Source organism: Momordica charantia, assembly GCF_013281855.1.
Source record: "Momordica charantia cultivar OHB3-1 chromosome 7 unlocalized genomic scaffold, Mcharantia_2.0 BLBB01000007.1, whole genome shotgun sequence".
Classification (NCBI taxonomy): Eukaryota; Viridiplantae; Streptophyta; class Magnoliopsida; order Cucurbitales; family Cucurbitaceae; genus Momordica; species Momordica charantia.
Window position 1 is genome coordinate 15,907,880 of NW_028275165.1, and position 112,730 is coordinate 16,020,609.

At 34.4% G+C, this 112,730-nt stretch overlaps 8 protein-coding genes and 1 non-coding gene across 14 annotated transcripts; 5 read left to right on the top strand and 4 right to left on the bottom strand.

The window, feature by feature from the left end:
- Nucleotides 1–15,839: 15,839 nt before the first annotated feature.
- Nucleotides 15,840–22,153, top strand: LOC111023090 (beta-amylase 7). 5 transcript variants are annotated; one of them, XM_022300434.2, is made up of 12 exons: nucleotides 15,840–16,120; nucleotides 16,209–16,366; nucleotides 16,696–17,295; nucleotides 17,556–17,846; nucleotides 18,178–18,255; nucleotides 18,462–18,665; nucleotides 19,483–19,677; nucleotides 19,983–20,147; nucleotides 20,688–20,948; nucleotides 21,204–21,422; nucleotides 21,547–21,766; nucleotides 21,890–22,153. In XM_022300434.2, exons 3-12 carry the CDS (start codon nucleotides 16,858–16,860, stop codon nucleotides 21,916–21,918), a joined length of 2,100 nt encoding a protein of 699 aa, XP_022156126.1. In that variant the 5' UTR covers nucleotides 15,840–16,120; nucleotides 16,209–16,366; nucleotides 16,696–16,857; the 3' UTR covers nucleotides 21,919–22,153. The 5 variants fall into 5 exon arrangements, with proteins under 5 accessions (XP_022156126.1, XP_022156127.1, XP_022156125.1 ...); XM_022300435.2 differs by having other exon boundaries at nucleotides 16,218–16,366; XM_022300433.2 differs by having other exon boundaries at nucleotides 16,225–16,366.
- Nucleotides 22,154–22,782: 629 nt separating this feature from the next.
- LOC111023079 (uncharacterized) lies at nucleotides 22,783–28,737 on the bottom strand. 2 transcript variants are annotated; one of them, XM_022300422.2, is made up of 6 exons: nucleotides 28,490–28,737; nucleotides 26,918–27,633; nucleotides 26,103–26,161; nucleotides 25,705–25,833; nucleotides 23,892–24,027; nucleotides 22,783–23,372 (listed from the first exon to the last, which is right to left on the bottom strand). In XM_022300422.2, the coding sequence occupies exons 2-6, from the start codon at nucleotides 27,620–27,622 to the stop codon at nucleotides 23,058–23,060; spliced, it is 1,344 nt and encodes a 447-aa protein (XP_022156114.1). In that variant the 5' UTR covers nucleotides 27,623–27,633; nucleotides 28,490–28,737; the 3' UTR covers nucleotides 22,783–23,057. The 2 variants fall into 2 exon arrangements, with proteins under 2 accessions (XP_022156114.1, XP_022156113.1); XM_022300421.2 differs by having other exon boundaries at nucleotides 26,918–28,140; nucleotides 28,490–28,736.
- Nucleotides 28,738–39,000: 10,263 nt separating this feature from the next.
- On the top strand, nucleotides 39,001–45,724 carry LOC111023106 (uncharacterized). The gene is made up of 14 exons (XM_022300459.2): nucleotides 39,001–39,165; nucleotides 41,008–41,199; nucleotides 41,296–41,376; nucleotides 41,521–41,616; nucleotides 41,737–41,820; nucleotides 41,964–42,033; nucleotides 42,182–42,264; nucleotides 42,602–42,681; nucleotides 42,858–42,956; nucleotides 43,137–43,245; nucleotides 44,391–44,480; nucleotides 44,580–44,691; nucleotides 44,942–44,988; nucleotides 45,464–45,724. The coding sequence occupies exons 2-12, from the start codon at nucleotides 41,029–41,031 to the stop codon at nucleotides 44,616–44,618; spliced, it is 1,002 nt and encodes a 333-aa protein (XP_022156151.1). The 5' UTR covers nucleotides 39,001–39,165; nucleotides 41,008–41,028; the 3' UTR covers nucleotides 44,619–44,691; nucleotides 44,942–44,988; nucleotides 45,464–45,724.
- Nucleotides 45,725–52,594: 6,870 nt separating this feature from the next.
- LOC111023071 (Cytidine/deoxycytidylate deaminase family protein) lies at nucleotides 52,595–57,801 on the top strand. Its single transcript, XM_022300411.2, has 5 exons — nucleotides 52,595–52,732; nucleotides 53,307–53,472; nucleotides 54,201–54,594; nucleotides 56,274–56,572; nucleotides 57,055–57,801. Exons 2-5 carry the CDS (start codon nucleotides 53,429–53,431, stop codon nucleotides 57,650–57,652), a joined length of 1,335 nt encoding a protein of 444 aa, XP_022156103.1. The 5' UTR covers nucleotides 52,595–52,732; nucleotides 53,307–53,428; the 3' UTR covers nucleotides 57,653–57,801.
- A 1,570-nt stretch (nucleotides 57,802–59,371) lies between these two features.
- On the top strand, nucleotides 59,372–64,238 carry LOC111023072 (uncharacterized). The gene is made up of 3 exons (XM_022300412.2): nucleotides 59,372–59,697; nucleotides 59,901–59,955; nucleotides 63,649–64,238. The coding sequence occupies exons 1-3, from the start codon at nucleotides 59,518–59,520 to the stop codon at nucleotides 64,011–64,013; spliced, it is 600 nt and encodes a 199-aa protein (XP_022156104.1). The 5' UTR covers nucleotides 59,372–59,517; the 3' UTR covers nucleotides 64,014–64,238.
- Nucleotides 64,239–83,667: 19,429 nt separating this feature from the next.
- Nucleotides 83,668–89,249, top strand: LOC111023080 (AT hook motif DNA-binding family protein). The gene is made up of 5 exons (XM_022300424.2): nucleotides 83,668–85,083; nucleotides 86,966–87,033; nucleotides 87,783–87,914; nucleotides 88,456–88,617; nucleotides 88,865–89,249. Exons 1-5 carry the CDS (start codon nucleotides 84,672–84,674, stop codon nucleotides 89,093–89,095), a joined length of 1,005 nt encoding a protein of 334 aa, XP_022156116.1. The 5' UTR covers nucleotides 83,668–84,671; the 3' UTR covers nucleotides 89,096–89,249.
- Nucleotides 89,250–90,039: 790 nt separating this feature from the next.
- TRNAE-UUC (transfer RNA glutamic acid (anticodon UUC)) lies at nucleotides 90,040–90,111 on the bottom strand. The gene has a single exon. It is a non-coding gene; the product is annotated as a tRNA-Glu (tRNA).
- Nucleotides 90,112–91,301: 1,190 nt separating this feature from the next.
- LOC111023078 (multiple C2 domain and transmembrane region protein 5) lies at nucleotides 91,302–95,974 on the bottom strand. The gene is made up of 2 exons (XM_022300420.2): nucleotides 95,777–95,974; nucleotides 91,302–94,684 (listed from the first exon to the last, which is right to left on the bottom strand). Exon 2 carries the CDS (start codon nucleotides 94,604–94,606, stop codon nucleotides 91,547–91,549), a length of 3,060 nt encoding a protein of 1,019 aa, XP_022156112.1. The 5' UTR covers nucleotides 94,607–94,684; nucleotides 95,777–95,974; the 3' UTR covers nucleotides 91,302–91,546.
- Nucleotides 95,975–106,056: 10,082 nt separating this feature from the next.
- Nucleotides 106,057–108,221, bottom strand: LOC111023104 (uncharacterized). The gene is made up of 4 exons (XM_022300456.2): nucleotides 107,814–108,221; nucleotides 107,268–107,405; nucleotides 107,072–107,154; nucleotides 106,057–106,570 (listed from the first exon to the last, which is right to left on the bottom strand). Exons 1-4 carry the CDS (start codon nucleotides 108,169–108,171, stop codon nucleotides 106,367–106,369), a joined length of 783 nt encoding a protein of 260 aa, XP_022156148.1. The 5' UTR covers nucleotides 108,172–108,221; the 3' UTR covers nucleotides 106,057–106,366.
- Nucleotides 108,222–112,730: the final 4,509 nt, after the last annotated feature.

Sequence of the window (112,730 nt, forward strand, 5' to 3'; positions counted from 1 at the left end):
AGGTTTGTGGATACTCAACCCTTATCATGCTTGAAACTTGTGTTTATTGCTTAGGTATTTAGCAACAGGAGTTATGGGTTTCCATGTTTGGGTGTCTCGGAAGGGAACCATGTCGAGTTGAGCATTAATGAATGATTTCATGCTAGAGTATAGGTTAGGATTCAGTGAAAGCATGTATGTCTCACCCGCTTTTCCATATCTGTTTAACTCCCATTTTTGTTGTTATGTTCTGAAGCCTTTCCCTGTTGTCAACATTTAAAAGTTGTTCGTTACTGGATGAGTATATCGCTTTTATTTATGCTACTTTCTTTTACTGTTTATACACCAATATAGTTATTTTACTATATTTATGTATTTTTGGTATTCTCAACATAGTCTAAAATATTACTCTAAGTCCCTGTGGATTCGACCTCGTTTACTACAATCAATGGATATAGTGTACACTTGTACTTGTATCTATCACGGTTGTAAGGACGCAACAACCGACTAGTTGGCTGCGGAGCCTGATGCGCTTTGTTGGGATCCTTACGGACAAAAAAAGATTGCAGTGCCACAAATGAGAAGTCTCCAAGCTTGACCCCTCCCACACAGGGGCGACTCTTTCAAGGGTGGCTGCTTCTAGGCAAAGTGATCCCCCTATTCAACTAACTTCAACCATTTTCAAACACCTCATAGGAGAGATGGGAAAACCTAGCAGCTGCCGGTCGAATGGGGATAAGCTTCCTTTAGTTCTTTAGTTGTTGGTTATTTTTTAAACTTGGTTTATTTCAAGTTTATGCTTAATTTTCAACTTGTTACTTTTCAATTGTAAGTTTTGAACTCCATTTAAATTAATTCTAGCAAGTTCATTAATCTTCATCTCAATTCCCTCTCTTTACGAAGTTTCTAATCACACAATCTTGTGCAATCAACCGAGTATTGTTCCTCAAATCTCGAAAGAGAAAGGGTAAGGGTCATTCGGGTTACAACTCCATCATTTTCAGCTTGTTCTTATTCTATTCTTCCTTTAATCATGTCTTCTATTTACAACATCATGCAATTCTATTTTTCCTTCGAAATTAGGTGCAAAATTTGCTTTAGACATAAAGATTTTGTTCAGGTAGCCTAGACGTAGGACCTTAACCCAAGGTTACCGTTGGTTTTTACTAAAATAAGTTTACTTTTATGATATACGTATTAGGAATGAATTTATAACTTCAAAATTACTTAGACGTAAGAAGACGGCGAAGCAGAATCGACGAAAAATCTCGAGAGGGGCCTAACACCAAGCTGGAAAAATTGTGTTTTTGCTAATTTGAATTAACTAGACTATGTTTATTCCATTGAGTTTTTAAACATCAAAACCAATGCAATTCATGATATTTGTAACCTCAAATCCATTTGCTAAGTCACCGATCGACATCATTTTTATTAAAAAAATTAAAAAAGAAAAACCTCGTTGGTCCATATGGATCGATACTCGGAATACTCATTCCATTTTATTACTTGTGACGGGTGTACAGTTGCGCTCTATCAATTATTTCAAATTCAAAATCTCAAACACCTTCCAAGATCAAGTATTACCCTCATCCTCTCAGTTATAGAGCACTCTTAAGTAACCTTTTGTTTGTTCTATGTCATTGGTTGGCTATTTTTTGTTGTTGCAGCGTCTACGTCATGTTGTAGCTTCTACGCCATTGGTTGTGGATGGTTGGTTGTCAGATGTTGCAGTGTCTACTATACGTTGCAGCTTCTATAACATTGGTTGTTGGTTGTCAAATGTTACAGCATCTAGACATGGTGTAATTTCTATAGTAATAGTTATTGGTTGTTCGTTAATTCTCCAATTGTAATCAGCATTACTAGAGCGAGTCACCATCTGAAAGAAACCCAAGTTGAATGTGAGGCGCACTACGATGACCGGATTTTAAGGGGGAGATGGTTAAGTTGAATATTACAAATACCACCGAGAAGCAGATGTCGACTCCAATGACCGTTAGGAAAAGTATCCATTACCTAAATACATACAAATTCATGATTTGAAAGGTAATCATGGGTCGGAGGGAGATAAGAGATGAACAGATTGGAGAGAGGGGGAAGGACCAGAGAGATCAGAGGGGAGGGAGGCAGAAGAAAGAAAATTTTGGTTTAGTTCGGTTTTAACAATCTCTTATTTTTATTAATGATTATTTAATAAACTAGGAGTGACCTATGCTCAGTCTGGCTTTTTTATTACTTTTCTGTCTCTTATTTTTATTATTGATTATCTAAAAATAACAAAGACGAAGATAAGGATGAAGCTGACGAGGAAGATGAAAAAGAAGATAAAAATTGTTTGCATTATAGGAGAATTGGATTTGATTGGTGGATTTTGGTTGATTGTTTAGTTCTTGATTGTTGGTTGTTCTAGTGTCTACGACATGTTGTAGCTTCTACGCCTTTGGTTATTGATGGTTGGTTGTTTGTGTTGGGAATGACAAATATTAAAAGTTGTTGTTGTCCCACAACGGAAGAATAACCTTTGTGAATTTGATTTATAAGCATTGACTATGTATTTGACTTATAAACTTGGTGTGCGGTAACCCAAGACCAAGGCCCAAAGTCAAAAACACGTGGCAAACTCAGAAAAATTGGTGGATATGTAGAAAGGACACATGGGTGGCCAAAATCGTTTTGAATTTTTATTTTTTTAAAAAAATTCAGCTCTATTTTAGGCCGCTTTGTCACTATAAAAAGCTCATTCCCCTGCCATTTCATTTCATCTCATTCATCTCAATATCCACTCTATTCCTTCACTTTTCCCACCTCTTTCCACTATCTTAACTGAGCATGAGGTTGATTTCACTCCCATTCCGACGAATGTATGTCTGAATTGGAGGTTGTGTTAACCTTGGGAAGCATACTGGCAGTAAAACGATTTAGCACCAAGGTCTTGTCGATTTTGTTTGCACGGTAGTGGTTTCGCCCACGGCACAACGTTTTTATCTCTTGGTTCCTATTTTGTCCTTTATTTTCCTACAGTTGAAAGCAAAATAACCAATCTATCCATGGCTGTTATCCGATCTGGGAAAGTCATGCCGGACTTGTCAAAATTGGAACCACTCGACGGATCCAACTACCGTCGATCGTCACAGAAGTCATTGATCTTTTTTTAGCAGTTGGAGAGCGACTACATTCTCACTACTGCTCAACTCGCCGCCGTTACTACCGCTGCAACTGCCGCTACAGTCACTGATCCTCCTACCATTGCTACTGCCACCGTTTCAGCTGCTGCTGCTCATCCAAAGACGTCTACTACCGTCAAAGCTGACAAATTCGAGAAAGACAACAAAACAGTGTTTGGGTATCTTCTCAACCATATGAACGACTCTCTCTTTAATCTCTTTGTAGTCCAAAAATCTGCAAAGGTCATTTGGGACACGTAAGAGTCAAGATATGGTGGGAACGATGCAGGCAGAAGAAAGTACATCATCGGTAAATGGCTTCAATTTCAAATGTTGGACGATAAATCAGTGATGGATCAGGCTCATGAGTACGAGAACCTAGTGGCAAGTGTGCTGTCTGAAGGCATGAAGATGTGCGAGATTCTTCATGCCAATGTGTTACTCGAGAAATTCCCTCCTTCCCGAACTAATTACCGTAACCACTTGAAAAAGAAGAAGGACCTGACTCTGCAAGAGCTGACCAGTCACATACGCACGGAGGAAGCCAACAATCTAAACGATAAGCTCTCTTCTCAATCCCTAAATTCAATTAAAGCTAATTTAGTTGAATCTTCTAGTGCTTCCAAAGATAGGTTCAAGAATAAAGAGAAGCAAATTGCAAGGGACAGAGCTCAAAAGAACAAAGGTCTCCAACCTAAAAATATTGGTGGAAGAATCGGGAATCCAAACTGGTCTACTATATCTGTGGAAAACCTGGGCACAAATCCTATCAGTGCACTCGGAGGAAATAAGCTCAAATGGCTACTCCACAAGCCAACCTTACAGAGATGGATGACATCATTGTCATTGTGGTTGTGGAAGCAAATCTAGTAGAGAACAAATCCGACTGGATTCTTGACATAGGAGCATCCAGATATTTCTACTTGAATCATGACCTCTTCCATGACCTTCAAGACTCTATCGATTGTGAATGTGTTTTCATGGGAAACTCCACAGCCGTAGTAATTGGGAAAGAGAAGGTTCTCTTGAAAATCACATCCGGCAAAACTTTATCATTAAGTAATGTGTTGTATGTTCCTTCCCTACGTTGGAATCTGGTATCAGGAGGTCTACTGAACTGAGCCGGACTTAGGATTGTGTTTGAGGCCGATAAGGTTATTATAAAAAATATTATGACTTTCTTGGTAAGGGCTATTTAGTAGATGATTTCTTTGTTCTCAATACTACTTCTTTAAATTAAATTAATTCTAGTCTGCTTACATCGTTGAGTCTCTTGATGTATGGCATGGTAGATTAAGGCATGTAAATATTGCATCAATTAAAAGGCTTACGACTCTAAATTTAATTAATGCTTCCAATTTGCCTAAAACTACAAAGTGACATGTCTGTGTAGAAGCAAAGTTTGCCAAAAAAATCCTTTTAAACCTGTTACTACAAGGTGTACTGAACTCTTAGAATTGATTCATTCTGATTTACCTGATTTCAAAAACACAACTAGTAGAGGTGGAAAAAAAATACTATATTTCTTTTGTTGATGGTTTTTCTCGATATACGAAAATATATCTCATAAAATCCAAAGATGAAGCTAGTAGTATGTTTTTGAAATTCAAAGATGAAGTAGAAAACAAAATAGACAGGAAAATAAAAATGATAAGATCAGATAGGGGTGACGAATATAGTGATAATTCGCTTAGAGATTTTTGTGAATCAAATGGAACTATACATGAATTTACTACTCCATATTCACCTCAACAGAATGGAAAAGCTGAACGGAAAAATAGAAATTTAAAAGAAACGATAAATGCATGCTATTAAGTTCTGGTCTATCTGATGATATGTGGGGAGAAACTGCACTTTCTGCCTGTTTTATTCTTAACAGGGTCCCTCACAAAAGGCTAGATAAGACACTATACGAGCTCTGTAAAAGGTATCGTTAAACATTAGCTACTTGAAGGTGTGGGGGTGCTTAGCCAAGGTGGTATATCCAGCATTCAAAAAACCTACGGTTGGATCCAAAACTCTTTGTTGTGTTTTCATTGGTTATGCTCAAAATAGTTTTGCATATAGATTCATGAGCTTGAATGACAAATCAATATGTGAATATAGAGATGTTGTATTTTTTGAAAATATCTTCCCTATGCTTAGAACTGATAGTGATTCTGGTGGTACTTCAAAAACTGCATGCATGTCGTTGCCCTCCACTTCTGTTGATATGCTAGACTCTGAACCTAGATTTAATGATACAATAGATTCTGAACCTAGGAGAAGCTTTGGACCTAACTTCCTAACTTCCCATCTGGTAGAAAACTTTGACAATATAGATGATCAGTTTGCTTGCATGTATTTGATAGACGAAGATCCTAAAGCATACCAAGAAGCTATAAATGCCTTAAATTCTAGCCTATGAAAAGAAGCTATTAAAAGTGAGCTAGACTCCATAATTATGAATCAAACCTAGAAATTGGTAGATTTACCTGTAGGAAACAAACCTATCAAGTGTAAATGGATATTTAAAAGAAAAATGAGACCATATGGTACGATAGAAAAATACAAAGCTAGACTAGTAGTTGTAGGTTACACACAAAAGTATGGCATTGATTACTTCGATACGTACTCTCCTGTAATCAAGATTGCTATGATTAGATCTTTAGCTGCTGTTCAAGGCTTAGTAATACATCAGATGGATGTAAAAACAGCTTTCCTCAATGGTGATTTAGAATAGAAGATCTACATGACACAACCTGAAGGTTTTCTAGCTATTGGTCAAGAAAATAAAGTTTTCAAGCTTAATAAATCTCTCTATAGCCTAAAACAAGCTCCTAAACAATGGTATGAAAAAATTAATGGCACTTTGGTAAACAATAATTATAAAGTAAATGGCTCTGATACATGTGTTTACTCAAAGTTGTTTGGACCTGATTGTGTGATAATATACCTGTATGTTGATGATATGCTCATTTTTTGTTCAAACTTAGATATCATATATGAGACCAAGTTACTCCTTTCTTTACATTTTGAATTGAAAGATTTAAGAGAGGCTGATGTAATACTTGGTGTAAAAATAAGGAAAAATTATAATGGATTTTCCTTATGTCAATCACACTACATTGAGAGAATGCTGAAAATTTTTTATCACTTTGATAGTTTACATGTAAGAACACTTTATGATGCCAGCATGAGTCTTAAAAAGAATTAGGATGATAATGTATCTCAATCTGAATATGCAAAGATCATAGGTAGTGTCATGTTTTTAATGAATTATATTAGACCTGATATTGCACATACGGTGAGTAGACTAAGTAGATACACTCATAACCCAGGTAAAGATCATTGGACTGTTCTACATCGGTTGCTAAGGTATCTTAGTGGTACAATGGATTATTGTTTGCATTTTAATGAGTTTCCTACTGTGCTAGAAGGATATGTGATGCAAACTAGGTTACGGATAATGATGAAGTGAGTTGTACCAGCGAGTATGTGTTTACTTTTGGCGGTGGAGCTATCTCATGAAAATCAGCAAAACAGACCTGCATTGCTCGCTCTACCATGGAATCTGAGTTCATTGCACTTGAACTGGCAGGTATAGAGGTTGAATGGTTGAGAAGTCTTCTTGGAGACGTGTCACTATGGTGGAAGTCTGCACCTGTATCCATACATTGTGACTCACAAGCTCTCATGGGGATTGCAAAAAACAGTGTGTACAATGGCAAGAGATGTCACATACGTCTAAGACATGGAGCTGTGAAACAGTTGCTGAAAGATGGAATTATATCCTTGGAGTATGTGAGGTTTGAGAGGAACGTTCCTCTCACTAAAGGCCAAACAAGAAGAGTAATTCTGGAGTCTTCAAGATATATGGGCTCAAGTCATGATGTTTTCTCACTAGCATGAATCTATAGCCCTTTTTTGGGTGGTCCATGTATGGACTTGATGGATGTAGTGAAGCATTTGTGAATCCATAACCCTTCTTTGGGTGGTCCATGAATAGACTTGATGAATATGGTGAAACAATATGAATCCATAGCCCTTTTTGGGTGGTCCATGCGTGGACTTGATGGATAATATTCAAAGTCTTCATAGCTCAGTTTTTGAGTGGTTTGTCTATGATAGACTTGATGAAGTGACAAACGTGACTGTGAAGGTAAGGTCACGTTCTATGAAAGAGTAGAGTTGATGAGTCTTTTTTAAAGCTTTTACGATGACCCAAAGTGTATGTGCATGGCCATTAAGAGCACTTGACAACTATAGTGGAATCAAAATCGAGGATTCACATGTGTTGTGGGGGTCTCAACTATAAATACTGGAAGTTCAAGAGGTATTAATACTTAAGCTTTTATCATTTGCTCAGTTATTCTATCCTTATTTTTACTCATTTCTTTTACTATATTGTCATTCACGGGGGATTGTTGTGAATGACAAATATTAAAACTTGTTGTTGTCCCATATTAGAAGAATAACATTTGGGAAGTTTGTTTATAAGCATTGACTATGTATTGGGCTTATAGACTTGGTGTGAGGTAAGCCAAGCCCAAAGCCCACATGCGCGCCACCGCCGTCGTCTGGCCGGCTCAGTCTCGGGCCTAACTTTCTTTTTGGGACAAATTTCTTCTACAAAATCAAAAACACGTGGCAAACTTAGAGGAATTGGTGGATATGTATATAGATGATCAGTGGCAAGTGTAGAGAATAAAGGGCTAGTCAAAGGATACATGGGTGGCCAAAATCGTTTTGAGTTTTTATTTTTTTTTAAATTCAATTCTATTTTAGGCCACTCTGTCACTATAAAAGGCGCATTCCCCTGGCATTTCATTTCATCTCATTCATCTCAATCTCCACTATATTCCTTCACTTTTCCCACCTATTTCCACTATCTTAACTGAGCACAAGATTGATTTCACTCTCATTTCGATGAGTGCACGCACGTCTGAATTGGAGGCTGTGTTAACCTTGGGGAGCATACGACAGTAAAAAGATTTAGCACCAAGGTCGTACCAATTTTGCTTTCAAGGCAGTGGTTCCGCCCACGGCATAATGTTTTTACCTCCCGATTCCAATTTTGTCCTTTATTTTCCTACAGTTAGTTGTTGCAGTGCCTACAAAATGTTGCAACTTGTATGTCATTGGTTGTTAGATGTTGCAGCGTCTACGACATGATGCAGTTTCTAAAACATTGGTCGTTGGTTATCAAATGTTGTAGCGTGTACTGACATGTTATAGTGGTTATAGCAATAGTTGTTGGTTGTCATTTTGTTAATGATCAAACTGTAGTCAGCATTACTAGAGCAAGTCGTCGTGTGGAAGAAACCTAGGTTGAATGTGACGCGCACTACGATGACCGGATTCTCAAGGTAGAAGACGATTAAGCTGAAGATTCCAGATACCGTCAAGAAGTTGATGTCAATTTCATATCTAATGACCATTAAGGGAAGAATCTGTTATCTAAACACTACCAAATTTACGATTTGAAAGATAATCATGACTTAGAGAGAGATGAGAGATGGACGGATACGATTGGAGGGAGGGGGAAGGACCTAAGGTGAGGGAGGTCGGAGAAAAAAAGTTTCGACCCGATTTTAACAATCTCTTATTTTATTATTGATTATTTAATAAACTAAATGTGAATTATGCTCAAGTTGGCTTTTTATTACTTTTCCTTGCTTTTCTATCTCTTATATTTATTATTGATTATTTAAAAATAATAATGATAAGGATAAGAAGGAAACTGACAAGGAAGATGAGGAAAAAGACAGATTATTTGTCGTATAGGAGGTTTGGATTTGAATGGTAAATTTGGTTGGTTGTTTGGCTGTTGATTATAGGTCTGAACATCTTTCAGCTTCTACACCATTGATTGTTGATAGTTGGTTGTTGGTTGTACCAGTATCTAGGTCACATTGCATCTTCTAAGCCATTGGTTGTTAAATCTTGCAGTGTCTACGACATGATGTAGTTTCTACAACATTGGTCGTTGATTATTGGTTATCAGATGTTGCAGCATGTAGGACATGTTGCATCTTCTACAACAATAGTTGTTGGTTGTGAGATGTGTTAGTTCTCCAATTGTAGTCACATTACAAGAGCAAGTCACCGTTTGGAAGAAACTTGGGTTGAATGCAACGCGAACGATGATGACTAAATTCTCAGGGGGGAGACAGTTAAGCTAAATATTCCAGATACTGGCAATAAGCTGATGTTGGCTTCATATCTGATGGCCATTACGAGAAGAATCCATTCCCTAAACACTGTCAAATTCACGATTTGGAAGATAATCATGGCTTAGAGGGAGATGAGAGATGGACGGATTGAAGCGAGGAGGAATGACTTGAGGGATCGGAGGGGAAGGAGGTAGGAGAAAGAAAGTTTTGGTTCGGTTCGATTCGATTGGATTTAAACCATCTCTTATAATTATTATTGATTATTTAAGATCCGTTTGATAACCATTTCTGTTTTTTGTTTTTAATTTTCAGTTTTTAAAAAACAAAAACCATATATGTTTGATAATTGGTTTTTTGTTTTTAAAAAACAGAAAACCAAATATGTTTCCTAACCATTTTTAGTTTTCTGTTTTTAAAAAGTTAGAAAATTAGAAATATATATTAGAGAGAAAATTCTATCTAAAGTAGAGATGACAATTGTGTTGGGGGGATTGAAGATGCGCTTCCCCATTCTCGTGCTCGTGAAAAGTTTTAGTCTATCATCTCCACCTCGTTCTTTGGTTCGATAATCCGTAACCATTTTAAAGAATCGTTATTCTGGGACGGGGATATTCACGGGAAAAATGATCAGTTTTGTAATTAATTTTAATTATTTTTAGAATTTTAAAAAAAGTTTAATAAATATATATGAATTATTTTTAGAATTGTTATTTACTATTATAAATAATTAGTTTTAGAAAAATATTGAATATTTAATTCACAATTTAATAAATATGTTAATAAAAATATTAATTAATAAAAAAAATAGAATCGGAAGATTTGGGACATGCATTTTCTATTCTTGGAGCAGGTACTCGAACCTATAGAATTTTTGTCCTCCCTAATGTAAAGATACAAAATACAGGTTTAGACAAATGGAAATAAACTTTTTAAAGAGAAATTTTGGAGAGAAAAAAAATTAGTGAAAGAAAATTTAAAGACAGAAAGAGACCAATTGTAAAGAAAAAAAATTAAAGTTGAGAGGAAAAGATACGTTAAAGAAAATAAGAAATTAGAAAGAAAAATAAATTTATAGTGAGAAAAAAATTAAGGATAAAAACAAGATTCAAAATATACTTTTTAGAGATAAATAAATAAATAAAAAGATAAATAAAAGTTATAGGGAAAGATAATTGAACGAGAAAATAAGATATAATATTCAAAGTAAAAATAGATTGATAATAAAAAGAAAAGTTTTAAAAATGAAAATTGTGGAGAAAAAGATAATAATACATATTTAAAATATAAAAATTTTAGCGAGAGAAAAATAAATTTTGTAGAGAGAAATTTAGGATGAAAAAAAATTTAGAGTGCCAAAGAATTTTGTTAGAGGTAAATATGAGAAAGAAAAAAAAGTTGAGTATTAGAAGAAAAAAATCCGTTTTTGAAAATATATATATATATATATATATATATATATATATTTTAAAATTTACGCAGGATTTCAAAATGGTTTTTGAAAAACCAAGAACAAAAAATTGAATTGGTTATCATATACTCTTATTTTTTTAAAACTAAAAATAAAATATAAAAATATTTTTTTAAAACTAAAAATAAAATACAAAAAGTCAAATGGTTATCAGACTGACCCTTGATAAACTAGGCGTGAGCTCTATATTCGAGTGAGTTCTTTTTTACTATTTTCATTACTTTTCTATCCCACATTTTTATTATTGATTATTTAACTTTTTTATTTAATTGCTTCAAATTTTATTGAGAAATTAATTGTTTTGATTTTACCTCTCTCTATCCTCCCAATTATAAATATGGAAGTTTTGTAAAATTACAGTATGAAGATTGTTTTTTAGGATTCATATATATATATATATGTATATATAATTATTTTTAATTATAATTATGAATATTTATAGTTTTTTCACTAAAAAAGACACACTTATTTCATATTGTATTCTAAAATAGCCAAGTGGGGCCATGGGACTGCCTAATTTGACACACTCGAGTGGTGTTGGGGAGAAGGAGAAGGGGTACAATCGTAATTTCATATTTGGGATCCAAATATTCTTCAATATTTGAAATATAGTATGGCATCTAGACATCAAGAGATAGAGAAAATTACCAAAATAGAGCATAACAGCAAAATAAGCTTAGGAGTTGAAAATTACATGAGCCTCTTGTTGATTAGCACTTGATTTTTTAAAAAAATTAATTATATATTTATTTATTTTGTTTGTTACGGATGAAATAATTATTGCAAAAAGCATCGTGAGTCTATTGGGAAAAATTGAGACACAAGAAAAATTCATTAAATGTTGATTATGGGCCAAGAAACCACTTTTGGGCCCATAACCAATTTTCCACCTTCCTCCAAGTATAATCCCATTACCTTGATATATATGTATTGAGCTTTTATTTAGCTTTTAATCGAGAAGAAATAGAAGCAATGGTGGGTGGCGGCACTTCCGGTGGCTGTAGACAGAAGGGAGAACACCTAAAACTTGATGTCGGTCCGTCCAAGCAAATTTGAGGAGAGACCTAGAGCTCGAGGTATGTTTTTCACAACCATACTCAGTAGTGTGATTGATGTACTTTAAATTGAGTATATTAGTGATATTAGTGATATATCTAAAATGAAGCATACTGTTAATATACTTTATATTAGGCATATCAATTATTACTCCATATCAGATATATTAGTTGTATCAATGATATACTTAAAATGGAGTATATCACTTATATAATTAATATACCAATAAGAGATTTGCAATATTATTTAAATCAAAATCTCCAATCCGACGAAGATTTATTAACGATGTACTTAGTATGAAATATATCATTCTTAGTGTAATTTATATATTTTATTTCGGTACATGAGTTATAACTCCTATCAAGTATATCAGGGAGAGTAAAATCAAAATAATAATAAAAAAATTGTGATATATATATATATATATACTTTTTTTTTGTCATATTCGTAAAATCAAAATTTTTTGTCATATTCATAAATATTACAAATAGGTTTGGCACCCATTGAAAGTACCCAAAAATATATTGTTGGTAACGAAAAAGATATATTAAAAAGGAAATAATGACTTGTGTTTAAAAAAAAAAAGTATTAGAGAAAAATAATAATGACTTCAATTCAATTAGTGTTGAAATTGCGCTTGGATAGGATAAAACAAAAATTTATCTTTTAAATGCAGTATAAGTGGGGCTAACCTATCTTAATGATATTAATAAATTTAATTGATTATTAATTAAAAAAAATCAAATTCTTTAATATTTATTCACCAATTAAATTGGTCATAGTAAATTACAAGGTAGCAAAGGAAATTTGGTAAACTTACGTATGAGTTCAAATCACATCAACTAATTAATTATATTTGTTGATGTATAAAATTGACCTAGTAGAATAATTAAATTTACGACTCTTCTTGGTAAATGAGATTTGCTGAAACCTGCAAATCAGGAAAAAAAATAAAGCACAATGAACTCTGTAGCCTATTTTCTATGTATTTCTTAATTTAAATTTTCAAAGTTCGAAGGAAAAAGTTGGAGGATTTGAACCTCGAATTTCTCAAAAGAATTTGGAGAATAGAATTTTGCCCAAGTGGCTGGTCTCATGGCCCAGCTCGACCCTTGGGTTGTATTTAGGCCCAAGGGCCTTTATTAATTTGGGTCGACTTATCGAACTTTTCTATATCTGGTTTTAGATAAGAATTTTATTTTACCTGTAACCTTACTCTTAATTATTAGAGATAATATCTTGGTAGGCCTGTTTTAGAAACTTATTTCTAAATCTCTATAAATTTACACTTTTAGACCTGCAGGTAAGATTTTAATTTAATTCTGTATTTATCCCTACTTGTTGCATTTTCATTTATTAATGAATTTGAATTTTTTTAAATATTAAATTGTTATTTCCATAAATTAAAATCACAATCATTTAATAAATGTTGGCTCCGTAGATATTATCTTCCTTAATTCTCTCCTCCAAATCCCTCAAATAAGATTTATTCTATTTTTTAAAAATTCGTTCACTCTCCTTGTTTTTCGTTTTTTTCTTCCATTTTTTCTTCTTCGTTCACCGCCCAGGGATTTTCTTCTTCGTTCATTTTTCTTCTTCCATTTTTTCTCTTCGCTACGGTGCTACGAACAGTTTCCCTTCGATTTTTGCTATGGTCCACGGTGCTACAATGTTTCAAAATGGTAATCTAAATTTTCTACACTACTCTCACATTGAATATATAATATATCTGATATAACATAGACTACACATCATGAGATATAAAATTTATCCATTTGTATTGATGTAAATCCTTAACGGTATATATCCAATAGATTTTTAACTTTAAATCACCATTCGTATATATCGAGATACATAAATCTTGATATATAATATATATCCTTATCTAAACACTATATATCCCCACACATACGTTACTCAGAACAAACGAATAATATAGAAAAATATATTCGTATATATTCGTATATACCAATGTAATACCGAAGTTCCTATGTAAAATTCAGATATATTATATATCCTAATACATTTTCCATGGAAATTGTTCCTTCGGTATCACTATATTATATATACTCAAATATACACTATTATAAAGGATAATAGCATATAGGAATAGATAATGGAAACAGAGAGCAAAGCAACATATTCTGTCAAAAAAAGAAACCTAAATTGAGCATATACAATAAGAAATATATACCTCGATTCTGTGCAAAATTGAAACGATGTTGACCTATAAATGCGACGGAGGCCGTCGGAGATGAGAAGCTTGGGTACGTAGCTGGTGACGGAGACGTAGCCGGTGACAAAAAAAAAGGAAGATGTTGCCCTATAAATGCGACGGAGACGTAGCCGGTGTCGAGTTGCCCTATAAATGCGACGTAAGCCGCCGAAGATAACGTTGATGAGAACCTTGAAGATGAGAAGTCTTCTGAAGCAACCGGCGGAGATGACGGGCAAGTCTTCTGATGGTTGGGTTTCAGTCGAAGCGGTGAAGATGGAGATGAAGAGGTTATGAAAATTTGTTTTGTAAAAATAGTGGGTTACGAAATTGTGGATTCTAAAAATCTAAATTAGATTAATTTTAGGGATTTGGTATATTTTAATAAGTATTTACCAATTTCATATATTATTAATCATTTAATATTGAGATGGATATATTAGTAATTTCTATTATGGGTACCATCAATTTTGGGAATTATGTTAGACAAAAATGTAAATTTTTAACTTTCGATCCTTTTATGTAATTAGGTCTCCTAAATAGACCATGTATGTACTAATCCCTAATTAGTATTACTAATCGGAACATAGTTTATTGGTTAAGACATCTACGGTTTTTTTAAAATGTCAAAGGTTCAAATATTCACCCTCATATTATTTATTTCAGTTCAACAAGTGAGATGGGGGATTCGAACTCATGACTTGTTGGTTAGAGACATATGTCAATTATCGTTGAACTAAGCTCATATGGACTAATCACATTGTATTAGCTATCTCCACTCCATGATATCTCAATGATTTGAGTAAGATGATTTATGTATATATTTCGTCAATTTATTAAATATCATGTCATATAAACTTAACATCATCCAATTTTAATATTCACCAACCGAATATGTCATAGTCTAAAATGTTAAAAGCAAAAATACTAAATGATATTTCCTATGATCTAAATTGGAACTAAAACCTGTATTTAGTCCCTATTTAATGAGTTTCGAATAAGTTTTTGGTAAAAATGAGTTTTTATTTAGGATGTGCATTTTATTTTATTTTATTTTTATTTGCATTCAAATTAGAAATTTTAGAAATTTAGAGAAGAAAGTATTTCCTTGACCTGATTAAATATCTAAATTTCTCATAGTTTACTAAGTAGTATCCAAGATTTTAAATGACGATGACGATAGATATGTTGCGGTCTTAATTTTATATAAATTTCCATGTAAACAAAAATGTCGAGATCTCAATTTTATGAAAATATCGATTAAAATATCAATTTTATAAAAAAAATAGTAAAAGATATTTAAATTAACAAAGAAGCATCTCAACCTTTCTAAATAAATTATAAATAATTAATATTAATTTTATATCTATATTAGTTATATTTTTTACATTTTGTTAATTCTTTTGCAATATTACGGAAATATTGATTTATCACTCATGTTGATATCGGACTCATGAATTTATGAAAATGTTGACATGTTGACGGATATTTAATACTATTGTCCATATAAATTTATTTTTACTCAATTTTAGCACTCACCAGCAAAAAAATAGTATAGTTTTAAAATATTAAAATATGAAAAATTAAATTGAAATTTTGTAAAAATTAAAAAATATCCAAAAATTAAGGACCGAAAACATATATTTAACTTTAATTAAAATATACAAATTTAGAGAAAAAGAAGATCACGTGATTTGTGAAAGTGTGAAGCGGGGGAGGACATCAAAATCCCGTGTCCGAGCCCAATCTCACGAAGCACGTGTGACCCACACGGGAAAACGGGCCCCACCCGTTTCCACTCGCTTATACTCTCTTTACACGCCTGATTCGTGCCAAATTTCCAAATGCTCACACGCGCGCGTGCGAAACCCTCCCCTCGCATGCTCGCACGCTTGAGAATCTCTCTCTCTCTCTCTCTCTCCTCTCTCGCCGGACCAGTGAGTCGCCGGTGAATTCCCGGACGCATGTTCCTTGATTCTTCTCCGGCCGGAGCCTGCCTAATCGACGGCGAAACGATACCGGAGTTCCTCTACATTCGCCGGGAAGGTCACTTCTTCTCAGCGCGAAATTTTTGAGGATTTAGGTATTGAGACGGATTTTTCTTTTTTTCTTTTTTAATTTTTTTAAATAGTTGTTCTTGTGGAATTTGGTACTGAGATTCTGACGTGAAGTTTTTGAAGAAATCAGTTGGTTTGAGGCTTTGGAGACGGAGGTTGTTGCTTTCTGCTGGTAGTGCTGGTAAAGGAAATGAAACGTGGCGTATTTGAGGGACTGAAATTTTCTTTTCTGTCTCTGGAAAATCTTTTTCCATAAAATTTTCCGCGGAAGTGTAAGTTTCTTTTGAGCTATGAAACACACTCCCACGTACTCAAAATCCGTGTTCTCTGAAGTGAACTTTTTACGTTGTTTTTGGAGAATAGGATGGACGTCAAACTCTTTTCAAATTATATCTTCTTGGATGAAAAGTTACAATTTCAACGTTCCAAGAAAATTGAACGAGTTGCTTGTTTATTAAAGATGAACTTATGTTGAATTTTTATGGACTGGCTGAAAGTTTGGGATCTTCTAACTCCAGAATTGTTTTGAACTATTGAATCCCTTTTGTCAACAGTTTTACCTTATGTGTGACAGTTAACAGCAAGTGTCATTTTGTTGCAGAGTACTTTTTCCTCCCAGCTTTGCAAAGAAGTTCATGGTACCATATGGAACGCGTTATCTGGCCATGAACTGTAGCCAGATTGAAGAGTAGTGGATTTGCAGTATAATAGTCAATCATAAATCATTACGACTTGGAGTATATAATTGAGAGAAAAAGTGATTATGGCAACAGAGATGCAAAAGATGATCGGTACGAGCGAGGAAGACGATGACGAGGACGTGGAGATGGATGTTAAAGAGGAGGATGACGAAGAAGATGATGGGGAGAGGCAGATTCGTACTTCATTAATGGTAGGGGATGATGGAGGAATGGTGTCAAGTGGTAGCAACAATAACCGCTTTGAACAGCACCTTGTACAAGAACAAGTGGGCACCCCCGGGGGTGGCCGTCGGTGTAGACCACTAGAAGAGAAAGAGAGGACGAAGTTAAGAGAGCGGCACCGAAGGGCAATCACTGCTAGGATCTTGGCAGGTCTTCGACGACATGGTAATTACAATCTTAGAGTTAGGGCAGATATCAATGATGTGATTGCAGCTCTGGCTACGGAAGCTGGCTGGGTAGTTCTTCCAGATGGAACCACGTTTCCTTCAAGATCTCAGGTACTTGTTGCTCGAGGTAGCCATCCTCATCTTGAATATAATTAAATGAAATTTCTTTCATGAAGCATTGTCGGGTTCAATGGTGAAATGTGTGCTTTAACTATATGTCTCTCCTATGGAATGAACCTTTCCATTATTTCAATTATAGTTTATGAAGGTATCTAAGTAGGTTGTGTACTTGTGTCAGTCAATCCTTGAAGTTGCCTCTAACAGATTTCAGGAAATACCCAAATGGGAACATTTCTCTTCAATTTTTTCAGGCCATTAAACCTGCTGGAGGAGGCTCTACTGCACCAACTTCATCTTCTTCCCATATGGTGTCTCAACAAACTCCACCAACATCCATAAGGGGGGGAGTCACTTGTGGCTTTAGGAGCTTGGCAGAATACAACTCCTGTCGAATGAAAGGCGTTTTTATGCCTAATTCACCACCTTATGATGCATCCTCAAATGCTAGATGTCAAAATTCATCCCTGATGGGAGATGCTGGAGAACAGTCAGTTGGTCATCCCCTTATCAATAGTTCAGTTGATGCTGTAGATGGAATGCAGGTAATCAAATTGATTCTTCGGATTTCGTATGTGTCAATGCCCATCTCCGGGTTTGATCTTGTTATTCCTTCTCTTTCTGTGAGGGACACTGATTGATCTCGTGGATATGCTTATTCCTCACTTAGTTCATATGTAATTCAAATGCCTTATTGAACTCAAGTACCAAAAATCACATCACATATTAAGCTACTCAAAGCGTTTGAAAACAGTGATCGGTACTTTTAGCTCCTTATTGCAAGTGCCAGCCTGATTAATGTTCATATATTTCATTAACAATGAAAATAATTCTTTCGCTATATATTGAAAATTATATTGTATTTGTTCATTGTAGATGGTTGACGCAACACTAAAATTACCCGAACGTGATTTTGCTGGGAGTGCTTATGTTCCAGTTTATGTGATGCTACCTGTAAGTGTCCTTTATTTCTTACTGATTAAGTTGGATTTGGTAAATCTATTTTGAGTACTTTGAAATTCTGTTCCCCACAAGTACGCTATGATTCAGTCTTCTGTGAGAAAGCATCTTTTGGTGTTGATAAGGGGTCATTGGTGGAGATCCTTGGTTGCTTATACATTATATTTTGGAGGTACTACGTAACCTTTTTCTGGTGATAGTTTGGTGTCATTAATATGAAGTGCGAGCTAGTTGATCCAGACGGGTTGCTTAAGCAGCTAAGGCTGCTGAAATCAGTTAATGTTGATGGTGTCATGGTTGATTGTTGGTGGGGGATAGTTGAAGCTCATTCTCCACAGGAATATAATTGGAATGGCTACAGGAGACTTTTTCAGATGGTGCATGAATTGAAGCTCAAATTACAGGTGAAGCTATTGTCTCGTACTGCTCATTTTTTTCTCTCCTGTAGAATGACATGATTGTTTTGTTGTCTCCTAATGCTAAGGACTGGCGATATTTCATTCACATATCTTTCTTAATCCTCACCTTATAGTATTCATTTCAATAGAAAAACAAGGGGGCGGGGGGGAATCAATTTATACACCTAATAGGTTTAACCAATTAAAACCCTAAACTAATAATTGTATCAATTATGACTCTGAAGTCTAAACTTTCATAAGCAAATCAATTTACACCTTCCGTTATCGTTCCATTTGAAAAACCGTTAATTCAGAATTCTTACATGCATGTAGACTTCTTTAAATGCAAGATTAACAAAATATTAGTAGGAAATGCTAAAATTAAGTGGGTGGTAGTGGCTTTCTTAGGCAGATTTTTATCTTCTCTTCTTCTATTTTTCTCTACTCGTGGATGAAAATCGCCACCATCCACTTGATTTCAAAATTTTCCTCTAATATTTCGTTAATCTAATATTTCCTCTAAAATTTACACCCACTTGATATAATTATTAGTTTAGGGTTTTAAATGTTTTAACTTGCAAAATTTTGAGTAATGCTGACTTTTTGGATGTGTTGAATATCTGTTTCAGCCAATCGTTAGGAGGTTGATTAAAATTCCTGTTGAGGTTTTATTAGTTGTGCTTGGTTTTCTTCTTAACGTGAAACTCTACTAACTTATTAAATCTTAGTTCCCCCTACTATTTGAGTAGTTTGATGTAGTTTTTTGAATTACATTCTAAAACTTTTTGTTAATTGAAAATTCATGTCTGGTTCTACGATTCAGGTTGTGCTGTCTTTTCATGAATGTGGAGGCAATGTTGGTGATGAAGTTTGTATTCCACTACCCCACTGGGTTGCCGAAATTGGTCGGAGTAATCCCGACATATTCTTTACTGATAGAGAGGGAAGACGCAATCCTGAATGTCTCTCGTGGGGAGTTGATAAAGAGCGAGTGTTAAGAGGCCGGACAGGTCTTGAGGTAACATATATAAAGATTATGCTGAGGTCATTTTTAATTGTAAAGAAATGAATTAAACTTGAGCATAATTGAAATTAGAGAAACAAGCCTGTTTTATGGGATGCTTAATTCCAGCCAGATTCATTACCGTAAAGTGGAGCCATATTTAGGAAACATGTCTTACTTCAGGAGTATATCTTTATCATACAACCAACAATCAACAACCAAACAACCAACTAAAGACTTTATAGTTTGGAATTTCCCTTGCTACCTGGAGCTGAAATTTTCAGGATGCTGATCTTCTTTCATTGGGTAAATGCATATAGGTTTACTTTGACTACATGAGAAGCTTTCGTGTCAAATTTAATGAATTCTTCGAAGATGGTGTCATCACAACAATTGGAGTCGGTTTGGGACCATGTGGGGAGCTTAGATTTCCATCCTGTCCTGTTAAGCATGGCTGGAGATGTCCTGGCATTGGTGAATTCCAGGTACTATGCTGCACCATGTTTCAGTATGAGATTTTCTTGCAATTGGAACTTCTTTTTGCAATTTTCTGGATTGTGTTAATGCTTTCTCAAACCTTAAAATTACTGTTTGGAACGATTTTTGTCTGTTGACTCCACCATTTCCATCAAAACCAAATAACAAAGGATTGTCTTTTTACTCTGGGAATTGAGCATGACCTCCCTAATCATTTTAGATGTAATAACAAGCTGTAGTCTTGTCCCCAAGGGATAGTCCGGTTGGTAAGGGCTTGGGGTCTTTTGGGCATACAGGTTTAAAGGTCTCAAGTTTGAATCTTCCAGTAAGCTTAATACCAAAAACTCTTGATGTCTCCTAGGTCCGGGCCTTGGGACAGGCCTAAGGGAGCAAAGCTCTGACTTTCAGTTATAAAAAAAATTAAAAAAAAAACAAGCTGCAGTCTTTTTCCCCCCCCAACTCTACCTACGTTTTGTTGTAAATAATATCTCATCTGCCTCCCAAATCTTTTGTTTATTAATCTGATTCTAAAAGTTTCCTCGTTTCAGTGTTATGATCAGTATTTGTTGAAAAATTTGAGGAAAGCAGCAGAAGCAAGGGGACACTCCTTCTGGGCTAGAGGGCCAGATAATGCAGGTTCCTATAGCTCGAGGCCACATGAAACAGGTTTCTTTTGTGATGGAGGTGATTATGATGGCTACTATGGCAGATTCTTCCTTAATTGGTACTCCCAAGTTTTAGTTGGTCACGGTGATCGGGTACTTTATCTGGCAAAGTTGGCTTTTGAAGGAACCCGCATTGTTGCCAAGGTAAAAGAGCTTCTGTTATTTACAGAGAATACACGTTTATTTGAATTTCTTTAGCCTGAATTTTGCTAACTTGCATTATATATTTTAGTAGCAAAATTGACTTTTGAATCATCTTTGCTACATTCTTTTGTGAACTTTCCATTTGAACGTTGAACCCGTTCTGAAGTTTGAACTTTTCTGTTGCTGCGAACTCATTGGCTTAATAACTAGTATTGCTTGATTCGTGCCACCTGCTGTAGTTTAATTGCTGAGCAGTTCTCAGGTATTCACTGGTGGTACAAGACAGCGAGTCATGCAGCTGAATTGACTGCCGGGTTCTATAACCCTTGCAATCGTGATGGCTATGCTGCAATTATGGCAATGCTGAAAAAGCATTCTGCTGCTTTGAACTTCACTTCTGCTGGATTCCACATGTTAGACCAGCACGAAGACTTTGCAAATGCGCTGTCTGATCCTGAGGCGTTAGTCTGGCAAGTAAGAATGAAGTTCTATACTGATATGTTTCAATATCACTTATAATCTCTATTTTTTCTGCCCATATGCATACTGGGGGAAGCCCTACACTTTCTCTGCTTACCAAATCGCTCTGACAATCCAGGTGACGAATGCTGCATGGGACGTCGGTGTAGAAGTTGTAAGTGAGAACGCTCTTCCTTTCCTCGACAGAGTAGGTTATAACAAGATATTGGATAACGCCAAGCCCCTGGCCGACCCAGATGGGAGATATATGTCATCCTTTATCTATCACAGGCTCAGTCCAGTTCTTTTGGAAAGACAAAACTTCATGGAATTCGAACGATTTGTCAAGAGAATGCACGGTAAAGCTCTCGACCGCAACTTCTCTCTCTGGAACCATATCCTTTCACTAATAGTTGTCAATTGTCATTCTTCATCTGTAAATCTTCTTCTCCCATTGACAAATTTGTAACTGCCCAATGCAGGAGAAGCAGTACACGATCTACTGGTATAGCCAGAACAGAAAGAAGATGTATAATTCATCTCTCTCCACAAATATTGGGAGTTGTCAATACAGTTGCAGATGAGGGTAATTAATATTTATTAGTTTTCAAATGGAAAATTCGAGATATTGAGTCCATATTTATTGTCAAATTAGATGTAGCTGTTGCAACGATATGATTAAACAGCAGTTGTAAAAGGTATTATTATTCTATGGCATTATTAATATTGAAATCACCCTTTTACAATTGATGGCAATTTGGCCCAACCACCAAACTGTCTTTTGAATCCCTTCAGTTTAGGCTTTGAAAAGGAATATTTGGACTCAAATTCCCTCCAATTTCTTCTCGAGGCTTGGTTTACGAATTGAAATGAAAATCAATCATAATAAAATGTTATTTACTATAAATCTTACGGAATCCAAATTTAAAATTTATTCATGTTATTTATTAAACTGCTTGGAATTGGAATAATAATCAGATAATTAATGATGGTTAGAATATTATTTTTTATTTCTAGCTAATTATAAATATATTAACTAAAAATTGTACTAATGATATTTTTAATTAAAATATTAAAAAAATTTATTTATTTAAGTTGTGATGCTCTTATGTTTATAGTTTCCTATTTTTTAAAAATTAAACATACTTTCCAATTCTACTTTCCTTTTTGGAAATAGAGTAAATAAATTCAAATTCAAATTAATTTTTGGAATGCTTAGATATCAACATTGGTGTACTCATCAATTGGATGATTACAAATTCAAGGCCTTCCAAGATTTATTTTGAAAAATGAAAGAAATATTCTGTTAATTTGACCATTTAAAAGATAAATTGGCTAACAAACGAGTCTATTTTTATAGATAACATCAAATACATTCAAGAATAATCTCAAAATTTTATATTTATGAATGTAAAATCTTATTCACTATATCTTATAAAATAAATAAATAAATGATAGTAATAAAATAAAAACCAATTCAACCCCAAGGTCATTTTCTAGGCTATGGCTTATGCTTACCAGATGAAGCAAAGCAACAAAATGAAGGGGCAAAAAGAAAAAAAAACTAAATCTCTCTGTTCTTTGTACAGTTAAAAACTTAAACCAATGCTTCTTGCAGTTGCTATTTCCTCCTGAGAAATTCACAAAGGCTTATGATTTCTTCAACACCATTTGACCAGACTGATCCTCGTCAAAAAAACGATTTATGAATTCATCCCAACTTTCCCTTTGTTTCGCGGATGATGCTACCAATGAATCTCTTATCGATTGGCTAGAATTCTCACCTTCTTCTAATTCACTGAACGTTCCGTATGAGAGTGGTAAGTTCTCGTCGGGGATTTCCAATGCAGCAGCGCGCTCGAGGGCTGCCTTGTACTCTTCACCGTGTTCTCGCTGTATCGAAGCCTGGCGTTCCATCCGCTGCTGCACAGGGATCTCCATGGCTTTATCATTCTCCATCATGATCTGGGGAGGGGAAAGAACACAAACTTTTCTTCAAACCAATTCAGTTTATGCAATGCCCCATTGCCAAAACTAATATGAATCATTAGAAAAAATTGTTCAACATCAAGTTCGTGCCCGTTTACGTACTATCAAATCTACCATTATTTAGACCTAAGTGAGGCGTTAGTGTCCAATGGTTCATAATTTTTTTTTTAAATTCGTGTGTCTGGGCCAACTTGCGCGCACCTCGACTAATCACGAGCCAACCACCTGACCCTACTATACATTTGGTTGACAAGGTAACTCGTAAGATATTAAATCCTAGGTAGATGGTCACTATGGTTTGAACTCATTCCCTCCAAGTCCTTTGCTATTTGTCCAATGGTTCATAATTGACACTGAGAACTCGAGAATATCGATTAATACGTTGAGGGCCTGTTTGGAACTTTGAGCAGTTGCACTTCAAACTTGTAAAGATTTCCTAGTAAGAATTTATCATTTAATGGAACAAAGAGAGAGAGAGAGAAGTTGGGAACTTACATCAAGGGCCTTCTGAGATTCTCTCTCTATCCAGATGATGGCATGGTCTGCAGTAGCATTGCAAGAAAGGACTAAATGCTCAAACCTCTTATCTACAGGCACTGCTGTCTTCACAACTGGAGGAAATCTTCCTAACCTGCAATGGAGAATGTCATGTTTACAAGGAAAACAATAACAACATTCGAGATCCCCGATCCCCTTGTTGTCTTTCTATCGTAAGTAAAACGAACTGGAGGATCTGTTTCTTCCACTCAAAGGGAAGTTGTTTCCATAAGGCTTCCAGCAACAACAGCCTTATCTCCAGTGTTAATGTCGGGTGTCGTACTTCATTCTTTATAGGGCTAAGTAGCACCTAAATGAAGAAAGGAGCAGGCAGTACTAAAGAAGGAAGCCTGGCCACACACACCTCTTTTTAGCAAGTCGGACCCTTAGCCTAGTCTATATACTCCATACCGACGTACTCAATTTATATTATTTATTAAAGGTTCTTACCTTTATACTTTATTAGTTTCATTCAGGAAGTAGCCCAGCTCAACTGGCCGAAGCTCTGAATGGAAAGAGTACTCTCACGAGTCATGAAAGCAGGTTGACTGGTGACATATTACTGTTGGCCGCAGAACTAATGACTTTATTAGAAAGTCCTACCAACTTCTAAAAAGTGTTCACACAATAGTTGAATGATATTCTGAATACAAATTTTATGAAAACACCAACAAACTCCAAATGCATCCAGGAACCTTAACAAGCAGTCGGAGCTAAAAGAGCAAGGCCTCAACAGATGATCCCGATCCTCGTGAAAATCCTACTGTTTTTATTTTTCCCAAAAAATCTCCTAACAAAAGAAACTAATAGCATTGTACCAAATGGTTATAGCTTCACGATGCCAGGGGAAACCTACTGACAATCAGGTAAAAGAACAAGTAGTACCAGAAGGGAAAAAGCATAAAACAACAAAATTTTGTAGCAGGAACCCCCCAAAAAAAGGGTGAGAAATTGGAGACCACGTGAACAAGTGAGCATACATAACTAAAAGCACAGGCTTGAGGGACTCATCGTAATTAAAAGTGAAGGTTGATTTCAGGCACTCTAAGCTAATTTTGGGCTGCTGGATTAGACATTGATCACCAAAGGCACCAACAATGAAAACCTAATCTAGCCTGCAAGGTCCATCGTACAATTTCTTTATCCAAGGAGTACAAAAGGGAAGATTAAATATTCTCTTAAAGGTTTAGATCTATCAATCTATGAACAAGCTCTTCAGTTAAATGATTTGGACAAAGAATACCACATTAAGACTGTAAATATAATAGAATCCATCAAATCAAGTATGTCAAGCATCTGTCTTCAAACATTCACCAATTTCTTTCTAGTCGCGTCTAAGCAATAGCAAGCATGGCACTAGACCAAATAATGTTAGGTTTATCTGAAGATTTCCCTGGATGAACATGCCTAAGATAGCCTTTCATCATCTGTAGGCAAACTCAATGCAGACCACATTAGAAAATGCAGCTCAATGAAATTAACAGTGAATGGCCACAAGGGACAAGATGTACAAAAGAAAAATATGTATAGGTTTCAGTTCATAGTAGTTGATTTCGGCTTTGCTGAGGCCATTCACTGAAGTTGCTTAAGGAAAGAATATGGACTTAAAAAAGTGATAGCATGTGCAGTGCACCCCTTCTAGGTTCCATTTTAAGCTGAAACTAAGAGTTTTCTATCTAGTAAATAATGCATCATCACATCACCAAGTGAGGAACCCACCCCTAACTGAACCAATTTTTTACTACTTGAACTTAAATAATGCTTTTCATACCTAAAGGGCTTTCGCTCAACAATGTGATAGAGACGACCTGGAGCATAAAGCCGTCTTGGATCTTTAAGCATTTTCTCCTCCATAGTGCATGTATCCTTCAAGCACATCAGGCATAACAAACATGGCAGGCTGTTCAGATAAGGATAACAAATCATTATGATCAATGATGTAAGAAATCAAAACCATAACAAGTGAATGATTAATTCACTAGCATGGAAGCAGTCATAACAACAAATTCCAACCTAGAGCTTCCTCAGAAAGTCCAATATTGGAGAATCAATTTTTTCCTTGAGTTCTTTTATAATTAGTATTTTTCAGGCTTGTCCAAACATTACGTGTGATAGGTCCATAATTTTTTTACAAATTTCAAAGCAGTGCTAACAAGATTGTAGTTTTACCAGACAATTGACTTGAATACATCTTCCAAAGCTGTTGTTGTTCGAGGTAAGAAATCATCCTGGTCCATCACAACAATGCACATTGAAAATTATTAATTAATGTCGAGAGTAAAGAACAAATGGAGAAATATTGCTTTCAAGAAAATAAAATTGGGTTTAAAAAATAGTCTACCAAACTACGTAATATCTGCATGGTGCAGAAGTAATACGCAACAAGCAAACTTAACCATCAAGCATATGAAATCCGCTGCTTGTTTTAGAATTTCATTTAATTACATAGAAAAGCATCTTCAGCCCATATTCCTGAAATTTCAAACATTGAGCTTTGCTTCTCTGAGAATATCATAGAAGGTAGATGCTATCCCATTAGTTGATTTTAATATTAAAGACATGATTTGACATATGATGCTTAGTTTCAGAAAGTATTCCAATATTGAAACGTTTCTATTAATTAAAACGATGAACTATTCAGTACATTTTCACTATCATGAAAAGCTTTAAATATGATGGGTTACAGAGTACACAGTACACAGAGGGAATCCCTTAAGTAAAACATATCCAAGATCGTCTCTGACTGAATTTAACCACAAAATCCATCGATTATTCCTTCTTCTTCTTCTTTTCTTTTAAGTTTTAGCATGAAACTGAAAATCTGCCTTATTTACTTCAATCTAATATGCAGCCCGCAAAAAAAATAATAATAAAAAATTAAAAAAAATCAAATTTTACTTAATATAATGCCTCAAAGAACTCAAACCTATAAATTATAATCATTGGAGAAACAAGCTTCTTTGCAGCTATATTTGATGACCTACCTGGAGTACTACAGAGTTGATAACGTCTGCATATCTCACTGCCAAATTTAGTGACATACACCGAGGAGGAGCAATAGCAAAGCATCTGATCCTCTTCCTCTGAATGTTCCCCAATCTATCCTGTTTCTGCAGAGCAATTATGGTCAATAATGCCACCACTCCAGCCCCTAGGGAATGCCCAATAAATGTCAAGGTATAACCTGGATTCTTTTCAACCAATTCCCTTAAAACGTCACACTCTGCATCAAAAATCCATATAGCCGCCTTCAAAAGACCATTGTGTACATACCCACCACAAAACTTTGTCTGCCCAAGTTTGTTATCTAGCAAAACTGCATAATCACTTTCTTTTGCCAAATTAAGTCCTCTGACTCCCAGGACTACATCAGCATGATCATGATCAAGGTAAATCATATATGGGGAAACTCGACCTAGAGTCTCTTCATAATCCTTTTTTAGTACTAACCAATCAGGATTAATTCCATAACCACCTGGAGGAGCCCAGAGTGGGTTCCGGAGATCATCTTCATAGACAGATAGAATTAATCGACAATAGCGAGGAATAGGTTCAAATTCCTCGGTCGTCGATAGGCTCCAGTTCTCACTTTCATGGCCAGCATTATAGAGAAACTTCAACCACATCCATCGAGCACATGCTAAACAGTATACACCTTCAGCAACGGGAAGGCAACAGGCCAGTGACATAGAAAATAAGGCTACGAAGACAGGAAGCTATCAGAATCAAATACATTCAAGGATGAAAGTCTGGAAGCATAACTTACAAAGAAAGATAATAACCAGTTCTTGTGAAGGGGAAACAAAAAAACTCGCTCAACTTTTAGCAGAAAATAAGGGTTCTTAAGAGATAAGGCTTGAAGTGAAGAAATTCAACTGGTTCTAGGACGAGGGAATTCTGAAGGAATAATATACCTATTAATATATCAAGTAATCAGAAAGAAACCACACATGGAGCGTAAAACATGAATTCTGGGGAAAAAGATCGAAGACTCCCAAATCTTCCCAGAACACTTAAATTGGCAAAAACAAACTCAGATATACCCAAAGAAACCTACTTGAAGAGGACTGAATGAGTGACTCTTGAACTCCCAAGTGATAAAAGCTTACACAAGCACCAAAATTTCGATTCAAAGAAAGGCAAACATCTGAAGGGTAGTGATAAATTGGAAGAAGAAAACCATAAAAATCAGCAGCTAAAGCCAAGCCTGCAAGAAAGAGAAGCACCACAACAACCCATCACAGAAGAGTAACCGGGAAACCCTAAATAATTGCTGAAATGGTCATTCAGCTATCACAAAATGAAAAAAACAAAAAAAAACCCAGGGAAGACAGAAGAGAGATGGGCACTTTTAACATTCGAGAAAGATTAATTTTCTAAGCTAGCCAAAAGTTGCAGCCTCACACCGGTGTGAGAGTTGCATTGGATTACGTAAACAAATAATAGAGACAATAAATGATTATTCTACAGAGGAGACAGAAAACAGTAGGTGGGAAATGGTTGTCCAGAGAGAGAAACAACAGAAACGGGAGAAGATGGTGGAAAAGCAAGTATACCTGCCAACGCCAGTCAAACCCATTACATTTCCACCAAAGGAAATAAGCCAAGATTCCACGAGCTTCGCATCATTGATTCCATTTTTTTATTGGAATTTTGGGCGAGTAGTACTGAAGCGATTGAAATGGGGGAAATGGAGATAGAGAATTTGAACTCGCGGGACCAATTTGGGCCCGATTGCATCACGATAATGACCTCGGGCGATGCGATAGAAGTGGACGAAGGTTTCTTCGTAGGCCCATTTCTTCGTCGCATCGATCTCCGATTTCCATTGAAGCGCAGTGGCTACTTCGATTGTCCGCCTCTATAAGAATTACAGGGGATTCATTTCGCTGTAAAATTTTGGCAAAATTACAACCAAGAAAAGAAAAACCTCAACTTTGTCATTTGTGGCAAAAATAACATTTTTTTTTTTAAATTTCAATACTACTAAAAAATACCATTTGAATAAATGTATCTTAATATTTTGAACAGAAAGTTCACATGTCAGTAATTAATCCTTAAAAATATAGAAGAAGCTATATATCCTTTTTTAAAATGAGATTATGATAAAATTGAGTAGATGATGGAGAAGCCAACTCTGTTAGACCATAGAGAAAGAAGAATTTTAGGGCAACATCTAGAGATATGAACTGTGTTGTCAATGGAGATCGTTGATTAATCATCGTTTTAAATTCTACCACGTCAATTTTCTATTCAAAATATTAATAGATATTTATTTGAGAGGTATTTTTGAAACATTTATAAAAAGTCCTAGGGAAAGTTTTGAGAAGATATTAATATTTCAAAAATAAATTACAAACTTTCAAGAGTATTTTTTGTTGTGATTTAGCCTATGTATTGGAGAACGGGAAAATGAAATTGGTCTTATTATTTGACATTTAGAGATTAGGGTTGAATCGGTCGATAAAATTTATCGAGGAAATGGTGCTACAAATATCCGATTCCAACAAGAATTTTTTTTTTTTTTTTTTTTTGCAAGGTGTAATTTAAAATAGCTATTTTAAAAATGGTCTATTTTAATATTTATTTTTAAAATAACTCTGGCCTAACCTAGGATAATGGACTTCCTTACATTTTTATAATGGCAAGATATTGAACATATGGATCATGACTTTTTTTAATTATTTTTTTTATATTCGTAAGTGTTGGAGCCAGTTAACGTGCACCTCGACTAATTTTGTCTGATCCTACAATATTTGGTGTCGAGAAACACATAAGAATCAATTCCTAGGTTTTTTTATTCCACCCAAAAAGTCGTCTCATCTCTTTCCTCGAACAAAGTTTCATGTAATCTCTCATCAAATAATCGTTCACTCCTCTAGAGCACACATCACGACTCTTTATGTAGAAAATGGATTGAGGTCGGACCTAGTCAAGGTCGGACACGAAAGTTTGCTAACTCGGAACACACAAGAATAACCTGTACAAGGGGGCAAACTCTTCGACATTCAAATCAGTAAAACAGTTCGGACTCAATAGTAAGTTCGAGAAGAAATTCGATACCTGTTGTGAAAATGTTGTCTTCTATTTATAAGTTGGGAATCAGCATACCTCCCGACCGGTGGTTATTCATGTCGGATGGTAGATCGGACATATCGGATTCGACAGATCGGTCCTTGGAGTAGATTAAGTTTTTTATGAGAAGAATATAGCAAACGAATGATCAAGTCTTCGTTGATAAGTACGTATGATGTAAAGTTAAGAAAAAAAATATATCTTAGACAATCAATCTCCAAATCGCCGACCTCTCTAAACTCTGCAAAATTCAAATTAAAAATTGTATAAAAGAATTACTATAGAATCTCAAAAATTGTATGATTTATAGAAAAGAAAAAGAGACATTGGTACAATAATACATAGTAATAACATATATTAATTGAAAATAATTTATTGGGGTATTCGAACAATTTTGTTAACGTGTTTAAATTATTTAGTATATAATAGAAAGTGTTTTAAAGTTGGAAACCCGTGACCGTTAGATTCGACCTGATTCCAACGGATCAATTATTAAATTCAAAAAAATTCTCCCACGTGAGGGAATAGAGGAGAGAGAATGAGGGAAGGGACACGTGAATCACGTGAGGGAGAGAGAGAAAAAACAAAAAAAGGGAAATAACACTAAAATATAAAAAAATGTGAATTTATAAAAGGATAATTACTTTTTAATTTTTTTTAAAATGTCACAAAAGTGGATTTTCCTTGATTTCGTATAAATGTATAAATCTGTAACTTTTTAAAATATTTTAAAAATCTGATGGTATATATATAAATATTTTATTGTGCTATATTTTTGTCACTCGAGAATGACATTTGAATTAGACTCGATTAAAAAATCAGAAATTTTATTTCATGACATAAAATTAAAATTAATATGTATTTTTTAAAAATATCACAGCTTTTAATTTTTTGAAAATATAGAATACTTTTGAATTTTTTCTAATATATTTTAGGAGTTAAAAATTTGTGTTATATTTGAAAATATATAAAATAATAATTTCCTAAAAAATATAGTCTTGGTGAATAATGTGTCCCTCCCTATCTCCTTTTATTTCTCTCTCCCCTTGAAAAATCGACCTAAACAGTCTGATTCGTACGAAGCTTAAAATATTTTTTATTTTTTTATTTTTTACTTATCGATATTCACCCTACACGATGTTGATCATTCCTGCAACCTTTTAACTTTTCTCTCCTTGACAAAAATATCATCATCAAACAGCTAATATTGTCTGTCCGAACTCTACTACTTACCACTTTTTGTTTGACATTTGGAGTTCATTCACAATTCTAGTGGCTATGTGTTTTAGGCTCATCATGCGTCTTTGTTCGTACTTGAGGATTCTACTTATATGGTTAAATTTGGAATATGACTCTAATTAATATCACTTATTAGGACAACTGGGTCTTCTTCATATTTTTACGATATTGTCCAATTTGAGCATAAGTCCTTGTAGTTTTACTTTTGGGTTCAAAAAGTCTTATACCACTAGAGATGTCATTAACTCAATATACCTATAATATTCCCCTTATCTAGTTGACGTGAGACTTTGATGGCAAAATTAAAATGGGATTTAAATCATTTAATAAAGGAGTGTTAAAAGTGACCTACCTCAATCTCATTTTAATCGAAACCAAACAAATTGAATGGAAAATAACTGATATTGGTTCGTATGCCCGATCAATTCCGTCAAAATGAAAATATTTTTATTTTTTAGTACAACAGTGTGAAGTGTGGGTATTTAAACCTTATCGAGAGGAGTAAATCTTTACGGTTGAGTTATGTTCATGTTGGCAAAAATATTTTTATTTATGCATTAATTGCTAGTAAGGTTTAAAATGTTAAAGTTTGATTTTACAGAAATGTTGATGAAAATGTTAATGTCGATAGATATTTTGAAAAAAAATTACGGAAATTATAAAAATTTATGGAATTTGTTTGAATTAGTAATTAACACTTTAACTATAACTTAATTAGCTATGATGGATCACTTTTAACTATCCCATGTAAAAATATCAGTAACTTAACTTATAAAAATAGACGGAAATATTGGAACAAGATAATAAAGATTATTAAAATTATTAGAATTAATAAATTAAAGTTTAATATTGTTTAATTATATTTTATTAAAAGGTGTGTGAATTTAAATTTAAAAAAGAGAAGTAGGTAAATTAGGTTAAAAAAAATAAGTAATTTAAAAATGGAGTATATTTGATTGAAAAAGTCGAATAAAAAAATAAAGAAATCAATGTAAATCCAAAAAATCAAAACCAAATCAAATATTTAATTCAAATTTAAAAGTAGAAATACTTTTATGTTTTTTAATTATTACTACTATTTTTCTTTTAAAATTTATAGCATAGCTTTCTCTAGCCATTTTTAGGCCTAAGGAGAAGGGATTATCTTGGTCTTCTTCTTGTTCTTATTAACTGTCATTGTAAAAACGGATTTTTTTAAAAAATAATATTTTTAAAAAACAAATGACACAAATAATGTAGGTTTGGATGCGATTTCAGGTAAATCGCATTTAATGGCTGCGATTTTAGGCCGAAATCGCAGCCAATGACTGCGATTTTGTGAAAGTCGCAGTCATTGACCGCGACTTCGGTGTGACATGGCTTTAAGGATGCCACGTGTTGGGATGAAAATCGCATGCCGTTGCTGCGAATTATATATGATATATATATTATTTTGTCATTTGGTTCAATGGTAAGAATTGTGCAGAATTGGTCGTAAAGGTTATTTTCAATCCCCCATTCATGGGTTCTACTTAGTCTACTCACCGCATATACAATATCAGGTCTAGTATAATTCATTAGAAACATAAAACTACCTATAATCTTTGCATATTCGGATTGAGATACACTCTCGCCCTGATTCTTTTTAAGACTCATGATGGCATCATAAGGTGTTCTTACAGATAAACTATCAAAGTGATCAAATTTTTTCAGCATTCTCTCAATGTAGTGTGATTGACATAAGGAATATCCATGATCATTTTTCCTTATTTTTACACCAAGTATTACATCAGTCTCTCCTAAATCTTTCATTTCAAAATGTGAAGAAAGGAGTAACTTGGTCTCATTAATGATATCTAAGTTTGAACCAAAAATGAGCATGTCATCAACATACAGGCATATTATCACACAATCAGCTCCAAACAACTTTGAGTAAACACATGTATCAGAGCAATTTACTTTATAACCATTGTTTACCAAAGTGCCATTAAATTTTTCATACCATTGTTTAGGAGCTTGTTTTAGGCCATAGAGAGATTTTTTTAGCTTGCAAACTTTATTTTCTTGACCAGTAGCTAGAAAACCTTCAGGTTGTGTCATGTAAATCTCCTCTTCTAAATCACCATTGAGGAAAGCTGTTTTTACATCCATCTAATGTATTACTAAGCCTTGAATAGCAGCCAAAGCTATCAAAGATCTAATCGTAGCAATCTTGGTTACAGGAGAGTACGTATCGAAGTAATCAATGTCATACTTTTGTGTGTAACCTACAACTACTAGTCTAGCTTTGTATTTTTCTATCGTACCATCTGGTCTCATTTTTCTTTTAAAAATCCATTTACACTTAATAGGTTTGTTTCCTACAGGTAAATCTACCAATTCCCAGGTTTGATTCATAACTATGGAGTCTAGCTCACTTTTAATAGCTTCTTTCCATAGGCTAGAATCTAAGGCATTTATAGCTTCTTGGTAGGTTTTAGGATCTTCGTCTATCAAATACATGCAAGCGAACTGATCATCTATCTTGTCAAAGTTTTCTACCAGACAGGAAGTTAGAAAGTCAGGTCCAAAACTTTTACTAACCTTTTGCCTTTTACTTCTCCTATGTTCAAAATCTATTGTATCATTAGATTTAGTTTCAGAGTCTAGCATATCAACAGAAGTAGAGGGCAACGATATACATGTAGTTTTTGACGTCCCACCAAATTCACCATCAGTTCTAATCATAGGGAAGATGTTTTCAAAAAATATAGCATCTCTATATTCACATATTGATTTGTCATTCAAGCTCATGAACCTATATGCAAAGCTATTTTGAGCATAACCAATGAAAACACAATCAAAAGTTTTAGATCCAACTGTCGGTTTTTTGAATGCTGGATATGTCACCTTTGCTAAGCACCCCCACACCTTCAAGTAGCTTAGGTTTGGCGAATATCCTTTTCAGAGCTCGTATGGTGTCTTATCTAGCCTTTTGTGAGAGACCCTGTTAAGAATAAAACATGCAGAAAGTGCAACTTCCTCCCACATATCACCAGATAGACCAGAACTTAATAGCATGGCATTTATCATTTCTTTTAAAGTTCTATTTTTCCGTTCAGCTATTCCATTCTGTTGAGGTGAATATGGAGCAATAAATTCATGTATAATTCCACTTGATTCACAAAAATCTCTAAGCGAATTATCACTATATTCACCACCCCTATCTGATCTTATCCTTTTTGTTTTCTTGTCTAATTGGTTTTCTACTTCAGCTTTGAATTTCAAAAACATACTACTAGCTTCATCTTTAGATTTTAGGAGATATATTTTCGTATATCGAGAAAAATTATCAACAGAAGAAATATAGTATTTTTTTCCACCTCTGCTAGTTGTGTTTTTGAAATCAGCTAAATCAGAATGAATTAATTCTAGGAGTTCAGTACACCTTGCAGTGACATGTTTAAAAGGTTTTTTTAGCAAATTTTGCTTCTACACAGACATGACACTTTGTAGTTTCAGGCAGATCGGAAGCATTAATTAAATTTAGAGTCCTAAGCCTTTTAATTGATGCAATATTCACATGCCCTAATCTACCATGCCACACATCAAGAGACTCAACAATGTAAGCAGAACTAGAATTAATTTCATAAGAAGAAGTAGTGTTGAGAACAAACAAATCATCTGCTAAATAGCCCTTACCAACAAAGTCACCATTTTTGGTGATAATAGCCTTGTCGGCCTCAAACACAATCCTAAGTTCGGCTCGGTTCAATAGACCTCCTGACACCAGATTTCTACGCAGGGAAGGAACATACAACACATTACTTAATGATAAAGTTTTGCCAGATGTGAGTTTCAAGAGAACCTTCCCTTTCCCAAGTACTCCAGCTGTGGCAGAGTTTCCCATGAAAACACATTCACCGTCGGCAGAGTCCTGGAAGTCATGGAAGAGGTCACGGTTCGAGCAGAAATGTCTAGATGCTCCTGTGTCAAGAATCCAATCGGATTTGTTCTCTACTAGATTCGCTTCCACAACCACAGCGGCAATGATGTCATCCGTCTCTGTAAGGTTGGCTTGTGGAGTAGCCCTTTGATCTTTCCTATCTTTCCTCTGAGTGCACTGATAGGATTTGTGCCCGGCTTTTCCACAGACATAGCAGATCAGTTTGGATTTCTCGATTCTGTCACCATGATTTTTAGGTTGGAGACTTTTGTTCTTTTGAGCTCTATCTCTTGCAATTGTCTTCCCTTTATTCTTGAACCTGTCTTTGGAAGCACTAGAAGATTCAACTAAATTAGCTTTAACTGAATTTAGGGATTGAGAAGAGAGCTTATTCTTTAGCCTGTTGGCCTCCTCCGTGCGCACGAGACTGATCAGCTCTTGCAGAGTCAGGTCCTTCTTCTTATGTTTCAAGTGGTTGCGATAATCACTCCAGGAAGGAGGAAATTTCTCGAGCAACACATTGGCCTGAAGAATCTCGCACATCTTCATGCCTTCAGACAACACACTTGCCACCAGGTTTTCGTACTCATGAACCTGATCCATCACCGGTTTGTCGTCCGACATTTGAAATTGAAGCCATTTACCGACGACGTACTTCCTTCTGCCTGCGTCGTCCCCACCATATCTAGATTCTAACGTGTCCCAAATGACCTTTGCAGATTTTTGGACTACAAAGAGATCAAAGAGAGAGTCGTTCATATGGTTGAGAAGATGCCCACGGACCGTTTTGTTGTCTTTCTCGAATTTGTCAGCTTCGATGGCAGTAGACGTCCCGGGAACAGCAGCAGCAACTGAAACGGTGGCAGCAGCAACGGCAGGCGGATCAGTGACGGTTGCGGTGACGGTAGCGGCAGTTATAATGTAGTCAATCTTCAACTGCTCAAAGAAGATCAATAACTTCTGTGACCATCGGCAATAGTTGGATCCGTCCAGTGGTTCCAATTTTGACAAGTCCGGTAGGACCTTCCCAGATCGGATAGCAGCCATTAGTAGGAGTTTTGCTTTCAACTGTTGGACAATAAAGGACAAAATAGGAACCAGAAGGTAAAAAACGTTGTGCCGTGGGCGGTTAAATGGAAGAGGGGTGAGCTTTTTATAGTGACATGGTAGCCCAAAATAGAATTGAATTTTTAAAAAATAAAAAATTATTTTGGCCACCCATGTGTCTTTTGAATTGCATTCAACAGCACACGTGTGAGCCTTGGTCTTGGCTTGCCTCACACCAAGTTTATAAGTCTAATACTGAGTCAATGCTTATAAACCAACTTCCCAAAGGTTATTCTTCCGATGTGGGACAACAAAAAGTTTTAATATTTGTCATTCCCAACATTTTATTCATGGGAATGTTCTAAATTTATATATCGTTCCAAAAACGACCTTACTAATATTCATATCATTTATACATTAATCTAATATAATTTGGATTTTTTAAAAATTAATTTAATATTTTAGGTTTTTTATATTAATTACGTATGTATATTAATTTTTGTACGTTGTTAAGTAGAATTCATATAAATATAAGACTTTTTTAAAAGTAATTAATATTGAATATAAATTTCATGTTCAACTTTAATATTTTTTTAAAAAATACAATTATATAATTAATGTTTTATATATGGGGTAAAATTCATTTATTATATTATCAAATTATATTCTTCTAAAAAGAAAAATGTCAAATGTAAGCTGATCGTGTTGCTTTAAAATTATGTATTTAAGATAATAGATATTATTCATAATAATTAATTCCAAATATTAAAAGTAAATAGAGAAATTATATAATTTAATTAAAGTTTAATTTATATGCACATGTAATAAATAAATATACTTAATTACCTATTTAGTCAATGAGTATATTAATTTATTTAAACTATAAAATTACAAATTAAACCAAAGGAATTTGATGAAAGAAAATATATGAAAAAATAACAAAGGGGTAAAAATGTCAACATAGAATGTCCTCGACATGGGAATCATGGAAACCCACATTTCCATCCAAATCAAACTCGGCCTTCCAAATAGACATCCTAAGATACATGGGCATCTCGATATCTGGAATAGAAAAAAGCTAAAGGAAGTGGTCTTAGGCTTCCCTCCCAACCTTTCCTACTTCAATGGAAGAGAAAAAACTACCACTTCATTTTAGAAATCTTCAATGGAATTGACAACTATTTTTCACTAATAATCTTTTCAAGTGAATAAGTGAGAGTCCCGTCGTGTAGGGAGAACTGCATGATTCTCTTTTAACGTTATGATGTGAAGATTAAAATGTGATGGATGAGGAATGAGTGTAGTTCTAGTTCATGAGGAGGAAAAAAAAGCCTTCAGATGGTTGAAAAAGTTTTGATGATCAATGAGAGATTGTAATTAGTTTGGTGTGTAGCTGATTTTAATTGTTTTTACCATTCTACGAGTTTTCATTTTATCTTCTAATCTTTATACTAATTTCATGGAATTAAAAAGATTGTGAGTAGAATTAACATTTAATTCTATACTAAAAACTAACAGTTTAATATTTTATAGTTTAATGATAATTGACTAGGTTGTAAGTTCGACTTCCGACCCTACGTACTGTACTAAAAAAAAATTTAAGATTTTATTATACAGAAAGTTCTAAAAAAATGTTGAATATATTATATATCTACTATATTCCAAATAGCATAAATATTAAAGTTAACAAATACATTAGAAACAACTTTAAAAATTCAGATACTAAAGTTCTAATTTAACCCATTGAAAATTTGTCCAATATTTAAGGGACCATTTAGTTTTGTATATTGATATAAGATGTTGAATCTTAGCTCGGAGTACCGTGGGCTACGGCCTAAAAAAAGGTAAAATACGCTTTTGATCCACTAGTTTAGGAACCATAATTTTTTGTCAGTTTCAACTCCGTCTTTGAAATTTCAAGAGGCGACATGTTTGGTCCTTAAAGTTTTAATCTAGTTATTAATTAGTTCCTAAAGTGTAAATTCGATTTCTGATTTGTCACTGACCATTAATTGACCCAAGGACATTTTCCATTTTTTTTTCTAAATAGTAAAGTCTAGTTGACATATATTAGTTGACATGATTCATTAGAAATCAAACTTAAATTACAAGGATCATTTTAAAACTAAATTCAAACCTTAATGACCGAATAAGGCACTTTTTAAATTTAAAAGCAGAATAGAAACTAAATTTAAACCTCAAGACTAAAAGTAATGATTTTTCAAATTTAGAGACCAAATAAAAATCAAATCCAAAATCCAAATAACTAGACCAAACATATATTTTACCTTAATAAAGATTCATAATGGTTTGGTTTCCATCATTGGTTTATGATTCTAAAATCAAACCAATATATTCTTTATTCATTTGAAAAAAAAAATCCATTGGTTATTTTTTTGTTTGTTTGTAATTAGAAGTCAGAACTTTGCTCATCTGTATCCATGGACACATACGTAGGAGACACACAGAAGGTTCGAACTTGAAAATTAGTAAATCATACTAGGGCATCCTTCACATTTTTTTTTCACTCTAGTGTAGAGGTGTAAAAAATAACCGACAATCTAAGTAATCCGTACAATCTAGGTTGTATCAGATAAACGTTTGGCTTGGATTGGGTTGCTATTTTTCCAAACCAAACGGTTCGGTTCGGTTCGGTTTGTGGGTTCGAGTATAAAAAATCAGGCCAGCCCCTCCCGAAATATTAGAAAAATAAGAAATATATAGGTATTTTTTTAAAAATTTTATTTTAGCCTTTTATATGGGATTTAATTTGAAAAAAATAAAAATATATATAGGTTTCACTTCTCGCCCACTCGATATACGTCTTCGTCTCCCTCGGCAGCACTTCCACCGTCGGTGCTGCTGTTCGCCGTCCGTCGCTACTGTCTTCCACCGCCCGTCGCTGCGCTGCTGTCTTCCGCTGTGCGTCGCCTTCTGTATTCCGTCACTGCCGGCCGCCGTAGAGAGGTAGTTCCTGGGAACTAATTTCTGTAAAAGTATTTGCCCGATTATGAATGTGGGAGCCTTCTGCCGAGTACTCTTTTTTGTTTTTGCATCAAACTTCTCGTTGTTTGGGTTCTTATTCATGTGGGTTGCATTAAATTTTCAGAATTTCTGTATTTTTGCCACAGGTTATTTATTATGATTGTGCAAAAGAGTTAGACTTTTGATTTATTCAGTCCATGATATCATTGCAGGAAAGGAAAGTAACTCTATTTATTGTGGCCATGGTACTCATGGGTCAGAATTGAATGTTCACGAAGTGATTTCATCTGTCTATCTGTCTTTTTAGTTTTGTTACATATTTTATGGAACTACTTGCAAAATGTTATTAGATCGATCATTGTTTAGTTTTGTTCTATATGTTCTGAAACTACTCCTTTGTTAGTGTTGTTAAATCAATAGCTATACATTTTTTAGTTTTGTCAAGTCAGTAGCTATATATGTTCTGCAACTTGGCGTATGGTTTTTTTTTTAACCCAACCTTAGAATTTTTGGTTGGGTAGGGTTGGCCATTCGGGTCTCTCAGTTCCCATATATGGCCATCCGGAAAATCCAGGTTGGTCCCAAAAACTCTCCTAACCCAACCCAATCCACCCGTGAACACCTCTACTCTAGTAGCATCCACCGCTACTTGTTCTCTCTTCAGTTCCCCTGCCTTCGTATTTCTCTCTTTTGTTGCTGCTCGTACTACCCCCCCATACCTGACGTCTGTTTGCTGTTCTTACTTGTCTCCACCAATCAATCTGAGGTTTTTTTATATGTTTTTGAAAAGTAATTTTATTTGTATAGATGTAAGATGATACTGATAGTTCGTGGTGGTACATTTATTCTGAAAATATTATTGCGAAAACTTAGTTTAGCATTTTTGTTTCAAAATCTGTACAAAATTTTGATAGTTGACAAGTAGGGCAGCGATCTATGGCACAAAAACTGAAAGAGGGGGGTGAGGTAGGAGAAGAAGAAAGTAAGAATGGAGGAAGAAGGAAAAGAAAGAACAAACAACCGACTAAGAAATCATTACCCAATCGGTTCAGTTTTTAACCAATGGTCAGTAGGTTCTCTTAATTCATACAACTAAACCAATCGTGTTTTTCCACTCTCACAAAATCTGAACTTAACATTTTTTCTAGTAACATTTGAGCAAATGGATGGCACCTCCAAACCCATTCATTTTGATGGTTGATAATTTTGATGAAGTTTAAAAACCGTAACAATTGTTAGTGATATTGTAATGTTAGAGTACCCATAATGAGAAAAATGCTCTCCACATCCCTAGGAGTGGGAATTCAAATGTTCCACCTTTTGGTTGAGGATATATACTATAACCGAGCTTGACTCAAGTTTGAACATACCTCCGTTTTATTTAACAGTGGACCACCATTGTTTATATGGTATATGATTTACTTTTCAATTTCACATAGGCTTTTGTTTTTTAATTTTTTGTTTCCTTAGAAAAACTTTCTTTTTAGTTGAATTTTTTTTGGCTTCGATTTATGTCTCATCAAAATTCCCAGGGAAATGATTGCTTGATCGATATTATTCTTGGATTTCATACTTACATTGTCATTTTTAAAACAAAAAGTTAGTCTTTCTCAAATTATATTCCATTGGTTACCTTTAATCGACTTATCCTTGAAGTTGAACCACAAAACATTTGAGATATAAATGAACAAAATTTGGACTTTGTCCACCTTTTGCTGAAATTGAGATTTGACACAAGAGAAAAAAGTCTCTCTTTATGGCTTTCTCCCATAGTTGCTTGCTCTCATATTTTGTTCTCTTTCACCAATTTTTGGTTTATATCAGTGGTTGAAAGAGATCATACAGATGGGAGAGGAAAAAAAGAACAAGAGGGATATTATCCCATCAATGATAAAGAACAAGGAAAAGAGGAAAGAAGTTCACGCCAACCTCAAGCAGCAGAAGAAGCTTGAGAAACGCAAGAGGGCCAAGGCTCGTGATGCTTCTGAAAAGCAAGCTCTTGAACTTGGAGAAGAAGTAACACATTCACATCATCTACTCATTGAATCTATTTATCCACTATCTTAGTGATTCTGACTTTCTTTTCTATTTCTTTTTCTATTCTTTTTGTAGCCTCCTCCCAGGATGATTCCTCGCACCATTGAGAACACCAGGGAGGTTGATGAGACTGTTTGCAAACCTGATGATGAAGAGGTTTCTTGTTTGTTTTTATTAAATCATAATATATGGCATTTTTTGTAGTGTTTGTTTATATATTTTATATATGTTGTGTGCGTTTATTTTGAATTCTTTAGTAGAGCACACCTTTGTAATATGTCGAGTTTTTGTTTTCTGCAGCTATTTGCAGGAAATGATGCCGATGAATTTAGTTCGATCATAAAGCGCCACACTTTGCCAAAAGTTCTGATAACTACTTGTCGTTTTAACTCTACTGTAAGACTCTTCATTATTACTAGTTAAACAGTAATTTTGTTTTTAGAGACCTGAAGTTGATGGAAAGCAACCTAAAGCATATACATTTTATCTTCTTTGTACGTGACTTGATATTTGCAGATTGGACCTTCGTTTATATCAGAGTTGCTTTCAGTGATTCCAAATGCACATTACTACAAGAGAGGAACTAACGATTTGAAGAAGGTTATTCTTATATATGTCTATCTTTATACACAGAAGGACGAGGGAAATTAAGAAAAAACAAGAATAATACAGAAGAAAGATTTTGCAGCTTGTTATTCTGGTGATAACTTTTTTTTTTTGCTCTTTTCTTCTTTTTCTTGTAGATTATAGAATATGCAAATGCCAAGGACTTCACTTCTTTGATGGTTGTTCATACGAGTAGGAGGAAATTAGGTAGATTGATAATCTTTCTTAAACCTGCTTGCATGTTCTTTCTTCTCTTGAAAACATGTTCTCTCTTTTTCTTTTGTATTTTGTTTTTAGCTGTTTAGTAAGTTGGATTATTTCCTCAGTCTATATTATTGTTTTGAAATTCTTTCAGATGGCCTTCTAATTATTGGCTTGCCTGAGGGACCTACTGCCCATTTTAAGATATCAAATGTTGTCTTACGAAAGGATATTAAGGTAAGCTGGTTCAGGTCAATAATTCTCCACTTAGTTTCATTTATAGGAGTTTCATGGTGTGACCTAGCCAATGTAAATAGCAAAGGGCTCAAAGAAAATGGGTTCAAACCATGGTGGCCACCTACCTAGGATTTAATATCCCACGAGTTACCTTGGCAACCAAATGTAGTAGGGTCAGACGGTTGTCTCGTGAGATTAGTCGAGATGCGCGCAAGCTGGCCTGACACTCACAGAGATTAAAAAAAAATTGTTGCGTTGTTTGTTACTAGTTCTATATTTATCTGGGGGAATAAAATTTCCAGGAAACTTTTACCATTTTATCTCTGCTTGCTTGTAGAATCATGGAAATCCAACCAGCCATGAGCCAGAGCTTGTATTGACTAACTTCACAACGCGCCTTGGTCTCCGTGTTGGAAGGTTGCTTTCTGTATCTTAATTACTTGATTTTTTGAAATACTGCCGGCCTCTTTAGGCTGCATTTCAGATTTGGGGTTCATGTTATTTTTCCTGTTATTACTCTTTTGTGATTATGATATCACTATTCTCAAGTTTTTCTTAATTTGTTGACTTCTATTGTTGTGTTGTTTCTTTAGGTTAATTCAATCACTATTCCCTCAAGATCCTAATTTTCGTGGTCGGCGGGTTGTAACTTTTCACAACCAACGGGACTTTATATTCTTCCGGCATCACCGGTGTGATACCATATCTTTCATACCTTTACATGTTTCACATATTTTCGACTTTATATTCTTCCGGCATCACCGGTGTGATACCATATCTTTCATACCTTTACATGTTTCACATATTTTCTTCTCTGTATGTATGAGGGTTTGGATTATGATGAACATGTGACTTTTTTTTTGTCTTCTCAGTTACATTTTTGATAGCAAGGAAAATAAAAAAGAGGCTGACTCGAAAAGTAACTCCAAGGATGCCAAGGGTGAGAAAGTTCCTAAGCAGAAAGTAATTGCACGACTTCAGGTTAGTATTTATTTTTTAGGAAAATTAGAGGGTATTTTTGCTCCTATGCAAATTCAAGGGTTAGTAAGCAAGCACATCTTCACGTTAGAGTGATGTAAATTGCCATGTTAATATTTTTGCCCCCTTGGGCAACCTAGTAGGCCAGGGTTTGCTCCCTCTTGGTCATACCGACTTAGAGGTCTCAAGTTCATATCTTCCAGTGAGCTTAATACCAAAATCCTTTGATGCCTCTCGTGTTCGGGCCTTGGAGCAGGAAGCGGGTGCCTTTGGGTATAAGAGAGCAAAACTCTGTATCAATTTTGATTTTTGTATTTAGGTTTGAATGAGAAAGTGATATTATGAGAAACATGAGAAATAATTTAGAACAAAAGACAAATCGGCCTTCTTGGCCATCACTTCACCTTCTCCTAAATTGAATTCAGCTACGGCTTCTCTGCTTTGGAATTTTAGAGTTCCGAAGAAGGTTAAGGTGTTTTTATGGACTTTATTCTACCAAGGCACAAACACGGCGGACAAAATTGAGAAGAAAATCCCCCACTGGACTTTTCCCCTATTGCTTGCGGGTTATGTAGACAGAACACAGAAGATGTAGATCAACCCTTCTTGCATTGCCCCTTTGCTGACAAAGCTTGGCACTATGTGGCCTCCCTTCTGGACTCGTCCTTTTGTCTTCCTCGATCTATTGATGTTTTTATAACAGAAGGCTTTGGGGGTAAGGCTCTAAGAGGTAAAGCTTACGTCTTATGGAATTGTGCTGTGAGGTCGGTGCTCTGGCTTCTTTGGAAAGAAAGAAACAGCAGAATTTTTTAGGACAAAGTTAGTCCTTTAGAATCTTTTTTCGTGAATATTAAGCTTCTTGGTGAGCCTCCATCCACAAAGAAAGTTTTTTGTAACCATAGTCTTTTTCAGATTACGCAAGATTGGAAAGCGTTGATTGTATAGTTCTTTGGGGAGGGTTTTCTCTACCCTCCGCCCTTAAGTTGTTTTTGCTCTTTTTTGGGCTTTGGTTTATTAATTACATCTGAGTTTTTTATAAAAAAAAAAAAAAAAATTAGAACAAAAGAAAACTAAACAAAACAAAACGTAAGGAGAGGGAGGATTAGTAGCATGGTAAGAAACAACTGATTCCGAGACTTCATTTTTAGGAATGCGGTCCTCGTTTCACAATGAAATTGATTAGTTTGCAGCATGGGACCTTCGATTCTAAAGGCGGGGAATATGAGTGGGTTCATAAGGTAAGTCCTACTCTCTCTTGATTTCAATACGAAATGCATGAATATTAGATCATGATCCATCCTATTTGTCTAACTTTTTCTATCTACTTTAAATTCCAGCCTGAAATGGACACAAGCCGCAGAAGATTTTTCTTGTGAATGCTAAATGGAGTTATTCATTTCTATTTCCGGGGAGTAAAAGTTGTTCTGACTGAAGCTATCTAATATTATGGTAAGCAGATAAAAACCGGCTTTTATTTAACTTTGGGCGATTGGTTCATCTTAGTTCGGAGGTTGTTTTCTTTTTAGTTTATTAACTTCTTGTCTACTAACCAAGCTTACAAAATAATTTTCTATCAAAACAAAAATTCCCACGATGGCCACTTATAGTTATAATGTTTTCCGACAATGAAATGTAGTAGTGTTAGGTGATTGTCCTATAGTTGTACGTTTTCTTGAGTAATTTTCTTTTGATTTTGCAGTGTAGACCATTGATGGGATCCGAATCACTTTTTCAGCCTGATTGTAGGTAAGAAGTTCATTTCTTTTTCGCTAAAAATTTTGAAGCATAGTTTTTATGGTTGAGTTTGTTTTAGAGGTATAGATGTATCCAAATTTACAACCATTTGGAAAGAATTCCTTTGAGGAAAAAAATTCATACATTCGGTTCATCTTCTTATCTTCGGGTTCAAAATGGTTTAGCTTCACAAATGAGAGGAGAAATGCTTATTGGCATATGGAAAATCTGAAATTCTGAAATGAATAGCCAAGATTTTAAATGTTGATGTTGATAGAAATTAAAGGTGTTCACGGTCTGGTCTGGTTTTAGGGTCGAACCAAAACTGAAACCAAAAATTTAAAAGAAGAAAAATTGGAACCGAACCGAACTGCAGGTACTATATAAACTGATCCAATTATTTGGTTTGGGTCGGTTTATGCGGTTTCTGAGTTTGTGAGGTTTTTATTTTTTTTATTTTTTTTATTTCTTTTTATTCTCCACTCAGTCGAAGTTGAGAGAGGAGGGCGGCTAGCAACGACATTCCAGCAGAGGTGGAGGAGATGGCTGACAGCAAAGAAGACTAGGCGGTTTATGGATTGTGGTTTAAGTTTGTTTTGTTTTAATAATCAAGAGAGAAATTTATCAATTTTTTTGTTTTAATCTCATTTGCAAGTTTAATTTATTAAGTTAATTTGATTAAATGATTTATTTTTATAGGGGGTTGACATCACTATTTCATATTAAAATATTATATTATTTTTATTTATTTATACAATATCATACAAAAATTACGAGGGCATAATAGTAAAATGCTGTACTTTCTTTTTATTTTTTTTAAGACATCTAAATAATAAATTTTAACTTCAATGATTTCAAATTAATTTGGTTTAAAAGCAATTAAGAATTTGAAATTATTTCGTTTAAAATCATAGAATTTGAAATCATTCTTATCCAATTCCAAATGTCAAACCCAACATAATTCTCCAAATTTTTACAAAAAAAAAATATATTTTTAAAAAAATTTTGCAAATGGAGATCCATGCAACCACGTAATTCTTTTTTATTTATTTATTTCTCTTTTGGTCCCTTTCGTTTTGTGGAGATAGAGCTCTTCGGTTCTTTGTCATCAAACTATTTCACATACGTGGACAATGATACTCTTGTTCTCTGAGTATTTATATGATGGTATGGTATTGTCTGTTTTAGGCATAATTGATTTTACTTTTAATTTCACCCAAAAGACCTCAGTACAATCGATATAATTATTCTTGTGTGCACTCTTTACCAACCCAACACTCTCGTATCTTTATTATTATTATTTATTTAATCTCGTCTAAAAGACATGTATGAAATTTTTTCCTCAATCAGTAATTTTTCTTTGAAGGTTAAGAAAACTATGCTCTGTTTGGTATATGGAATTTGTAAGAAATGATTTTAAATTCCTAATTGTGTTAGGAACAAAAATGATGGTAAATCATTAAAATTATTTGGATGTTCACGAGAAATGAAAATAATGTATAACATTTTACTATTATGTCATTAATATTTGTAGAATATTATATTACTAATAATATAACTTTTTTTAATATAAACTAGTAATTTCAATCGCGAAAAACATAAATAATTTAATCAAATTAACCTAACAAAAATTAAAACTTGTCAATGTCACATTTATTTTAAAAACTAAAAAAAAGAACTTGCAAATTTTTATTCAAATACTATAAAAATTCTTAAAATCAAATTATTTCAATTCATTCGCAACAGTTTCTTTTTTATTTTTATCATAGTTATTTTATGATATAAAGTACAAAAAAAAAAAATATAAAGTACAAAAAAATAAAAGTAGAAGGAAAAAAGAAGAAAAATATACCTAAAAAACATAAACATATAAAGTTCTAAATAATATTGAAATATAAGGAATCTTAAATACATCTTTGCTACAGTCCAAAATTTGAAACTAATTTGGTTGATGAGGTAAAGAGGTTAGAGTGCTAAGTTTTTTCACGTAGGGCAAAATCAGAATTTGTATATTTAAATTTAAAATCCTGACAAAGGCGAACCTATTTCGAAAAATGTTTAAACAATTCAAAATCATTTAGGATTTCAAATTTTTTTTTTCTTTATTTATCCAAATGATTTCAAACAGCGGTTAGGAAAAATTTATTTGACAATCCCAAATAGGGTGTGCGAATATCTTCTCATCTTTTCTCAAATTTTGATAACTTTGAATTCTGAATAGTGTGAAAATTTTTCAAAGATCTCATCTTTCTCGACTTCAAATCCTTTATCCCTTTAGATAATCCAAAAATATTCTAGAGGAAAGATCTGACTTTTTCAAATATTTTTAGAAAAATGTACAGAGGAGAAAATAGAGAATAACAAAATACGATTTCATTCCATCTATTTATTTATGAAAATTTACATCATAAGAAGTGATTGACCGCCAAAATTATGTGCGAAGAGAGGACTTGAATTTAAGAGACAACAAATAGAAAAGAAAAAGAAAAAGAAAATACACTTTTGTTCCCTTACCCTTAGACTTTGGACAGGCTAGCCTTTTTTATGTACCGCTTCTTTCCGAAAGGACAATATCTTTCGTTGCATTTGACACGAGATGATAAGGAGAGAGCTTCATCTATCTACAGCGGATTGACGTTTAAAGTCCCTAGAGTCAAATTAATGTCACTAACGGAATGCTAACCGTGAAATTGATGAGTTGGATATTTATTAATTTAATATTAATTGATTAATTTTGATTTCCTATAAGCATTTTCTTCTTCCATTGCTCCGATTTTTAATATAGAAACCAGATAAAAAAATTGAATTAATTTTTTGCCGAAGGATTTCAAAGAGAGTAAAAAGGTTTTTGTAGGGAGAGGGAAAGAGAAAGGATGGAAAAGAGAGAGGAGAGGGAAAGGTAAAAAATTCCCACCTAAATTTAAGATAATATTAAATTAATAAATATCTAATTTAATGCCAGATACTCAGTGAAGTTTGATTTATGAACTTTTTAGGAAGACCAAATTGTCAGTATTTTAAATTTAGGAACCAAATAGAATCATATTTTTATTGTCTGAAATGAGAAGCAAAAATATTCTGATAAATACGTTCTTCAGTAATATCATCATAACTTTCGAAGTCATGCGCGGTAGCAATACCAAACCAAATACGATGAGTAATGGGGTTCTCAGCTAAGCCTTGGAAATCTTAGTGTCATGATCCCTTTCAAATTCTCCTAGCCATGTTATCCAACTGTAATAATTCTTGTTAAGAAGAACGCTCATGTTGTGGCAATTCCACCCAGAAGGTAATGGGTTGCTCCTACAGAGCACGTCCTTGGATAATGCTCAAGGTTCTAGGCTGAGTAGCAGAAGCAACTTTTAATTTGTTATGAGCCCAAACAATGGATTCAATAAATTATTGCAAAAAACCATGTCCGCTGAATAGAAACATTAAACTGGACCAAAATAAAAATGTATTGTAAAAAAAAAAAAGAATAGTTACAAATATGTAAAAAAACCCGCTTAGAGGGAGAGTTGGATGGGCACACACCGTCAGCTATATGGAAATGGAGCAAATGGAACCTCATTTAGTAAAATTAGCAAAATGGAAACTACATTTAGTTTTTTAAAATATAGCATTAAAAAAAACCGAGGTTCAATTTCAAAATAACTACTTTATCCAAAAGATATACATTTGTAATATATCTGACTACAAATATATGTATGTGATATACTACTGATATAAGTGTATAATATATTTGTAATATGTATGTGATATACATTCGATATACTCCTTATATGAGTATCTGTGCAATATTTATGATATACATCTAATATACTATTCATATGAATGTCTGATATACTACCGATATAAGTGAAATTTTTTGCTACATTTGAAAATTTAAAAAACATGTGACATATTTTGAAATACATAAATTGTTACCCACTGCAATTTCTGAAAATAATAATGATAATAATAAAATAACTGATTTCCTTAATAAAATAAAGACCTGTCAGTTATATTTTTAAAGATATCGTAATTTTTCTTATTTAATGTTTAAATATAGTATTATTTTGACTTTTTAAAAATATACATACTCGATTGAATTATGCTATTTTCTTTTTTTTTTTTTGTTAAATTTTAAACTTTGTGTTGTGTTATTTTCAAAAAAAGTCATGAATTCTATTCTTAAAATATAACATAAATTTGAATTTTTTCCGATATATTTCACTTTACCATTTAAGTTAGAGTTCTATTCTTGTTGGATTATTTTTGTTAAATTTTAAGATTTCTACTGTACTTAAATCGTGTGCTGCTTTACCGAGTTTAGAAGGTGAAGGAGCATTCACATTATTTTTTTGCTTCCTCTTTTATTTTCATTTCCAAATCCTACGTGTCCTTTGGGACCCTCTGCTTAGAAGTGGATTTAAATTACCAATAAAGATTGCAAAAATTATTTGAACAACAAACAACAAAGTAATATAATTTATGTCTTTTTCATGGATTTTAGACCACATCAAGTTTCAACCTTCCATCGAAGTTATTAACATCTCAATCAAATGAGTCAGTGAATACTTAGGAGTCAACGGACTAAATCAAATATTAGAGTAAAAAAGGTAAAAGCAGAAAAAGTAAGAGACAAAAAATGAGAATGGTCTCCTTTTGAATCAATGAAACAACCTCCATAAGCTAATCTTCTAACTAAATGCTTAGGAGTTTCAATTTTCAAAGCAAAACAAGTCAATGCATCAATAATTCTATTATCCTCTCTTGTTGTAAAGTTGAAGAACAATCGACTATAAGGGTTGAGAAAAGATTTCATGTCTTGGATAAAGTTACGGGGCTAAAATCCAAATTATGATCTTTTAAATGTCTTTATTTTAGTCAGCCTACTCATATCTTTATGATTCACAACATATAGTTCTACTACAGAAAATAGGTCTATTATAGTAGTTTTTTTTGCAACGGTTCATGAATCACAACACGGTTTATAAAATTGCAGCAATTTGCCTTGCTCCAGCCTTTTTGTAGTCACAATGTGCTGCACTGGCCAACCCGCTAGTGCTTGTGCACCTTGCACTAATCACATACTAGCGTCGTGCGATGTCATTTGCACATTCACACACCATGTTGTCGCCTCACCTTGCGCCAGCCATGAGTGTACCACCTAGCCTACTCGACCTTGGCCCTTTAGCCAAGTCGTGTGCCTTGAGATTGGGGTAATGACAAATCTCCACTACTCAAAGTTTTCAATATCTTCATTGAGTTCAAGGACTTTGTCCTGCACCTGCAATTAATGACCTTCCTCGTCACTTAGTGTTCGCACTTTCTGTCCTGCATGGTATGTCAATGTCTGTATTACATGTCACTTCGACACGTGATGTCGCCTTCCATGCGCATCTCCTATGGTGTCTGTTTGTTTCGGCAACATGTGCATTTATCCATGCACAACCATGCGTTGTTTATCTCCAACACATGATCTGGAGAAACATACATCGTCATGCCTCTAAGTCCAGCAAAATATTGTATTGTAGCACTAGTTCGTCTTCTTTATTGAAGAAAGCATTTCCTAACTCGATCTCCTTCGATAGTAAGAAATCTTTCATCTCCCACCGATACTCGCCCTCCTACGAGTATACTCAATCGCACATTGAGTCTTCCAATGATACAGACTTCATTGCATTTGTGGTCATTTACATCTCTCCTGCTACCTCGGGTTAAGCTAGCGTTAGGTACCGTGCTCTTTTTGACCTATCATGGGCACAATCCAATACCTGTGAGTATCTTCCTCAATCCCCCAAGACACAACCACCCTAACCAAAACACTTTCGTTCTTTGAAAACTCGCCAGCATATCCTTCTCCAAGATTGCTGAATATGAACTTCTTTCCTATCTTGAGTCTTGCAAATATAAGGTGTTTATAAGGTACTACCTTACCATGACTCTCATCAAGAGCTCACTAACATCAAATGGCCACTACCATTTGACAACATTGGTCTACCCACCCATCCTCATGTGTGTTGCTGCTAGTTGGTTTCCCTCGAATCAAATGTTGCAACTTTCAATTCAAGATGCTTTACTTTCAAACATTGGTTGTGCTTTGATGAAAATTTCCTCTATCAAAGTCTTTCGTGTAAACAACATCGAGCCTCGAACTCACCATGCTTATCAATGTCATCACATCATTGAACACTAGATTGAGTCGATCATCCTCTTGATTCATGGACTCCTTCCATGAAGGCTTTCTCGTCTCTCAATTCACGATCATGTTAAACACACTCCACCACCATGTAAAACATTCATGTAGGTCACCAGCTACTCCATGATCTATGGAGTCTCCAAAATTTCTCGAGACACTAGTCACCAACAAAGTTGTGAGTGATGTTACTAACACTTCGAACCACCTTGGTCATCCACCAAGACAATTGTGTGTAGTATTGGCGCCACTTGATCTTAATGTAGTCCTGATACCCGTGGTTATCATCCACTAGCTTCCGCAATCCACAGTGTGATTTTTCATAGTTGAACTAGCTTGGCTTTCCACAAGGATGCAACCTTGCTTCCGTTTGAACGTAACCAGCTCCAATTGAATGAAACCTGACTTTCCAATAGACTCAACTTGGGTCCCTTTGAATGTAACTTGGATCCCTTCATACACAACTTGTCTTTGATATCGAATGTCACAAGGCTAAAATCTCAAAACTACGAATTTTTTCGTGATGTGCGGCCTAAAATCCTCACCTTAGTCGGTCGACTAGCACCTCTACGGTTCACAACATATAGTTAGTGTCTCTCCTAACTATCTCTTTGAGACGTGACTCACATAACCTTTCACAAGGTTTACACAATCCTCGTTACTCATGTTTGACATGTGTTGCATGCACACGTCAAGTATCAACATGACAACACAACACACACCCACCCAAAAGCCACGTAAAGTCAATCATATCAGAACCTCTTTCCCAACATATATATACAATTCTCATATACTGGATATATGCTACAAAGCATGTCATTCACTTATTGACAGGCCCAAAGTCATCGACTTAGAATAACAAGATCACCCATGGCCTCACTCTATGTTTGGTTAAGCTTACAAGAGACTCGACTTCAATTCTCTCGTTAAAGTCTTCCATAAAGACAGACCTTGGGTGAACAGCAATCCCCCCATAAGGGACTGAGTCTTACCTAGAGGAATCTAACTCTTCCTAGGGAGCCTACACTCCCTCGTACAACTTGGACTCAAATGGGCCTTCTGTGATTGACTCTCCCAGATTGGACCTTCGAGATTGGACACTTGGACAATCACAAGCTCCAATTTATAGGCGCAGAAACCCTCTATGTAAATTCCCACTGAGATTAGTGAGAATCATGGAGCCACTACTCCACGTGATAGTTGATGATATTCAAGGAATGACTACCCACTAAGGTAGTTATGGAAACTTCTCAGAATAACCATTCATTAACCATGAATGTCTCTCCACATGGTTGAAAACTCTAGAACATTCCAGAGTCTTCCACGACACTGTGACATTGACTTATGTAGGGTCCATTGAACCTTGTCACCTCAAGATTGAGGTCCAAATAAATAACATCATGAAGCTCATAGTCATCCTCCAAATCAGATGTTAGAAGCTTAAAGATGAAAAGGAAATCAACTTCGAAGATGATTGGCTCAAGACCCATTTCATCAGCAAGACAAACATCTTCCCTCATAGCCAAACCTTCAGCAAAATCCGAATCAAACGCAAATGGGAATTTGTTAATAGAGGTAAGTATCACTTCTCCTTTCTTATTTATGATGATAAACCTCACTCTTGCGTGCTAATTAAATATTAAATGGAATTTTGATCGATCAACTTTTAAATTTATTTTAATACAACCTTTAATTTTAAACTATTAAATATTAAATGTAATTTTGATCGATCAACTTTTAAATTTATTTTAATACAACCTTTAATTTTAAACTATTAAATATTAAATGTAATTTTGATCAATCAATTTTAAATTTATTTTAATACAACCCTTTAATTTTAAACTATAATTAAAAAAGAAGTAGTTATTTTGGAGGTACGATATAGCTCTAATAAATACTCATATACGTGGGAGTGGAGAATCAACTTCACAACCGAGATATATGTCAATTACCATTAAACTATGTTCGATTTGACTAATAAATGCTCATGTTATATAAAAAAAAAGTTTGAACTTTCTGGAAAAATCAATAATTAAAAAAGAAAAAGAGAGAGAAAGAGATTTTTTATAAAACATTGCATTAATTACAGATCTAGAAGCATTAATTAAATTTATTCTCTTTGAAGATTGAAAATATTATATAATTTTAGAAAAAACGTCAACCTTCAAATTTCAAAGAAGCTTACAAGTCATAACAGTAGCAGAGAGAAGACAAAAGAAAGAGGAGTTGAAAGGCGGCCCGATTCTCGCCGTCGCCGGTCAGCTTCTCCGAATGCCGACGCAATTCACGGCTCTCAGTTCCTTTTCCTCCGTGTGGTGAGTTTTCTTTTCCCGCCGGTAACTTTCTGATGAATCTCATATGCACAGACGCGCGATTAGGAAGAATCAGGTTTAATTATTCATCAATATCGACGCAATTTGACTTCACAGTTGCTCTGTTTCTTGATTTGGTTTCGTTTTCGCCATTCTTTGCTTGTCGATCCAGTGGAGACCTCTTTTTTTGTCGTTCTAGTTGTTTTTCAATCGATGAAAGTATTTTGATCTGATGGCTCTGTTTTTGTTCTTTGTTTTGCTTAATTTTCATCTTGCTGTAAAACGGAGTTGGAACTTTCCGGAGCAATTTCAGGAAAGACAGTGTAATCAATCCATCGTCACATTTCTCTTTTACTTGAAATTTCCCGTCCCTACTACTCTGTCAAATTTGAATTTCTTCAAATTTTCCAAGGCATTAGAAACGGAGCAGGACCGGTCAGGCTTTGTTAGGGTTTTCTCCACATAGATTCAGTCCTTTTTGCCTGATTAATTCGTTAGTTTTGTTCTTTGTCCTGCTTAATTTTCATCTTGCTGCCTATCTGATGAAACGGAGTTGGAACTTTCGAAAACAATTTCTGGATCCCTACTACTTTATTAAGTTTGAATTCCGTCAAATTTTCCAAGGCATAAAAAATGGAGCAGGATCAGTCAGGCTCTGTTAGGGTTTTTTTCTCCACATAAACTCAATCCTTTTTACCTAGCTAATTCGTTGTTCTTACTTGATGTTGAAGGAATCCAACTCCAAAATTTTCAGTAACGCGGCACTATGTTCATACATCAACTCTCAATTGTGCTCACTCTTCATCAATCCACCACTGCAATCGGAGCGAAAAACTCGGGCTCTATGATTGTTCAAGATCTAGGGTTTCCAGTTCAGTGAAATTGAGGGTTGAATCAGGAAGAATAAGGAGAGGGCAGGAGACCAGATGTGTTGCTGTGGCAGAAGAAGAAACCGATTGTGTAGTTGAAGTTGATGATGAGGTTTATATGAGGAGATCATTGGAGATTGCAAGGAAGGCAATTGGGCATACAAGCCCTAATCCAATGGTGGGATGTGTCATTGTTAAAGATGGGAAGATTGTTGGTGAAGGGTTTCATCCCAAAGCAGGACAGCCTCACGCTGAGGTAACCCTCTAATCCAATCACATTTTTCTTCCCCCATCTTTACTCTTTCAACGGTTGATGTGTTTTGTTTCTATAGGCCCTTTGATAAAGTTTTTTGTTCTTTTATTTCTGTTTATAGTTTTTAAAAATGTATTTTAACTCTTTTTTTTTTCAATTGTTTTTTGAATAAATTAGGTGGGAGAGATTCAAACTTGATCGATCGTAGAAACATCTGTCAATTAGTAAATTCACATTGGCTTAAAAAATTAAATATTGAAAAGAAACATGACTAGAGAGAGAGTATAGAGAGAAAAAAAGAAAAGTTTTGAGGGAGAATGTAAAAATTAGGAGAGAGGAAAAGGAAAAGTTTTGTTGGGAGAAAAGTTGGAGAGAGGAGAAAGAAAAGTTTTAGAGCGAGGATGTAAAAAGAGGTAAAGAAAATTAGAAAATGTATGTATATAATTTTTATCCAAAATTTTCAATTTTATTAAATTGGACCTTAGAAAGTTGGGTGAATGCAATTCTCAACTTAAACTTGAATATTTATGGCCATTTTTACCTTGCAGTAGACTTTTGTGTGAAGAATCATTAAAAAATATTATATATAAAAAAAACATGTTTGGTAGGAAATTGATGGGACTTCAAAGAAAGAGAACGCTGGAGCTAATTTTTTGTTAAGTTTTGTGTGTTTTTAAATAAATATTCTCTAGTTGATCTTGTGCATTGATTAGGCAACTTAACTTTGGGTAAAGTTTGATTTTTATTGAAATTAGTGTTTTTAAAAATTTTACCTGGTTGTTTGTGAAAATTAATGAGTTAATGGAGTGGAAGTAAAAATTTTATTAATGGTCTAAATTCAGAGTTTAATTTGATGTAATTGAAAGTTGAAGTTAAAATTACCGAATTCGAGGTTAAATTGATTTTTTTTCTCTTGAAAAATTAATAGAAAAGGAAGGAAAGTTTATTTTCACCTCTCAAATGATGGGCAAGGCAATTTTAACTTAAATTTTCAATTTCATCTTTTTTAACCATAAATTTTAATTAATATTCGAATTTATACCTCCTGAATACTAAAATTGATAAAATTGCCCATGAACAGAGCTATAAATCATATAAAATTCAAGTATCTAAAAACTCAAAACCATGTCAAAGAAACTCAATCACAAAGATAGTCTAAACTTGGTCACAAATCAAGCAAATAAAAAGCATCGGAACTTATCAGTTATGAACAAAATACTTAAATCCCACGGTAAGGGTGCCTAAAACTAAAACAAACGATACTTATGAAAAATAGCTACACGCTGATAACTGGTCACAAATCTTTAAAATAATAATAATAATAATAATAATAATAATAAAGAGTTTAAATTGTAGCACTTATTAAATTTTCTAAGTTTAGGGTTTAATTTATAAAATTGAAAGCTTAAAAGGTTCAACTTGACTCGTCGCATCAGCCTGAAAAAGCATTAGAAAGAGAAAAATTGAGAGGAGGACATAAAATTTTAGAGTTTGATGTTAAAAGAAAACCTAGCTAATTTTCTTTTTTCTTAATTACAGTGTGCTAAATTTAAAAGGCTGAGTTAGACCAACTGTTTCTCAAAAATGAAAAACTAAAAATATAAAACGAAATGGTTGCCTTAGCCATCTGCTTTGTGATTAAAAATGCTGCTGATTTTTTAAGCGAAAGATGAAATGAACAGGTGTTTGCTCTGCGAGAGGCTGGGGATTTGGCTGAGAATGCGACAGCATATGTTACTTTGGAGCCATGCAATCACTATGGCAGAACTCCGCCGTGCACGGAGGCTCTAATAAAAGCCAAAGTGAAAAGGGTGGTGGTTGGAATGGTGGATCCGAATCCAATTGTTGCTTCCAAAGGCATTCAACGACTAACAGAGGCAGGAATCAATGTCACTGTGAGTGTGGAAGAAGATTCCTGCAAGAAGCTTAATGAAGCCTATATTCATCAAATCTTGACGGGAAATCCTCTTCTTACTCTAAGGTAAGGTAACTTCCATTCTCCTAGGAAAAGACTGCAGTTGTGTTTTGGAGTGCTTAGTAACAAATGAATTTGGTGTTTCGTTTTATATTCTTAAAAGTAATTTCAAGTGTTTTCTAACAAGTATCTTTGCAAAAGCACTCTACAAATTTGGGTGGGAAATGCTTTTAGTCGTAGAAGCTTCCAAGGGGCAGCCCAATTGGTAAGGATTTGGATCTCTTGGTCATACTGGTTTAGAGTGGCAAGTTCAAATTTTCTGATGACCTTAATACCAAAAATCTTTGATGTCTCTTAGGTTTGGGATTTGGGATTGGTGCGGGTGCCCTTGGGTATAGGGGAGCGAAGCTCTGACCCCCTGTTCTAAAAAAATGGCTTTTAGCGTAAAAAAATTACTTTTAACCATGCTAACAACGCTCCCAAATATAGCCAGGTGTCACTTGAAGTTTCTATACTACTAATACACAGCCACACCTGACTGTCCACAGGTACTCCCTCTCTCTAAACGGTTGCTTTCTAGATCAAGTTGGGGAAGGAGCTGCAGACGCTGGTGGCTACTATTCACAACTATTGCAAGAATATAATGCCGTTCTAATTGCTCCCACCTCATCATCTGAGGAGTTGGAAATTCCTGCATCCAAGGAACCTGGAGCCAAGCAACCCCTTTGGATCATTGTACCGAGTCCCGACGGTTCGATCAACGTTCCTCACATAACCGATGCAGCCATGAAAGTAATAGTCTTGACAGACAAAGAAGTGGCTGAGACCGAGGCCGAGAGGGGGATCGAAACGGTAGTCTTGGATCGGTTAAGTTTGGGCAACATTCTAGATTACTGCAAGAGCCAAGGATTGAACAGTGTTGTGTGGGACATGAGAGCAAACTTGGGAGTTGATGAAGAACTTGTGAAGGAGGGTATTGAGAAGAAATTGTTGCAAAAAGTTGTGGTGGAAGTGTTGCCACAATGGAATGAGAGGCAGAGTGGGAGTTCTCAGGCGTTGTTTAAGAGTATGGCTGAAAGTCTGAAGTTGAAGAATTTGCAGCCCAAGATGTGTGGGCAGAGCGTTGTATTGGAAGGGAATCTCTAATATTAATTTTCTTTTCACGTGTTTGTGAGTGATTTTAGCTATCTAAAATCACTAACGTATCATTGTAAAACGTCACAACATTTTTAAAAGTGATTTGGGCACGACTAAAATCACTTTTATCATTGCCAAAATACTTCATTTTAGAATAATTATGTTTTTACAATGATATACAAGTGATTTTAAAAAATGACAAAAGTAATTTTTACTCTGTGAAAATCACTTTCAAACACGTCGAAATTTGTTGCTACCTTCTATGGGTGGCAGGGAGTTGTGTTTGGGACTAATTTTAGAAGAATCGAAAAAGAAAAAGATGGACCATGTTTCCTACTTTTCGTTTTTTCTTTTTAAATAGAAATCCAAAAACCATCTATTTTAAACTTTCAAATCTTATGATATTAATAATCCAAATATTCTCTCTCTTCTACGTGGGAAGGAGGAGGGAGATCGAGGCTTAGTTTCGAATTGGTGTGACTTTTTAAATAATTGTTGGCGTGTGTTTTTAGAAAAAATAAGTTGTAGCATACTGTAAATTAGTGTTTGATACCTTTCAATTTTAAATATGAAAAGGTAGGTTATAGTATTTTGTAAATTGATACAAAATTGTGGTAATTTAGCTATGATGACTAGAATTTAAAATTTTGATATGAAGTTTAGAGATTAATCCACTTAAGATTTAAAAACTCTTCAGAATATCAATCTAAAAGTTTAATGCAAAATCAAATTTAGATTTCAGGATCTTGGCGTAATTTCAAATTTGATATTTATGATTTGGGTTTAGTTTCAAATTGGATCCTACAGTTTTTAAAAAGTTATAATTTACTCAAATTTAACAAATCGTTTTGTTATCATTGTGGGTGTTAATTTATGGGTGAAGTCAACATATATGTCACATATGCCTTTGTATCTAAAGTCATAATGCTTGCACATATAAATCTACACTGATATGGTGTTCTATTAAAAGGTATGAAAAATAAAGAATAAGGAGGCATTAATCTTGAGGATGAAAGTCTCGTTGAGATGTGTGTCGAATTCTCACAAAGAGTTGTGTATGAAAAATGAAGCTTACTTTGGTTAGGATTCCTGAGGCGTCCACATGAGAGCGGTATGACGTGCCAAAGGTCCAAGAGGCCACTGACATCCTCTGCTTCTCACTATCTTGCAAATAGGAGGCACGACAACGTCTTGAGTGTCTCCTGAGGCATATCATGGCTTGGGTATAGAATGACAACACCACGCCTGCTGTACTGGGTGTTCAAGAGCACTGGATCCCATTCTCAATGTGCTCAACTCCATTCTCGATGTGCTAGAATCTCCTTCGATGTGCTCGGTCCTGCCAGGTTGGTTTCCTAACCATACTCATGTAGCTTAATTAACTCTTTGACGTGTGGCACTCCCTAATAGTATTGGTTGACTACTGTACTTGAATTAAATTCATGGTTGAGTAAAAAATAGAATGAAATCACCTAAAAATGAAAAAACAAAACAAATAAGTTTGAATTGGTAAAACATAATTTAGAGATAGCTTTGTAAGTTTAACTAAGCTAGAAGGATCAAAAATTGAAACTTAGTTAAAGTAAAATGAAATCAAGTTAAAATTTTCAAAACCATAAAATTAAATTTGCAACTCAGTCCAAATTATAGGGGATAAATTGAAATCCCTACAATTGTATGTACCAAATATGCAACGTAACATGAAATTTATTAATTTTCTAGATTTAGAAGGTAAAATCATACACTCATTCGGACACTTTTTTCCGATTTCCATTTTTCCTCCTCCTCCTCCTCCTCGTCCTTCTTCCCGCTGAAGCTGAACCCTTCATCGGGATTCGATACCGAGGATCAGAGCTGCAGAGGTTTGGTCTTGCATGGAGGAAATCAAACCAGCACCATCAGTTCCTCCTCAAACCACAGCTCCATCTCCACCTACTCAGCCATTGCCTCCTCTTCCTCCCAAATCCAAGAAGAGGCCACTCGACAGAAGCGTTTTTGTCCAATATTCTAAGATGCGCGCCGTTATTAAGGATCTTCGTCCTCATTTTGTCGAGGTAATCGATCCAGCTGAGTTTCCAAAACACAGCTAATTTGTCGTAATCTGTAGTAGCTGTGGACGATTTCTGGATTTTTGTTTCTGGGTTTTCTTCGAATCTGGTAGAAAAAGTTAGCGGCTCGGTTTTAAGACAAATCTTTCTTTTCCTGTTAGTGGGTTTGAGACTGAATTTTGGTGTGGTTTTTCTGCTTTTTATTGAAGGTTTTGAAGGCTCCCGACTTCCGCAACTGCAAGGCAGCTAATGAAATTCGAGAAAGTAAGTGCATTGTGATTCTCGTTTGTGCCTTTTTTCCATCTATGTTGAAGACATTCTTACTATGTTCAAAATCTGTGTTTCTATGAAACATTTTGACATTTTTTGAACTGTTTGAAATGGTTGTTGTTTGGAACTAATTTGTGAATGAGTTTTCTGTATTCTCGAACAAAAATTGAGGAAAAAACATATTTGACTGATTGTTATCTTAAAATGGTCTTCTCCTCTCCCTCTTGTTCTCACAAGTCACTAGGCAAGAAACAGCTGAAGTTGTTGTTTCGTCTAAATTCATGGATTTGTGATAATGAGTTCAAGTGAAGAAAAACCTTAAATCTTTGCGAGCCACTTGAACTAAAACAACTCATAAAAAGAGCCTTCCAAACAAAAGCGGAAAGCTATTTTCAAAACCACCCCTCCTGTTTCCAGTCCCCATCTTGTTTTCTCATAGTCATTGGTTATTTAATGGTGTTTTCATTCCATTGTTGCTTGTCTAAGTTGTTGAGATTTACCTCAAGAGCGAGTAACAAAAATCAGATTCCCATCAACAAAATCAAGTTGTTCATCTCTAAAAATTCTCTTGTTTCTTAGCAAGATGCACCAAAATGAACACTGATCATCAGATCTCAATGCACCTTTTCCTCCTTTTGTCAATGGATGACAACCAAGGGAGATTTCCAAAAAGCCTAAATTGAGGAGGGGGCGGCTAGGGAGAAACTGAAATAACTAAGCACGGAAGGCCGAATAAACAAAGGAAGACCTTTACTTTTTTTCTTCCCCTTGACATTTCTGATAGAAACTAGAAATTGGAGTAGAAATGAGTACTTGATATTCTGCGAGTTTCCTTAGCAACCAAATGTAGTCAAGTGGTTGTCCTGTGAGATTAGTCGAAGTACATACAAGCTAGCCTAGATATTCACCGATGTACTAAAAAAAGTTGAAAATTAATCGGGAACGCTGTTGATGTAATAAAGGAAAATTACAAAGTTCCAAGATTTTTGATAGGCAGGGTACTCTTCTGCTGCTACACTTCAAAATTTGCCTCCCCCCAAATCCCTCCGACAAATGCATTAGCTAATGACTAATATGTGCCTATATCCTTATATTCACCTACTGATATTCATGAATTACTTTGCTCCAGAACTCACCCTGTCCTCAAGATGTGGTTTACCAACCGATTCTCCCGAAACAAATTAAAAAATTGTAGATGGAGTATTAAACTGCACAACCTCATTGAAGAATAAATGCAAAATAACCTTAGAGACAAAAGACGCTCAACATGAAAATTCCAGTAGCCAACCCCATTGCTTTCCATTCGTTTTCTCCTCTATTTGCTGGAATTGTTGGAGGACCCATTCCAACCAAACTGCCCAACCCCTCTAGCACCAATAATGAAACTCCTCTCTTCGAAATAGTTACCTTCAGCTCTTGGCTTTTGAGCCAAGCCCTTGCCCTACTCCAGCCCTCTCCATCGACTTGTTTTCTGTAGAAGTTAGATGATTGCGTAATGTTTTTTTTTTGTGAAAGAAACAATTTCATTGATATATGAAATTACAAGGAGCCCATATAAGGGAGTACAAAAGCCCATAGATGGGTTACAAAAGGCACTTCCAATTGGACAAGAGGGAAGTGTAGCTATAGTAAAGAAAAGTAGGAGAAGTTTTGCACCATGATATAGCTTTAAACACTATAGCATCAAAAAAACGCTCAAAAGATTGTGACTTGTCAATGAAGATCCTTTGATTTCTTTCACCCCAAGTAGTCCACAGAAAGGCTCGGATGAAGTTTGTCCATAGCTGTTCCTTTATGTTTTTGAAGGGGTGTCCCATTAAGGTGGCCTCAAGGAGAAGTTTAGGGTCATTTGGTAATGCTGTGGACCAACCAAAAGCCAAGAGGATGACATTCCAAAAATCAGAAGCAAAAGTACAGGAAGTGAAGAGATGTTGTTGAGATTCCATGCTGTTCTTGCAAATGATACACCATTGTGGAGAAATAGCCATAAAAGGGAGTCTTCTTTGTAGCTTATCGTTGGTACTGATGGCTCGGTGACTAAGTTCCCATAGGAAGAAATTCACTTTTTTAGGGCAATTTCCTTTCCAAATAATGTTGTATAAGCTAGTTTGTGGAGCTTGGTTGCTATGTGTGAGGTCCTTTGTGAGGGAGCTGGTGGAAAAAGAATCATTTGTTTCTAGTTTCCAGTAAACAACGTCTCTATCTGTTGTTAAATGAATCTCTGATAGCCTAAGGTTAAGATCAGCCCATTCAATTATCTCATGCACAGAGTACGCAACCTCCCCAATCTCCCATGCACAGATTGCGTAATGTTTTTAGCTTCATAATTTGAAGAAAATACTAACTCAATCATCACCCTCATTTTAGCATGAAATCAAGGAAACTGCGACCTTTAGAGACTTCTTACCCTTGAATTGGGAAGCCTAAGAATACATGGTAGAGTTCATGCTCAAGTTTCCTTGATTGGCTCCTAAATTCCAGTGCCATCTTTGCTGTTGTTACAGCCTTGCGGCTGCCCACCTATGTTAACTCCAATCCAAATTTTCAATTTTGGAAGAGATTTTCTCACTCGGGTTTAAAGGGAAGGGGAAATTATTTTACTTCTGTGCCGAGCATTGTTAACCACCCTAGCATCCAAAGTCCAAACCTTCCAATGAGTGATCAAACCCAATAATCTAACCCTCCCTCAAATGGTAATTCACACAAGCAACTGGGTCTTTATGAGGCTTTGAGTGTAGGTAGGTTTGACTTAAGACATGGAACTCATGTTTGTCTCATAGGTTTATCAAGCTTGGGGTATTTAGGTGGACAAACTCATAAGTTTCAATGGTACGGTACACCAAAACCCCTTTCCGGCTTTCCCTTACACCATGTTTCTAAACCCTTCCTTAATCTACACTCCAAATATAGGTTTCCAAAACTTAGGCTTCCTAACCTTCTACTTAGATCCCTAATCCCCAAGCTTAACAAAATTCCAAACTTGCATCCCAAACGCGCCCAAGGTGTAACCCCAACTTCCACAGATACTTCGGCCCATGATGTTCTTAACACTTCCACAGATACTTAGTCCAGTCCAGCATTGGCTAACAAAAGTATATTTCTTTTTCGAACGGGAGTATAGTCTGGGAAAACGGGAGGGGAGACCCACTTTACTTATATTAAGTCTTCATTCTCAGAAAGGGTTTGTTCATGGATTCATCCAAGCATAGTTGAAGACCCAAAGACGTTTTTGGTTGGACTGATCCATTTGTACAGCATCTCTTCAGTAAATACCAATTTGCTTTTCTTAATGCAGACTTATTTTTTTGGTGGGACAAATTCAAGAAAATACTCTGAGGTGGAGCGAAAAAGGAAATTGTCCCTGCTGAGTTCATTTAAGGTTAACAGAATTATATAGAAAGGTTCAAGATTTTAAAGTTTTTTTCTCTAATTTGCTCCTAAGTTTTTATATTATATATATATAAATAGGTAGAATGTGCCATCTGTACAAATTTCTGGTTCGCTACTGTTTAGACTCTGATTTTTTGATTGGTTTGTTTGTTTAAACTTTTCTTCAGTGATGCAAAAATGGTAGTCGAATGAGATTACCATAAGACCAATAATTGTGGATGGCACAATCTGAGTTAAGACATGCTGTATAATTAATTTTCTAGGAAGTGTATCTAAACAAACACCTTAAACTTGCAGGAATAAAGCTTCTTCAAGACATGTATAAATTGATGATGGCATCAACTGCAGAAACTCTTTACATCGAGAAGACAACTAACATACTCGATGGTCAGTCCTTGTCAGTTGATAATCAAGATAATCGACGACCCCGAGAGCCACACCATGACGTTAAATTGGGGGATAAGTCATCCGTAAGGTCATATGAAAGTAATTACCTTGAAAAGCAGCGGGTGAATGATGGGCATTCTTCTGGGGCCTATATCGTTGGCGGATCCGCGTTCGGCTGGAATTTCATCACCTTCATGGGGAATGAACCGGTATACTATGGCGTTACGAAGGAAGCATATCGAGAAAAAAATCCCATTGTATCATCAGAATCATGATTTGGAACTCTTATAAAAGTATTGGTAGGGGGAAATGTTCTTTGTTATCAATCACGACTTTATGTAGAGCATTCAATAGATGACATAGCTTCTATTTAGAATGTAAATGCACACTGTAGTGGTTCAAGTGTGAAGATGTTAACTACTATTATCTATAGCTTTGATGAAAAACATCTGGAAAATGGATTTTTGTTGAACAAATGTTAGAATACTGTCATTTTTCTATTCTATCGATTTTTTTTTAGTACAATACATGAGGTGGGAGATCGAATTCACAACCTCTTAGTTGGAGATATATGTCAATTATCGCTGAGTATGTTTATTTTGGCTATCCTTTAGACTTGGTTGTTCTTTTTTTTTTTAATTTTATTTTACTTTTTGATATAGGAGAACTCGAACCCAGATCATGGGTGTCAAATACCCAAGTCTCTTAACACTTCGCAAACACTGTGTAGTGTAAGTTAGTTTCAATTTAGCATGTGTTTAGAGTTGAGTAAAAAATAGGGGGAAAGTAGTGGGTCTACAGGTGGAAAAAATATATTGGGCCAATTTGTAATGTTAAGTTTTAAGGGTCGATTTGTACATTTTTTGGAAATCGTTTTCAAATTTTAGAAACATGAAGAAGAAACAGTAAACGGGAACGTTATCAAATCAGTCTTGAAATGTTACCAAATAAGCCTTAAGAACCACACAGATTAAATTAAAATTAAGTTAAAATCGCAGGGACTATGATGGTATTTAATTGATAAAAGCCTTCAAACTTTATTATATATTTTATTTTGATTCTCTCTCTTCTTTTTTTTTTCTAATTTTTATTCAGCACTATTATAGTCACCATTGTCAATTTGTTCATAAATTATTTAATTGAAACTTAACATAGGTATGACATTTGTTCATTTACTTTGTTTATAAATGTTTATAGTGAATAAATATTTAAAGTTATATAGTTGGCAAAAATTTGTCAATGATTAGAATTGTTTTTATGGGAAGCTCATCAACTAAAATAAAATATTTGAGTCAAATTAAGCATAGTTCAACTGGTTAAGACATTTATCTCTAGTTGTGAATTTGAATTCCCACCCCACATGTTGTACTCAAAAAATAAAATAAAATAAAATATTTGAAGTTAAATTAGAAGTTTGGTACCTAATTAGCTTATAAACTTTTATAGTTGCATTTTTTTAATGTTTAAATTTTCAAAAGTTATCACAGTAGATTCGTAAATTTTCAATTTTGTGTTTAATAATTATTTGTCGTTAACTACGGCTTACATGTCATGCTTCTAATATTGTTTAAGGAATATACAAAAACGGTGGCCGTATAATCCTTAAATAGTATACGGTTAACCCCACAACAAGAACAGCTACAAGGTATAGGTTTTCTCTCCTCTCCAAAGACTGAAGGAGAGCAAAAAAGTGGGGAGGGGGTGGCCAGTGGCCGACTCCTCTCTTCACATTCTACTCTCTGTGAAGGGGTGCGTTTTCTCTATCTTTTGACTGAGTTTTTCTCAGAGGGTGTTCCTCTCTACTTTGTTACCGTTTTTTTCATGATTTTTTTCAAGTAATAAGTAGCATGGATCGAGAAATTAGGGAGACCTCTTTTGTTGTTGTGGAGGCGACTTTTGGGGAGGATCCTTCTTTTCTGCTAGTTTCTGTGATGGCGACGGTGGTCGGGTGTTGGGGATCTCCTCATTGCATGCGGATAATGTTGCTGTAGTTGACAAAATCAAAGCCAACATTATTATGTATGTCAATTACTTTGTCATCGAGGTGTTTTGAAGAGTTATCAGGCACAAAATTAGAAAGAACTTTCGCCTGCGATCTCAGAAATCACTCTTCATCTTCGTTGCACTTTGGTTCAGAGAACTTCCCTGGTTCAGGGACAAAGATGATGGAGCAGAAGGTGGGCGACGACGGAGGTATGCCAGTGATCGGCTCAAACACCATTTTAGAACATGTGGAGGCTATTAATGTTAATTTTATTTGAGATCCATGACCAACATGATTCGAGGATTTTGCCTAATCTTTCCCTACCTGTCATGGTGGAGAATAAGGCACTTTGGAGATAATTATTTCTCTTCAAATCCTAAATAGAGGTGCCATAATTGACAAGATTCCTCGATTAATTGATGAATCTCTTGAAATCATTAAATGAGATTGAAGATGTTGTGACTTTGGATAAAGTGTTTAGTGGGTTAAAATTTGTCCATATTCCTACTTTTTTAAATAGACAAACCTGTTTTATTGGCTAAGTATAATGATGATTTCTCTGTCCTTTGGGATAGTTGTTATCCTCTGTGGCTTCTGTTTAACCCTTAGTAGTCCTGTTTCTTTTTAATGCAACGTTTCTTTGATAAAAAAAAAATGTTTTGATAGTACAACATGTGGAGGTAGACGATCAAACTCACAACTTTTTAACTGAAGATATATATGAGCTATACTCGCTTCGGTTATTTTGAGTTGGATTGAAATCAATATCAGGGGCTTGAATGATTGATTTCGGTGTCATGTCCCATTGTCCTCTGTAATTTAATGTTGGCAGTTGAAGAAAAATACATACATTTATATCAATCTCAATCCCTATCCCACTCCCTCCCTCTCAAATCAAATCTTTATATTATTTCTCTCTCTTATTCTCCCCGAAATATATATATATATGTATGATTTTAATGGACATATAAACTTTTTGTTTCAATATTATTTTAGTGGATGTACTTTTAATTTCGGTTCGTTCTGGTCCATGTTCTTTTGAACTTTAAACTGTTGTTTACCTTAATAAAAAAGTAATTATTTTGGACCTTTCATTTTTAGCACAACGTTACACCCAATAAATTTCTTGGAATGTAATCATAATTTTAAGTTAAAGAATTTACTTTGTAAAATTTGTGGAGAAAATTAAATCAAGAACCAAAATGATTACTTTTAAAAAATACATGGACCATAACAGTCGTTTACAAAAGTATATAAGAATTAAAATGGATAAAAATTGAAAGTATAAAAACCAAAATAATCATTTCAAAATACAATAATGTTTTTTTTATTGAGTAGACCAAAATAATGTTTAAACTTATATTTTATATATCAAATTATTAGAGATGGGTATGATACGACATTCACGTTAAATAATTTTTTAACAATAACGTATTTAAAATCTACTTATCAATTGAGTAACAATTTTTCTATTAAATATTTTACATCAAAGAAATAACATCACCAACTAAAATAACTTTATGTGGAAATTTGTAGAAATTAAACCAATTTCTATCTACAGATTATTTTTTATATATATTTTTTATGTTTCTTAAAAGAAAAAGGACAGAGACAAGAAGGAGCAAATGATGGGTACTATATTTGTGGTAGGGTTTGAATTTATAAGTAGTACTACGTAATTTTTCAAAATTACCCTCGTATCAATGTTTAAATTACAAGTTTAGTTTTGAGTTTTTTGGTTTGTATTTAATAGGTCCGTTTCTAAATTTTAAAAAGTGTCTAATAGATTTCTAAACTTTCAATTTTGTGTCTAATTAAATTCGATACTCATTCAACATTTTTTTTTAACCAATGAACCTGTAAGACATATAAAATTGAATCTTGTGTCTAACATGTTCATATATTTTTAAGAATATCAAATACCTACCTCAGCAGTAATTGACATTTACTATTTCTCTTGAGCTAGAGATTCAAACTCTCGTACCCCATTTTTTTGTACTAAAAAAACAAAAAAAAAATCATAGATAAAGAACTATAGATATAAAATTGTAAGTATAGGGATTTAACGTTAGACACAAAATTGAAAGTTTAGGACGTATTAAACACTTTTTAAAGTTCATAGATTTATTAGATACAAAATTGAAAGTTCATGACTTATTAGACACAAATTTAGAAGTTCAATAGATTAAACTTGTAAATAACCAAATTAAAATAATTTATATTAATTTTTCCTACATTCGAGAGAGAGAAATTAAGCAAAAAAAAAAAAAAAAAAGATGTAAACTTAATATAGCTTAATTAATTAAGATATCAACAAAATTTATAAAGATTGCAAGTTCGGATTCCTTGTTTGAACTAGAAAAAGGGAATAACCAAAAGGAAAAGGATAATTTTGGTTTTTTTTTTTTAAAGATATGAGAGGCAAATATTTTTAAGCTATACGTGACAACCTAATTATGCTCCAACCAAAATTTATATATGGATGTACATCGAGATATTCAAATCTCAATTTTATGATAAATTCGAGAATATGGTTTAGTGGATAAGGGTTAATGATTCAATTCTCGGTTCCTGCGATTATTGAACTCAAGAAATAAGAAAAAAGATCTTAATTAATTTTATCGAGATGTAAAATAAAATATTAATATTGAGGGATATTTCGGTAAATCAAGAAATTTGTAAAAAAAAGTATATAATTTTTAGTTTATAAATAAGTTATTTGCACTTCCTTATTAAATTATAAATCTTATTATTAATATTTATATTTTCGTGATATTTTTATGTTTCCTTGATATTAACACAGGATATAATAAATATAATTGATCCTTAATATCAATAGTTAACCCTCTTATCTACAGATATATGAATAATATTTTAGTCCAGGCTCAACTGTACATGTTTTGCGGTCTAAATACTATTTTGTTCTCTATATTTTCAGTTTTGTTCATTTTGATTCTTATACTTTTCAAATATTTATTTTGATCTACGTCGTTTCTCCCTCTCTTCTTTCTTGTTCATTTTAGTATTTGTACTTCTAAAACACCCATTTTGATTTATGTATTTAATTTTGAAAACATAACTACTTTTGTTTCTTACGTTTTATTTCTTATCTCATTTTCTTTGGCAACAATTTCAACACAATACTAAGTTCAATACTTTTCTTATATGGAGTAATAACTTTGTATGAAATGGTTCCGTTGTGTATAAATTTCTTGTTAAAATCTTTCTAACAATGACCAAAATTGTCGCTTCTTAAAAGTAAGTTGGCAAAAATGGAAGTTTCGAAAGTATAATGAGTAAATAGATAAAAATTGAAAGTATAGAGACTAAAATAGACATTTTTATTAGTATATCATGTGGGAGCTGGAGATCGAACTCACAAAGTCTTTGTTGGATATATATACCAATTAATGCATAGCTATGCTCGTCTTGGCACTAAAATAGACATTTTGAAGGTAGAGGAACCAAAATAAACAAAATTTAAAAATATAGGGAAAAAATAATAATTAAACTATTTTTGTTTTGTCATTAATGTAGACATTTACCTAATGAAAATATCAATTTTAAATAACAACATGTGAGGGTAGTGATATGAACCCACGACCTTCTAGTCGAGATATATGTCTTAACTATTGAATCATACTCAAGTTCGTTAAATTGAAATGTTAAAGGAAGGATCGTTATTGTGAGTTGCCCCTATTATAACTAAAAATTCTTTTAGTGAAATTTATTTACCTAAAATATTATGTATTCAAAAACTAAGAACAATTAAATTAAAAATCGTAGGGTTTCTAGTTAATTTTTTTTCCAATTGAAAAGTTTTATATGCTTGAAACTATATTAGAACGTACAACAAGATATATATGATCATATAATATAAAAAATAGGCTAAATATATCAACTGATGCCCAATCTTTTAGGTAATTTTTAAATTTTATTCTTAATAAAATTTACCCTTAATCTATTAGAAAAATTTTCAATTAAATTACTCCAGTTAAAAATTTGTTCAAATTTGTCAAAAAAAACTTATATATCATTAAATCATGAGTTAGTTAACATATCTAAACACATCGTAATTTTAAAATATTTTTAATTAAAAATAAAATTTAGAATTTTAAAAGATAAAAGAATCAATTTTGTTGGAAGTCATTCTCACCATTATACGTGGCCCTCATCATTTATTTCGAATTTTAATTACCAAGCTAATGTCTTGTGTGACCGAGTCGATCAAGTTCTCTCAAGGTTCTTACCATCCTTTACAATGAACTGTCTAGCTTCACCTCGACTCAGTCTCAGACTCTGACAGACTTGACGACATCACGATGTGATTTACAGCCACCTTAAAGAACCGTTGAGGCATTGTCAGGAAGATTGTCAGGAAATTCGCTATAAATAGATTCATTCACTCCACTTTCAAGGTACGCGAACATTTGATTCTCTCTCGAGTTAGTTTGGCCAGCTACTGACTTTAATATCGGAGTGTTTTCTGTTTCGCAGGTCATCTTTCCAACTCATCTTTCGAGCAGTCTTCAGTACGAGTCGAGCCTTTTCTATCAAACAAATTTGAAAAAAATAATTAAAGATTAGGGACTATTGTGAAATAATAAAATTTAGAGACAAAATAAAGTTAGATTTGAGAAAGCATTATTTGTCCCTACCTCCAAAGTCCAAAATTAATACGGAAAAAAAAAAACAAAACAAAAAGTTGTCTCCATCCCTATCCTCATTTAAAATTGAGGATTTCTTGTCGTATTTTTAATTTTGTTGGCCCCATACAAAAATTGACACCTTTATTTTCAAATTAATTACGAATAAAAGTAAATGCACTTTTAATATTCAAGTACCAAAGTTTTATTATAATAATTTTTAGAATTTAATGTATTTTTTCAAGTTATTATTATTATTAATTTTTTTAGGAAACAACATTAATTAATAAAAGATAATATATTTAAAGATTTTTTTTTAGAATATTAAAGACAATTACTCTTATTCATATGATATTTAAGTCAAAAGAATGATTTGTGGTTCCCCACTTCGAAAACACACACATAAAATTCAAAAAGATTTTTTTTTCCTTTTTTCTTTTTAACAACATTGAAAAAAAATAGGATGGAAAATCAAAGTTCACTAGATTGTAATATTATTTGGAGAGAGAATGGTTGACTCTATATAATTAATTAGGACCCTCTTGTTCAGGGGAAAGTTTAAGAATAATGTAATTTAAAAAATTAATTACAAAAATAATGTATATTTAAAAATAATAACAAAATAAATGTAGTATAAATAAAAAATTACAAAATTAAGTTATACATTCAAACTATTGACAAAAATAGGTTAGGTGCTAGTCAAAGTCAAAAATCGCATATAATGGATGCGATTTAAATGCCAACATGACATAGATGAGGTGGACCTCGAAGAAGAAATCGCATACATTGTACGCGACTTTCCATTTATAGAAGTCGCGTACATTGTACGCAATTTCTATTTATGGAAAGTCGCGAACAATGAACGCGATTTTCATTTAAAATATTTATATATTTATTTATTTAGTCTTTTATTTATTTTACGAATAAAATATTTTATTTTATTAATATTTTATTTATTTTCTATTTTCTATATAGTTTTTATTTATTTTACCTATAAAATATAATTTATTTTATTATAAGTAAAAGCATACATTCGTCTAGAACATATTTTTTCAATAAATCTTAGATCATACTAAACATTACAATAATTTATATAAAAAGAATCACATGTATGTAACGGCAACAAATAATTGAACAAAAAGAGAAATTGAAGAAAAAAAAGTTAAAAAAACGTTGGAAGAGTAAAAATTGAAAATAAAAAGAAGTTAATAGCGAAAACGAAATAGAAAATGTTAAAAGAGAAATTGAAAGAAAAAAAAACTTAAAAGAAAGTAAAAAGAGAAATGAAATAAATAAAAACGTTAAAAGAGAGATTGAAAAAAAAATGAAATAAATGAAAACGTTAAAAGAGAGATTGAAAAAAATGAAGGTCAAATTGCCAAAGCAAGGATCCGAACCCATGAATAGAGGGTCGATAATGACTTTTATGACCAATGCTGCAAAATCCCTACCATTGAAACAAATGACAAAATAATATATATATTATATATAACTCGCAGTAACTGCATGCCCAACATGTGGCATCCTTAAAGCCATGTCACACCGAAGTCGCAGCCAATGACTACGACTTTCACAAAATCGCAGTCATTGGCTGTGATTTCGGCCTAAAATTGCAGCCATTAAATGCGATTTACTTGAAATCGCATCCAACGGCTGTGATTTACCTGAAATCGTATCCACTGGCTGCGATTTCACTACCCTACTTTTGAAAATACTTTCAAACCTACATTATTTGTGTCATTTGTTTTTTAAAAAACATTATTTTTTAAAAAAAATCCTCTTGTTCACTATTTTTGTTTCTGGTTTATTGTTTCTAATAATTTTTTTAGAACTAAAAATAGGAATACATTTGATAACCATTTATGTTTCTTCTTTCTTAAAAAAAAGAAACAAAAATATGTTTGGTAACTATTTCTTGTTTTTTTTTTAGTTTTTTTAGTACGATAATTTATATAGGTAAGGATTAGAAGGGTGTTTTTTTATTAATAATGTTAATAATAAAAGTTATTTTAAAAATATTGTATTTTAATTAAAAATGTTTAAAATATGATATGTTTTGAAACTTTTTTTAAAAATATAGTAGTTTTAAAAAAGTGAAGGGTGGTCGTCTCTTAGACGTGGCGCCCGCGTGGCGCCACGTAAATTTTTTAAAAAAATTGAATGTTGGTCGTCTCTTGAAGAGACGACCACCCGGTCGGTTTATTTCTGAAAAAAAATATAATGTTTTATATTATATATTATTTAGTAGCATTTAGTCGAAAGATTCTTGAGTGGTGTAGTGGATTTATTGTCGCTCTATATCTCTTTCGTCTCTCATTCAAATTTTAAAAAAAAATTTACGTGGCGCCCGCGGCGCGTCTAAATGGTCTCTTGACGACCAACTTTCAGTTTTTTAAAACTACAATATTTTTAAAATAAGTTTCAAAATCTACAATATTTTTAATTAAACAACTATATTTTTAAAATAAGTTTCATGTACAACAATATTAAAAAAAAAACCAGGATTAGAATCCACAACTTATTAATTAGAGATATGTGCATTAACTCAAGTTGATTTATTTTTATTTTTAGTAAAAAAATAGTAGATATGATATAAAAAGATATAAAATGTAATTGAAGAATATAAATTTTTAAGTACAACAATTTCGGGATATGAGGGATCAAATCTCCAACCTCGAAGAATATAATTCATTAAATGAAATATAATTCAATTGAAGGAGTTAATGTCAATTAGCGTTATCCATGCTTATGTTGACACTCGTAGAATATAATTCATTAAATGAAATATAATTCTTTTGATACAAAAGTCTAAATTATTAGCTTTAAATAAAGAATAAAATTTAAAAATATTTTATATTAAAAAATAAAAAATAAAAAATAGAATTATAGAAAATAGGAATTTAAAAAATGAAATTATAAAAATAGAAATTATTTTTAAAAATATTATACACATACATACATATATATTTTACTGTAAAATTAGAAATTATAAAAGTAAAATTAAATATTTTTTAACCTTGAGAATTGAACCACCAACCCACTGATGATAGGATTATACAATGCCCCCTCTCTATCATGTTTGGTTGCTCAAAGCTAAGCACGTTTAATTTCGGAGTTCTTTTGGTTGAACTATCAAAAAATAATGTGCACTTTGTTAGTGTATATAGTAATTATCAATTCTTTTAAGCTTATCTTAACCATGCTTCCATGATCTCATGATCCCTTTCATTTAGATGTGGAACCGGTTCATCAATGTAACCCTTCTCTCCATTCAAACGTCACATGAACCCAGTGGATCAAGGCTCGCTTGATAATGTTACTGTTTTTTATTTCTCTTTTCCTCTTTTTCAATCAATAAAAATAAAATTGTGTTCGATAATTGTATCTTGTTCTTGTTCTCTAAAATTTTAAATTAAATTATATGAAAAATCCTAGCGAATTGGAATTAGAAACCTTTTTGATACATGAAACCCTAATTCACAAATACTAAAACTCCAAAATCAATTTAGCGCAACCCAACGAAGAGTTAGAATAAGGTTACTTTGTTGATCGAAGACCACGAAGTAAGGAAAATAGTTCCCTACTCGAAGTTGAAACACTTCACAAGAGAGATTGATCAAACCCAACTTGAATGTTCCAAGTTTGCAACCTAGCTAGATCAAGGACTGCAAAGATTCGAGCGTTCTTAGCTGACTTGAAAGAATAGGCTCAAAAGCTTAAAATTCCATTAGGTAAAAACTCAACTAAAAAAACCCTCCCAACTAAATCCTAAAATCCACATCATCAATCATACCAAAAGGGTGAGACTGCCGCTGCCTTAATGTGTTAAAAAAAAATTTGCAAAGTAATAAATTACACAAAAAAAATACCCTTAAATAAAAGTATACTATAATTTAAAGTCCTAGGTGGTTACGGTTCATATAACAGCTTATATGAAAATTAAAATTTCAATATTTATTATGCATTTTAATAGTAAAGTGATAAAATAATAATGATCCATGTTTTTGGAAAAAAAATAACTAGAAAGAAGATTTTGATACAATTTTAGAAATTCCGTGAGAACAAGAAATAGAAATAATAACCAAATGTTTATATTTTTCAGAAACTTGATTATATTTATTCCTACTAGGAGTCGTCTTCTTCTCTTTTTTCCAGTCTATTATTTTCGTTTTTAAGTTTTCTTTGTTACATTGTTTTACTTTACTGCCCTCGAAAAAAGGACATATAGTTAAAATATTGATAATTTATTTTTTTAAAACGAAAGTTTGGATCTCCACTCTGTAATCTATATTTATATTGTTATATCTCATTATTAGAAAGATAATACACAAAATAATTGAAAAGTTTTTTTTTTCCTTGAGAAGATAATTAAAAAGTTATTGAAATTTCGAGAAGTGGGAAAAGGAGAGAAGAGAAGTGGAAACACCTTTTTGTCTATGATCAAAGGACTAATAATAGTAAGATATTTATATATATTAATAATGTCTTTGAACAAAGAATTTAGGTGGCTTTGTCATATCATTAGGTAAAAATATCATAGCTTCCTTTTTTCTAGTTTTTATTTTTTATTTTTTTTCCATCATAGATTCTTTGACATAAAGTATGATTTTGTCATTAATGTGAATATTAATCACTCTCCAACTTGCTTTGTACAAAGTACAAAACCTATATTATTTTCCTTTATAGCATCATTGAGGAATATATTTTCCAATTCTCTCATCATTTACAAATTACATGAGGTGTGCTTGTTTGTGTGTTTATTCGTCATTCTGCTAAATAATCGTGTTATAAAATACTGGCGTCCGGAAGCTTCCGGCTTGTGGAAGATACTTTTAAGGGGCAAGTTAGTGAGCACCACCACCGTATGGGCTTGGAAGTATGGTCTAAGTCGTCGGGCCGAGGTGACCAAAGCGAGAGCCAACTTCTCCATCTGAGGGTATCTAGTCTCGGCTTCGGTCATAGCCTTGCTTGTGTAGTAGACCGGGTTTTGCCGCGCTTCCTCTTGCCTGATTAGGGCTGAGCTGACGGCACTGTCAGACACTGCTAGGTACAATTGGAGCTTGTCCCCCGGCATGGGCTTGGCAAGCAAGGGTGCCGAACAGAGGTAGCTCTTCAATTGCTGAAACGCTTGCTCGCACTCCGCTGTCCATTCAAACGGCCCTTTCTTTCGTAAGACCTTGAAGAAAGGGAGGCACTTATCTGTCGACCTTGAAACAAACCGGTTCAGGGCCGCAATCCTGCCATTGAGGCACTGAAGCTGCTTCAGCGTTTTAGGTGCCTCCATCTCGATCACGGGTTTAATCTTTTTGGGGTTGGCCTCGATTCCTCGGTTGTTTACCATGAAGCCAAGGAATTTTCCCGAGGAGACTCCAAAGGCACACTTAGCAGGGTTGAGCTTCATTTGATATGCCCTCAGAACCTCGAAGGCTTCGGCCAGGTCGGAGAGATGCGACTTAGACTGCTTGCTCTTGACAAGCATGTCGTCCACATACACTTCCATATTCCGGCCGATCTGCTTGGCGAACATTTTGTTCACCATTCTCTGGTAGGTTGCTTCTGCATTCTTTAACCCGAAGGGCATGACCTTGTAGCAGTACAGACCTTGGTCTGTTATGAAAGCGGTATGATCTTCATCTGGGACATGCATCTTGATTTGGTTGTACCCAGAGTAGGCGTCCATGAAGGTGAGCAGTTCGTGCCCGGCTGTGGCGTCCACGAGCTGATCGATCCTCGGCAGTGGGAAGCAATCTTTCGGACATGCCTTATTTAAGTTCGTAAAATCTACGCACATTCTCCACTTGCCGTTAGATTTTTTAACTAATACAACATTGGAGAGCCACTCGAGATACGGAATTTCTCTTATGTATTCAGCTTTCAAAAGTTTGTTAACTTCCTCAACAATTACATCACTCCTCTCCTTGTTTATAGGTCTTCTCTTTTGTTTCACAGGTCGGAATGATGGATCTATGCTGAGGCGATGCGTCATAATTCGCGGGTCAATGTCAGGCATGTCCTCATGGGACCACGCAAAGACATCCGAGTTGGATCTGAGGAAGTGGATTAGCTCCTCTCTGTCGGTGGCCCCCAGCTTGGTTCCTATGCTTACCTGCTTCTCGGGACTAAGTAGAGGAACAAGCTCGAGCTCCTCAGTGGGTGCGGCAAACTCCTTCTTCGGCAGGTTGGCCTCGAACTCGAGCGTCCCATCCCTGAGAGTTTCGAGGGCGCAGACCGATGAGCCTTTGAGTGCGGCGGCATAGCATTCCCTCGAAGCGGTCTGTTCTCCTCGGACCGTGCCCACGCCATTGGGGGTGGAATACTTCAAAACTTGATGAAGTGTTGAGGGAATGGCCCGAAATGAGTGGATGATGGGTCTCCCAAAGATGGCGTTATAGGCCGATCTACCGTCAACTACCACGAACTCGGCCATTTGAGTGACCCGAGTTTGGTCCTGCCCCAGCGTGACGGGCAAGTCGATGCAACCCTCTGGGATGACCGATTCTCCAGAGAACCCAACCAGCGACGTCGGACTTCTCTTCAATTGCGACCTCGTCCAGCCCAAGGCGAGGTAGGTCGGTAAGGACAGGATGTTAGCAGATGCGCCCCCGTCTACCAGCACTCTCCTGACCACCACATGATCAATCAAGGAAGCAATCACAAGGGCATCATTGTGGGGCAGGTGGACCTCCTCCAAGTCTGCACCGTCGAAGGTGATTGGGTAGGTCGGCCCCTGCTCCCTGATGATGCACACCTCGCGCCTGGCTGCATGGGCTAACTCCTTTCTTTTATGTCCGGATTGACCCCCGCTTGGCCCTCCAAAAATGGTATTGATGACCGCAGGTCGGTCGGTGCGCCGGGGTGGCGTCCTTGAACGCTTTCGCTCTTCCTTTTTCTCTGCTGAGCTGGTCCTGGGCTTTCCCACAAACTTCTTGAAGTAGCCGTCTTGAATTAGATCCTCAATTTGGCGCTTCAACTCCCAGCAGTCCGACGTGTTGTGGCCGTGCTCCCGATGGAAGCGGCAATACTTGTCCTTGCTGCGCCTCTCCGGGGCTCCCCGAAGTTTCTCCGGACGCTTGAGTAGTTTTTCCATTCCAGAATCCTCGATGTTCGTTAGGATCTCAGAAATTGGAATCGTGGTTGGGGTGAAGCGCTCGTAAGGTCGGCTCCTGGTAGGTCCGTTCTCCGCCCTTCGATACTCAGCTCGGCCGCTGGAAAAGGATCCCTTGTCCTTGGACTTGGGATCTGCCCTTTCATCTTTTCCACTTCTGCCCCGACCGATCTTTCGTTCAGGTCGGCCGGTTTTGGTTCGGAGGAGCTCCTGTCCATCGATGACTTTCTTCGCCTTCTGGAGCACCTCGGCGAAGGTGGCCGGGGCCTCATCTCCAAGTTTCACCGTGAGGCCTTCGTCGGCTAGACCGGTGAGGAAATAGCACATGGCCGAGTCATCGGAGCAGTGTGCAACCTTCAACTGCTCCTCCTGGAATCTGGTGACATACTCCCGCAGCGTCTCACCCTCCTTCTGCCTGATGGTGGCGAGATGGGTCGCTGTCTTTTTGTCATAGTGCCGAGAAGAGAACTGGGAGAGGAACTCCCTTCTCAGCTGAGAGTAGGTCGAGATCGACCTGGCTGGCAGTCTCCGGTACCACAATCGCGCGCTGCCAGTAAGCGCGATCTGAAAGGCGCGGCATTTGATTGCGTCTGATGCCGCTTGGAAGTCCATGAGGCCTTCAAAGACCTCAACATAGTCCTTGGGGTCCTTCGTCCCGTCATAAGGCTTCACGGTAGGAGCTTTGAACTTCGAAGGGATTGGTGCTTCCAAAACGTCCGAGGTGAAAGGCGATTCTCCCAAGTCGTCATCGTTCAGTGAATCGTCTTTCTGCTCACATTTGGCCTTTAAGGCCTCCACCTGAGCATCGAGCTCCCCCCTCAGCTGGTCGAACTCCTCCCTTGTGATTATCCCTGCGGGATTGTGAGAGGATTCAGCCTGCTCGTTGGAGCTCCTGTGGGAGCGGGATGGTGACTGCCCTTTTCGGAGAGACGAGCCTCTCTTTCTGTTGAGATGCTCACGGAGGTCTCCCCTCTGGCGAGTGTACCCCTCACTCTCGTTGTCTTCGGGACGTTCTTCCTCGGCTGGGCCGAGGTGGGAACCCCTTTGCTCGCGTACGTCCATGCGCGTCACTTGATTTTCAGATCGGGACCCTGCGCCTGCAGCTAGCACCATTTCGTTATACATTGCCTCCATGGAGCGCATTTGTGTGCGCATTGCCTCCATCTATCTCTGGAGCGCATCAAAGTTCTCGCTTGTTGGAGCCGGGGCTGGCCCCCGGGCGCCCTTCTTAGAGGTCCCACCTCGGCCACGGGTGGCCTTGGACGTCCTCGGGTGCGCAGGCGGTAGGGCAGGCGCGGTGATCCGTGCCGACCTGCGGAGGGGTTTCGTTGCTAGGCCGTCGTGACCTTGACCCTCTACCGCCGCTGCTCCGACCTCCCTCTGGTGGGCATCGCTGGCAGCTAGAGTCCTTCGATCTGTCGTATTGGTCGAATTCGCTGGTTGAACCATGTTCGCTCGCGTGTTGGTTTAAAGGAATTGGGATGACTTAGATTGTCAGTCTCCCCACAGACGGCGCCAAATGTTTATGTAAAGATGTGCACAACAGTGTGTTCCTGATTGTAGCTCGAACTCGGCCTCCGGACCGACCTGAACACTTGGGCGGACCTGCACAAAAAGGTGAGCACTCCGACGATCAAGTCAGTATAGGTCGGATTCCAAGTTTAGTTCGAAGCCAGAAATCCTCGTACCTGATCGTGGAGTGAAGTCCTCTACTTATGGGTGGTAGTCCCGCTAATCTCGCGATAGTTACGTTCGGTAATCTCGGGACCGACGGTTACGCCCGACAATCACGCCGCAGACAGTTGCTCACATCGGCCCTTGCCAAGCTCCCCGGTAGGTCGGACCTGGGCCAGGTTCACCTCGGCCCTCATACTTAGCATTCCTCGGCGTTGGTGGCGGCCATCTCGGCCATCCGAGTTGGGCATGACTCATGAGCCATCTTGGAGCACCAATAGGGGTCCTCCACGTGTCCAGGGTATTCCCTTCAACAATTGCGAAATGAGTAATCGAACCATCAACTTTCGAGATGATATTAAAGTGACTTGTCCACTTGAACTATGCTCCGATTAAAATTTACTATTTTTTTTTCCAAAATTTATATTTACCAAATTGATTGCATAGAGAAAAATGCGGAAATTGTCTGAATGGACTAAAAAGTCTACCAAAACCAAACCAAACTAATTGAAATATTTTCAATACTAAATTAAGTAAAGTCAAATTGATGGATGCTAATTGGTCAAACTTATGGAACCAACTCAACGTGATTGATTTCACAAATTTCTCTGTTTATTTAAGGATTAAAAAAAACAAATCAATAATATAATTGTGACATATAAATAATATTGATTTAAAAACTATGTTAACTTCTACATTTTTGGTTTTTTTTTTCAAAACAATTATTCTAGGACCAAAATGATCATTTTCATTTCAAACGTATAATGACTAAAATGAACCAAAGTTAAAAATATTTAGATGAAATCGGATCAATATTTAAAAGAAAAAAGTATTTAATCCAAATAATATTTATATTGCTTAATTAATAAAATAAAAGAAGCTATGTATGTTGGAAAAGGGAGATGACAAGGAAAATAATTAAAAAGGAAAAAGTGACGTCAACTCTTTGACCTAATTTATTTAATGAATCTTGTTGCTTTCAAAAAGCATAAATACATACATTGTCGATCCGTCTCCTTTTTGGAGAATTATAATAATAGAATGAATCTCATGCTTATATTAAATTTTAGAATCTAAGATTTCATTCTTAGAACATAGAACATTGAAGATTGTGTCTACTTTTGTCTTTTGAATTATAAAATCTTTTAGTCACAAATTTATATTTCTATTTTACATGATTTTAACTTTCATTAAAATCATTCGAATGAGTATTGCGACGAATATCCTTTCAGAGTTAGTTTATAACTGTGAAGCTTCATCTGCGTTTATGATGTGATATTTTTGAAAAGGGAAAAAATTAAATTCATGAATTGTCCTTAATCCGACCAATAAAATTTTAAAGAAATGCCCAAACTCAATTACGAAAAGACTTAAATCTAGCCTCAAGATCCAATATTTTTTTAGCGTTATAAATGTTGTGAGGGATTCAAATCTTTTATTTATAGGTTAATTTCCTTGCTAGTTTGAATTATGGAGGCCTCACATATCAGTTAGGTGTCGTACTTCAATGGAATCACGAGGTTCAATTTAGTGTAAAAAGTAAATAAAAACAAGGGTAAAATTAAAAACTTTCTCTAAGATTTTTTAATCATGACAAATTAATTGGAAGTCCTCATTCGATCCGATAAACACCCTAAATCATAAATCCTAAACCAAAATTGGTATAGGGTGACCAAATTTTACATTTACGTGATGGGAAAACATCTTGAAAATCTTATTTATTTATTTATTTTAAATCACGTGGAATGGATTTGAAAGGAATGGTGTAAAATTTGGGATGAAAAATGGAGGTGGAATTGTGTAGTGAGGGGGTGGGCGGTGAGATTATCAACGCCCACGTGGAGATATTTTTATGAGTTTTTTGGTGGGTTAGATGCGGGCCCCACGGTGGAAGAGAGTGGAAAATTATTAAAAAAAGAAAAAAAAAAAAGCTGTCACATGCAAACAAACCCAGCTTCTCACGGTGCAGGGCCCACCTTCCCCACACTATTCTCATTCACGCGCCCCCAAGGCGCGTGCTCTTCACTTCTCCAGAGAGATATGGGACCCACATTTATATATCCCTTTTTTAAAAAAAATCTCATTTCTTTTTTTTTTGTTGGGACAATATTTGAATGCAACCAGGATTTGAAATGTTAACGTGATGAAAATGTTGGTGGTCAATTTGGAAATATTCATAAGTATTTTGGTAAATGTTATAAAAATAAAAAATATTTAAATTACCATAGGAATATTTCATCATTTACATATAAAAATTAATAATATTAGCGACATTTTGTTATTATTTTCATATATTTTATTGATTTTTTTACGATTCTATAAAAATGTTGAACTCGGACACATATAAAAATATTGATAAAAATGTCAACATATCGACCTTTCACGCTAATATTTTATTAGGCATGACAGTTTTTTTTTGTTTGCAGCACTCTCTTTATTCTATGGTATTAAATATTTATTGACATGTAAAAATTTTCATTGATATTTTCATGTATCTATAAATTAAAATATACTCAAATCATAGGGACAAAGTTTGCGATTTAACCTATTTTATAATTCTACATTTATCATTATATTTGTAAACATCATCAACCTAATTACACTCCTAATTAATTTAGTATATAATGAGACCCATTGGATAAATTTTACGAGAATTTACACAATGAGATAAATTAATTGATATGTACATTAATATCTGGACAACTATTTTTTTTTTTGAATAAAAATATCTGGATAACTATTGAATTTAAACACAGTCCAAAATGAATTATGTAATTAAAATTTTTAAACCAACCTAAGTATGGATAAACATTGTTAAGACATGTATTTGTTATCAAACGGTCTGAGGTTTAAATCTCTATCTCACACATAGTTGAACTAATTAAAAAAATTTTAATTTTAAGAAGCATGAAACTAAATTGAGTATTATATGCCAATCTCTTATTCGAAAAGCTCAGGGATGATCTGCATAGGGCAAACTGTAAGTAAAACAACTCGGACTCAATAGTAAGTTTGAGGAGAATTTCAACACCTGGTATGAAAATGGAAGAATTACTAATTCTTAAGGTAGGTGGCTATTTGAACTCATTTCTTCTTAATTAATCTTAGTCTCTTTAAACTAATAAGTCACCCAGGATGATTCAATCATAATCTGCTATTTGCTATTAAGAATTGATTGATGTCAGAAGAAAAAAAAACTCAATCTAAACAAAATAAATCAACATCATACTAATCATTTCAAGAGGTTAGCTTATTTTGTAGACAGTCAATTTCGAAAAAGAAAAATAAAGCACATAAAAACAATACAAATTAGAGATTTATATGGAGCACAAACCCATGTTAAGAAGTAATAATAAAATTGAAAAGGTAAATATTTTAATTAATTGTAGATATATTTTAAGAGCTATCAATCAATATTAACATGTGGACTATAAATTAATATATAGTTTTCAATTTAAGGAGATGATATGCACTTTTTAAAAACATAGGGATTAAATAAGCACGAATACAAAATACAAGGATAAACACATCTAAAAGTTATTCCATTTTAAATATCAACTTTACAAATGCTTAATATTATTTGTGCACTTTTAGATTTATTTCATTTCTGTCTATAAAATTTTGAAATATTTATTTTAGTTATTGAAAAAAAAAATAAATTAACCATTTGTTGTCATTCTATTTTATTTAATTTTTTACTTTTTTGCTTTAAAAATATTTTGTCGAAGAGATGACTTCAAACATATATCGAATTCATGTAGACTTGTTACACTACTAAGTGAGGTAAAAATCGATAAAAAAATATGACATAATTGATCACTATATTTTTAGAAATGACTATTTAATCACTATCTTTCATATATACAGTGATTGAATCCCTGTAATAATTTAACATTTGTAACAATTTAATATCGGAATGTTAGTATGCAATAATTTACTCTTCGTGGTTTAAAATCCGTAACAGTTTAATCCTCACCATACAAAATTTCATCAAGTATTAGCACAAATGGTCTAAAAATATATTTCATTATCGAATAATTTATAGATAAAAACTTCATTACACCTTAAAAAAACTTCGGTTCTGAACTTTGTACTTTTAAAAAGTAACCATCTCACATAAATTTTTTAACAATAAAAATTATTTAATATAAATTTATGACTATATTCTAGGAAAATGAGTCGAGAACCACTAAAATTTTTAAACTTTGAGAACTAAAAAATAAAAAAAAAAGAGATGGTTACATGCAAACTAACACTTTTGGAATGGAAATTGAAACTGAAATTTGATAGTTGGGTGCTGGTTGCTCATGCGAATCTCATAATTAGCAAGTGTAAGAGGACAATTCACATACAAGTTTTTCAACCCACGCGCTTCGGAAGCGCGTGTCTCTAACGAAACAAGCATTTCAAAGAAAACCATGGCAGAATTTTGAGAGTGTATTATCCAAAAAAAAGGCGCTTTCTTTCTCTGTTGAGAGTTTTTTTTGTTTGCCTCTCAATTTCTCAAACTCAGTCCCCTCCAAGGCGAAATCCATCACCACCACTCGATATAAACTCACAAGAGAGAGAAACTCTGATACAATGAGAGAGAGGAGAGAGATTTTTTTGCCCTAGAAAAATGAATCCTGATAAGGACTTGTGCTCTGCGATTCCGTATTCAATTGAATTATTATCTTGTGGGTTTTAGTAGTAATTGCTTCTTCAACCGCACCAGACGAAACCCACCTTCGATTTCCCCTGCTGCATTTTGATTTGATTTGATTTGATTTTCCCTCTCCTTCTAATGTAATTTCTTCAGTTGGGTTTCATTTTTCTCTTCGGCTTTGAGAGTGTGTGATTGGGTTTTCAAGGGATTTGTTCTACTCTTTTTCTTGACTCTGCTCTCATAATTGTTAGTTTGACTCTTGCTCTTCCCCCATTTTCTTGTTCTTCTTTGCATGTTCTGGATAGTGAAATGGAAGTGAAGGGAGGGCTGAGTTCGTTCTCGATGTGGGTGTTTTGTGTTTGAATAAATGTCTGTTTGATTTTTTTTTTTCCTCACTCTCTCTTTTCCACCCTTTTTCTCTTTAGCATTTCTCAGAGTTTGTGGGATTTGGGTTTCTTTTTTTGCTTCTTTTTCTCCCCCTTTCTGGTTTCTGGGAGTTGAACTTTCAGCCCTTTTTTTCTCTTTCACGATTTGAAGTTTGTTCCTGAAAAGATGCTTGGTGTTCAAGGTTTTTGATAACGTGCTGTGGTGGTTGTGGACGGGTTTTTAGTTCCTCTGTCTCCTTATCTTCAACCTCAAGCCTTTTTCTTCCTTTTCCTCTTTTGTGTCCTTTTTTTGTTCTCTAAATCAAACCCCCTTTTACACTTTTTTGCTGTGATTCTCTGTTTCTCTTCCCCTTTTAGTTCTCTCAAGAAATTCATGGTAGTTTGAGGTGTGAGTTCTGACCTTGGCAGAAATTTACCCTTCCCTTCCCTGTTCTTATTATCCTTCTTCTTCTTCTTCCCTTTAGAATCTTAAGGCTATACCGAACTGGATTTCATGGATCGGAGGGATCCGATGGCGTTATCGGGTTCGCAATCTTTCTATATGCAGAGGGGAATCACTGGCTCTGGCTCTGGAGCTCAGGGCCTGCGTTCCTCAACTAACCCAAATGTGGCATTTCAGACCAACACTGGAGGAAACAATGTTGGATCAGGGTTACCAATGGATCCCAACCCTGCCATTTCACCTTACGGTGGCAATGTGGGTGCTCAATCTGGTGGCGTCGTTACGACCGAGCCCATGAAGCGGAAGCGTGGTCGGCCTCGCAAGTATGGGACCGAAGGGACTGTCTCTTTGGCACTCTCTCCCTCCCCTGCCTCTGCAAATCCAGCAACTGCAGCTTCATCCCCGAAGCGAGGAAGGGGGCGGCCTCCCGGCTCGGGAAAGAAGCAGCAATTGGCTTCTCTTGGTAAGCTTCTATCACAGATTTCTTTGTACTGTTCAACTGATTGATTGGCTCTATTAGTATACTCACCATGCTTTAGGGATAAGAAGCTTCTCTTTTGTTAGTTGAAGAGATGAATGCTGAACTATTTTACTAAATTTGAATGGATAAATGTGGCATAATGGGTAGGTGGGGGTGGGGATTATAAAAGTTAAATTCTGAAACTTTTGTGGTAATTGTATATTTGTTTATTCTTGGAGAGTATAAGGGTTGGAAACCACATGACTGTTCTTGTTCAAAACAATTTTAGAACACTGTTTATCATTAATAATTTCTAAAGTTGGTTTTGTGCCATAAATCTGTTTTAAGAGATATTTTTTGTTTTTTGTTTTTCTAAGCGTTTAAATCTATTTTGGACTCTTTATTCAATATATATATATATATATATATATATATATATATATATTTTGTCGATTCTAAACAACAAAATTAAGTTTTTTTTATATTGTTTCTGCTTCTGGTTTTTTCTAGAATATAAATAAAAGCATTATTTTATCACTTATAAAATGCAGAATAAATATTAAAAAATAAATAAAACATAATTTTTTTAATATTGAATTAAATAATTTAATTTCATATAAAAAATTAATTTTTTTAAATTAACAAATGTAGGAAACAAGAAGCAAGAAATGATTATAAAAAATATTTATGTTTATTTTTTCACTAAAAAAAAACAAAACAAGAATTGTATCAAGAATGCAATTATGTGTTTATTTATTAAAAAAGAGGAAACACGAAATAAAAAACAGAAATAAGAAATAAAAAATAGAAACATTACCATATAGGTCTTTAAATTAAATGTTCTTTTATTTATTGCGCACTTAAATGTTGTATTTTTAGTTTCTTAATTTTCAAATATTCTATTTTAGTCCCTAACCTTTGAGTAAAAAGTTATTTTAGCAATGGTCATTAATTTTTAGTTTAAGATTTTTTAATGTAAATTTATATTTGTTTTGATGCTTGGTATCTCACCTACTACATGTATCTTCAAGTACTTAGGTAGATGTAAACATATCATGTGCCTATCTTTGATATTTGTAAAATAAATTACGAAATAATAATAATAATAATAATAATAATAATAATAATAATAATAATAATAATAATAATGGTGAGAACTAAAGTAGAGTTTTATCTTGAACTTAAACACGTTTGAAAGTTTAGGCATCGAAATGTAATAAACATAAAAAGTCAAGGACCAAAATAGGGTTAGAAAATTTTTATTCTCATTTTTCCACCTATATAAATTACCTACTTTTATAATTATGTTTTGGTTATGCCAATTAGTTAATTTAATTCAAGGTTTAAATACTCCTTTTGTTCTTGTACTTTCAACTTTGGTTCATTTTGGTCTCATTATTTTCGAAACATTCATTCTGGTCTCTTGATTTTTATTTTTATCTCATTTATTTCTATCAAAATTTTAGCATGACATTTTATTCACTAAATTTCTTGAAATGTAGCAATACATTTATATTAAGGGTTACTTTTGGGTATAAAATATGTGTCAAAATTTTGAAATTAGGGACTATTGAAAGTACGAATATTAAAATGAACAAATATTAAAATGAACAAAAATTGAAAGTATAGGGACCAAAATGGATTTGATACTACAAGGACCAAAATAGTATTTAAACTAACAAAATTTCAAATATACCCTTTTATCTTTTTGTGAACAGGGGCTCCTCAGGATTTTGATTGCCAAAATTGTCTCTTGTTTGAAACAGCACCAATCTTCTCTTGCATACCCAATTGAATTGACAGAATATTAATTAAATGGGCTCCAATTTCCTTATGTGTCATTAATACCTAAAAAAGAATAATTTTTTTTTTCCTTTTTTTGTAGGTGAAACACTTTCTGGATCAGCTGGCATGGGTTTTACTCCACATGTTATCACCATTGGAATAGGAGAAGTATGCTGTTTCCTCCTCTGCCCCTTACCTTTTTTTTTTCCCACACAATTTCTGTCTTTCATTTTCATTAGTCTCATAATTGAGACCCAGTCTGATAACTATTTTATTTTTGTTTCTGTTTTTTAAAATTATACTCCATTTCTCACCATTTGTTTAGGTATGTTTTTTACCTTCCTTAGAAACATATTTAAATCTTTGGCTAAATTCCAAAAACAGGAATAAGTTTTTAAAAACTACTTTTTTTTTAATTTTCTGAATTTGTCTTAGATTTTGAAAACGTTTTTAAAAAGTAGATAACAAAACAATGAAACAAAGTAGATGTAATGTTTCTAGGTTTAATTTTCAAAAAAAAAAAACAAAACAAAAGGGAAAATGGTTATCATAGGAGGCATAATTTATGAAAGAGAATGTCTATCATTTGATTTGAAAAAGTGTTGATTATTTTGTTTTAGTTCCAAAAATATTGAAATGGAAATCAAGAAAAAGGTAGAACTCAATAGCTCAAGATATTTTTCATATTGTGGAAACAGTATTTCCATCCAATGCCATTGATTTCAAAATTTGAGTGGTGGAAATTTCTCAAAAAATAAATGACAATCATGTAGTCAAACTAATATCTACTGTATTGCTTTTTGATTCATTACTGTATGTATGTTTTATGTGAGATTACTATTTTGGGCATTCTTTTTAAATCAATTGAATACCTTCCCTTTGAAACTTTGGTGTTAATTAATCTTAATATTATGCAGGATGTTGCTGCCAAAATTATGTCATTTTCACAACAGGGACCAAGAGTTGTATGCATCTTATCAGCAAATGGTGCGGTCTCGACTGTTACCCTTCGTCAGCCTTCGACTTCTGGAGGCACGGTCACATACGAGGTTTGTCAATTTTTTGGATGTTTCGATCACCTTCTGATACAGTTAAGATAATATTTGACTCAGTTTGAAGGGATAATATCAACTTCACCTTCTTTTGGGAGAAGAGATTACATGTACTGTTCACAAAATTTATAAAACAGATTACTATCTATTCATTATAGTATTAATCAAATACTCGAGCACCTTGACACTTCTACGAGTTTGCTTCTAGAGTTTGTGGGTAAAGTATTTTCCTCGCTTTTGTTTTGTTATTGGGTAGTGTTCATGCACATCTCAACTAATCTTACAGGACATCTTGACTTTTCAACATCATATGGTTGTTTTAAAATTCGGAGGATTTTAGTATCTTGATCACGTGACCCTTGCTTGATGTTGCAAGGTTGAAAATTCTAGGGAATTGGTGGGGTTTTTCTCTCCTTACTTTTAATTCTATCTTATTGCTAGATTAACTTTGACCAGCTTTATAATTTGTTAGATTATATAGAACTGGCTTAACTTCTGTTCTCGATTTGAAGTTGTATCTGAATTTCTTATTGGTTAGGGGCGTTTTGAGATAATATGTCTGTCGGGCTCATATGCACTTGGAGAAAATACTGGTTCCAGGAACCGCACTGGTGGCCTGAGTGTCTCCCTTGCCAGCCCTGATGGTCGGGTTATCGGCGGTGGAGTAGGAGGAGCACTCATCGCAGCGACCCCGGTTCAGGTATCTTCTTCTTCTTGGTTTCGGGAGTTTATTATTGCTTGCCTCTCTCTCACAAACTCTAGTAACTGTCAATTCAAATGATAACTGTTAGATGCTATAATAAAACTGCTGCTGCATATTGAGTCTACAAAACCCTCTGGTTGTGTCGAAAATCGGTGTTTTACAGACGAATGCAACATAAAATCACGCGGGCATTCTTTAAACCCCGAAAAAAACTAATTGGAATGTGAATGTGAATTATATCCAGGTGATAGTAGGGAGCTTCATGTGGGGCAGTTCAAAGATGAAGTACAAGAAGAGGGAAGCTGTCGAAGGTGTCATCGACTCGGATCATCAGACAGTTGACCATGCTGTTGGAATGGCGAGTGTTCCACAGAACCAGAATCTGACTCCAACCTCCTCGGTGAGTATGTGGCCGTCCTCGCAGTCTCTGGACATGCGCAATGCCCACATTGACATCGATCTGATGCGCGGGTGAGAGCTGTTTTGTTAACAAATCTGGTTAGAGTGTACTATGTGAAATCATCTGTAGGTTTTTTAAGTGGGACTGTGTTTGGATTAGTTGACATTCTCTGATTTGTAGTTTCAGTTTAGCCAATGAACATGAATCCAATTCTGGCTTCTTTTTTCAATTCTCTGATTCAAATTTTCATTAGTTTTTATATTTTATTCACCCATTCCCCATTTTATCCTTGGCTGAAGAGGCAAAATATTAATTATAATATTAGACTTATCATGGTTAAGGTTTTAAATACCGGGGTAGATGGAAATCTCAATATGAATATTTTTAGATAAATTATATAAAAAAAAAATTGTTACAAATAAATGTCTCACTTTTTAAATAAGTTAAAAAATATTAATACTGATGTTACGTTTATATTAATGATATTATGTTGATAGTTTTTATCTCATCGAGTTTTTGCAACATTGAAGTTATGAATATATGAAAATGTTTCGTGTAAATTTAATATATATATTGATTATTATCGACTTTGGTTGGCCGTAGAGTGGGTAATTTTTGTGATAAGAAGTGAGTGGAAGTTTTTTCCATGGAAATTCCAGTGAAAATTATGATTAAAAAAAAAGTTTGTTTTGGGAGCATCACAAATTTATAAAAATTGTGAGTAAATTGGTGGAAATTAATTAATTATGGTATATTTTGTTGCAGTGATTGAATTATCAAATGTTGATTCGTTTTAATGTGCAAAAATAAAATTGTCTTTTATTAGTAATTATTTTTAACTGATTGGAGAAGATTGTGTTCTTCCAACACAATTCAATATCAAATTAAGAAAATATTATTTGATAAATAATATGAGAGAACTTGTTAAGATAAAAATAAATAAATGCAAATCATAAAGAAGAAAAATAGCAGCACAACCACGAAAATAATAATAATAATAATCAGAAAACCAAAAAATTTTCCGTTGCCGGGAATCGAACCCGGGTCTCCTGGGTGAAAGCCAGATATCCTAACCGCTGGACGACAACGGAATTGATGAAGGTAAACTGGAAATTTATTTATCTACTTGTTTCATAAATATTATATTCAATTTCTAAAATTGTGTAGGTTTTCTTAAAGCTTGAATTTTAACTCAATTAATGAATTTTTTTTTTCTTTTCAATTTCTTTTTAAGCTTCGCATTCATTCTACTCTCTCAAAAGCATTTTTCTAGCGAAAATAAATATTTTCGCAAGATTTGTGATATATATTATTTAATTTGAATCATGATAATCGTCTACAAAATTGAAACTTGAACCACAAATATTTTTGCTATAGTTGGAAAATTCAAGGAGGTTACCTTCTCCCATTTTGACAATGGGATTTTGCAATATATTTGTTGTGCCAACTTCTTATAGTAACATATTTATTTTGTAGAGCTCATATATTTATGATATATATGTAAAAGTTGGGTCAATAGTTATACAAAAAGTCATTAAAACAATCAAAACTTAATGATATATGTCAAACTATAAATGGATGAAATATGTATTACGTAATAGCATAAATTTTTGCAAATAGAGTATTATCAGTTTTCACACTTGTCAAATTTTTGTATTCTCTGAATTTATTGGCACTCACGCTTTCAATAAAATAAAATCTTTATTTTTCCATGACTAAGCAAACAAGTATTTTTTTGGCTTACCACTTGTATAATATATACAACTCAATTGAAATGTAGTATAGTTTGAATAAAGGAGTTAGCTAATGAGTCGAGATAAATGGGAATTGTGAAATTTCTTTTCCCGTTTTAGTTTTGGAGATGGAGTCGGTGAATGTATTCTTAATCTTTCTAGCCAGATATCCTGACCGCTGAACGACAACGGAATTACTTAAAACCATATTACAAGTAAATCGCTAAATAAAATTCATAAATTATTTTCTTCAATTCTTTGCAATAATAATAACTTCATTTCTTCCTTAGATAATTCAACGAAAAAACTTTGAAACTCTTTAATTTAAGCCCAATTTGATAACTTTTTTTAATCTACATTTTGAAACTCTTTTCAATAAAAATTTGTCTTTGTTTTTGAAATTTGATTAAGAGTTTAAATGTATTTTTCAGAAGAATGAACATTAAAAAAAAAAAACCAAACATGCATAATTAAAAAAAATTAAATGAAATAATTATTAAAGAGGACCTATATGTTTTATGATCATAAACTAGAGTTGATTCAACTACTGAAAATTCAAATGTCAACTTATGTTGATTGAACCATAATATGCATTTTAGGCAAAAACATAACGACATTATTTACCAGCTTCAGAATGTAGCATTACACTGACACTACTTTCCTCACCAACACAACCCAAATTGGAGGAGATAACAAAAACAAATTTACAAGTCTCATCATTTCCAGAAAATCCTGCAATCTTGCCAGAGAAACCAAGCTTGAGAATCCCATTACTACTCTTTCTCAGTTCAAATTACAGCATACTGTCGGTCCTGGCGGGCAGTCTGCGGAAGAAGTTCATCGGTGCTGATGGCATTCGATTCCTGAACTTGGGGTGCCTCATAATGTAGAGACCGCTTAGAAGGAACAGCATCTGGAAAGGCGTTACGTACAGCACGACAGCAGCAATGAAGCAGAAAATAATGTATATGGTTGTTGCACGAGGATCTCGCCAGTTTAAGAGTGCTTGAATCCGTTCCCCTTGAGTAGCCACGTCCCCGACCACGGTTTGGATTCTTCCTGCTATGCTTCTCATCCGATCATACCTCATTCGGACAATGTCTGGGCTTTGCCTCGATGGAAATGTGTCGAACTCTTCATCAAGCTCATCAGGACTCACCGCTTCTGCATAAGAGATTCTCGTGTCCATATGCGGAGGGTACCGAGGGCGGTATCGCCAGTTCCAAATTCCTATCACACACATGTAGAGGAAAACTGTGGGCAAGATCAGCTCAGGGAAACAAACAAGCATCAAAAAGAGAACATGAACCAGCCCTGTAGTAACAGGGTTTCTCCACATGCAAACTTCTCCAAACCATTTTCCCATTGCAAGTAATCCCGATAAAATCGACACAATCCTGTAGAAGTTAGCCTTGCTTCGCCTCATGCTCCAGAGATGGGAGTTCACATCAGACATGTACTCAACTACCTCCTTCCTAAGAGATGGTTCCGCCCTGCTAAGTCGAGCTGCTACAATGTTAACCGCCTGGTGACGCAGCGATTCCTGCTGAGCAACATTCAATGGCCTTATGTAATGCATTTTCGGCAGTAGGGGTCTTGAGTACATACACATCAAATTCATAACCGATGGGCACAAAAATCGCAGGGCAAGGTGCAGTTCACCCATCTTCTTGACACCAGAAGGATGAAGGACAAGCAATGGATATACGTGTGTGTATATGCGACCAGTTTCAAGAGTTGAAATACGGATCCGAACCTTCCCAATTTTCGTGTCCCTGTTACTACTGGATTCACCAATATGGCCATTGTCGAAAAGACCAACAGTTAGGACTGTGTCAGGGTCAAAAACCTCCCAATGGTACTGCTCATTGTACTTCGGATTTGAGTTGTTGATTATTGTTCGAGTTCGAACCCATTTATGACCATACTTCGCCACACAAAAAGTATCAGTTGTACCCTTTCCATTCCTACTTTTCATTGGGTGAAGCCCATCAGCGCCCAGGATGCCAAGCTCCAAGATACCAATTGGTGGCTTCCAAAGTTGCTTCAATGTGGGTCTGAGGTCACTACTATAGTGAGTTGACTCATCGAGCACATGATATCCTCCATCCAGGCAAATGCGGAGATGGAGTCTACTATGGAACTTATCCTTGTCCTTATCCTTCTCTTTCTTCCCCTCCCCTTCTTCCACGGCATCTGACATAGACTTCATAAGGTTGTACCATCGGCTGCGGATAACTCGATCATCAGCACGCCTCTCAACAGTATTCAGTGGTATAACAGCCCTCCCTAGTGTTTCATCCTTGTTGGGACCGACACGGTCTTCAACAGAAAGGATCAAATGATCATCAAAGGGTTCAGCAGCGACAAACATCAGATCTTCATTCCACAAGGCATTCATTGTCCGAGTTTGCACAGTTTTTGTTCTTAAAATTTGGCTACCGATTTGTACCTTCACATAAGCATCTGGGAAACGAGACTTCTCTTCCACAACCAAATCTTGAGCTTCAATGATGTTGACACGAACATACCACAATCTTGGTGAATGATAAACTTTTGAGCGAATATACGCCGGGATGACTGAAGAACCATCGGTAGGAGAGATAGCATCGGAATGCCAGGCATCTGGAAAAGCCTCATCCGCTTGTGTGCCATACCATACAGCAACCATTAGCTCTCCCTTTTTCTTTGATCCACTCTTGTCTTCAAGGCGATACCATTCCGGAGCCAATGGACTATCTGGTGGAACTCGAGTAGGAACTTCATGAAGATCAAACCGCAAACGCCCAACATAATCATCTTTTATTGTATCTTTGTCTTTAAGTGCAATATCCAGTGATGTTGATTGCACGTCCATCTTTGCGAAGGCAAAGACTTCGTTCCATTCAGGACTTTGATTTTTCTCATAATGCTTCGTAGTTCCCCTGAAGTTCCCTAGTTTCACTTCAACATAAGGATCCAAGCCTCCAGTCAAATCCTTGGTGGGAAGATCACGGGCCTTCACAACTCGAACAAAAAGATAATGCATCTTTTCTACAAGGTCATAGGTGCTTGTAGGTCTGTCTCCATGAACGACACGACCTCCAATAACCATCCCACCACCAAGGTGAGGACTTGTCTCTCTAATTGCATAATCATTATATTGAAATGATGACCCTGGGTACGTGTGAGCAGCATTTGCAACATGTAGTTCAGATTGCATACCATATCTTCCATAGTTCACATTCGGCACACTAATTGGTGATGGAGTATGCTGCTGTTCTTGCTGAGGCTGCTTTGCATTGGGAAGGTGATGGAACGTCCTCGATTCAGTATTATCGGTAGAAAATAGACTGGATACAAACTTTGGAACTTTTCGTATTGTTGATTGGTGATCAGATGTGATTGGAGCCAGAGGTTCCCTTTCCACAGAAGATTCCATCACAGGAAGCAAATTCGATAGCTTAATAGAAGGATCATCAGTTACATAGACCTTAAGGCCGAGTTCTCCTTTTATTCGTGAGAAAATGCCTCGTTTTTCCAGCGGATAGTGAAAAACAACAGCGTCAGAGTAAGGGACAAACGAGGTCCCAGTGAGACGAACTTTTCCAAGAAAGGATGACTTGGGGCTGTTGGCTTTGTTGTAGTTAAAGATAAAGGCCTCAAGAATGAGGTTAGACAGATTTTGTGGTTCCGATATGTTAAAGAAGAAGCTTTCGTTCCAAACGGGATTGAGATCCTTCTCCTTGGTCGTAGTACGGACTCTCTGATGGTCAAAGTGAAGCTCTACATAAGCATTGGCTGAGCCCTGTCCATCTTTTGGCATAAGATCATGAGCACCCACTACTTCCACTCCTAGCTTGAGGCTAGTCATTGAATTTTTCCAAACTATCAAAGCACTGATGAACTTCCACGTAGTTGCTTCGAGAATTGGCAAGCAAAATTGTAGTACCTGGGAACAAAAGGAATATTTGCAGCATTACAATAATATCGAAGTAATGTTCTTTTCATTTTTCAGGTTTCCAATAACCAAGTTGAACTGTGGAATCTGGAGAACCAAAAAATTGAATCCACAGAATCCAAAACACGGGTGATTTTGTTAATTTGCAGCCTAACCAAATTAGCGAGCCTTTTTGTTTCCTTTAATTGAAGAACATACAGAAGTGGAAAACGGTGGAAAACAGACATCGACAAAAAAGCTAACCCACTTAGCTAATAAAGGAAAAAGGCAGCAAGGAAAAGCAAGAACAAAGAATAAAGGGATCGCATTATTTTTAGATTCCAAGTGAATCAAACACCCAAATATTAAAGACAGATTAAAGTGAGACCCAGAAGCAGGAAAAGGATATACGGAATCTTCAAAAAAGAAGTAAAAATAAAAAGTTCTACACGGCAAAATATAGCTCAAACGGATAAGTAAAAAGACGAATAAAATCATAAATCTCTTCATCCCGTGTTCGATCTCTTCCATCTCTGCCTCCTCGTTGTCACCTATGTTGAAGAAAGTACCGAGATTCTTGCCCGGCTTTCTTTCGGCTTAAGAAGGCAGCGGTGAGAATGAGGATTACTTCGGAACTCATTGAGAATGGGCGTTTTAGGACCTTCAACACTAAAGAGATTACCGAGCACCCCCACAAGCAGGGCCTCAACCTAACAAAGTTTCAGTAAACCCAAACCGCCATGAGCAGATACAGACCAAGCATTGCAAAAATTCTCCAAGCATTTTAACAAACACTTGGGGAGCAACATCCTAAACCCAAAAAATAAACACCCAAATCATCCCATTTTCCATCAAGAACTTCTCTACAGTAATCAAACCTACAAATAAGAAGCAGATTCAGAAAGCCGTTTCTCGAGAGAGGTCGGAAGAGGCAGAAATTTCAAAAAAACCCTTGACATACAAAACCAGTTCACAAAAACCGGATTAATCTACACAGAAAAACAAACTAGCTTCATTTCCCAGAAATTTTATTTACCAAACAATCAGAAAGAAAATCACACGATCTGCAAGAGTAGAAGACCAAAATTAAATTAAACAACTCACCTTCCCTCCTGTTGTCAGTTGAAGAAGAAAGGGGGGCCAGAAAAGAGAAAGAAAAAGAGAGAAACGTGAAGATTAAGGCAAAAGTTCGAAGGAGATGAAAGTTGAAATTCAACTTCGACCTTCAAATCTTTGTTTGAAGGAAAGTTCAGAGAAGAGAGAGAGAGTGAAAATGAGTTGAATGGTCTGTGTTCTTTAATACGGAGAAGTGGTTCGTAAATTCGTATTTGTTTTTTTCTTCAGACATGTTTATTCCATTTTTTTAATATAAAAATCATTTATTCGAAAAGTAAAATGACGTGTACACCACCCATTGGCTGAAATGCGTGCTGGATTTTCCTCGCGGCTGCCACACGGACAGAGCAGGAGCGTTACTCCTCTATTTATTTCTATCATCTATATCTATAGTATATATAAAAGGAGCTATAGAGAGAAACTTTTTCTCCTTCTTTTGCCCTTTTAATTTCAACATTCTCATAGATATTTTAAGGATAATTTTATCTTTCAATTATAAAATTTTCTCTCTCACTTCCTATTTCTCTCCCTCCCACGCCACTTTCTCTTTTTTCGTTTCTTTTAAAATATTTAATCTCCATTATTGTTACAAATTTTACATTTCTCAAATTAATTTTCTCTTTCTAATAAACTATCCCTCTTGAAGGTTAGAATATAAAGAGTTAGAATATGGAGGTTTTGTCTCTTTATTTCTATGTTAAAAAGTTATAACTTATTTTGAATTATAATTAATAAGGAATTTCAAAAATTTCGTAACTTCTTATTTTCTACAAATATATAAAGAGTTTTTTCTTACTCTTTCTTCCAACATTTTCTTCATCAAAACTTGAATTTCTTTTCTCTTTCGGTATGTAAATTTTCTCTTTTAGTCCATATCTTGTATTTTCTTATATTTAGTTAGATTGTTTGATCGAATATTCAATTTTTTTAGTTTTTTTTTCAAACGACTCAATCAACTAGAAAAAAAGTGAAAATTAGTGATAAGATCGAATCACCTTGGACGGATCCACTTTGGGATGACACTTGGTAACCGCGATGACTCTCTCAATGACCTTCTCCTTGGTAAGGTGATCATCGTGTGATAATTCATCTGAACATGGCTGCGATTGGCATTCCCGACGAGCTCGGACAAGGAATTGGATCGAAACTCAAACATGGCAAAAAATGGCTGCCCTGAATGCATCTCTATCTCTCACTTTTTTTTTGTCATTTTATTTTTCAATGACTCAAATAAGAAATTGAAACAAGTTGTATTATTTATTGTTATGTTTAGGGAAAAAAAGATGAAAAATCCCTGAATATGTGTTTTTTTTAGAAAAAAATTTAAGTAATTGAAGAATAATACTTTTAGTCACACTAACAACATCAGTGGGTGATGAGAATTATTGAGACGTTGTTTTATGAGATAAACATTGAAAATACGGAAAAACTTGGTGAGGTAAACATTTAGAGATAAAAAACCAAATTATATTATAAATTTTAACTATTTAATTAAATTTTATATTTTTAAACATTGAAATAAAAACTATGAAATTTCACGTGCGGTGCACGTGTTTCTTACTAGTTTATTATAAAGTTCTCTCTTAAATTACACAAATTTGGTCCTAGTATATCTATTTAGTTTAGGTATTAAATTTGGTTAAAAAATATATATATATATTTTGTGTATTTTTTTTAATTATATAGTTTGTGTATTAAATTTTTATCAATATGGTTGACATTTTTATATGTTTGTGGATTTAACGTCGACGTAAGAGGCTAATCGTTGTTTTGATTATATTTTTATAAAATCGACGAAATATAGAAAATATTAACAAAATATTATTAATATAGGTGGTTGGCCAGTGACCTGCTCCCCTCCTCTCCTTCTCCTCTACGTGAAGAGTGTGTGTTTTCTCTTAGTTCTTTGACTAGATTTTTTTAGAGGGTGTTCCTTTCTGCTTTGTCCATTCTTTCCTTGTTTTTTTTTAAAGAAGTAAGTAACATGAATTGAAATATAATAAGGACAGTCTCTTGCTGTTGTGGAAGCGATTTCTGGAGAGAATCCATCGTTCCGATTGGTTTCTATGATGGCGAACGGTGGCTTGGTGTCGGGAATCTTCCCGTTGGATATTGATAGCGTTGTTGCGGCTGACAAAATCAAAGACAACATTGTTATGTATATGGTCTGTGGCTTCGTCATCTATGCATTTTGAAGAGTTATTAAGGACAAAATTGGAGAATGCACCCGCCTGCAATCTTTTGGGATGACTATTCATCTTTGTTGCATCTTGGTTCAGAGAACTTCCATGCTCCGGAGGAAGGAAAGACGAAGCAAAAGGTGGCCAACGACAGCGGTGTGACGGCGATCGGCTCGAACACCATTTTGGAATATGAATAGGCTATCATTCTTCATTGTATTGAGATTAGTGACCAACGTCATTTAAGGAATTTGTATAATCATTCTTTCTCTATCATGGTGGAGAACAAGGCAACTTCAGAGGCAGTTATTTCTCTTCCAATTGTGAATAGGGGTGTCATAATTAACAAGATACCTCAATTAATTGATGACTTTTCCCTGACATCATTAAATGAGGTTGAAATGTTGTGACTTTGGAGAAGGTGTTTGGTAGCCTAAAATTTATTCATATTCCTAGTTACTTGAAAATACAAGTTGTTGCAAGTGTCATTTCTAATGTAACCCTTAGTGGTCTGGTTTATTTTTAATGCAATGCTTGTTTCTTTCACAAAAATAATTTTTAATTAATTAAAAAAGTAAAATACTTATTTGTTAATTGAAATATTATTTTATTTTTTCTACCGTTATGAATTTTTTCATAAATATCTATCATCATCAATATTTTTAGAGAGTAAAATTGATTAGTAATGGAGAAGCGAACTCTCCTACCAGGGAGGAACAAGATTAGGACATTAATTATCGTATTAATTACTATACAGTTCCACATTTTGTCTTGTCCAACTTTTTTCAAAATATTAATAAATACTTGCTAAAAAGGTATTTTTAAAAACGTTTATGAAAAGTAAAGGCCAGTATTCAAATTTTTTTAAAAGATAAAAAGGTATTTTTGAAACAAAATGACAAAGTTAAGGGATTTTTTTTTTTAATAATTTAACCTATGCATATTTGAAATTTTGTTACATGGGAAAATAATTTGAAAATTTAGTAATTTTTCTTTTGGTAGCTCACTAATATACTATTTACATGATAGAGTCTATTATGTATAATTGTGTTGATTGATAAATTTCGGCGAATCATAAATTGTCATATAATAATGATAAAATTATATCATTAAATTGAAACCATTTAAATTTTAAAAAGTGTATTTAATTTAAATTAAAAGATATTAAAAATTTGAAAACCCTCAAGTTAGCCAAAGTCCTAAGGTAGCGAAGGCTCATTTGGTGAGCCAAGTCCAAATAAATCCTATGGAATAGGTTATAATACAGAGTTCATTCACCATCTAATTAATCCTGCATAAGATGAAAATCCTTTGCACACATAGGATCAATATCTCGTTGTCATCTAAAAACCAAGGAGAAGCCAAAGAAGATCTAAAGCAGATTGGCATATCAAAATCAAGAAGCAGCTCATAATGCGGATCAAGATCAACAAAGCAACCATCAGACTAATCAAGATCAACAAAAAGCCAAAAAGTCGATCAAGATCAACAATCAACAAGTAGCGAGAAGGCAAATCAAGATCAACAATCAACAAGCAGTTAAAAGGTCGATCAAGATCAACAAGCAACCAGAGGTCGATTAAGATCAACAAGCAACCAGAGGCCGATCAAGATCAACAATCAACCAGAAGACCGATCAAGATTAACAAATTTCCAGAAGGTGGATCAAGATCAATAAGCAGCCAGAAGGTCGATCAAGATCAACAAGAGCAACAAACAGCCAAAAAGCCAATTAAGATCAATAAACAGGGAGAATGATCAAGATCAATGAGCAGCTAAGAAACCGATCAAGATCAACAAACCAAGAAGCAATCATCCAAGAATTCAAGAGAAAGAATCAGGTGATAAATATTAGAGATTGAATTCACTGTATGAATATCAATAAAAATTATATTTTCACCACGAAATATAGTTTATCTGAAAATCTCATGTGAACAAATTGATTAAGATATTTTCATATAATGGATCTAGTATATCACTAATATATGGGTTTTAGATTTATGTCATTTTTACAAAATATTTGTTAAATGTGACAAATTTTCTATTAGCGCATAAGCTAACGAGTCATATTGATTGAATTAAGAGTTTAGAAACAACATGTGAGGTGGGGATTCAAACTTTTGATCTTTTGATCTAGAATATACGTCTTAACTAATTGAGTCATACCTAGATTGATAGTTTTTAAATTTTTTATTTTATTTCAATTGTTAAACATTATTGATATAATCATGACATGTTTATTAAAAGAATATTGATAATGTCCAATTGAGCTACGTTCAAGTTAAGTTTTTTTTTTAAATATTGTGTAAACTATAAAAAAACCACATAAAATTATAATTTATAATTTATAAGCATTCTTTAAAAAAAAATAAATTAATTTTATATATAAGCGTAACTTTATTGTTTTAATCAAGTAGTTGCCGATCAAAATTGGATAGAGAAATGCAAGTCAATGAAATATAATTTTTAAATAAATCAATTTTAATATAGAAATGATTTGATTATAATAAGAAATATTTTATTGATTAATTAAACTTCAACAAGATAAGCTGTTAATTAGTACGATTTTCAAAAGCCCATGAAAGAGTCCTATTTTTTAGATAAAAGAAAAAGAAATTATCTCTTTTTTTTAAATACAGAAATTAACTTTATTAGGTCATATTAGACGTGATCAATATTCCACCAATGTCTATTTTTTAAAAAACATTTACAAATCTAGATTTATAGGGTTTAAGTAGGTTTTTCTTTTTTTTCCAAGTCACTATCAATAATTATCATTTATTACATATTTTAAAATATATTTTTTGGGATTTTGTGGTTATTTAATGCAAATAAATACATTAATGCTTAAATGAAAATATTTTAATTCACTTATTCTGGCTTAATTTTCGGTTATTTTCTTTGAATTTTCATGTATATTATTTTTTTAGGGTTTAGGATTTAAGATTTAGGGTTTATGATTTTTTATTAAAAATATATAATACGTGTAATTGGATAATTTTCACATGGATCCATCATAAACCGGCCTTTATTTTATTTTCATAAATCTATAAATATCAGAGTTTTTAGACATTTATGTAATTAGGTGTCTTAAAAGGTCTATTTGTATTGTTATCTCAAAAGAAAAGGAGAGTGTAATGGACTCTAGGAGTATAATTAGGGCGGGTGCGCCATGATGATTCCCCCATCTAAAAAATTTTCTACAAAATTTCGCGGGGATCAGATTCCCGACAGAGAATTATTCCCTATTTTTTTTTAAAGAAACTTTCAATATCATTATAAAAATATATTAGTACCTAATCTACCCAAGGTAGAGTGTGGCAAAAATATATAAGGTGATTTATCTCACCAAGAAAAGGATATATTGTCTTTTCATGAATTATATATATGTTTCTCAGTCAAGAAGGAAAAGATGGAAAGAGATGTGTTATATTTTAGCTAGGAAACAAAAGTGATTTAACTTTTTAAAATCCAAAAATCTTATTTTAAGAAAACGAAATTAAATTTAAAGGGAATATTAGAATAACCTATTTATTATTGTTAGTGAGAGGAAAGTCAAGCTTATTTTCATATTTAGAGGAGACTAAAAGAAGTCTATTAAAATTGGAAGTGGGTGTCCATTAAAATTAAATATATAAGCAAGGTGGCCTTTAAAAACAAGTGAAATTCAAGGCAATTATGTCATTGAGTGACACCATATATAGTTAATTTGTCACAAATTTATATATTTATTTATTTTGAGTTTATAACATTTACGGCAGTTTGGTCGGTGATATATATCTTAACCAATTAAGCCATGAAGATTGATACAAATTTATAACTAATTGGATGAGGAGAATCAAATCTTTTAAATTATCAAATTTTCTCTAGTAGTTTATGCAAACAATTGCACAATACTGTTTTATGAACCAAGCTCGAACTCGACTTCCGGCTCGACCTGAACTCAAGAGTGAACCTGCACAAGAGGGCAAACTCTCTAACGCTCAAGTCAGTTTTAGTCGGATACAATATTAAGTTCGAGATGAGATTCGATACCTGTCTGTGAAATGAGGCCCTCTATTTATAGGTGGCGGGTCCGACAGTGCTCATGACCGGCGGTTACCTTTGTCTTTTTTATGTCGAACCTGTCGGGTTTGAGCAGATCGAACCCGTCCAGGTCGAACCGGGGCTTTTTACACTTAGCCTTGTCGATGGGCGAACCCAATCTCCTCGGCAAGTTCGAGGTGGACCTGAGATATTTTATTCCTTGAACACCAATGAGCGTCCTCCACGTGTCCATGGTAATAAGGCTATATTATAAGTTCAGTTTTTGAATTTTTAAGATCTGTGTCTAGGTAGGTGTAACGAACTAGGCCCAGGATTCAGAATCCAGATTTGGTCCTAATTTTCTGACATACTTTAACAGCGGCATACTTAACAGGTATAGGTAGTAACTACAATTATTTTAAGCTTTTCTTAACCATGTTTTCATGAGCTTAGAATCACTCTCATTCGGATGTGGTATCGGTTCATCCATGTACCCGTCACAATAGGTAATTGAACTTTAAAAATATAAAATGTCCCCAAACTTTCAATTTTGTGTATATAAGTCTCTAATCTATTAAACAAATTTTAAATATCACAGACCTATCAGACAAAACATTGAAATTTCAATGATGAGAAGGACAAAGACATATTAGACTCAAAATAAAAAATTCAGAGATCTATTAGATACAAAACTTGAAAGATTTATTGAACCCATAAACCTTTTAGACATAAAATTGGAAATTTAACAATTTATTAGATATTTTTTTAAAAGTTTAGTGAACTAATTGACACAATTTTAAAAGTTTAGAGTTAAGTTAGTAATTATCTATATATATATATATACACGCCAATTTGAGCATAACTTAACTAGTTAAGCCACTTATTTTTGACTAAAAGGTTGTGAGTTCGAATCTAAATTTCCACATGTTGTATTAAAAAAAATACAAATATATATGTACATATACATACATATATATATGTCGAGGGAGAAATTCGAGTGTTACACATATCGAATTCCGGGAGCGACAGCGAGGCGCGGGACTACAGATGGTTATCACCATACTTTTTGGTGGCATACGGGCCTCATGACACCATTGCTGTACGAGAGAGACGTCGAGGACTGCAGCCTGAAACTTGCAAACTGCAGGTTAACAGCACCACCCACTGATTGTTGGGAGCCTATGCCCCTTCGTCAGAACCTCGTACAGCTCAGTGCGCCTCTGGTTCCACAACCATCGTCTTTCTTGATCGGTCAACAACAATTATAAAAAAAAAAGACTCCACCAACATCAAGTAAGTGAAAAACCTATCATTGAAATCTTAAGGTGTCAATTCCTATTTTCTTTACTCCAATTACTGACTTTAGCGTTAGAGTGTATTATGTAGGACACCGCACCAACGTCGAGTTTTCTAGTTGCAGATTGATTTGCTTATTGACATACACACTCAGAGACACTTGGACCTCTCCCATATATATATATATAAAGAAAATAAAAAGTTAACCAACATTATTGGTTGGTAGGAAAAGTAATTGGGTGAAACGTAATTTTCATGTCATATCTTGTCCATTCTTGAGTTAGCATTGGAAAATTGAGGTCTCAAATTAATAATTTTCTTCCAAATAAAATACCAAAAGAATTAGTACCTAGAAACAAAAACATCTCAATAATCCTAAATATAACGGATATTATTAACCGATATTATTAACCTCTTTAGATCATCCATTCGAATTTTCACCTCTAATTTAACTTGTACTATTGTAAAAATAAATTACCTCAAAAAATCATTTCCAAATTAAATATATACACTACTTTTCTCTAGCACAAATTTAATAAATAATATAATCTGTTTTAAAAGAATTATAAAATAGAGTAAATTTCAAAGTAATTATAAAAAAAATGTAAATTAAAAAATCTAAAACTAGGATATTTTTTTTCAACATAACGGTGCTTAGTTCTCGCATATGATGGTGAAATCGCTTATGTTAAACTCGATTTCAATTAAAATAGGTTTATTGTACGAGATTTACCTTTCTATTACACGCAAGAGCTACGATTATATCGAAAAAAATCGTCGAAATCTGAAAAATATCAACAAAATAAAATAATATAAACATAATATTAATAATTAAAATTTTTAACTAATTTAAAAATGTAAAACTACTTATTTATCAATTTAACTTTTTGTTTTTTATAATTTTTACAAATATATAATCATCGTCAATAATTTATCGATATTTCCATAAATTGAGACATCGATATTTTTGTTGAGGTCAACATTTCGTCAATACAGGTGAAAAACAAAGTTCTCTTGGTATCGACATTTTAAACCCTAATTTATACTTATAGTTTTTATGCGATTGATGCTCAATCGACTATTTTCCGTTTTGATATTTCTGCAATTGCTGCTAAATTATGGACCTTCATTCTCAAAAAAGTGTAAATTTTTCATATGGTGTACCATCTATCATGGTATCAATACATAGGACAAATTACAGTAGAGAATTCCATCTATGCACTTGAACCCCAACATCTATCTCCTCCATCCCCTACCCCGAACAATTATCCTTTGGTGCAATGTTGTGGGTTCTATATCATGAACAGTTTGGTTGGAAAGGAACAATAGAACGTTTGCAGATGTCTCTAAGTCGCTCAGCCATCTTTGGAATGATATTATTGTTCTAGTTTTCTCTTGGACTTTCAAATTCAAGTTTTTTTTTATTATGATATATATCTTCTATTTCTCTTAATTGAAGTGGTGTCATTTAGCCTCCCCTATTTTGTATGTTTTTCACATACTTATTGAAATGATTCCGGTATCTCTTAAAAAAAAAAAACAATAGTACCATGGTTGTTATATGATATATTACCTCATTGTCAAAAGTAACCTCCATTGGTCCAATAGAATACCTCCATCTGCATAAATGATTAGTATACTTACTGTTGATGTAATATACTTGACAAGAATGGGTCAGATTTGTTTTAAAATTAATCAAAATCAACTTTCAACCATTACTTTACCTTAAATATTTTTGGGTAGAAAAGAAATTTGAGTTTTGATAATAACCAAAATTAAAAGAACAAATAATTAATAGAAAAAAAAAGCCCTAACGAAGAAAATAACAAAGCACCAAAGAAAAAATTAATAGCAGGAAAAAAAAACAAAAAGAAGGCACAGACGAAGTAAAAAACAAATAGCTTAAAAAAACTAAGAAATGAAAGAGAGGGAGGAGATTAGTTTTAGGGAGAGCGATGAATTTTAGAAGAGAGAGAGGATTTTTTTGGAGAGAAAATGGTTAATACTCGCGAGTTTTTGTCAGATAAAAAAACCTTCCAATTTAACGTGTTAATGATGAATTTTTCCACTTGTTTGGGAGTTAAAATTGTGGTTTATTTATCCTTAATATTTTTCAATGAAATTTTGATTTATTTTCACACTAAAGTGGTCACTTATTATACACTTATTAAAAATTAAATAATCAGATTTAATTTGGATATTTGGTTCTTTTTGCGACTCCCAAATTTTGATTATTTTAATATAATTCAAATTGGGAATTCAATTTATCATTATAATTTACCTCATATTAAAATCTAAATTTAATTAGGATATTGTTTTAGTCTCACACATCCAGATTCGAATCTTGAACCTAAATTTTAACAAGTCATTCTAGTAAGATTTTTTCTAATTTACTTTCACACCCTACAGTTTAGTAAGTCATTTTAGTTTAATTGGATTAGCATGACAAAATACGGTATCTACACCTATACCATGTTTTTAAAACAAAATCGTAGTTTTGGATATGCATATCAGAGAAGCCGTGTTTAAAATTGGAGAAAGAGGTCAAAAGGGAGAAGGTCTTGTTTACCATAGTATTATGCAAAATTCATCATATCCTCATTGATTCGTCATATGAAGAGAAGTTGGCCAAATGTAGAGTGTGATTGTAACAATCAATTGATTCCCTTTTTACTAATCATATAATTTAATATTGAAATTTGATTTCATATGGCAATTAGAACAAGTACAAATTAATAAGATTGTTACAAACATTATAAACTCTAAACGATGAGATTTCATCTTCAACTTATCATCTACCTGCTAACTTGAGCATAACTCAACTAGTTAAAAATATTCTCAACCAGAATATCAGAAGCTAAAATTCACATTCACTTGGGTCGTTTTGAACAAGCAGACACTTCAATACGTACCCGCTCAAACCAGTTTCAAACATAAAATAAACTCTAAACTTTCTTCATTCTATATATGCAAACAAAAAGCAAACCATACCAAAAACTACTAACATTCTAATCCTTCCAAAAAAAAAAAAAGAAAGAAAGAAAGAAAGAAAGAATTGTGGCAGATAATATGAATATCAACATAATCCAGTTCTGGGATAATAGGTCAGAATGTTGGCCCATTCTCCTTTAAGGAACTGTATTATAGGGCACAAATCAGTTGACCTGAAGAGCCACACAAAACTTGTCATAGACGATGAATGGAGGAAAAAATTAACTGGATTGAGTTTGATTGGATACACCATTTCTTCTTGAATACCTCCAACCACACACTCTCTTCTCTGCAATTCATTTCATATTATTTAACATCAAATATATGCTCTAACTTATTCATTTAAATTTTTGGGTTCAAACCGTAGTTAATAGTTTAATATGATACGGAGAAAGTCTTGCGTTAGTCTCCTATTAGTAGCTCTTATGTTGGAATTCAAATTTTGTGTATCAAATTAGCATACGAGCTTGCTTACATGTGAGGGAAGTGTTAACAGTTGTCTAAATTATTCCATTTTAGTGAACTTTTGAATTTCGATTAAGTCGTTAAACTATACAGTGGGTATGTATCGAGTATTAGTATGCTAAGTGTTAATGTGGGCATGTATTGAAGTCATTTAAGTTAGGTGAAGCTAGTGTCAAATGATTGTATATTAGGTGACAAATAATAATAGCGTTAAAGCTTAGGACGGGATCAAAATGAAACAAACCGTAAAATTCATAGACGGAAATGAGATGCAGAAATAAAAACTTTGAAAAGCTTCCTCTAGCTTTTAAGGATGTGAGGTTACCTCTGTAGAAAGAGCAATCTCCTGAGGAATCCCCCTGGTTGTGGCATGAAACTTCACTTGTGAAGTAGATACAAAAACCCAGACTGTTGCATAAGACAAGATTCATGAACTTATAAGAAGGTTTTCTTAACTCTATACATTATACGTATATGTTGTAAACTGAAAAGAACATGAAGGGGAGGAGAGATTGAGTTACTTGTGTTGTAGGCAGAGAATTTTCTTACAATCTTTCTGAACTCCATTGTATGAATTGCGACGAACATTTCGTAGTTGATTTGGCCGATTTGGGGAGGTAACACCATCAATGGAGAGAGGGACCGAATATCTCCACCTCCTGAAATCAGTATTAACAATTAAAAACTGAACTGTAGAAAGGAAATTTGGAATTCGATGGCTTCAAGAAACTTATCAAAATGTGCTTCAATTCCTATTTGAGATTTGGTTTTGTTCATTTCCGCAACTCGATTGAATTATTCTAGTTCCTAAACATTTAGGTTTTAGTTCTTGACGTTTCAAAATAACTTTGAACTTCGAAATTGATTCAATAATTAGAATAAGTGATAAACAAACTTGAAAGTTATACGCCCTAGTTTTTGAAATCCTTCTCAAGAAACCTCCGATTAACACGCAACACACGTTTCAGCTTCGATCAGAATCAAGATTCCATGGAAGAAATCGACAAATGCAGAAAGCGAGACACACCGGTCGTGTGAATTTCCAATTAATCCGTAAATCGACATACCAGTGGTGAACACGAGGCGTGGATCCGAATCGAGCTCGGGAAGAACAAAGGTCAAGTAAAGATCGCCGTCGCCGCTCCCACTGGCCGCCGCCACATCGTACAGAGCCGTGAAGAGGCTTTTAGTGGAGATCGTGGAGGTGCGGTGCGGGAGATTGAAATTGGAGGAGTTGACGGCGATGAAGGGATCTTGAATCTGGAGAACGGCGACGAAGCGAGGGGATGGGGAGGAGGGGTTGTGGGAGACTGTGAGGGACAGCAATGTGGGGGAGCAATGGATATGGGCGAAGTCGGAAATGGTGATGAGAGGAAAAACAGAGTACTTCAGAGGAGCAACTTCTCGAGGCTTGAGAGTGAACATGGATGCTGAAGCTTAACACACAGACCAAAAATGGCGGGGAAGGGAAGAAATGTTGCAGAACAGAAATTTTTGAAACAGAATAAAATATTATGAAATAAATAGGAGCGTGTAGGGACGAAAATATGATTTAAATTAAAAATTAAGTGTACCCTAAAAATTAGGTTAAATATGTAATTTACTTAATCTCCATGGATTTCAAATTGAATTATTTTGCTTGCTACTAGATAAATTGAGTTAAATTTAACAATCAATAAACATGAAGGTTGGCATCTTTATCCTTGCATGGTATTAAACTAAATATATATATATATATCAAATCACGTTTTTCCTTAAATTAAAATTCCTAGCCAAAAAATGATTGACGATTTTGACAGGATTTCATTGAATGTTAATGTAAATAATTTAATTTTATTTAACCTAATTTTTTATTAATAAATTAATTTTTTAGTACTAATAAATTGAGATTAAGAGTCCATATCAGTGAATTTTTAATTTATTTTTCTTTCGCGTAAACATTTAAACAAAAAAAATTATTATTTTAAACGGATGTGGGTAAGGAGTAGTGGGATTGGCGGCGATAGAGTAAGGGGCCGCGGTGCGGTAGGCCAGGGGAGTTTTTTTTTTTTTTTTAAAGCTTTTTAATTGCTATTTTAAATCTTTGTAAAGATGGCGTAAGCTTTTCAAGAAACGAAACTAGGAAAATAAGGTAGAACAATCCGAAGCAATTAAACTGAAAATTTTAGAAGGACCCATTTCAAACCAAATAAGGTCCAAATGTCGAAGAACAACCATTTGTGCCAATTTATGAGCTAGTGCATTACTTTCACGATGTGTGGATGAAACATCTCAGTAAGAAGGCACTTCACCTTAGACAAATCCTCAATATCCTGAGTGAGGGATTGGAAACATCGAAAAGAGTCAAACTAGAGAATAATGGGTCGAAAACCCGCCTCACTCGCTAACAGAAGACCGTGATGAAATGCCAGAGCCTCTCCAAATCGACTAAAGCGCAATGGCGAAGGGACAAGGATTCTGCCAAGAGAAGAAGACCTCTGTATTTACTTGAACCAACCATCTTAAGGAGGTTGCCAGCGACATAAAAGACGATCACCATTGGGAGCCACCACCCCAAGCCGCCGAAGATTAACAAACCTATAAGAGCGCAGAGTCTGGCGCCCAACTCCCAATAGTACCAACTGGATGTTCACCCAACGTATGCACACAGTTTCGAGAATTCCAGATACCAAAGGAAAATCGAGAGCTCCTTAAAATATGGGACCGACAAAATATCCTGCAACTTAGATAATAAAAAAGAACATACTCAACAAAGACCGTTGATGTTGATATGGGGCAAACTTTGGTTGAACCCAAAAAGAGCAAACCACATTATAGAACCAAAAAAGATGTAACACATCGTCCCTCAACAAACCACAAAACTGACAGAAATTGAGAACAGAAACACCTCGTCGAGAAAGTGTCGTACACGTGGGAAGCTAGTGATCCCGACAGAGATGCCAAAGAAAAATTTTCACCTTCCTCGATAAACACATTTCCCAAACCCCCTTCAACCAATGTCATACCAACTCCGTCGAAGAAGAATAGGACCCAGTTATACGATATTGAAACCTAGGGCCGACTAATCTGACTAATATTGAACTTGGTAAAATGAAATGGTTGAATAATTGAAAAATGAGATTATTCAAGATTACACATTGAATGCTAAGATTATTCAGAAATAATTGAAAAGTGTGTTTCTGGTAGTAGATCCATAATAAAAAAAAGTGTGACTGTTCTAGAAGAAATGAAACAAAAGATACGGTAGAGCGAAATTGAAGATCTAATGCTCAAACTTCAAAAGACCAAAAAAATATTTTATCATAAATATATTTAAACCTAAACCTATTGCCCATATGAGCTTAGCTCAACGTTCAATGTATTTTGTTCTTTTTCTAGATGTCAGATGTTCAATGTGAAGGGATGTGAATTCCGGAGTGGAAACGAATTTTCGTTGCTGATTTTCGGGATACAAAATCGAATTACAAAGTATCCTGTTCAATCCGTTGTTCTTCTGTCCAATCAAATATCCCGGTCGAGCTGGCTTGGCTGGTACATCAATCGGCATATTGCTTGTTTGGTACACATATCTTTCAATGTCAATCAAGTTCTCGAATTCATTCCCCTTGCCTTTTGAGCTGAGCTGAGGAAAACGTGCAGAATTTCCATTTTATGAGCTTTACAAGCTTTAAGAGAGAATAGGGAGTAAGTAAGGGGAAAAAGAGGCTATAAGTAGGCCGTTTGCTATTGCTAGTTGGGCTGCTCGCCTTTATACGGCTTGGCTTCGCTATCGCTCATGACTTGTATTGTGGTCGGCCTAAAAAGTAGTATTCCTACCATAAAATAATGCCGATTATCTAGTGCTAGAAGCTTCGCCAGAAGCAAGCAAGACGAGGTCGCCCCTATCTCTAAAGTTCGTAGACAAGGCTCGTTCCGTACTTGACTTACGAGCTCGTGTAGTACTCGCCCCTATCTCTAAAGGGGCTTATGCACTCCACTCGCTGTCGTATAAACGAGCGTTAGAGCGAGCGAGCGAAGCCTCCTACAGAGCGAAACTTTACCTTTGAAGAACGTTTCTTCAACGAGTTTCCCTCGAACACCACCATTATGTCTTCCTCGCTATCCTCTTGGGTCTCAGGATCATGCTGGTGGGAGCAATTCTTTGGAACGAGAGGGAGAGATTGAGCTTCTTGAGAGAGATCTGGGGGATGTCTTTTTTTCCACTGTTCTGTTTTGTTTTCAGAAAACAGTGAAGAAGAAGAATAATGACGTAGGGTAACTCCCCACGTCACAGCAACCCCCCACTCCCCTGCAATTTTGCAGGGGGTTAATATTAATAAGAATATTAATAATAATATTAATATTAATATATATATATATATATTTATAATATATAATAATAATTAAAATATATATATAATAATATATATATAATAATTAATATATATAAAATTAATTAATCAAATTAATTAATATAATTAATTATTAATCCAATTAATAATTAATAAATATATATATACATAAATAATTAACACTTAATTATTTATTATAAAATTAGAATCATATTCTAAAACATTACTCTCGTATAAGCTATAGTTTTAATGTACATCTTATGCACATTATTTTTAACCTATAGTTTTAATATGAATCTTATTCATATTAATTTTATTTGAATCTCATTCAAATAATATCTCTCATAATATATAGTTTTAATTCACAATTAACTATATATTATAATGTATCAATATACATATAATCCCTTTAAGTAATTTGAACAATTCAAATTCTTCCAAAAACTTGATCCTCGTTTTACCCGTTATGAGCTAGCAAGGGGACCTAATGGACCTACAGATCCGAAGCTCCAACGATGCAAGATTAATCGGTCAAACTCATTGACCGAGTTAATCTAGATTCGTTAACTACGGGTCATTCCACTAAAGACCTGCAGTTTCACTCTTCTCACTGCAGAATGTTTTCGTGTCCATGGATATATGACCATTAATGACGAGTTAATCCTTCACGAGTGTTCGTCACTCAAATTGGGTCAAATTATCGTTTTACCCCTGAGTTACATCTTACTCCTTAAACACCACTGCTCCTCTAATGAACAACCTGGTTATGTCCAACCAATAACCGGAAGTCCCTCTCGGCCAATGAAAGGGTGGGGCCCCTTGTTCAGTCCCGGAGTCAGCATTTAAGGGAACACTCATCTACTCCCCTAAAGTCGGGGAGGAGTGAATTCCATCTTGTGAAGTTATGTTCCCAGCTCCCCACTCGGTCTCGTCCCCAAAATGGTAGGAATGTTGAGTCAGCGACTCGGGCCACTCTCACCCATACAGATCAAAGGACGAGCCCTCACGGGCGGAGTCCATAACTCACTCAGGATTGAGAATGAGTTGCCTGGTCATCCTAAGAAATAGCAATCTATTAGTTAACGGTGTTACACCTAAAGATTGCCTATTTTGCGGTTCGGTCTTATACAAACTCATTGTATAGGATACCCCCACTCGCATGTCTCCACACAAACGACCTGGATCGAGTCGTCTGTAACCTTTACAGAGTGGGTCGTATCCATAGTGTTGCCAGGATAAGGTACCCAGCCTTATCCATATACTATAGACCCTTTAGGTTATATTCACGGGATATTATCCATTCATATATCAGGGGTATATCAAATATATACCCAGTATATCAACTATATACCCAGTATATATACTGTCCCGATTACATCACAAATAACCTTGGATGTTTAGTTTATTGGATTTTGGATAATGCAAAGCTATGATTCAACAACAAATTTATTGAATAAAACTTTATTAAATAGACATTTGTTTTTACAAAATACAAACTACGAGTTTAGGGCAACACACCCAACACAATGTTCCATCTTCACTTGTTGTACTTAAAATAAAATAAGGATGTGTTCGGAAGTGACAATAGAACGAGTGATTTTTCATCAAAAATCACCGTCCAAATGATACCTTCAAAATCAATATAATAATGAT

Excerpts from the sequence above, each read along its gene's own strand:
- LOC111023090 (XM_022300434.2), top strand. The coding sequence starts at position 16,858 with ATGGCAACAGAGATGCAAAAGATGATCGGTACGAGCGAGGAAGACGAT. Across the intron at positions 18,256-18,461 it reads CAGTTTATGTGATGCTACCT|TTTGGTGTCATTAATATGAA; the intron begins GTAAGTGTCCTT and ends TTCTGGTGATAG. Across the intron at positions 21,767-21,889 it reads ATTTGTCAAGAGAATGCACG|GAGAAGCAGTACACGATCTA; the intron begins GTAAAGCTCTCG and ends TGCCCAATGCAG.
- LOC111023079 (XM_022300422.2), bottom strand. The coding sequence starts at position 27,622 with ATGTCACTGGCCTGTTGCCTTCCCGTTGCTGAAGGTGTATACTGTTTA. Across the intron at positions 24,028-25,704 it reads GTTGAGCGAAAGCCCTTTAG|GTTAGGAAGATTTCCTCCAG; the intron begins GTATGAAAAGCA and ends TCTCCATTGCAG. Across the intron at positions 23,373-23,891 it reads AATCTCAGAAGGCCCTTGAT|ATCATGATGGAGAATGATAA; the intron begins GTAAGTTCCCAA and ends TCCCCTCCCCAG.
- LOC111023106 (XM_022300459.2), top strand. The coding sequence starts at position 41,029 with ATGGGAGAGGAAAAAAAGAACAAGAGGGATATTATCCCATCAATGATA. Across the intron at positions 42,682-42,857 it reads CTTGGTCTCCGTGTTGGAAG|GTTAATTCAATCACTATTCC; the intron begins GTTGCTTTCTGT and ends TTGTTTCTTTAG. Across the intron at positions 44,481-44,579 it reads AATATGAGTGGGTTCATAAG|CCTGAAATGGACACAAGCCG; the intron begins GTAAGTCCTACT and ends TTTAAATTCCAG.
- LOC111023072 (XM_022300412.2), top strand. The coding sequence starts at position 59,518 with ATGGAGGAAATCAAACCAGCACCATCAGTTCCTCCTCAAACCACAGCT. Across the intron at positions 59,698-59,900 it reads TTCGTCCTCATTTTGTCGAG|GTTTTGAAGGCTCCCGACTT; the intron begins GTAATCGATCCA and ends TTTTTATTGAAG. Across the intron at positions 59,956-63,648 it reads AGCTAATGAAATTCGAGAAA|GAATAAAGCTTCTTCAAGAC; the intron begins GTAAGTGCATTG and ends TTAAACTTGCAG.
- LOC111023078 (XM_022300420.2), bottom strand. The coding sequence starts at position 94,606 with ATGACTAGCCTCAAGCTAGGAGTGGAAGTAGTGGGTGCTCATGATCTT.
- LOC111023080 (XM_022300424.2), top strand. The coding sequence starts at position 84,672 with ATGGATCGGAGGGATCCGATGGCGTTATCGGGTTCGCAATCTTTCTAT. Across the intron at positions 87,915-88,455 it reads GAGGCACGGTCACATACGAG|GGGCGTTTTGAGATAATATG; the intron begins GTTTGTCAATTT and ends CTTATTGGTTAG. Across the intron at positions 88,618-88,864 it reads TCGCAGCGACCCCGGTTCAG|GTGATAGTAGGGAGCTTCAT; the intron begins GTATCTTCTTCT and ends AATTATATCCAG.
- LOC111023104 (XM_022300456.2), bottom strand. The coding sequence starts at position 108,171 with ATGTTCACTCTCAAGCCTCGAGAAGTTGCTCCTCTGAAGTACTCTGTT. Across the intron at positions 107,155-107,267 it reads ATTCTCTGCCTACAACACAA|TCTGGGTTTTTGTATCTACT; the intron begins GTAACTCAATCT and ends CTTATGCAACAG. Across the intron at positions 106,571-107,071 it reads AGATTGCTCTTTCTACAGAG|AGAAGAGAGTGTGTGGTTGG; the intron begins GTAACCTCACAT and ends AATGAATTGCAG.
- LOC111023071 (XM_022300411.2), top strand. The coding sequence starts at position 53,429 with ATGCCGACGCAATTCACGGCTCTCAGTTCCTTTTCCTCCGTGTG. Across the intron at positions 53,473-54,200 it reads AGTTCCTTTTCCTCCGTGTG|GAATCCAACTCCAAAATTTT; the intron begins GTGAGTTTTCTT and ends TTGATGTTGAAG. Across the intron at positions 54,595-56,273 it reads CAGGACAGCCTCACGCTGAG|GTGTTTGCTCTGCGAGAGGC; the intron begins GTAACCCTCTAA and ends TGAAATGAACAG.